The 144,179-nt window shown below is 41.8% G+C and overlaps 3 protein-coding genes and 1 non-coding gene across 6 annotated transcripts; 1 reads left to right on the top strand and 3 right to left on the bottom strand.

Moving 5' to 3' along the window:
• Window positions 1-4,869: 4,869 nt before the first annotated feature.
• inka2 (inka box actin regulator 2) lies at window positions 4,870-17,827 on the bottom strand. 2 transcript variants are annotated; one of them, XM_010893083.4, is made up of 2 exons: window positions 17,367-17,827; window positions 4,870-7,732 (listed from the first exon to the last, which is right to left on the bottom strand). In XM_010893083.4, the coding sequence occupies exons 1-2, from the start codon at window positions 17,436-17,438 to the stop codon at window positions 6,578-6,580; spliced, it is 1,227 nt and encodes a 408-aa protein (XP_010891385.2). In that variant the 5' UTR covers window positions 17,439-17,827; the 3' UTR covers window positions 4,870-6,577. The 2 variants fall into 2 exon arrangements, with proteins under 2 accessions (XP_010891385.2, XP_019910803.2); XM_020055244.3 differs by lacking the exon at window positions 17,367-17,827 and adding an exon at window positions 9,041-9,771.
• A 431-nt stretch (window positions 17,828-18,258) lies between these two features.
• On the bottom strand, window positions 18,259-18,331 carry trnar-ucg. Its single transcript has one exon. It is a non-coding gene; the product is annotated as a tRNA-Arg (tRNA).
• Window positions 18,332-25,232: 6,901 nt separating this feature from the next.
• kcnd3 (potassium voltage-gated channel, Shal-related subfamily, member 3) lies at window positions 25,233-141,795 on the bottom strand. Its single transcript, XM_010893081.4, is given in 8 exon segments — window positions 25,233-27,767; window positions 28,101-28,354; window positions 28,914-29,003; window positions 34,456-34,560; window positions 65,966-66,128; window positions 139,192-140,078; window positions 140,080-140,340; window positions 141,171-141,795. Coding segments are annotated over 7 exon segments (1,941 nt in total). The 5' UTR covers window positions 140,296-140,340; window positions 141,171-141,795; the 3' UTR covers window positions 25,233-27,541.
• LOC105023684 (piggyBac transposable element-derived protein 4-like) lies at window positions 37,333-65,804 on the top strand. Of its 2 annotated transcripts, none has more exons than XM_034287359.1 (4): window positions 37,333-37,477; window positions 53,785-53,910; window positions 56,332-56,451; window positions 62,961-65,804. In XM_034287359.1, the coding sequence occupies exons 1-4, from the start codon at window positions 37,446-37,448 to the stop codon at window positions 64,687-64,689; spliced, it is 2,007 nt and encodes a 668-aa protein (XP_034143250.1). In that variant the 5' UTR covers window positions 37,333-37,445; the 3' UTR covers window positions 64,690-65,804. The 2 variants fall into 2 exon arrangements, with proteins under 2 accessions (XP_034143250.1, XP_010891379.2); XM_010893077.3 differs by lacking the exon at window positions 37,333-37,477 and adding an exon at window positions 47,748-48,179.
• Window positions 141,796-144,179: the final 2,384 nt, after the last annotated feature.

Here is a 144,179-nt window from a genome sequence, read left to right as displayed (position 1 = left end):
CAAAACTACAACAGAATGGCTCCAAAAGAAATTGAAAATCAAAATTCTGTTGTGGGCCTTAAAGTGGACCGTCCTTCAAAACCTTATAGTTGAAGGAGTAATGTAAAAGAAGAGGCATAAATAGCTTTTCTCTTGATATTAGGTGAATACATGATTGCAAGGTATAATCTCTCATACTTTGTAAATATTTGTAAAACATTCCAGTGGGTGTCCTTACATTTTAATAACAGAATGCTTAGTTAAATGACATATTACAAATCAATTTAGAAGGTTAGGATACAGAGCACTTGCTCAGTGGGAGTATATAAGATACTGTGTATCACTTATGGTCAATGCTGAGTTATAAGGCTGAGTGAATCGCTCACCAGGATTCCCCATACTAAGCCCCAGCACACCGAAGCTGTACCACCAATGTCTGTGGGCGGCGTTCTAGTTCTATCTCAACGCATGATCTAAGTTGTGAAGCCAGGGCTATTTATGGCCACGTTGTGGGCTGGGTGACAACCATCTTCGGCTTGCTCTATTGTGCAGCCATTCGTGATCATGCTCAGCTCTGCTCCAACTCCCGTTTGTTTTGTGGGGGTCGTCTGGCTTGGAAGCTCATCCAGTTCTGCGTGTTTTCTTCTGAAAGCTTCGAATTCATCCTCTCTAAGGGGTCCTATAGGAGCAGAACTTATGTTCTTTCGTGTGTAAGGCATTCCGCACCTGTGCAGCCAGCGCTCGCCATGCTCTGTCACCATTAGGTTCTGCGACACCAGACCGTATTCGGTCTGTGGTTGTATGGGCGGTGGACCTGAGGCTGATGGGTGCTGCAGTAGCCAGGTCCTGGTCTTTTTAAAGGGCACGGTTGAGTGCCCCCGCAGGCTAGGCATACTGAGTCACAAGGCTCCCGGTCGGCACTACCAACACGTCCACACAACCAAATGTCAACATTTACAAGAACACAGCTAGTATAGCCTAGTTCTAGAAATGCTAATGAGATACAAGGCTTTCTGTGGCAAACAGCCAAATTGCAGTTCATAGAATGAGTGTGTATTATGTTATTACAGTGTATTGTAGAATGTGTATGCATAGTCTTTGCTTGATTCCATAATTAATCTCAAATATACAGTATGTACTGATTTTGTGATTCCACTGTCTCATCTATCTGCAATTTGTATAGTATTTGACCCATCTGCCAGAAACAGATGGGGGGTACTGGATATCTCTACAGTATATCTGCAGAAAACCCTTGGGAAGCAGAGAGGAAGTCCAAAGAGTAAAAAGTATTTCTGGTCTTCTCCTCTCTCCCCTTACCCTGGTTGGGGGAAATGACAGAGCGTCATGGTGACACAAACACAGAGACTGATTTGGGAAGGCCATTCTTGGTCCGGCGGGTAGGGAAGTGGAAGCTTGGCACTCGGTGACTCATGGATTTCAGGTGTGTCGTCGCCATGGAACTTCAGTAATATCACTTCAACCCGTGAAAGATTGCGCATAGCTGAGAGTAATTGACTTGCACTTTATCGATAGACGAGGAGCTCTGCACGTACATCGGAAGCACTGTGCCTCCTCTCCCATCCCATTGCACTTAGCGTGCTTCTGGGAACAAACCAAGAACCACCAGAGTCATCAAGCTCGATAATCTCCCCTTCCTTCGCTACATTCCTCTCTTAAAAGCCTCTCGTGGTCAAGCTTTTAGAATGCATGAAAACAAAACGCAGAGGCGTATGTGTGTAGACGGCGTGTGCAGTCTGTCCACTCGATCTGATGAAGACACTCCGCCCGGACGGCACAAAACGTCACAGCTAGAGAAGCAGAGTAAATGGCTGAGCAGAGCGTCCGGTAAAACCTAAACTGAAGAAGCACTAGGAAACAGAAAAGTTCACATACCCTTTAAAATATCTTGCTCCAGTTAAAATCACTCCAGCAGAGCAACCATTGACAGAGTTGTGTCCTCTGTTGAGCAACGCAGTGTGCTGTTGAATAACCGTCCTCTGTGGTCCTGGGTGTCAGTCAATTTAGGAGATTATTTCTATTATAAATCTGGATTAAGGAAGGGGGGCTGAGGAGCTTCCTTTGGGCGGGGGCCATTTCTGCTTTAATGATCAGTAAACAGGACTCAGCAGGGAGAAGAGATGTGTTAGTGCAAACAGACGCTTTAAAGAAGCCAGACACCCTATCGGGATAATACCAGTTAAACACGAAGCTCAATTATCTCTTGTTCAGAGGGCTTTAATGAAATCGGAGGAACTTGAAGGCGTCTGGGTAAATTAAGGCCTTTGTTGCCGGGGCGAGCTTTAAACGATGGCCGCTGAGCAGTAGTCACAGAGGTCACTTCTAATCTAGTCATTCATTCGCTCTTCTGAGAGGTTGGAGAGTGAGTAATCTTCCTCCTCCACTCTGCACAACCCTAGCCACTTCACTCCTGACTGAGAGCCACCATCCTGGCACATCAGTAAATTATTTCCTCTTTGCTGATTACTTTCAGTTCTGTGACACCTTTTTTTTGCCAGCTTGTGTTGCTCACTGATACTACTTTGCTCCACAGGCATCTGGATTAAAAACAGTTGTGCACGTGTTGCGAGTTTGTACAGGTGTCTTAAATTGGTGAAGAGCGTGACGTATTGCAAAACAGAAATAATTTCCAGTAGCTTTTCTCTTTGATGTGAGAATGAAAATATGAAAGGATCACCAGTAATTACCACCAAATACATTTTAGTAGACAAATCTTGATGGTAAAGTAAGAAGAGACAGAGCTTCCTAAGCCATTACCTTCAAGGGAGTCATGATCGTCATGAGTCAGGTTGGCTCAGCTGTAAAGAGTTGTTCAAAAGAGGGAACATACTTTTTAGTTTTTCTGAATGTATAAACTAATTGCCAGATAAAAAAATGCATCAATGTGAACATGTTTATTTCAGTAACATGAGATGAGTGCCTCTTCCGTTTTACATGCGTCGCTAAATCAAGAGCGAGTCATAGAATTATCTTGTAAGATGAACTCCAAGAGGCCAGATGGTCAACCCTAAAAGAATCGACCCAGATTCAACTCTTGCTTTTATCCCCTCAAATCTCTAGCGGTCTTTAGTGTTTTGTTATCCTGAAAGTACAGCATGGAATCTTTGCATGCTGATGAAAATGCAATGTGGTTCGCTAGTCCCTTCCTGCCTGGCCTGTGTGCGTATCATGTTCCACGTGTTTTCTTGTGCCAAAGAAAAAGGAGCACTGATTCCCAGCTTCCCGGTGCTGACAAACGCAAAAAGTGAAATCAAGAGCACATTCCGAGGAGAGGAAACAGAGGAGCAGCTGAGCAGGCTATTGAAAGACCAATGTTGGAGGGTGGGAATCCGAGCCAACATGGATTCCAGGCCGCATGACTGATCACCCCCTCCCCCCAAAACGCCTAATCCCCCAACCTCCCTGTTACAATATAATCCCCCCCCCCCACTCACCACAAACTAATGCTTTTGATATCATCTCTTAATTTCCATCATTACGTTAGTCGGGGAACATTAGGGCTCCACTGGAATAAGCTAGGGGGTTCCGTGTTTTTACCGTGGGGTTGTTACAACGCTGCGGTAGGGGTGAAGCATTGTGCCCCAGATCTGTGAGGGAAAAGGGCTGTGGGCAAGGCAGAGCCATGAGAGAGCGACAGCTGCCTAGCTAGAAGCTGGAGAAAGAAGGGGAGGATGGGCCCGGATGGGATGGGATGGGGGGGGGGGGGGTCAGTCAGCATCCACTGCTTCTGTCCCGAGGGAAACTAGAACCCGGAGAAAGGGACTAGAGTTGCAGCTGTCCCCTCTCACACACACACACACAGTCACATGCATGAGAAGTTCCCATCCAACACTGCACCTGGAGTTTAACTGCTAGACTACTGTAACAGCTCACCGTATTCCCCCAGCACCTCCTCCTGAGCAGATCACAGTATATTGTATTGCATCTCAAAATCGACAGCAGACTTTTCTGGGGGGATCCGGAATGCTCACCCACCCGTTTCTATAAACGTTACTGAATGTAACATAGACTTTCAGCTTGCAGCTTTTGATGTGAATGTATCTTTACGCCAAAGCGGTTTTGTACAGCTCTTAGGATGTTGCCTATGGTTTTTGATAACACCGTGTTAGAGCGTGGGCTTGGGGACTGTTCAATACATGCCAAGTGTAGTGGCATCACCTCTGTGACATGGAAAATGTTCTGTGTACTATATTATGCACTCAGCCCTTAAGGTGTCATTCACATTCATATGTACTGTACCTATTTAGACCTGAGGAAATTGACTGAACATTGAATTATGATGAAAAACAAGTTGGCATTAAAAAAAATATATGGGCTCAAGTCCATAGCAAGTCTCCTTCTTGAAGGCTGAATGGTGCCTAACAAGTGTTTCTAAACCTTGTGGTCCCTGACACTGTGTTGTAATGGAGAGGTAGAATATCAAAGTGGACCTGCCTGTATGTTTATTTATTTAAAAGACTGATGGAGTTGCAGAACAGATTTAGATGTACTTTTATCTAAGCTGGTGTACAAGCAGACTTGCTTCCCACTAGCTAAAGTGTCAGTCATGCTACAGCACTTAGGCTCATTGACAATGCAAGGAGCAGAATAGAGTGGGCCACAGTCAAATCCCACAACTGTTCTCAATGAACCAAAGGCCTCTTCAGACTCTGAGGGTATGACAGATCTGCTATTTCCATTAAATAAAATAATATCCCCCATAAAAACAATTTTAAATGTAAACATAGCAAGACAGTCTAATTGTTTCAAAGTGTGTTGGGAATGGTCAGTATTACAATCACCCAATAAAAATGGGTCACCAACCAAAGAGTACAATAATGTTCTGAATATTTGAAGTACATTTCAAGTCACGAAACCAAAGGGGCAAATCTCTTCAGTAAAACAGTTTAATTTACAAAGAGTCAGACGAATTTACAGTGCACATTTACACTCAGTAACACTTTAAGGTTTGCAGAACAGCCGTTTTAACGAGGGCTAAAATGACCATTACAGCTGTAAATATGAAGAGGACAGGCAGAAAGACTCTTTTATGGCATAACAGCATTGGCAGAGACAGCCCGTCCATGTGTGACTAAGTGAATCTAATCTGACCTGAACATTGAAAACACCCCATATGCAAGTGTGGAAAGATATTTTCTACAAATCTATTTCATAGTCATGTCCGATGAGTGCATTGATGGGGACATGTTTCACATCCAATCAACTTCTCAGGGCACTTATTGTTAGTGAGGGCTAAGGATTGTATTTGCAATACCGTATGTCTTCTAAAAAAGATAAATAGCCTCCGTCATTTCAGGGATTTCTTTTTTCCTGAGGATTTTTTTGGGAGTTCAGCTCTGGGAAATGATGGGAAAGGTTACTAAACCATTCCGACAATGACGATGCTCTCGTCAATTCTCCTTACAACGCCTCCGTACAGATTCTTAAAGAGAGCCCGGTCTAACCACAGATCAACTGGGATCAACCTCCCTCTCCTCGAGTCCCTTTTGAATGAACTAAGCAACACAGGCTGGGCTGAAATAACAAATATTAATGTATGTACAAAGTGAATGTTCTCCTTGCCAGTCCTCTTCTTTCAGCAAGAAATGTCCAGGCCCTGCTTATCATTACCTGAATATATTACATAATACACATAGCATCGCAGCTTAAACTGGATTTCAAAAACATTTGACAGACAGAATAACAGCCCCTAATTTTTATGCTGCCGGCTTGTACATATGTAAATGTAGGCATCCAGGTGGCATACGGGACTGTCGATCTCTGCCGTTTGAAACGCTACACCGGGAGGACTGGCTGTGGGGTCGGGATGTGGACTCAACGTCTCCGCGGTGGAGTTCACCCTATCCTGGAGTGTGTAGGTGGATGGTTGTTCCGAATCCAACGGGTATGTGATGACTAACTGTGTCTGAGACCTGAAGACTTTGCTTTGGCCTGCTGGTGCTCTAGTGCCCAGCCTTTAGCTCCGCCTGCCTAACGTGGTCTTCACGGCGCATCGGGAGCAACACGAGCCGCATCCTGGTTCCTGAGTGAGGCTTAAGTAACTATGCTGGACGGCGTGTGCCCGTGCAGCCGTCTGAGCGGGAGACGGAGCCGTGGTAGTGTCTGGCGGGAGTTGAGTGACAGCTGTTTCACCGTGTCCATGTTTAGGGGGGTCCATGCAGAATGTGCGGAACAGCCGTGTTCTATTGCTAGATAGACGCTTGAGATACGAAGGGTGGAGCTACAATTGTGTGGACGTAGTAAAACAGGGTTACGGGGTTAGACAGGTGATGAGGTTCTGAGCATTTCTGAGTACTGTACCCACATTGAAGTACCGTCTATCGCATAGTCCAGGGCACTTGTGGAGGAAATACAGGGGAATCAGTCTTCAAGAGAAAGTCCAGCTCGCTCTCGCCGTCAGGATTGTCGGGGGGGAAAAACCTCACCCTGATAATATTTCTGTTCAGAACAGTCTGCCTACTCATCCCCCAGTAGGGTACAACGAGAAGGAAGGGTACACAAACCTCCTTGTTTTCACCCACCCACCACGGCTCTCAGCCAAAATCCACAACACCTGCTGCCACCCCAGCTTCCTAGAGCCTCAGACCCACACAGCCGTGTTGTAGTCAAACAAGGGCTGTAGTTTCTCTGCTCTGGCCTCTTGTCTCCACTCCTGTCCCCTGTCTATGTACAGCCTGGTGACCTGGCCATGGCTCTGTTCCTCTCCAGGCAGCTGGGGACGTGACCTACCCCTGCTGTGCTGCTGCTGTCCTGACGCGCCGGCCCAGAATGGGAGGTAGAAGCTCCCCTTGGTCTGCTGCTGGCCCGCTTTCTTGGGCCTCTTGAAGAGCTCCGCCTCCTGGTTCTCTGGGACTGTCCAGCCCGGTCTCTCCTTCAGGAGCTTGTCGCGGTCGGGCCTGACACTGCGCAGGAACTTCTTGAAGATGTTGGTGGTCAGGGAGAACTTCCGGCAGATCTCCTGGGAGCGGCTGAGGCGGAGTGGGTGGGCCGGGGAGTCAGGCCTGTCGTCTCCCTGAGCCCCCGCGCAGACGCCACTGACCGTCTCCTCGCGCTCCAGCTCAGGCAGGTCCAGCCAGTTGCCCACAAGGTCGGCGAAAACATTATCCCCCAGCACCAGGGGTTGCCGGTTGCGGCTTTGGCTCATGAGCGACGAGGTCCAGTCGCTGGAGTCGTCCGCGCTGTCCTGGGAGTAGTCGCTGTCCAGTGAAGGGCCTTCCCTGGACAGGCTGTAGAGGATGCCGGGCAGATCCATAACCTGGGCCGGGTGGGTCGACTGATGATACTGGTGATGCTCTGAGAACGCTTGGCTAAGACGTGGGCCGCAGTACTCCACCTGTGGGGCGGTGTAACCGGACACTCTGCGGGGGAGAGGCCGGCTCTCGCTCTCTACCGTCTCCAGGCTGGAGCTGGACGGCCAGGTGCTTAGGCTGCTCCGATTCCCCCTCTGGCTCTGCCGCTCCTCCTTTTCCAGCCTGGTCATCCTGACTAAGGGGGGCCTGGGGCTCTCATCAAGGGTAAGGTCAGGGCCCGGGGTAAGGTCAGGGTCCGGGGTAAGGTCAGGGCCAGGGCATGATGTGCCTGATGCTGGTGGTGGGGCCGCCCTTTGGATGGGCTTCCCTGAGATATCCAGTCGCTCCAGCGCTGTCTGCACCTGTAGAAGCTTGAGTTCCTGAAGAGCCCCCATCATTGAGTTCATCTGAGCATGGAGACCATCTCCTGCTTCCTTCATAGACACCTTTAGGGATAAAACGGGGTTGAGATAGAAGGGGGAAATAGCCAGTTAGCACTTGCATGTTAGCACGTTAAAACATTGACCACTGATCCTATAATGTTAAACTTTCATTAAAGCACCCCATACAAGTAGTGCACGGGAGAGAATTACAAAATGAATGAACAAATATGTCGTTCCTTCATGTTGCCTAAAGTGTTAGCTCTAAATCAGAACTTTATTTCATACTATCGACACTCACAAGTATGCTGAACCAGGCGGGTCATAAAATAGCAAAAAGGAAGGATTGTTTAAATATATATTTACCCAAAAAACTTTGGGAGAAACTCATGATTCTTTAAGACTCATTACATTTGTATGACTTTTGCATGACACACCATTCTACAAAGATCCCATAAAAACAAAAAGACTACAAATTTCAGATTAAAAAAAAATTATAACCCAACGTTTATCTCCAGTTCTAATTTGCTATCCAAAAATGTATATAGTTGGTTCTGATTTTGGTATTTGGACCATGTGTCATGACAGCAACTGGTCAGGACAGACAAAATGAACGTCACAGCATAAGGACAATGATTATGCTGACAGACGAACCAAAATGTATGCCTCGTGCTAACATTTAACCCACACCAATAATTGTCATCTATTCCCCAGTGTTGCTGGAGTATCTCCTTCTGTGCTGTTGCCCTTTTGTGTTTTTAATCACCCATTTTGAATGACAGGGCTCCATATGGCCTGCGTACATGGGAGGATCCTAGCGCTCAGCAGCTGTAGGGTGGAGTACCAAGTACCAATGGCTGATTTTCTCCAACTCTATCCCACCCCCTCCATCCCCCCCGCATCCTGTGGGACTAAGATTATGTCATATGACCAAGTTAGATCTGTTGCCTCTGCAGCAGTTCCTGAGGAAACGACATGACCCCATGTCTTCACGTGTTAAAAGTGAAGCTATGCTGTTGATATCACTGTTATGACAGTTATAACTATTAAGAACACAAAGATGCAAATGCAAAAATTTATTTATATAGCACTTTAGCAATAGGAAGACACATTTGCTGATATCATTTTGAGAACAATATTAATTTATTTTAAAATGTGCCTATTGATTGAAATACTGTATAATATTTCAGTAGTCTGGTCAATTCCATTATTGTCAGTGAACAACAACTCATCCAATTGGTTGACACAATTTCTCAGCCATACTAACAATATTTCTTTTTTTTGCCTGTACAGGAGCCTTCAGAACATGCTGTTAAATAAACACACTTCAACAGCCAACAGTCAAGATCATATTTCCATCCAAATGAACCTTACCTTGTTAGAACTTTCACAGAAGTCTTTCCCTGTTCATCTCTTGGCTGCTCTGTCAATCCATCCCCACTCTCACCTTTCAAACAGCCCTTCCTGTCAGCCCCTATATGTAGCTCCTGCCAATCATGTCCTGTCCCTGTCCTGGCAACCAATCAGCTGTCTGTCTGGATATTAATCCCTAACCATGGGGGTGGGTTCACTCAAGCAAGTGTTGATTGACAAAGGGAGGGTGAGAGTCAGCAGCAGCAGAAGTGATGTTTGGGGGTAACAGCAGGGTTATTTGGGGTTAAGGAAGGGGTGTCATGAGGGCCTTGCCATATGTTTAGATGTCTAGATGGATTCAATTATTGACCCACAGGATGGGGGTTGGGTGTCATAAGTACCAAGGTCAGTGATACGATCTGGGGACTTGTGATCATTAGTCGCAAAGCACTCGATTCCTGTTATAAAGTAACTAACAGCAGCAGTGATTGAGCTGTGGGAGGTGAATACAACAATCTAACCTGTGGGTTCTACATCAAAAGACTAAATCAAAAAAGAATTTGCATGCAAAGACTAACTTTTTGTCTGACTTCTTGTTGACAAGTGATAAGACGCGTCAAATAATCTGTACTGGCTGCTATCAGCCTTTGCCAGAGCCACTGCCCCAACAAACCCTAAATCAGCCTTGTTCAAACCAACATCATTATGCAATGGGAACCACTTGAAAGGCAGACACCAGATGAAGAATCCATACACAAGTCATCTGCCATTTCCACATGAAAATGAAACGTAACATCAGTAGGCCTGCTCTCAAAGCATATGGGCAGATAGTGGAATAACTTAGGGTATGAATAACACTGTCAAAGGTCATTTAATAAGCCTATAATAAGCCTATCTGTGCATATGCCTTAGAGTCTTTGTTCCCGAGTAGCCATAATAGAAAGAGAAGGTAATTGGAACAATGAGGTTGTCTGTTTTCAGCCGCTAACACATATGGCTGACTTCATTAGGTATAATTAGCGGGAGACTTTAAAAGCTGGGGAACAGACTGTACATAATTACTGTTTACTTCAAAACCACATCAAAGTGGAACGAGGAATCCCACATGATGCACAGGGTTGAGTTTTCACCATTACTGACATCTCCATAAAACAACATGTGGCTTTTTCAATAACATCACCTAAGAGCAATTTGAGGGATTCTGCTGTAAAGTGCAGGAAAATTCAGACAGTGGCTCCTGTTTGGAAATAATATACATACATTTGTTTTTACCTGGAATCCAGTTGATTAATTCCCTCATACGCACATTTTGTTTTTAAATGCCATGTTTACTGTTCACCTACAAGCCTTCTCACCCCCCCCCCCCGCCCCCCGCTCCAGTTATCCACAAGCACATGTTGTTTACTCCATCTTGACTCTCTGTTAAGTTATTCATAATTTGCCCTGAGGAGCAGCCCTATTGACCTCCCTGTGCCAACTAAGGCAGTAGCTCTGCCATCGCATGATGGGCCCCAAAACTTTGTGGCCTAAATATGTCAGCTGTTTCCAGATCAAAACATAGCTGGCATCAGCTTCCTGCTGGATGAGACTGACTGACTCTGTCTCCTGGGGCAGTGGACTGTACCATTCCAGATGTTTTTTTTTTTGTTGCAGAGATGGCTGGAGTCATTGTTTAATAGAAATGTGCTGCTAATCACCTCCGCTGCTCTTCTTCAGGTAAACTGCATTTTCTAATCAAAAATCTCATTTTGGGGGCAAACTGCGAAGCTGTAGCTTTTTGGTATCATTGAAATGTACCGTACTTATTAAAGCCATGTGTCAAACTTCAGCTGTGTGACCTGACAACGTCTGTCCACTGCAAACATTTGGGAATTACTGAGGTATAGAGACCAGGTTAAAGACAGTCCAGCCCACAGATGCAGTAATGCAAGCAAACTGGCTATTTCATTGTGAATTCTTCCATGTGGGGGAGTAATCACTGGTGATTAAAAGTTCTAACGCCCAATAAATGTTCTCAGAAATGCTATGCCTGTGCTTCTTTCTGCTAATTCATATCAAACTCTTCCCTAAAAGCTGGAAGAAAGTGTTCATTCAACAACTGTTAAACAGTTAACATTCATGCTAGTCATTGAATATGCATGAGTGCAAAATAAAACCCACCCAACATAAATAAATGAACAATGAATACTATCATTGTGCTCACTTCAGATTGGGGTTTCTGCTCTTACGTGTTCACTCATTCGGTTGAGGAAACGAACACTGGAACAATCCTGACACATTTGGAACATTTAAAAATGTTTCCCTGGATTTGTGTTTATTTACCGAACCGTTATTGACAAAGTTTAACTGAACAACATCTCTAAATGTTAGATGAGTTCAGGCAGTGCCAACAAAACATACCTAGACCTACAGTTCTTTATTGTATGATGGTAAAGGGAGCGATTCAGGTTGTTGGCCAGAGGCGGAAGACATTAGAGACCAAGGCCAGGTTATCAAACCCTTATTTAACACACACATTACCACAACTCCCCCACATCTCTCATTAAGAATAAATGGTACTTTTTGTTGGAGTGATGGAATCTGTGTCCAAGTCATACAAGCCAGTCCTCTGTAATGACCAGATAGCAGAGCTATGTCACAGGGGAGCCAGGCCTATGTACTGCCCAGATAGCAGAGCTATGTCATGGGGGAGCCAGGCCTATGTACTGCCCAATGAGCAGAGCTATGTCAAGGGGGATGCCACCTTTGCCACAAGACATTTCTGCCCTTTCTTCCCCGGTCAACTGTAAGTGCTATAATTGTGAACTGGAAATATAACAGCCCAGCCACAAAGTGGTAGAACACGCAAACTCACAGAGTGGAGCCGCCAAGTGCTGAAGAAATCGCCTATCATCTGTTGCATCACTCACCACAGTTCCAAACTGCCTCTAGAAGCAACATCAGCACAGGAACTATGTGTCTGGAGCTTTATGAAATGGATTTCCATGGCCGAGCTGCTGTATGCAAGCCTCAAATTAACATTGATGCCAAGAGTCAGCTGAAGTCGGCTGAAGTAATGTAAAGCACGCCGCCACTGGACTCTGGAGCAGTGGAAACGTGTTCTCTGGAGGAATGACTCACGCTCCTATATCTGGCAGTCTGATGGATGAATCTGGGTGTGGCATATGCCAGGAAAACAGTACCTGTCTGTTTTCCTGGCATATGCCACTGCCACATATGCCACTTCACAGTAGAGTGTCTACTGTACATTTTGGTGGAGGAGGGATAATGGTCTGGGGGCCCTTTCCTGTCCCAGCATGACTGTCCCAGTGCACAGAGCAGGGTCCATAAAGACCAATGGGCTTGGTGTGGAGGAACTCAAGTGGTCTGCACAACCCTATTGAACACCTTTGGGATGAATTGCGAGCCAGGCCTTCTTGTCCAACATCAAATTCCCACAGATACCTAATTAAGACTTAAATTATCAGGTAAAAGTAGTTTGTAACTAACCAGTGACCTAAATTGATAATTTTTCACTCTTCCTTTTTATTGCATTACCCACTGGTTAATTATGAACTCCCTTTACCTGGTCTTAATTACAATCTTTCCTGAAGTCGTGAACACAACCAACCCCAGCCGAGTTATTTTACTTAGTACTTTTTACCTTTAAATAATATAAAGTCATGGGGGACCCCAAGCCTCTGTACTGCCCATACAGCAGAACTATGAACTGCCCAGAGAGCAATGAATGAACTCTACATTTTCCAAGAAAAAAATTAAAAGGCTATTTTAAAGAACTCCTTTTAATTGCTCCTGAAATAACCTCTTTGACAACCTTCCTCTTAAAAAGGTTATTCAAAAGATTATTATAGGAACCATTAAAAATAAGTTATTTGAAGAACTCTATGACATTTTTTCCCCCACAGTTTCTGTATGAAGAACCTGGACAACCCTTCAAATGCCTCCAGAACACACATACTGCTACAGCATGGGTCTGAATCGGGCTCACTGGTCTTTCGCAAAAACTTTTTCATTTTCATCCAAAACATTCTCCCTACATCTAGACAGATGCATCTACTGGAACTCTATACCTGCCAATGTGTACATGAACTGTACATTTATGTATAGGATACTCTCACCAACTATATCCCCTTATGTAAACATTACAACTTTGAGTACTCTGTGCTTGTGTTGTTTACCACCAGCAGCAAATTTAAGATAATAGCAGCAAAATTAAGACATTTTGGATTCAGTACTACCCAGAGAGCAGAGACCTGTGGTGGGGTGAACTAGGCCAGGTCTCCTGGGTCCTCTAACACTGGGAGGTGGTCTAATTGGCAGTTTCCTGGTCTGGCAGACCTTACAAGGTCATTATTGGAGACATTTAGTGATCAAATCTGGAGCCACTGGCTCATAATAATAAAGGCAAATTTGATGAAGAAATATAAGTCAATGTATTTTATGTGTTGTGCAATGCCCTTAAAGTCCAACCAAAATGCCTAATGTCAAAAATATCAAATAGTACTTATTACAAATGTTACACTTATACTGCAAACACTCAACACTCACACTGCATTGTTCTAAGCCCTGGGCTCTCTTTGCCCCAGGCCAAAACTGGTCCCGAGTTAGCTTAGCCCATGTTCACACAAGAGTTTGTTAACCCTGGTCTAAGCTTTAACCCTAGGCTAAGGATTCTCACTTGTATCCCTAAGCCCTGGGCTAACCTACAAATACGACACAATACCACTTTACATTCTATGATAAGCTATGTTACATTCTATCTGGCATGTGAATAATGTTACAGTAGCCTACATCACTAACATGCGATCAATGTTCCACTACCATGATTCAATTAATTTAACAACTTCATGATCAAGATGATCAAGATGCCCAACCTGTCATTATTTGATTTGACAACGAAGACCGCTTGAGACGATATTCATCTCGAATATGCCGGTGTAAATTCAAATGCTATGGAAATGATTATGTAAACTAAGATCAGTCTATGTAGAGTTTTCATCTCTCTCGTAAAACAAACAAGCCCAAAGTTGGCTTGGTGTCTCTAGCTTCAATCGTTCAAGAGAAAATGTTAGTGGCCTAATTTATGCAAACTCTGCAAATGATGGTTGTCATAGTTGATAAACATTTAAGGATTTCAAGTTTGACATAGCCTAACATTTGAAACAAAGTTAGTTTTCTCTGTCTACTTTGAAAGTGTCCCTTTTATTTGAGTTAATTAACACATGTTGTGTACATTTTAATTAACACAAGTTATGTAAATTAGGTGAATGAAGAAGTATGATCATTTTGTAATCTCTGTCCGTGTGGCTCTCATTTAAACCCATGTTAATTTATGCAAATGTTTAGCACTATTATTACAATAGTAGACAGTATAAACAATCCAAATTGAAGTTGAACTCAAGTTGGGCCAATATCAATGCTAGTTTGGAGTTTATCGCTTATTGGTTAAACGGTATTAGAGGAGATATGTCTAGAATTTTTAGTTTGGTCCGGATGTGATTACCATTACAATGTATAAAAAAGGTTATTTCATAAAAACAATTATTTTACAGAAACAATAGATAATATCAAAATCACCTTCTCAAGAAACGTGAGATGGAGCCGTCCGGACATTTGAGAGCTGGTTTTTATTGTTTAGGCTCTAGAGCAAGCACACCAAATTATAATTACTTGGAAATTAAAAATATTATATCGAGCTAGCTCTTAAACCACTTGCATACATTTTCTATTGACTATTTCATTGTTATTTTGAATCACTTTAATCCAATCTCTGCAAAAATTGGAGTAGAACAAATGAACCGCGTGAGGTTATCAGATCTGCTACACAATGATCACATCATGAAACCCCACAGCTGCCAATGTGACCCCAGCCAAATATAGCCAGGGGAAGGAAGGGCTGGTTGAAGAATGGAACCAGAGGCTCCAAACAAACCAACTGAGGCTGCTGCTTCGACTTTAGGCCAGACCACTACCAGTCCTACGCCCAGGAGGTGCCTATCACCCCTACGCCCAGGAGGTAACAAAGAGCATACAAACTCAGTAGCTCTGCTCACCACCTCAGGACGTAGCTGCATTGGCAGAGTTTTCCTCTCAGAAGTTCCATGACTTTACGGTTCACCCACAACCTCCCTCCTTTCTGTAGATTTCCATGACAGTTTTTTTTAAAAGCCCCAAGGCAAACGAGGTAAAGTAGAACTATGAAGTGGAATTTGTGCCGGTATCGATATCAAACGTAGTGCTATCATATAGTCTCAGCCTGAAAACAGGGCCATGCAGGTTCTCTTGAAAATTCTTTTTCTAAGACGCACGATGAACAACAGTCGCTGTGATCTTGCAAAATTGCATTATTATACATTCAAGAATCAATCAATCAATCAAATGTATTTATAAAGCCCTTTTTACAACAGCAGTTGTCACAAAGTGCTTTACAGAGACACCCGGCCTCAAACCCCAAGGAGCAAACAACAGTAGTGTTGAATTTCAGTGGCTAGGAAAAACTCCCTAAGAAGGTTGAATTTTAGGAAGAAACCTAGAGAGGACCCAGGCTCAGAGGGGTGACCAGTCCTCTTCTGGCTGTGCCGGGTAAGATATTAAGAGTCCAGTTGGAATAATACATACATTTCTCTGGGCTAAATCCAGAGGCTATTTGATTTTAGACTAGGTCAGAAGTATGACCAGGTGGACAAGGACAGGGACAGCAACGGGCCCCCAAACCAGGTAATCCGCTGGTGTGGACCAGGACCTCATCTCCTCCTAAAATTTAAAACTGGAGGAGACTGAGAAAAGTTAGTAGTGCATTCCTCATATCCCCCAGCACAATAATATAGCAGCGTAACACCTTGGAACTGAGAATTAGTTTTCCCATGCAGGCAGAGCCATGCCACAAAAGAGTCAAGGTTTCCAGTCGTCAGCAGACATTTAAATAGTCTTAGATGCACAGACGTCAGAGTTCATAGTTCGGTGTGACCTTGTGACACCACATTTCCCCACCCATAATGCCCTCCATAAGTCCACACTACACGCTACCCATTCAGCAGCTATGGAGCATGGATGATTGGGTCAGGTCAGGCTTGGCTTTGTGTGTTCCAAGTTGATAGATAATTTTTAGATGATAAAAAGACTATGATATGACATCCACAATAAACGGATTTAGATTGAATCAGGCTAATTTGCCCTATTCATTTTAATTCTGTTCTATTGGCCTTATAGGCTCTTGCTTGTATGGCATTAATTCTCTGGCACTGTTGTTCAGGGGAAAACCGGAGGGGCAGACGCAGACAGACATGTGGCAACGTTGGCACTGGCAACACCTCGGGGGAACAAGACGCAGACTTCGCGCCGCATGATACAGGAGTGGACAGATTACCTTCTTAACTCGCATCTGCTATCGGTTCCTCTGTGTATCGGCCTTATCACATGGATGACAGGCTCACTCTTCTTTTGGGTTAGGAACAAACTGTGATGTGGCAATGACTTCACACAAAACGCCCTACCGGGGCTGCCTCCTGTCATGGTTAGGGTGCCAGGCCGGTTGACAGACGCGGAGCTAATTCAGTTCAGAAAACCCAGAAGCCGCAGAAGGGTCATGTTGCAGACAACGCATGCTTTGCCTAGGGGCATATGTGTTAACGAACATTCTATCCATTTGAAGAGTGTTCCAACAGTTGTGCTAGATTAATGCTGCTTTGAAAAAGCTGTGTTGCAACTGCCAAAAGAACTGGAATGTGTGCACTGAGCATGCTGAATGTGGATGTTTCTTTTTCAGAATATTTTTTACCATAACATGTCTTATGGTCTTGCAAAAACAGAATGGGCTAGAAAACAAATAAATGTACACAGTTCCAAATCAACTTAATGCAAATACCAATACATTTTTTTCAGTGGATTGTTTCTAAATGTACATCTTTACAGGGTTTAAAACACCTGTATAGCCCACATGGCTGTGTTTACGGGTTGGGATAATCAATTATAGGTAGTAGTTGAATGTGGAACAAAAGAGATAAAGTAGCTCAACCACTCAATATAATCTACAATTTCTTATACTGCTTGACCCCAAGATTCAAGACCCAAGGCGCAAGGGTCTGCAAAATAATATGACTTTGGAAGCTAAAATCATATGATTTTGAGCGAATCGTTTATGAACTGGCACTGTGTATTTAGGCTATTATGTAACTAGATTGCCAAATGTATAATTGTTACCGCTGTTTATGATACTTATGTGAACCAGATGCATTCGTTTTTTTTTTACTTGTTAAAACCTGCTTTTGAACTTTTTCAAACCCTATATCAGAATATGAGTTACAGTGAAAGCAAAAAACATAATAATGAATCGAATTAGATAACATACCAGTTCCTGCTTCAGACGTCTCAAGCAAGTATCCATATTTTTGCGCTCTGATTTGGAAAGCTGTCGTTCCATTTCCAAGTTACAGGCTTCAAATAAAATATTTGCTTGTCTTTTCAAGTATGCCTCTAACAATATCACAATATCTTAGCTAATAAAATGTCAACAGAAAAAAAACTTTGATGAAGAAGCAGACGATGATGGAACGAGCAAAGACACTGATCTTGTTCTGGAATGCGCGCGTGCTTCTAATCCTGATGTGGATTCCATAAACACAATTCTTGATTCTGTCGCTCGGTGTATATTATCTCTAAATATTATTGTTTAGGATGGGTTTGCATTCCTCGATGTCGATATCTAAGGCTCGCCATTCTCTGCTTTGCTTAGGCTGTGTGAAAATATTTTTGTCATTCATGGGGAGCGCGGACGTTCGCCATTTAATTTCCTCCAATGAGGTTGCAATGTTTTATTGACCAGTGCTGACGCTGTTTACGCTGTAAAGAAAATATATATATAATAAAAAAAATTGAGTCATTTTTGGTATCAATTAATGCTACATTGACAGAATGGCGAGTAAATAGTTTTAATTGGAAGACAGAAATATAGCTGAAAGGTGCGAATTAGTAACCTTTATTAATATCACACTAACCATCAAACCAAGGCTTCCCGAGTGGAATTCGGGAAGACTTGGTTTAATGGTTGGTGTGATATATTCCCACGGATCGAGGTTGTCATGTTGCTTTAGATCAAGGTATTTACACATCTGATAAAAGTATTCAATGATGGTGTAGTTTTTTGTAATATTTTTTTTAATGCAAAATCAAAACGTAAATGCTCGAGACGTTCCATGACGAAATTCAATGAAACCTGCATCGGATTATCTACGGAAATTAAACGACCACGAAGGGACTCGAACCCTCAATCTTCTGATTCGAAGTCAGACGCCTTATCCATTAGGCCACGCGGTCTCTTATGATTGTTCGAATGTAACATTGCTTTAGTATAGTATATTATCGACAATGTTTTGAGCTAATTTGAGATGTTAAGTTTTTGGTAATATTGTTTTACCGTAGGGTTTATTAATATTGTTCACACGCTCCACCCACATTTTCCGAGATTCGGGTTATAGCGGGTTCTAGAGTAGAACTGCAATGCAATTATCTCGTAGACATTTCGATAGTGCTTCTAAACGTTGAATAACTCCTGGTAGCCTACAAGTAACATTATGTTGTGACATGCAACGTTAAGTATACTTTCTACATAGTTAAAGGATGTCGAACTAATGGAATTAATATCTAATAACTATGCTGTAACCTTTGGCACAATACATTTAATCATCTGATGAAGGTAGGCTACTTGCAGAAACAAAGAACAAGTTGAATAAGATATAAATCATGTGCAACAGCACATGCAAAGTACTTTAGAAATTATTGCCTTGCAAGGAAATCAGTTTTTCCTTCCAAAGAACTATTAAAGATTTTAAGGATGTCAAAGATTCCATGCACTTGCACAGCAAATATCAGCCTCCAACAAACATCTTTTGAAGTTGGTCTTTAGGGACTGACTGTAGCATTCTATATGTCTATGTCTTTTGATTTTAGCTGATCAAATTGCTGTGAGGTGTGCAATCAAATTCTGACATTTTTTTTTATATACAGTCTACCCTGAGCCATCCACTTCATAATACAAAAGAGAAACAGCCCCGCCAAGCCTTATTCCTCTTTGTTACACTGCTCACTTAACCCAAAAGTTAGCAAAATAAGCAAAAGGCCTCATCTATACAGTCAAAACAAAGTGCTTTAACACACCAAAATATGTGGCAACTGAGCTACCACCAATTTAAAGGAGGCAAAAAATTGATATTTTGAAACATCACCCAGAGACCTATTTCAGTATCGACTTTCCACTGCGGCAATATGTGTACAGCCATTGTTTTGATGATGGCTTGTCCATGCATTGAAACCTCCAAAAGGGTTTTCACTTCACTCTTAATAACAAGCGTCATTAAAAGTATAGATTTTTTTTTTGGGTGTATCAAAGCACTTCTCTGTTTCATATAACTGACATTGGGGTTTACATTCAGACACCCCCCAAACACCAGAACTCAGGTTGAGTGCACTGACTTTCATGATTTCATTAGACAATCATGGTGTTTTGTCTTTGTTTTATTTCTCATAAACCGAGCAATGTTTTAAGAGAGACTAGTGATGTGTGTGTATGAGGTTATCTAGGTTGAGATCATATACTGTGGCTCAAACCAGCCCCAGTCTGCTGCATCATTGTTGCACCAATGCCCTTATGATAAAGCTGTCAGGTTCCAGAACCTTCCATGAGCACCAAACAGGCTAAGCATCGGCCTGCACAGCTGCATCCCATTGGGACATCTGGGAAGGTAAAAAAAAAATTCCAAGAGAGCAGGCTGGGAGGGAACCTGGAAGTGAAGCGGAAGAAACTCAAGGAGATTTGTCAAGCCATGCTTCTCTCAAAGCTGCTCTTATTCTTGCTATTGAGGGCTGTTGCCATACCAAGCTGGGATGCTGAATTTCAAATGTGCTCGGTGATGCAGCTATAGAACATTTTGTGGATCTGAAGGCCAACTTTTTTCAGCCTCCAAAAGGGGAAGAGGTTCTGACAGGCTCTCTTCACAACCATCTGGGTGTTTAGAGCATGTTACTTCATCAGTGATTTGGGCATTTAGGAACAGTGTAGCTGCTCCACCTCAGCCCTGTTAATTTCAATGGTGGCGTTCTCCCCCTCGATCTGATGTCCACGATTAGCTCCTTTGTCTTGTCCTGACACCACACTGCCAGGTCCCTGACCTCCACCCTGTAAGCTGTCTAGTTGTCCTTGGTGATCCAGTTTACCGCCGTTGTGTCTTCACCAAACTCGATGATGGTGTGAATCTCTTGTCCTGGTGAGAGGTGGCAGTGTGAATTGCAAATAAGACTGTGCCGTATGTGGATTTGTCGGTGAAGTATGCAAATTGGGGTGAGTCCAACGTTCCAGGATGGACGCTGTTGATTTCAAACATTACCAGATTTCAAAACATTTAATGGAAACAGATGTGAGCGCTAATGAAACACGGTTATTTATGCAGGTCGACTTGGCATTCTTTGGCACAGAGACAAGGCAGGTCTTGAAGACAGTTGGTATTACTGACTGGGTCAGGGAGAGGTTTCAGATCTCACACCCAGTTATTATGTCTGGCCCCTGTCCTTGCAAATGTTAACCTCTTTGAAAGTTTGACCGCCCGGAGAGCGAGAGCATATGCCCATGCATTTAATTGGTGCTCCTCAGTTAAAGCAACACAAAAATTGTCTTTTTTTTGCAATTGTATTTTCTAATTAAACCAGTTTTACTCTAAGGAGGTGTTAAGGGAAGTGTCTGCTCAAATTAGCAACACAGAGGTTATGTCTGGAGGATAGACAATTGCCCTGTCAGTGAGGAAGCACCTGAGTGTCAGTCCTTTGTGTGACCCGGATACAACACTCCATAGGCTGGCAGAGGAAGGGGTTAATCCTGACTTGCACTCCATCAGTAAATAACCCTTAATGCACAATGGACATGGTCATGGTAATGGATAGAACTTGGACCAGAACTGTAGTCAGAGCTAGATGCCTTCTGGCGAACGACCTGATTCCATCTAAATGAGTACTATTATCATCTCGGTTTTTGTATCTGTATGTTGGGCATTCCCTGATGGGGAGAGAGGGGAGGAAGTAGCTCTGACTTCAATTCCAAAAGCAAGGAAATGGGGCTGTATGAATAAATCATGTCCTTTAGGGAGAAGTAGAGAGGCTGCCTTCAACACACTGTCTCCTGTTATTAGTCAGCTTGATTTCCAACTGTTGTTTTTATGGTACAACACAAATACATTCAGAAGATTTTCACGGCGTGTCCTTTTGTTGCTATCACTTAATCACAGCTAGAAGTTCTGTGACTGCTGTTGGGTTCATGTCGCCATGCAGAGTTTCTTTCCCAGCGTCACTGGGAGATAAGTCAATGTGAAAATCTCACTTTCTTTTTGGAAAGAATGTGAACCCTGACCCTGAACTGCTTCTGGCCTCCTGCATGTGCCACTATCCCACTGCCTCCCCCTACCCGCTGTCTACAGGACCAAAGCGTCTGAGGAAACGTGTCCAGCGCCAGAGCGTGTAGCAAACGTCGCTGCGGACAGACGCATGAAACAACTGTTCTCCATCCATCATCCCGTTGCTGAGCTGAAGGACAGTGTTTATTGAATTTAGGACTAGGAAGTGCAAATTCTCCTTGGTGTCTGGCTAACCCACTTCAAGTTTCACATACTCTTTTTCCTGACAATGCACAAACGTCTTGAGCTGAGGGTCAAGTCACAGTTAGTGCCCGGTCATCAGTAGACTCTGGAGACCTGCATACCTGAGGCCTATACAGTATGCCCTGTGGTGTTCATTTGTAAAGCATTGCTGTAGTCTCTGAGCCTTCTTCAGTGTCTTTGATCGGTGGTGTTCATTCGTGAAGCATTGCTAAAGTCTCTGAGCCTTCTTCAGTGTCTTTGATAGGTGGTGTTCATTCGTGAAGCATTGCTGTAGTCTCTGAGCCTTCTTCAGTGTCTTTGATAGGTGGTGTTCATTCGTGAAGCATTGCTGTAGTCTCTGAGCCTTCTTCAGTGTCTTTGATAGGTGGTGTTCATTCGTGAAGCATTGCTGTAGTCTCTGAGCCTTCTTCAGTGTCTTTGATAGGTGGTGTTCATTCGTGAAGCATTGCTGTAGTCTCTGAGCCTTCTTCAGTGTCTTTGATAGGTGGTGTTCATTCGTGAAGCATTGCTAAAGTCTCTGAGCCTTCTTCAGTGTCTTTGATCGGTGGTGTTCATTCGTGAAGCATTGCTGAAGTCTCTGAGCCTTCTTCAGTGTCTTTGATCGGTGGTGTTCATTCGTGAAGCATTGCTGAAGTCTCTGAGCCTTCTTCAGTGTCTTTGATCTGAGGTGACCTGTTGTGAGGTATAACCAAAGGCCAAGTTGTCATCAGCCTTCATAGTCTAGCACGGCTGGCTCTCACCTTTGTTCACTGCTCATGTAACTGTCATAAAGTGTTAAAGATAAAGGCACTTATGTATGGGACGTTACCTAGTTCTAAAATATGAATGGGATCTCATCAAAATAGAACGTTGGCTCACTGGTTGAAGACAGGCCAAACCTGACCTCTAGTGGTTTTTTGTTGCAATAACTTACAGTAATATCTGAAGAATGAATGATTTATAACTCTATATTAATTGATGGTCCATTAAATGAATCATTTGAACTGCCCTAGAAGAATTGCAAATGAAAAAACGTAATTTGTCTGTACCAGTAATACATTCTAATCATGGCCTCTGAACTTACCAAAGTCTTTTCAGTTTTCTCTCATAAACTTGGCTTGAGCAGAGAGAGGTGGTCAAAGGTGATGGAGTATGCTGATGAACTTGTACAGGGCCAGCCCAGCTGCTGGATTGGTCCTCATCCGTTCTGAGAGGCATCCACACAGGTAATGCTTCAGTCGCTCTGGGCGACACTAATTTCAGAATAGTGGACAGTTATCCAAGTCACCTCAACACTTCTGTATTCCTTTGTCATCTATCTCTATCTCCTTTTCCTCTCACACTTCAGGCAACTCATCAGCTGAAATTCATAAAAAGATTTGGAAATCTGCTGTGACCAGATGCATTTGTCTCCACTAATTATACTTTTTACCAATTATGTGGGTTCTTCTCCCATCAGATCTTTTCAAAGTTGATTGGCCAAATGAGTCTGGCTTAGCCAAATGAGTCTGGCTTAGCCAAATGAGTCTGGCTGCGTGTCTTAAACTGTGTAAAGTGACTCAAACATCCCCTGCCCTTGAATGTTGGGGACGGCAGGACTGGGGGGATCAGGGCGGTTTTTCAACTGTAATACATTGTTAGAATATGTTTCACAAATTATGTTACACACATGTATACACACTACCACCTTTTTTAAAATACATTTTGTTGAATATAACAAATACAGTGGGGAGAACAAGTATTTGATACACTACAGATTTTGCAGGTTTTCCCACTTAAAAAGCATGTAGAAGTCTGTCATTTTTATCATAGGTACTCTTCAACTGTGAGTGACGGAATCTAAAACAATAATCCAGAAAATCACATTTAATTTTTAAGTAATTAATTTGCATTTTATTGCATGACATAAATATTTGATACATCAGAAAAGCAGAACTTAATATTTGGTACAAAAAGCTTTGTTTGCAATTACAGAGATCATATGTTTCCTGTAGTTCTTGACCAGGTTTGCACAAACTGCAGCAGGGATTTTGGCCCACTCCTCCATACAGACCTTCTCCAGATCCTTCAGGTTTTGGGGCTGTAGCTGGGCAATACGGCTTTTCAGCTCCCTCTAAAGATTTTCTATTGGATTCAGGTCTGGAGACTGGCTAGGCCACTCCAGGACCTGGAGATGCTTTTTACGGAGCCAGTCCTTAGTTGCCCTGGCTGTGTGTTTCGGGTCGTTGTCACACTGAGGGAAGGAGGTTGTTGGCCAAGATCTCGCCATACATGGCCCCATTCATCCTCCCCTCAATACGGTGCAGTCATCCTGTCCCCTTTGCAGAAAAGCATCCACAAAGAATGATGTGTCCACCTCCATGCTTCACAGTTGGGATGGTGTTCATGGGGTTGTACTCATCCTTCTTCTTCCTCCAAACACGGCGAGTGGAGTTTAGACCAAAAATATCTATTTTTGTCTCATCAGACCACATGACCTTCTCCCATTCCTCCTCTGAATCATCTAGATGGTCATTGGCAAACTTCAGACGGGCCTGGACATGCGCTGGCTTGAGCAGGGGGACCTTGCGTGCGCTGCAGGATTTTAATCCATGACAGTGTAGTGTGTTACTAATGGTTTTCTTTGAGACTGTGGTCCCAGCTCTCTTCAGGTCATTGACCAGGTGCTGTTGTGTAGTTCTGGGCTGATCCCTCACCTTCCTCATGATCATTGATGCCCCATGAGATGAGATCTTGCATGGAGCCCCAGACCGAGGGAGATTGACCGTCATCTTAAACTTCTTCCATTTTCTAATAATTGTGCCAACAGTTGTTGCCTTCTCACCAAACTGCTTGCCTATTGTCCTGTAGCCAATCCCAGCCTTGTGCAGGTCTACAATTTTATCCCTGATGTCCTTACACAGCTCTCTGGTCTTGGCCATTGCGGAGAGGTTGGAGTCTGTTTCATTGAGTGTGTGGACAGGTGTCTTTTATACAGGTAACAAGTTCAAACAGGTGCAGTTAATACAGGTAATGAGTGGAGAACAGGAGGGCTTCTTAAAAGGGAAACTAACAGGTCTGTGAGAGCCGGAATTCTTACTGGTTGGTAGGTGATCGAATACTTATGTCATGCAATAAAATGCAAATATATTATTTAAAAATCGTACAATGTGATTTTCTGGATTTTTGTTTTAGATTCCGTCTCTCACAGTTGAAGTGTACCTATGATAAAAATTACAGACCACTACATGCTTTGTAAGTCGGAAAACCTGCAAAATCGGTATCAAATACTTGTTCTCCCCACTGTATGTGTAAAATTAAACTGGTTCAGAACTGCTCTTCAGTTCACATGCAAATTTCCTTGCCATATGGCTCAATCAACCCCAGCTGTACAATTTCCCCAGGGTTATATCGGAAGGGATAAACTGTTGTGTGACAAAACCCAGCTGGAGAAATGAACCCAGCGAATCTGTTTACTTTTAACAAGGCTGCATACTGAGCACCTGATGAGCGGGCTATAAGTTGTAGTTCCTCGTACAAACTTCACGTGTGAAGAAAAAGATGAACATTTCTGGTATCCTCTGAGAGAAAAAAAGCCCACAAGCCAGGTTTGGGTGGCAGATGTCAATGTTTATCTGACACTACATTAGTTTATAGTCATTCTGATAAAAGACAAAGTCAAATGATAAACAACATTAGACAGATAATACAGAGCAGAGAAAAGCCCAGTTCACAATAAAACAAACCTAAGAAGGCGAAACAAACGACGGCATAACAATGATTTTTAACAGGCAACCTCACATTCCTTCTCAAATGGAGGCGTGTCCATTTGCTTTCTATCATAACACAGTAAATAGAGGAGCACTGTGGACTGTACAGGCTAGCTTTGTATTCTCCAATGACCTCAACAGAATACTAACCGGCACTAATCACTGTTTTGTCAGCACAATAATTTTACCTCTTTTTTAACTATTATTTTTAACGTATGTAACCCTCTCCTTGAACTTTCCTTGTCTATCACTGTTTTGTATTACGTTTTATGCTGTGTCTACTCCAGGATGAGCAGCTGCTGCATGGGCAATAGCTAATGGAGACCCTAATAAACAAACCTAGCTATGCATGAAACAGTACAGAGCGTTTGTAATAGACCTACTTTTGATTTCACATTATGTTGGTCCAGAGACAAACTCTGTTCCCTCGTCCAGGCCAATGACTATTACCTGAACTGGAAGCCTGGAGTTTGAACCCTGGTCACCTCATCATGGTCCGGCTGCATTCTTTAAAGGGTGTGGCGTAAACAGGCCTTTACCTGCATGTAGACAAACTAAACCCAAGTGTTTGGGGTGGTGTACTATTGGTAAGAATTCAAGTCATCTTTCACGTGACATGGTCAACATCAAGTAAAAATCGTCTTTTTTTTTCTCTAAACATCCATAATTACACATCGGCTCACAACAATGTACTAGTTGTGGATAGCATAACTATTTGCCACGGCTGAGTTCACAAAGTCAATACAAAAACATACCGATACCTCAAATGTGTGACATGGCGGTTTTGTTTTCATTATTCAAAAACCTACATATTGAAATAATAATGTGCGCGTAAAGAACAAAACAAAAGACGTGTTCATCTGTTATACTTTTGTTATAGCACATATTGGCAAGTAGTCACAAGCTATTGCAAACACCAGGCACCTACAGCATGGAACTCCAAGGGACAGAAGTTAATGTAACCTGTAGAAGAGGCCTGTTCACATCACAGTAGGGCAATGACATGGACGTCCGTGGCTTCAAGGGACCACAGTGATTGTGTCTTCCACTGAGCAGAAACGATAACTCGACTGCTTTTCTAAAGTCTTAAAAACGAGGACAGTCTGAGAGATTCATAGACATAGAGATGGACAGAGGGAGGAAGTGTAAGAAAGAGACCAAGTCATAGCTAGAGATGGATACAGCAACTGAAATGGTATGTTAGTGTATCTGATATATTTGTTTCTCAAAAGTAGTTGCACTCTAAAAAGTGAAGGCTCCTTTAAGGGTTCTTCAAATTAAACCCACGGGGTCACCTCTATAAACTCTGGATGAAGAAGTTAGAGGGGTTCATCAAAAAGGTATCTGAGAAACTACTGAAAGAGTTCCTTAAAGAAGGGTTTCTCTAACAATTCATAGGGGTTTCCCCTAAAAAATTTATTTGAAGAACCCTTAAGGATCCCACAGGAACCTTTAATTTCTAGAGTGTAGCCCGTTTAACATTTTGTCTGGCATTTATGTTATTTTTTATTTTAAGGACATTGTGGAGAGGTGTTTAGACCACTAAAATATTTACGGTTCATAAAAGACTAATCTCTCTCAGCCAAACACACACACACACACATACACAGAAACACAAAAAAACACCAGAATCATTCTAGCAGACACACCTCATCTACTGGAGGAGTGAAGAACTCCAAAGCAGTTTCAATCAAGGTGAAACTAGAAACGACAAACAACACAAAACACAAAGAGGGCCAACCAAACTCAACATAAAACATTGACTGTTGTCTTCCTCCTCCTTGGAATCTCATCAAGTGTAAGAACATGTTTTACACATTTAGAGTTGAGCTGTAGCCAGATCGAGACAGTAATGTGTAGGTGCCAAGTGCACAAAGACACAGAGACTTCCTTTGTCCTGGCGAATCGCGCTATTCACACATACTGGCCCGTTTTATTTAATTTTTTCTTCAATGCAAACACAATTGGCTACTCAGCTGCCTTGAAGCATTTCTGTCAGTGTATACGTTCCCCTGGCTACCCAAAAGGCCAAGCGCACTCCTAAGAACACAGTTGGGGGTTGTCTCAACAGGTGACAGGGGTCCTTCAAGGCAGAGCTCTAGTGAAAGCCTCCTTTCACCAGCCCAATGGGTCTGTTGAACAGGTCAGTCACACAGTCACAGAGCGGACACCTTGATGACACTGGAGCTGGTGGTGTTAATACTCGGTGTCTGTGGGCCGCTGGCGGGTTGGGGCGGTCTGCGTTGGGGGGGTCCGTGGAGACCGTCTCCGTCAGGGGTGGCCGATGAGGCCGTGGGGATGCTGATGATCGCCGTGGTGATTTGACCGCCTTTGCAGTTGACCAGGCCTGCCTCGTCTGTCTTCATGTTGAGACTTGAGCGACTGAGAGAGAAGAGAGAGAGAGACAGGCAAGAGACGGTGAGAAGAGAGATAGACAGAAAGAGAGCAAGAGATGGAGGTAGGAGAGAAGAGACAGACAGAGACAGAGAGAAGAAAGAGACAGTTCTTCAAACTACCCAACAAGTGGTCGTAATATCAATATGACAAAACTGTGCCCTCTAGTGTTGTTCAAAAGGACTGCATTTGCAGAGTACAGAGTATCACAAAGTTGCGCCAAGACACTGTCAAGTGTCCATGTCATTAGTTGACTGTAGATCAGTGCCTAAGCAGAGTAAACCTCAACCTGTGTCCATGTGCCTAGTCATCTGGTGGTACCTGGTAGTATGTGGTGGCTTTTCCCCACACTGGATGTGCAGGGCGCTGAGCTCCTGTAACGGGCTTGGCCGGTGACTGGGCTGGAGGGCCCGACTGGAGTTGGGCAGTGGGGAGTTCCTCTTAACCCGACGTGTACAGCATGTGCCTACGGGCCCGCCCTGGCTGGAGAGGGAGGGGCTGCGGGAGGCGTAGCTCTGGGCCGTGGTCTCCAGGCAGTTCTGCTCATACAGCTGCTCATCCACAAACTCATGGGCCTGTGAGGCAAGTCAGGGTTTACAAGACAGCTGCAGGAACGTTGATAGTATGATAGTAGTAATTGAGTGTGAAAGTAATGTATTCTAGCCATTGAATGGGGTAGTATTGTTTTCTTGTCATTGAGTGTGATTGTATTGTCTTATAGTCATTAAGTGTGGTAGTATTGTGTCCAAGTCATTGAGTGTGGTAGTATTGTATTCTAGTCATTGAGTGTGGTAGCATCTTTTTGTAGTCATTGAGTGTGGTAGTATCTTTTTGTAGTCATTGAGTGTGGTAGTATTGTTTTCTAGTCATTGAGTGTGGTAGCATCTTTTTGTAGTCATTGAGTGTGGTGGTATTCTTTTCTAATCATTGAGAGTGGTAGTATTGTATTCAAATCACTGAGTGTGATAGTATCTTTTTGTAGTCATTGATTGTGGTAGTATTATTTTCTAATATTTGAGTGTGGTAGTATCTTTTTGTAGTCATTGAGTGTGGTAGTATTGTATTCTACTCATTGAGAGTGGTAGTATTGTATTTAAATCACTGAGTGTGGTAGTAGTACTACTACAGACTCACAGTTGTCTTCTCCAGACAGTGCAATAGATGGTGGTGTTGGCTTTCTAGTAATGACAGGTTCTCACTAAGCTGTTGTTCCTCTTCTGAGCCCTAGGTTGACAGACACATAAGAAATATACAGAAACCCAGAGAAATCACACAATACAAACACTGTTAACAGGTGATATACGATTACATGGCATAATAGCAGAAGTGTGTTTAGCCCCTTAACTCCTTCATGTCAATATGGAAACCAACTAAAAAGGTAAAGACTATACTTTTGTGCCACTGCTGTTTCAGTCTTTTCTGAGAGAACCAAGTACTAAAGAGAATGCTGTATGTGTAGATTTTCAACATCATGTGACGGCTGATTTGGTACCTCGTGGATATTGTTTTGCTTGTAAGGTTGTTGCTTCAGAGAGTTGAAGGGGAGAGAAAAGACAATAAAAATTAAGAGATCAATCGCTTTACTTTACTGTTTATATTGATCATTGCCTATCTGCCTTTATGAATAAGTCACCCTAGTCTCAAAAATAAACTATTGGACTATCCTGTTTCAATTAAACATAATTTTATCAATTAAACATTAAATTGCTTTTGACTACAATCATGGAAAAATAAATGTAAAGAAAACCAGACTTTGCAACAAACTGGACAACAGCTGGGGGGAAAAACTCTGGTAAATGTCTCCATTAACACCAACCTGTTCCATTTATTCTCATTGAAATTCCATACACAGTCCTTTCAGTGTGAAACAGCAATGGATGTCTCTCAATGATTAACTTTAGAAGGTTTATCAGTTGGAAAAATTAATCTGGAAGTTTACTTTAGTTCATCTCCTGTCAATAGAATGCTTTGGTCTGTTGATGTGTGCTGTTGTAGCAAAAACACATTACCAAAGTGATAAGACCTTACGGACTGAGAATAACCATAAAGGGAGAAATTCTTCCTAACTCCGGAGAAGACTGACGCATCTATCTTCAGTTAGAGAAACTTAATTCAAAGTGCCAGGGAGCTGGCAGACTGATTACAGCCCTGGTAGAACCACTGACTAAATGAAGCCTCTGAACGCTTTAGCTTTACAGATGACATTTATATGTGATAATTGCTATACTTCCAAAACTTCAATGGACGCTCAGCTCCAAGTCTATCATTCAGTAGATGTGAATGGTTTTCAGCCCACGCCGCAGTTTAACAATGTTGCTGAGTGCTTGCCAGTTTTACGGTCCATGTGCAATTTGTTTTTCAAATCCATCTACCCTTGGAAAAGACATGAAGAGAGACTGGGCATCTGTCCATAACAATAAAACCACTACTAATAATAATTATACTAATTATAATCATGCTAATACTACTACTTATGCAGTGCATTCAATAATAATTTTGACAGTGGCACAAATTTGTCACAACATTTTTTTTGGCTCTGCACTCTAGCACAAGAGGTCAAAGTGCAGAGTGAGAGCTTTCATTTGAGTGAATTTACATCCATAAACAGGGTAGAGATTACAGCTCTTTTAACACATATGCCTCCATTTTAGGGAGCCAAAAGTAATTGAAAAAATTCACTATATCACTTAAACATTCACTTGATATGATATGTTTCCAAATGCTTTGCATTCAATAACTGTCTGAAGTCTGTGAATCACAAACATCATCAGACGCTGGGTATCTTCCCTGGTGATGCTGTTAGGCCTGAACTGCAGCCATCTTCATTCCCTGTTGGTTTGATGCATCAAAAATGCCTTCAATGTAGTTTTCACAGCTCAACTGTATTCAAGGTGACTAAGCCCGTCTAGAATATTCCACCTTTTTGGTCCTGAAAAAGTCCTTGGTTTACAGTATGTTATTAATCATTGTCCTGCTTGATGGTAAAGTGCCATCCAATGACTTTAGAGATATTTGGTTGTATATTTTGGTTGAGTAGACAAGATGTGTCTGTACACTTCATAATTCATGCTACTGCTGCCATCAGTAGTTATATAATCAATGAAGACAGGTGAGCCAGGTCCAATGTAAGCCATTACTACACAAAACAACAACTTTAGTACACAGGTAAGTTGGTAGGCTAGTTCTTGTTTTCTACACACTTTCTTCTAGCCATCACTCTCGTACATGTTAATATTTGTCTCCAAAACACTGCAGGATCTTTCAATTTTTTTGTTTTTGAGGTTAACTAGTGTTTTGGCTCCTTGCAGTCAAGCCTATGTAGTTCAGCTGGTGAAGCCTTCTGTGAATGGTAATGGCAGACACATCCACACCTAACCCCTGGATGGTGTTCATTATATTTTGGACAGTTCTTTGATTATTACGCTCACCATTCATACACTGTTAAGGTATTCCTTTGTCTACCAAGTAGTCTTCTTAATGTACCAAACAGTTGATTTTAGCACTCCTAATGCATTGGTACTGTGAAGCTAATCGTCCAAATCCTTTTGGTACACAGAATTTGGGGATTATGTACAACCCTGTTTCCAAAGAAGTTGGGCTGCTACATAAAATGTAAATAAAAACAGAATGCAATACTCATTAGAACCCTGTATTCAATAGAAAATCTCTAAGGCAACATATCAAATGTTGAAACTAAGAAATTGTATTGTTTCTTGAAAAATGAATGCCCAATTTTTATTTGATGCTAGCAGCAAGTTTCAAAAAAGTTGGGACAGAGGCAACAAAAGACAAGACAAGAAAAATTGTGTAACACTAAAAAACTAAACATAGTGGAACATCATACAACTAATTAGATCAATTGGCAACAGGTCAGTAACATGATTGGGTATTAAATGATCATTCCAGAGAGGATGGGTCTGTCAAAGGTGAGGATGGGGAGGGGTTCACTACTCTGTGAAAGACTGCATGGGAACAATTGTGCAACAATTTGCAAATTGCAAAGAGTTTGGGGATCTCATCATCAACGATACACAATTTCATTAAAAGATTCAGAGAATCCAGGGAAATTTCTGTATGCAAGGGATAAGGCTGAAAACCAATATTGGATGGCCCTGATCTTTTTGCCCTCAGACGGCACTTCATTAAAAATAAAACACAATTCTCTAGTGGAAATCACTGCATGGGCACAGGAACACTTCTGAAAACACATTGTCTGTAAACACAGTACATCGCTGCATCCACAAAAGTAAAAAATAAAGCAGATATAAACAAGATCCAGAAACGCTGCTGCCTTCTCTGGGTCCGAGCTCATTTAAGATGGACTGAGGTGGAGTGGAAAACTGACCTGTGGTCTGACGCCGCGTCCTCTGGACTAAAGAGGAGAGGGACCATCCAGCTTCTTATCAGCGCACAGAACAAAAGCCAGCATCTGTGATTGTATGGGGGTGCATTTGAGCACATGACATGGGTGACTTGCACATCTGTGAAGGCACCATTAATGCTGAACAATATATACAGGTTTTGGAGCAACATATGCTGCCATCCAACGTCTTTTTTCAGGGAAGGCCTTGCTTATTTCAGCAAGACAATGCCAAACCACATTCTGCCCATATTACAACAGCATGGCTCCACAGTAAAAGAGTGCTAAACAGGCCTGCCTTCAGTCCAGACCTGTCACCCATTGAAAACATTTGGCACATTATAAAAACAAATATATGATAAAGGAGACCCAGAACTGTTGAGCAGCTGAAATCCTATATCAAGCAGAAATGGGAAAACATTTCACTTTGAAATCTACAGCAATTGGTCTCCTCAGTTCCCAAACGCTTACAGAGTATTATTAAAAGAAGAGGTGATGTAACACAGTGGTAAACATGCCCCTGTCCCACCTTTTTTTAAACATTCTGCTGGCATCAAATACAAAATGGGCATTTCTCAGCTTCAACACTTCAAATGTTGTGTTTGTACTACGTTCAAATAAATATAGGAATAAATGATTTGCACATCATGGCATTCTGTTTTTATTTGCATTTTATGCAGGATCACAACTTTTTTGGAAATAGGGTTGTACAAAACGTGCTGTTATTTGTAAATGGTAAATTTTAAATGGATGAAGATACCCACAAATTAAAGCTGGCAGTCTCTACCTTACCCCAGTATCATTTCAAATCAAAAGAGCTGGAGACAAAACCACAACATCTGTGCCACTGCTTAAATACTTATGGACAGCACTGTATTTGAACATAAATTTCCATAGCAATTTCAGCCTGGAAACCTGAGTGGTAATTGACCAACAATACACTGAATCACTCGCATCACAATGTAAAATGTCATACCTGTCTATTTAATCGTGAAAGGTTAATCACTCAGTCTGACATGCTGATGGTTGTTTTAGCATGTGGGTTGAATCCACCCCCACCCCAGTCTCCACCTGTTTGGTTCTGTGTTTATTTTATTGGGGATCGGTACTGCGTACCTTGCTCATTACCTATGGGGATTGCTATTAATAATTTTACTGTGATTTTATAGTTTGTAATATTGTATACATGATAATGTGAAGGCAATGAGTAACCGCTGAGGAGCAGAAGCTAATGCTAAGACATTGTATGTATTATACATTGCTGTACATAGCTCTCCGATTAATGATTTAACAAATATGTGCCATTTTCAGTGTGAACTCCCCTTAACCAAATTTTCAGTAGCGTTAAAAGTTTTGTTTTACTTATGCATATTAATATGGTCTTTTGTTGTTTATTTTATATACACTGTCTGATTGCACGTTGATCAAAACATTAAATTACCAAAATACTAAATACATATACTGTAGTTGTGAAATGACCATTCAAAATCAATACTCTTGTTTCAATACCTATTTCAGGTAGATGTAATGGAAATACTGCCCCTCTGTGATTATATTCATGTACAAATTGCAAATATGTTTTGCTCTGACACGTCTCATCTCCTAATTCATCCCACAACAGGAATACGGCCTGCTAAATTGATGGAATCGTTTAAGGGCCATTTGCTGCTGGAGTATTTCAACAAAGCAGACAGCACATTTATTGACAGTAACAAAGCATGACAAATACCAAAGCAAAGCAAAGGTGACTGCGGTGCTTTCAACAAAGAAACCCGTTTTTCATCTCTATGTTTAATTAGGGCTATAGAAAAGAGCAAATGTCTGCGTTGGCTTCATTACCTGGACAACGAAAAAACAACAGATCTCTGAAGTGCAACGAGACACATCACAACAAATAGAACTACAACAGAGAACGAGAAAAGACAGCAGGGTGAACTGGGAGCAAGCCAAGCTATTTAGAAAAGACAAAGGAGATCCATTACTGTCTGGTCAGTAATGAAGAAGCCCAGGCCATCATTTTGATAAGTCCAGTCGGAGACAGCTACGACCCCTTAATGAATGGATTCTGCTCTTCAATCTGTCTGTTCTAAACACCAACCGGGCCTGAGATCTGGGTGATCTGAGACTGGGTGATTTGGGAGCTTTGGCCAATAAAGTGGAGAGTTCTCACTCACTTGGCTACGCCGCCGTGGAGGAAGTGGGTGGAAGCCCCTCTATGTTGCTGTCCCTTCCATCCCTCTGGTTCAAACCGGTCTGGTCACATGGTCATAACGTCAATCTGGGTGTGGGGTTTCAGTGATCAACATGCAACCTTACCGTGAGCTCCAGCAGTTCGCTGAGGAGGTCGTTGCGTTTGCTCTGAAGGAAGCCACTGCAGGAACTGCCTGTCTGCGTTATTCTTATCCGGGCCAGTCTGGCTTTCTGCGTGGGAGAGAGGTCAACGTGTCAGGCCCAGATAGGATGAGTAATGTTTCCCTCATCGCCCTTTGAATCATGGAAATGTGTCACTGTGAATTTTAGGACTAAAGTGCTACAATTGTGACTTATTAATATGACTTAATTAGTGTTTCCAATGATACAATCTATTTCATGGGACCTGTAATGTTCTATTTCATGGGACCTGTAATGTTCTATTTCATGGGACCTGTAATGTTCTATTTCATGGGACCTGTAATGTTCTATTTCATGGGACCTGTAATGTTCTATTTCATGGGACCTGTAATGTTCTATTTCATGGGACCTGTAATGTTCTATTTCATGGGACCTGTAATGTTCTATTTCATGGGACCTGTAATGTTCTATTTCATGGGACCTGTAATGTTCTTTGATGGGGCATTACAAGGAACTACAAGCAGTTAGGAAGCTAATTGAAGAGGGAATTTAGGATTAAGCTATAAAACCTGCTGTCATAACTATCTATTACAAAAACACTGACATGTCATTGAAATAATATTAATATTTAAGACGATGACAAAGTAAAGTTCCTTTTCGTTTTTGCCAATTCATGCAACCAGGAACAAGGACTTTCAAAGGTCCCTCTCATTTTAAATCCTAGAGATCTTTTCCATTAACTTCGTTTGTCTGACATAAGCGGCTAGACTATAAATTCATTTGACGCAAAAATGTATTCTGTGTCAAGAGTAGTAAGACGTGGATAGAACTGATTCACACGTCTCAGTCTGACAGAGGCCAAATGACTCGAATATTAACTTGAGGTTGGATCCACAAGTTGTCAACCATGACTACCATGCTGAACAAAAGCACAATGCAAAAGTTTTCTGTTGACAGTCGGGCCTCAGCTGGAAACGCATTACCCAGTGGTGGCAAGGAATCTTTTTATTCCTGCTCATATCACACTGTCAAACCGTACATTTGTCTCCCACACAGCTACGTGTGGATCTCACTGGAATCTTATAGAGTAGGCATCCTAAAATATATATATAGTGGTCTGGACTAGAAGACCAAGAAAGAAACTGCAGAGGGAAGTTAGATTCTGCACTGTTCAACCAGTAAAAAGGGTTACGATGTAGTGCCGCCTTGTTAATGTTCAGAATGGTATTTCCCATTTCCTGAAAAAAGCTTAAATTATAGTTTTCTGGGAAGGAGCAGAAGGTGACCTCTTAAGAGTCTTTGTTTTCCATCCGTGTGATTCATTCTTCTTCTCTAGGACTGAATCATAAGGGAAGTTATTGGTTTGAAAACAAAAAAAACGAAATCACAGGGAACATTTGAGGGAAAATAAAGAGTTTCTAGCTATTGAGTGTGTCAGTATAGCTGTAAGTCATTTCCACAACCTTTTGTGGAAATGCTCTCCAGCTCCATTTACCGTGTGTGCCACACAATAACACATGGCAATTTCTTCAGTTAGATAATTGTCTCTACCTGAAAACACTGCAGTGCACTTTTTAAAAAATGCATTTGAGCATTGACTTTGAGCATTGATTTACTGGAGAATCTCACTCCCAGTGTTTTTCGTGATATTTATCAATATCGAATGAATATCAATTCTGGTAATGCTTTTGAATGAAAAAATAATATGATCATGTTTTTTGCCATATCACCCAGCCCTAGTTATACTGAGATCAGCCTAAATTGCTTTTTGATAGTAAAAATGGGAGTCATTTCTTTAACCGTGGTCCAAGTGATTGCTTTGCCCTAACACTTAACAGATATTTCCAGACTCATTTTTAGTTATTCTACCCTTGAGACAAGCTGTCCTTAAACATTACAGAGTGCTAAAGCTGTATGACTGAGCTGGGATATATAGCCTGGTAAGATTAAAGGGTGTTAAGGTTGTGTGAGATAGCCTGCATAGATAGCCTGGTAAGATTTTGTGGACAAGACAGCACAAACGCATTTGTTGATCTATACTGCTAGTACTCTTCCTCACTCACCATTAAAAAAAAGGACAATCTATAATTCACTGTAAGTAATCTATCTCACTGCATTTGCTTTACATTTAAATATGTTGACTAACTGCGGCAGTAGCTAACTGAAAGGAGGCTCAGAAAATGTTAGTGACATGCGCTGCTTTTAACAAAATTATTATTATTAAAAAAAACGTTCCAACATTATCTCGACCTTGGTCTCCCGTTGCTCCGTGTCGTCTGGGGGAGTGGTTGTTTCACTGACTCGACTGTGGGCATAATGCAACCATGGACACAGACACACTGCTTCTGTCTGTAGGGCCCCGATTGACTTTGCCCTGCCATTGACGCTTGGATCCCAGTCCATTCAGAGCCCGCTGTGCTCCGGATGAGAGCCCTCCCCATTGTTCCAGCACAAATGTGACTGGTGATTTGTGCACCACTAAAATAGCACCTTGGCTGATGTGACTCGGGCATCTAGAAGGTCGTCATCTATAAATTAGACCCACCACAAGAATGACATGTCCTCTTTGTGTGGCTTTCCAAATAAACCGAAGGACAGGGTGCGTCACAGGTTTATGTGTAACGATACACTTTTTATTGAACTTAGCTATGATAACAAAACAACTAACATCCTATCCCTGTGTGGAAGGCTCCGCGTGGCCAGCTCGCTGTATGGAGACCCTGCAGCAGCCCACGAATGGGAGGCGGGGCTAAACACGGCTGATTTGAGATTCCCGCTCGGACGTATTGGTGCACCTGGGGGCACGGCCTGTGGCGACCACCTTCCCCACGTTAGTGAGAATCTGCTAGAAGGTAGCGGGTCGTGATAGCCCACAGGGACGGGCACGGGGAGATGAACCATGTCCGGGTTAGAACTCCTTAGTGGCTTCAGCAGCACGTCTACGACAGACCTCCACTGCAATTAGACCATGATAGATGACAACACTGTCTAATGTAAAATATGGGAGGTAAGCATACACCGGTGATTTGCCTTTACAGGCTCTGGTTGTTTTTCTCTCCAAGCCTCTTATACCACTTACTTGCTATGGACACGTATCTCTGTTGTTAAAGGTCGACCCCACTGAGGCTATGGTGAGAGTGGTTAGCTACCACTATTGAGTGCTGTGAGACTGTCTGTGTGCGTTTGTACTTAACATTAGTATGTCTGGTACCAGGAGCCTGCGGAGAATACAATACTCTCTCTAGGCTCCAAGAGCAAGCCCAGTCAGCAGGATGTGGCCAGTCACACTCTGATGAGCAAAGATCTACTGCTCAGCTTCTGAGTATAAATGCTGTTAAAGTGGCTGTCCAGTGTGTACGTATTTCATTAAAGTGGCTGTCCAGTGTGTACGTATTTCATTAAAGTGGCTGTCCAGTGTGTACGTATTTCATTAAAGTGGCTGTCCAGTGTGTACGTATTTCATTAAAGTGGCTGTCCAGTGTGTACGTATTTCATTAAAGTGGCTGTCCAGTGTGTACGTATTTCATTAAAGTGGCTGTCCAGTGTGTACGTATTTCATTAAAGTGGCTGTCCAGTGTGTACGTATTTCATTAAAGTGGCTGTCCAGTGTGTACGTATTTCATTAAAGTGGCTGTCCAGTGTGTACGTATTTCATTAAAGTGGCTGTCCAGTGTGTACGTATTTCATTAAAGTGGCTGTCCAGTGTGTACGTATTTCATTAAAGTGGCTGTCCAGTGTGTACGTATTTCATTAAAGTGGCTGTCCAGTGTGTACGTATTTCATTAAAGTGGCTGTCCAGTGTGTACGTATTTCATTAAAGTGGCTGTCCAGTGTGTACGTATTTCATTAAAATAGGGCCTCCAGTGGTCTAAGCCACTGCCTTCAGTGCATATGTTCTGCTGCAGTGTTCGAATCTGCTCTTTCAGCAGAACTCCCTCCTCTTACTTTCACCACTTTCCTGTCGAATAAAGCATAAAAGGCCTGATGAATAAATCTCTCAGAAAAGCGGCATTTGATGAATCAGAATCAGAATGAGTTTTATGGCCAAGTAAGTTTAACAACAAACAAGGAATTATTTCTGGCCTGTTAGTGCAAAAATGTATACATAAGAACAGTGGACTGAGCACAAAAACAGTAGACTGGGCATTAACAAATTACTAAAAAATATGTAAGGTACGAGATAAGTCCAGTTGAGGGTTGTGTGTGTATGTGGGGAGGGGTTATACATTAACATTGTTCCTCAATGAGTTTCCAGAATTCTTGTCTAACCTTGTAGTCATGGCAGATAGTATTCTAATTTTTGGCGATTTCAATATCCATATGGAAAACCCCCATGATCCTCTTCAAAAAGCCTTTCAAGCCATAATCGACTCAATGGGTTTCATCCAACATGTCTCAGGTCCAACACATTGCCACAATCATACCTTAGATTTAGTCCTGTCACGAGAAATAGATATTGTAGATCTAATAATTTACCCCCAAAATCCTGGATTATCGGATCACTGTCTTATTACATTTACCGTTAAAACAAGAAATTCACTTGCCCCCCAAACAATGAGTTTCAAAAGCCGTACTATAAATTCTCGGATTACAAATAAATTCCTTGATATTCTTACTAGTTCGCTCTTAAATGACAGAGTAAATAAATCTGTAAACGATCAAATCGAGGATCTAAACTCAATACTGCGAAATACATTAGACATAGTTGCACCACTAAAAACTAAAGAAATACGCAACAAGAAACTTGCTCCTTGGTACACCGACAATACTAGAGCACTTAAGCAAGCCTCCAGAAAATTGGAGCGAAAGTGGCGCTCCACCAAGTTGGAAGTATTTAGACTAGCCTGGATAGACAGTACAGTACAATACCGAAAATCACTCACGTCTGCTCGATCAGCTTATTTCTCCAACCTGATTGAGGCGAACAAAAACAATCCAAAATTTCTCTTTGATACAGTTGCAAAGTTAACAAAAAAGCAAAGCTTAGCATGTGAAGTGGGTCTTCACTTTAGTTGTAATGAATACATGAACTACTTTGATGAAAAGATCGTCACCATTAGAAAACAAATAACTGAATCCCTAAATAGTTATGGTCCTAAAAATCTCGGTTGTCCGGAAAATTTCCGGTGCCTCCCTGATCAGGTGTCAATGGGGACACTTGAGTTTTTTGATACCGTATCGCTCGACACATTTACAAAATTTGTAATGAGTTCTAAACCCACAAACTCTCAGCTAGACCCGATTCCTACAAAATTACTTAAGGAGTTATTTCCTGTGCTAGGTCAGCCAATGCTGAACATAATAAATTGCTCCCTTTCCTCCGGATGCGTACCAAACTCACTAAAAATTGCGGAAATTAAGCCTCTTCTAAAAAAATCTAATCTAGATCCCGACATATTAAACAATTATAGGCCAATATCGAACCTCCCGTTCCTCTCAAAAATCTTAGAAAAATGTGTTTCCCAACAACTGAATGCCTTCCTAAAGACAAAAAACATTTATGAAATATTCCAGTCTGGTTTTAGATCCCATCATAGTACTGAGACTGCACTCGTGAAGGTAACAAATGACCTTCTAATGGCCTCAGACAAAGGTTCCGCATCCGTCCTGTTGCTTCTTGATCTTAGTGCTGCTTTTGACACTATTGATCACTCCCTTCTCTTAGAGAGACTGGAAACCAATATTGGGCTACGTGGACATGTTCTAGCCTGGTTTAAATCTTATTTATCTGAAAGATATCAGTTCGTTAGTGTGGATGGCTTATCCTCTGACAAGTCAAAGGTATGCTTTGGAGTTCCTCAAGGCTCGGTTCTGGGCCCATTACTTTTCTCACTATACATGCTCCCTCTGGGCGATGTAATCCGAAATCACAATATTAACTTTCACTGTTATGCTGATGACACACAGTTATATATTTCAATGAAGCATGGAGAAGCCCCTAAATTAGCTATTTTGGAAGCATGCGTTTCAGATATTAGGAAGTGGATGACAGAGAATTTCTTGCTCTTAAACTCAAATAAAACAGAAATGCTCCTTTTAGGACCCAAAAAACGAATAGCGTTGTTAGCAGATCTCACTGTGAACCTCGACGGCTGCATGGTCGTATCCCAAAAAACTGTAAAAAACCTTGGCGTTACCCTTGACCCTGACCTCTCCTTTGAAGAACATATAAAATATGTCTCAAGAGTTGCTTATTTTCATCTTCGAAACATCGCAAAAATTAGAAACTTCCTATCAAAAACTGATGCAGAAAAATTAATCCATGCTTTCGTTACTTCTAGATTAGATTACTGCAATGCTCTTATCTCTGGTTATCCAGACAAATTAATAAATAAACTTCAATTAGTGCTGCACACAGCTGCTAGAATCCTAACTAGAACAAAAAAATTTGAACACATTACTCCTGTCCTGGCATCCTTACATTGGCTGCCTGTTAGGGTTAGGGCTGATTTTAAGGTTTTACTCTTAACCTATAAATCAATACATGGACTTGCTCCTACTTACCTTGCTGAAATGATCCAGCCATATATACCTACACGTAACCTTAGATCGCAAGACGCAGGCCTTTTAATTGTACCTAGAATTTCTAAACAAACAATTGGCGGCAGGGCCTTTTCTCATAGAGCTCCACTCCTGTGGAATGATCTGCCAATTAAGGTTAGAAATGCAAACTCAGTGCAAACTTTCAAGTGTCTACTAAAAACTCATCTCTACAGCACGGTTTATAATTAGGTGTAGCCTGGCCCGGGGGCGTGAAGGTGACCAGTAGGCTTGATACTGTCCACCCTTGCTGTCTTGCCAGGTGGGCTCTCGTCGCCACTGGGATGCCCTCCCTCCAATGCCCTTCGGGGGAAGAGTCACTGGCTTGTTGTTGACTCTCTATTGCGCACTTGTGCAGTTGGGCTGTACGCTACTAGCAATACTCGGCCCTCATTCAGGGGGGTTGCGGTTGGTGGGTGTCCCTTTGGTTGATGCCTGGCAATGTGGTTGGATTGATTTCCTGCCTGTTGGGCCCTGTCCGGGGCCTCCCCCGGGTAGGGCCACAGTGTCACCGGACCCCCCCGTCTCAGTTTCCAAGGTGTTACGCTGCTATATTATTGTGCTGGGGGACATGAGGGATGTACTACTAACTTTTCTCAGTCTCCTCCAATTTTAAATTTCAGAAGGAGATGAGGTCCTGGTCCACACCTGCGGATTACCTGGTTTGGGGGGACCGTTGCTGTTCCTGTCCTTGTCCACTTGGTCATACTTCTGACCTAGTCTAAAATCAAATATACTCTGGATTTAGCCAAGAGAAATTTATTTATTATTCCAATTGGACTCTTAATATCTCACCCGGCACAGCCAGAAGAGGACTGGTCACCCCTCTGAGCCTGGGTCCTCTCTAGGTTTCTTCCTAAAATTCGACCTTCTTAGGGAGTTTTTCCTAGCCACTGAAATTCAACACTACTGTTGTTTGCTCCTTGGGGTTTAAGGCCGGGTGTCTCTGTAAAGCACTTTGTGACAACTGCTGTTGTAAAAAGCGCTTTATAAATAAATTTTGATTGATTGATTGATTGGTTATATATTGGTCCAGTTGAGGGTTGTGTGTGTATGTGGGGAGGGGTTATATATTGGTCCAGTTGAGGGTTGTGTGTGTATGTGGGGAGGGGTTATATATTGGTCCAGTTGAGGGTTGTGTGTGTATGTGGGGAGGGGTTATATATTGGTCCAGTTGAGGGTTGTGTGTGTATGTGGGGAGGGGTTATATATTGGTCCAGTTGAGGGTTATGTGTGTATGTGGGGAGGGGTTATATATTGGTCCAGTTGAGGGTTGTGTGTGTATGTGGGGAGTGGGCTATAGTCAGTTTGGTTCCAGGGGGATTGTTCATTAGAGTTAATGCTGTAGGAAAGAAACTGTTCTTGTGGCAAGAGGTGTTGGTCCTGATAGACTTCAACCTTCTGCCAGAGGGGAGAGCATGGAATAGTCCATTTCCAGGGTGAGCGGGATCAGCCCCAATCTTTGCTGCTCACCTACTGGTCCTGGAGGTGTGTAGATCGTGTAGAGACGGCAGATTGCAGCCAATCACCCTTTCTGCAGAGTGGATTATGCACTGCAGCCTGCCCTTGTTCTTGTCAGTGGCTGCAACGTACCAGGCAGTCATGGAGGAGGTCAGGATGGACTCTATGATGGCAGTGTAGAGATGCACCATCATAGTCTTTGGCAGGTTGAACTTTTTCAGCTGCCACAGGAAGTACATCCTCTGCTGTGCTTTCTTTGTAAGAGAGGTGATGTTCAGCTCCCATTTGAGGTCCTGGGTGATGGTGGTGCCCAAAAGGCGAAAGGACTCCACAGAGTTGACTGGGGAGCCACCCTGGGCGATGGGAGGAGGGCAACTGGGCCTCCTGAAGTCCACTGTCATCTCCACTGTCTTTAGGGCATTGAACTCCAAGTTGTTCTGACTGCACTTGTAGGTGGACTCATCTCCATCAGAAATATGTCCAGTGACAGTGGAGTCATAAGCAAACTTTAGGAGATTAACAGAGTGGTGACTGAAGGAGCAGCTGTTGGTGTACAGGGAGAAAAGTAGGGGGGACAGGACGCAGCCCTGAGGGGAGGGGTCAGACAAGTGCCGCTGATGGTCAGGGGTTCAGACAAGTGCTTCCCCAACCTCACATGCTGCCTCCTATTGGACGGGAAGGTTGCGATCCACCTGCATTTGGACTTGGGCACTCCCAGTTGGGTGAGCTTGTCTTGGAGCAAAGCGGGAATTATGGTGTTGAATGCGGAACTTAAGTCCATAAACAGGATTCTGGCGTAGGTTCCAGTGGAGTCCAAATGCTGGAGGTAGAAGTGAAGAGCCTTGTTGGCCACGTCGTCCACAGACCTGTTGGCTCTGTAAGCAAACTGTAGTGGGTCTAGTAGTGGGTCGGTGATGGTCTTGAGGTGGTACAGCACAAAGCTCTCAAATGGCTGCATTACCACAGACGTCAGGGCGACGGGTCTGCAGTCATTAAGTCCTGTGACCCTTGACTTTTTGGGGAATGGGATGATGATGGAGGATTTGAAACAGGCTATAATGGAGCATATCTCCAGTGAGGTGCTAAAAATGTCAGAAAACACAGCAGAAAGCTGAGTGTGGGAAAAATTGTGCTTATCTACCCTTTCAATTAGACTCCTTTCCATTTGATAAATGTCTAGCATAGAAGCCTCTCTTGAATAATGCGACAATCAGGCCAAGGTGTTAGAGGTCCATTGTTTCTACTGTCCCCAATGTCATGTAACTCTGCGACTCCCTTCCTTCCGTCTCTTGAATAGTCAGTTAACGTCCCCCTCCAGGATTGAAAGTTCCATTGTAGTGGTAGGGGTGGGGATGACTGGGATTGTTGACTGTGAATGCGCCCCGATGATGGGGGCTGTTGCTGATGGCTGAACACACAGGGAGAAGGTATGTTGTCCAGACTGCCCTTTTGTCTTTCAAATCTGCAGATCTTAATCAGGTTGCTGGCAAGTCACAGTCGCAATTTAACCATATCCAGTTTTATATGTAACAAGCCCGCTCAGTGGTGTTTTTATATGTAAAAATTGGTCGGGCACAAACCATTTCAAAATATAGGATACATACCAGTAAAGCTACAAAACTCCCTCTTGCTACTGATGTGTTTATTTAACACATCAACAAACAGGGTGGCTCCACAAAACACTTTTAACTACAGAGCGGCTTGCTTCTACCAGGTGTTGTAGTACACATACTGGAGAGAGAGAGACCTTCTTGTGTAATTGCTCTCCTTCTCTCACACACACATGTAAAATTACCAATATTATCACTGTCACATTTACAAACCTAAATTAGGAATGCAACCAAGCTCAGAACCAATGTGCCTACAGGGCCATACATGAACAGCAATGAGCTCAACACCACTGAAGGCCACAACGAAGTGGAAAGACAACTTTTTAGGGATACAGATCCATTCTATGACAACAACCTTAATAGATAAGCATGGACACACTGACATTCCTCACCATCTATATCAATCGATCCTGCACAAAAAGATGACCAATGCACGGACCAGCACCACAAAGGCAGGCTGAGGGCTCACTTGAAGAGAAAGGTGGCACGGCGGTTCTTCCTCAAACTTTTCGATGACTTTGGGAATTAAGTCGTGTAGCTGCTGAATCAGCTGGCTTTTGATGGACAACATGGCCTATGCGTTGAGTCGCGGCTGTCCCATGGTATTGCGAGTGAAGGTTTTTACCCTTTTCAAGGTGGAAAAGTTCCTCTCTGACTCGGATGTCGTCATAGGTGTTATGATAATTTTCAGCAGAGTAACAGTCTCAGCAAAAGCCTCCTCTAGGTTGTTCTCATGGATGAATCTTAACAGAGACAGGGCCGTCTTACCAGTGTGATGCTCAGTGTGGCGGTACAGAGTGGTCAGCTCAGACTTCAACTTTTCCTTGTTTCCTAGAGGCCATAGTTTAATAGCACAGTCAAGCTCAGATGTAAAGAATGACAGGACAAATTGTGGGAAGAGCGAGCTGTTATCCAGCTTGGCAGCGATCAGGTGGTCACTTTGTGAAAACCTCTGCTCCACCTGGGAGATGACTGTGTCGCATGCCTCCTTCATCACCGGCGCTGTGTTGGTTACTCTTCGGCCTGGCTCATCTGTTCCATCATGAACGGCGGCAGCCCATTCATCAGTTTGCTTCCGTTTTGCTTTCTGGACATTCTCATTGAAACGGCTGAGCACACTGCTAATCCCAGATGCATCAATTCTCCGTTTTTTAGAGTGTTGTATAAAACACCAAGAAAAAAATTCCAGCAGCTGCAGAAAGGCTCGGCCCCGGAGTTTTTTGAAAGGCCGTATGCATCACTTATGTTGGCCTCATCCCATCCTGGTTGTGTGCGTATGTCCTCCATACACAGGAGCAGCGGGGGCACTATTTAAGTCGAAATCAAAAGGCTAGAAAAAAAATTTACATTTAGAGTGACACACAAGGGGAGATATCATCATGGTCATGGATTAAGAGAACTGCAGTGATTTATTTTAGACAAAGAACATTTAAATTTTACATTATGGGCGGGAAAAGCCAGCGAGGGCTTCCCACATGCGCGATTCATTTTCAGTCTGGACGCGGAGGAGTTAACATCTCCTGCTCTGACCGCCTGTGAGTGCTTTCTGATGGGGGAGGGGCCCACGGAGGCGCCCGCTGCTCGTTGAGAAGAGTAAGAACAAGTCTCCAATAACACCACAAAAAGTCGCTAGTCGCTTTTTAGAAAAAAAGTTGCTAAGGGGGTCTGAAAAGTCCCTAAATCTAGCGACAGAGTCGCTAAGTTGGCAACACTGTACAGCCGCACCATCATAAGTCTGAGCGATCAGCTTTTCTGAAGTCTCGAATCGCACATAGTCTCGAAAATGCATCTGAATATTCCAGGACTCGTCGTGCCCCTGCAGTGCGGTTTCACATTTTCCACACAGTATAATACATGTTGTGATCCAACTGAGAACGTACCTGTTTTCCTCCACCTGTTTATTATGCTGCTCAATGGAGCGCCTGTATGCACTGTCAACTTGGGCTGTGACCTTTACCCTTCCAAGTAAGACCAATGTCACAGCATTGTCCAGATGACTCCTGCTGCTCTCATGTTTTGCAATCCTCTCAGAATTTTTTTTCAAATCTATGGTACTCGACCAAGTACCATCTCAACCAAATAGCAGACATGGAAAACAGAAGAGTGCCTTCTTTTGTATGATAAACATTAGCCACTTTTTCTTCAAAAACCAGTCCACGTTAAACCCGCGGTTACTTTTACCAGCAGTTTGAGTGATGACAACATCCCGTGGCTGATGGGCACCAAGTCACTTTACTTCAAGTTTCCCCTCCAAATTAAGGGTTTCAAACCGGTGCTCGAGGATGAAAGCCACTTTATTCATTTTCTCAAGTTATCTGGCGTTTGTGAAGCTAACAAGCTAGCTACGACAAACTATCAGCAGAACACAGTCTGAAGTAGCAAGGCATGGACCAATGAACATGAAATAAAATCCTAACACAAATCAAATGCAATTTAGGAAGATGCTATATTTATAGATAATAAATTATAGGAAATAATCTTCGAGAAATAAAAAATAACAATTCAGTTCTTTCTGTTGACCAGTCGCCCCTGAGTCCTCTTCTCTAACCACTACGCTATTTAACAAGGGTCAGTCGGTCGGTCACTCACTCACTCAGTCAGTAAGAGACATTTGCTCTTCTTGGCCAGTTCCGCTTACGCAGTTCGGTAAAAACCCAGAGGAGGAAAAAGTATTTGTGGGTCTCTCACAGGGATAACAAGTTGATTTCATTATATTATTATACAATACAGAGGCCCATTATTATACAATTGTGGCTTTAATTACAGACTCAAAATGTCCAGAAACAAATAACTTTTCAAAACTTCTCAAACTCGTCAGTCTGTATTTGTTGAGAAATGAAGGCTATTCCATGGGGGAAATTGCCAAGAAACTGAAGAGCTCGTACGACGCTGTGTACTACTCCCTTCATGGAACAGCGCAAACTGTCTCTAACCAAAATTGAAAGAGTGGGAGGCCCCACTGCTCAACTGAGGAAAAGGCTAAAAACAATAGTGTCTAGTTTGACAATCAAACGCCCCATAGGCACTCAGCTGGCAGCTTCTGTTTGTCAGGATTTCAGGATAGTTTGCTGTAGAATTTTTACAAGACTCGGACGGATACAATTAATTTTCTATGAATAGCCTCAAGGAGTTGTTGACAGTTGTGCAAAACATCTCGGAAAGGCAGCGCAGCCGTTTGACCTGTTCTTGCGCGTCAAGAAGTTGGGCCACGGTCAATAGTATGCAAATCAATACGGCTGACAGGCATATATCCAATTATACTATTTCATAAACAAGAGATGGTCTTTCTTGTCGGTCCTTTGTTGTACTGCAACGGTACGTGAAATATTTGTTCCATGTGAAAAGTTCTGCTACCAACTAGAGGAAAAGCAAATTATAGTGGGGGACAAGCGCAATAATGCTTGGAGGATGGTGGCAGAGATTATTAGTGTCTCATATGAGTTGTATTAGTTAGTATTGTGTTAATATAATGTGCTGAGTTTATTTAGCAGTATGTTTTACAGATACCTGTTGCATGCTAGCATAGTGATAACGTAACTCATGATAACGTAAGTTTTTATTTTGCCCATGGGTGACAAAATTTTTTTTTATTTGGCGCGAAGTCACCTGTAAACGCACCGCCTTGCCCCAGATGAGAAAGTTGTTAACACAGCCCTCCCTGCCGAAAAACAAACACCCAGAGCGGATACGCCCATAAGACAGCGCGTTTGCAAGCGAATTCGCCCCGATCTGCTACCAACTAGAGGAAATGAGCTTGACGACAGGACAGAAAACATAATCAATTTGACTGTTTTCATGAAAGTCAGAATTAAATTAAAATTGACATCGGTGTGAGGGGCAAACACCTCGTAGCAACGTAGCAAGTCGCAGCAAAGGAGAATTTAGAGTGTGCGCGCTCACGCAAAGTGGGACGGGACGGGTTCCTGCACAACACCTAACAGAGACTTTTAACTTGAAAACGAGCAGGATATACCTATTTCCGGTTAGTTTCGCGTTCAGTTAATCTAACATTGGGTTTGCTTTTAACTCTGAGAGGGCTGGAGTTTTGAATAAATCTACGAAGACTTTTTTGGAAGAACGGGATCCAATTTTAAATCGGTGAGTAAAACAAGTTATTGCTTATCAAACAAATGCAGTTTTTTAAAAATGTTTTTATACTCATTTGAGATTTCTCTTTCATTGATAAATAGAACTAAGGCATAGGCTACAAGCTTTAGCTTCGATTGTGGAATGTTAAATACGTCTAGAGAAAAGTTAATTACGTTAAAAAACGCTAGTAATCAGCGGTCCATATTCAACTTGACAGAACTGCAAAATAGAATGGGCAAAAATTGCTGTGTCCAGATATGCAAAGCTGGTAGACTTATCCAAATTGACTCATAGCTGTAATTGCTGCCAATGGTGTCTCTATCAAATACTGACTAAATGGGTGAATACATACGCAATCAGTAATAATTTGTAATTTAATTTAGGACAATTTGTAGATTTTACTTTTTCACTTAGACATTAGGAAAACAGTGTATGTTGAATAAAATCCATTTTTGTTTAAACTTATAACACAAAATGTAGAAAATCCATGGGGTTAATTCTTTTGAGAGCCACTGTAAGTAATTATTTCACGTGCTAATATTGGTTTTCTAACATTGTGTTTGCCACTAAGCTAGAATAATACTTATCTATCCAGAGCCTGCCGAGAGAGAGTTGGAGATTTTCTATTAAGAATCAAGTAATAACTATTAAGAATCGTTCATGTCATATTTGCATATATTTTTTTTACATGATATATATGCCTGTATATATAATGTAAATATAATATATCTATATCTATCTATCTCAATCACATCTATTTATAAACCCTTTTTACAACAGCAATTGTCACAAAATGCTTTTACAAAACACCCAGCCTGAAACCCCAAGGAGCAAACAACAACAGTGCTGAATTTCAGTGGGTAGGAAGAAACCTGGAGAAGATCGAGGCTGGGAGAGGTGACCAGTCCTCTTCTGGCTGTGCAAGGGTGAACATTTTAAGAGTACAAGTTGTAATAATAAAAAAATGCAGGCGACAGGTGCATTCCTTAGATCTAAAAGGATTTACAATGGAGAAGGAGAACTGATCCAGTACAATAATATAGTACTGTGGTCATATCCAGGGGAGGCCCCCGGACAGGGCCCAACACGCAGGAAATCAATCCACCCACATTGCCAAGCATCAAACAGAGTGACTAAGAGCACTGCAGTAATCTAATATAGAACTAATAAAAGCATGGATTTGTTTTTCTGCATCAGTTTTTGATAAAAATCTTTTGCAAGATGAAAATAAGCAACTCTTGAGATATATTTTATATCTTCATCAAAGAAGAGGTCAGGGTCGAGTGTAACGCTGAGGTGTCTTTTCTCAGTTTGTCGGTATACGACCGTACAGCCGTCGAGGTTCACAGTGAGATCTGCCTACAGAACTCTATAGCCGCGTTTCCACCAAAAAGTACCCGAAACTTTTGAGTCCCAGGAACTGCTATTCAAAAAGGGTTCCTTCAGCCCACTGTTGTGTGCGTTTCCACCGCGGTCTGAAGACCTGCGAAAATAAGGCTAATTAGTCCGCTGCCGTATGCACCACACGCCATACAGTGACAGACCGGCATCTTTATTATTTATGCGGCACTGCAACACCACAGCAACTAGGGAGGAGATTCAAGTTGTGTTGGTCATGATTTATTGGTTTGTAAATGTGGTCATTGAGTCAACGGTGGAAGAGTCGAGCTGTAGTAGCAAAACAGGTTCAAAATCCCCAAAATGCTAGTGGAATACAAATAAAGAGAGCGGATTTTGCCAGTTATCGCGGAGATTGGCCATGAGATGACTGATGAGACGGATTTTCGCCATCGTGCACAAAGAGAATGGTAAGATTTAAATTAGTAGGCCTTTATACGTTTAAGTAAATCACAAGTGGGAATAATGTTACTGTAAACTACAACTTATTATTGGCACCTTTTGTGTGTTTCAGATATGCGAGTACTACAGAATGCGTCGTGTTTCTCCATCCGTTTGGGTACACAAACGGTGGGAAACTGTGGTTTCAACTTTCACAGAGGCCTAGTGGATAAAGAATTTAAGGACACGTTTCTGTCCCTGTACCGTCGATTGCAACCATAACTGGGGTGACATGACGTCGTCGTGTCCCCATTCCAACAAGGATCACCAGTGCACTGTGGAAACCTGCAACCAACTCAGTACAGGAGCATTTCCCATTTGGAGTCGGCATTACAGCAGTGTGTCACTCTACACAATTTCTGCATACGTTGAGATTTAATAAATATTTCTGCAGTGAGCAAGACAGTGTGTGGAAGTTCTTCTGTTTTCAGATTTACACAAACAGCCACTATACACACGTATTTGGTTCCACAACTATTTATTTATCTGCAAAAATGTAGGTGCAAAACACAGTAATCTGGGTAGTATTATTGAGCATTTAGATATGGCAGTAACATAAGTAAAACAGCAGCAATTGGTAGTATTATTGAATATTATACATACATGAGTGTAATATACTTATGGATGGTGGCATAGCACACTACAACTATGTAGTGAGAATCATAAAAATATAGCAAGAACATAAAGCAATAATATACATAACACTGTACATGGTTAACATAACACAGAATCTTCCGCCTGAGACTCGAGGAATGCCAACGCCTCCTTATTGCTCTTTATGCGGCTCTCCTCAGCCTGCCTCTTTCCTCAGGTTAGCAGCTGCAAATACTGGTCCTGCTGCTCCTGTCCTCGCTGCAGACCGGTCCGGTTAGCGTCATTCATGTCCCTCAGTGCGTCAAGGAAGTCTGTCTCTTTTCCTCTTTCCTAAGAAGAAAAACAAACACACCACAATAAATTAATAATACACAAACATCGTCGGCATAGCCAACCGCAGTTTTGAAAAATATCTTGTACCGAGTAATCATTTGATCAAGTTGTTAATGTTAAGTGATTATTAGATGCATACAATGTTAACTATCATGTCATTAATTATTTCTGAAATTCCAGTGGAAATATTACTATTTTCAGCTAGTTGGTTAGCGACATGGCAAAAAAATACGACCCCTATTATCGGCCACCGTTATCAGCTGCCTTACTATTTTGTCCAATAATTTTTCATTTCCTCTTTATTTGTGTTAAAAATGCCTGATCACTGTTTCAATTACGTGTTTACTTGAACGTTTTAGCTACTTTCATGCCTTCTGGTGAAGAAGGGGGAAAAAGTCAGATCACTGATAACAGCCTACGTGATGATGTCTGGTCTGTCGCGCAAGTCGAAGTTCACGATTTGCAACAAAAATGTCCATACATTAAACCTCCATGCATTAATGTTTCAAATAGGGGGTGGCTGATTATAGGGGACGTTAGCTAGACAAACATCATTTATGTTCCTGTAGCTAACGTTGGTTTTTGTCTAGAGGAACAACAGCATGACATGTAGTATTCAATAATCCTGACTTTTCCAGCATTTAACAAGCATCATGTAAAACATTGTGATTTACCTTAAACCGACTGGTTATCCAGTCTCTGTGTCTTCCACCACGGCTTCCAAAACGCAGCAGCCGAGTCAATCGTTGCCACAGCGCCATAGAAGGCCGACCTTTGACCCAGCAATGCATGTAGACGGTCAAACTATTTGCTCCGCTGGTCAGAACCGTTTCTGTTATTGTGATCCTCGATCTTCTTGTAATCTTGTTTTCATTTTTAAGCTTCTCACGGCACTGTTTCCCGGTGTGAATAATGGTCAGCGCACCTAACTTGTAGGAAATTTTCGTGTACACCTTAGCATTACGAGTCTCCGTTTTGAAATCTCGCTGGATTTGATCGTAAGCATAAACACTCAATTAACCTATCGCTCGATTTCCTCTCCATACTGTTATTTAATTTTTTTGGTAAGCAAAATAAACTCCTTTAATAACTCCTGTACATTAGTCTGCTGAGGACATTTAAAAATGGCAGTTGAAAACTGCGAGTAAACTCTACTACTACTGGACCAATCATACATTTTCAGCACTGCAAACCCCACCCCAAAAGTTCCGGTACTCTAGGAGAGTCCAACCTCCCGAGCAGGGACTGTTTTGGGGGTAAAATGCAGTTGCTAGTTCCAGAGCCTTGTTCCTACGTTGCAAACACAGCGAGTTCCTGGAAAGCTTCCTAGTTCCTGGGTATAGTTCCTGCGGTGGAAACGCAGCTTTTCTTCTCCAAAGATCTGGAACACCAGGTGTAGGCCATCAGCCCCACCTTCCTGAGCTCACCTGGAGAGGTGTGAAACTCAGAGCAAACTGCGGTGTAACTAAATGCATGATATTGTGGACATTTATCTGTAGTGTTTTGGATTTTCTCTGTTCCCCTTAAAGGGCAGAATAGACTGATATGCTTAATTGTACTGTATGGGTTATGGGTCAAACTTCACAAGGACATTGTAGAAATGATTGTCCTTGTTGCATGTCAGACAACAGCTGGCAGCAACGCCCTGTCCATTCGATAATTTTGCATTGATTAAGTGGGACAATCCCTGTCCTTTGTGTTCATTGTGTTTGCCAAGGTAAAGTACTGCTAACCACTATTTGGGGGAGTGTTTTAGATATGTCTGATTTTAGGATAAATAGGCATGTCTCCAAACAGTTATTTGAGTTTGTCCTCATTAAAGAGACCTCCCAACACATTGTGTTGTATACATATTTAGGATTTTGTCATTGTTAAAGAGACCCCCCGACACGTTGTTTTGTAGTCATATTCAGGTGACTATCTTTAACAGAAGCTCCTAGCATACCTTTGTGCTATCGTGTCTTAAATACTTGTGGTATAATTAGTAAACTTTTAGGCTAGTTGGGAGGACGTTGAATTGTTTTGGTATGTAACTGTTTTCTATTGTAACTTTATTACTTGATTTGAATAAATTGTGTTACTTTGGAATATAGATTACTACGGCACTCCTCGTTCAACTCCATACTCAAGCTCAAGGCTACTGGTAATTACACACACATATGTCTAAGCGACCCAACTTTGAGTCCCTGACTCCTGGAATTCTCTAAGCAGTTTGGTTAGGCCCAGGAACACATGACATTCTAGTTATCCCTGAGTCGTTGGGCATAATTAACTTTCTGTTAGGCCCAGGAACATATGACATTCTAGTTATCCCTGAGTCGTTGGGCATAATTAACTTTCTGTTAGGCCCAGGAACATATGACATTCTAGTTATCCCTGAGTTGTTGGACATAATTAACTTTCTGTTAGGCCCAGGAACATATGACATTCTAGTTATCCCTGAGTTGTTGGACATAATTAACTTTCTGTTAGGCCCAGGAACACATGCCCGTGCACTCATTTCCCTAGCCGTCCCCCAGTAAAGTTCTAGTGGCATTTCATAAATGTTATTTGTCTTCAGGAAGGCATTCAGTTGTTGGGAAACCCCTTTTTTTATAAGATTTTTGAGAGGAATGGGAGGTTTGATATTGGCCTATAATTGTTAAATATGTCTGGGTCCAGATTAGATTTTTTCAGAAGAGGCTTAATTTACGCTATTTTTAGTGAGTTTGGTACACATCGTGTGTGTGTGTGTGTGTGTATAAATATGTGTATATATGTGTGTGTGTGTGTGTGTGTGTGTGTGTGTGTATATATATATATATGTATATAATAAATATATTTATTTATGTGTGTATGTATATGACAGGGTTGAAGAAGAAATGCAGCGGAACAGTGACACAGAGAAAATGGATGAGGACTCTGTGAGTGAGCAGAGTTTTAACTCAACCTACAGAGATTTTTTTGGAGAAGAACAGGATCCACAGTCAGATGGGTAAAATAATTTGCTTATCAAACATATGCAGTTGTTCAAATGTTTGCATTCTCATTTGAGATTTCTCTGTCATTGGTAAACAGGACATGGGCCTAGGCTTCAAAGTATTATCTTTGACTGCAACTAAAGTAGCTAGATATTAGCTAATCATTTTTTGCAGAAAGTTAAACAAGTCAGCAGAAAAGTTAATAGAATTTTAAAACGCTATTAATTAAAGGTCCCTTTCCAACTTGATGGAGCTTGAACAATTTTGCAAAGAGGAATGGGCATAAATTGCAGTGTACAGATATACAAAGCTGGTAGAATTCACTTTTCCAAATAGACTCATAGCTGTAATTGCTGCCAAAGGTGCCTCTACCAAATATTGTCTAAAGGGGTAAATGCTTCTGCAATCAATAATTTCTATTTTGTATTTGTAATACATTTTTGAACAATTTGTAAATTTTCGCTTTGACATTGTGAAAACAAATAATGTTGATCAGTGGCAACATGGAATTTAATAAATTTAATGTTGCAACACAATAAAATGTACAAAGGTTCAAGGGGGTGAATACTTTTGAAAGCCACTATACGTACAGTGGATATAAAAAGTCTACACACTGTTCCAAATTTGTCATATTGCGAGGACATCTCCTATGCACAGCCCTCTTCAGATCACCCCATAGATATTCAATTGGATTCAGGTCTGGGCTCTGGCTGGGCCATTCCAAAATGTTAATCTTCTTCTGGTGAAGCCATGCTTTTGTGGATTTGGATGTGTGCTTTGGGTCGTTGTCGTGCTGAAAGGTGAACTTCATCTTCAGCTTTCTAACGGACGCCTGGAGGTTTTGTGCCAAAATTGCCTGGTATTTGGAACTGTTCATAATTCCCTCCACCCTGACTAAGGCCCGGTTCTAGCTGAAGAAAAACAGCCCCAAAGCATGATGCTGCAGCCACCATGCTTCACTCTGGGTATGGTGTTCTTTGGGTGATGTGCTGTGTTGTTTTTGCACCAAACATACCTTTTGGAATTATGGCCAAAAGGTTCAACCTTGGTTTCAACAGACCATAACACATTTTCCCATGTGCTTTTGGGGGACTTGGTGTTTGTTTTTGCAAACTTCAGCCAGGGTTGATGTTTTTCTTTGTAAGAAAATGCTTCCGCCTTGACAGCCTACCCTATAACCTATTCATATGAAGAATACGGGAGTCTGTTGTCACATGTAGCACACAGCCAGTACTTGCCAGAAATGTCTGCAGTTCCTTTGATGTTGCTGTAGGCCTCTTGGAAGCCTCCCTGACCAGTTTTCTTTTTGTCTTTCCATCAGTTTTGGAGGGAAGTCCAGTTCTTGGTTGTGCCATGTTTTCTCCACTTGATGATGACTGTCTTCACTGTGTTCCATGGTATATCTAATGCTTTGGAAATTAATTTGTACCCTTCTCCTGACTGATAACTTTCAACAATGAGATCCTTCTGAAGCTCTCTTGCAGACCATGGCTTGTGCTCTGAGATGCAACTAAGAAAATGTCAGGAAAATCCTACTAGAACAGCTGAACTTAATTTGTGATTTATGAGTCACTTTAAATGATGGCAGGTGTGTAATGACTTCTATTGAACATGAGTTTGAATGTGATTGGTTAATGAACACAGCCACATCCCCAGTTATAAGAGGGTGTGCACACTTATGCAACCAGGTATTGTAAGGTTTTTATTTTTCATTGTCCCCCCTCAAAGATTTGTTTGTTTTTCTTTTTTTTCTTTTGTTTTTTTGTGTTCTCCAGGTAAGTGACGCGCACACACACCCGGCCATCCACGTGATGTAAATGAAAATGTGATTGATCAGACCAGGCCACCTTCTTGCATTGCTCTGTGGTCCAGTTCTGATGCTCACATGCCTGCTTTCAGCAGTGGACAGGGGTCAGCATGGGCACTCTGACTGGTCTGTGATGCACTGCGTTCTGACACCTTTCTAGCAGTACCAGCCTTAACCTTTTCAGCAATTTGAGCTACAGTAGCTCGTCTGTTGGATCAGACCACACAGCCAGCCTTCATTCCCCATGTTCATCAATGAGCCTTGGCCGCCCATTACCCTGTCGCCAGTTCACTACTTTTTCTTCTTTGGATCACATAGATACTGACCACTGCAGACTGGAAACACCCCACTAGGGCTACAGTTTTGGAGATGCTCTGACCCAGTCGTCTAGCCATCACAATTTGCCCCTTGTCAAAAACGCTCAGATCCTTTTGCTTGGTTATTTTCCCTGCTTCTAGCACATCAACTTTGAGGACAGAATGTTCACTTGCTGCCTAATATATCCAACCCACTGACAGGTGCCATGATAAGGAGATCATAAGTGTTATTGACCTCACCTGTCATGGTCATAATGGTGTGTGTGTGTGTGTGTGTGTGTGTGTGTGTGTGTGTATTTATGTAATGACAGTTTTGACAGGGTTAATGAAGAAATCCAGCAGGACAGTGACATGGAGAAAATGGATGAGCACAGTTTTGACTCCACATACAGTGATTTTTTTGGAGAAGAACAGGATCCATCTTCAGATTGGTGAGTAAAATAATTTGCTTATCAAACAAATGCAGTTGTTCAAATATTTGCATACTTATTTGAGATTTGATAAATAGAACTGCGGCATAGGCTTCAAGGTATTAAATTCAAGCAAACTAAAGTAGCTAGATATTAACTAAACTTGCTAAAGTTGAATAGGTCTACTGAAAAAGTTCTAAAATCAAAACTAGTTCCAACTTGGCAGCGACGTGTTTCTCATTAACAAAGGCATGTAAATAATACATGTGGGGAAAAGTGTATATAATACAAAAGTAAAATTGATTCTCAAATCCAAAAAACAATATTGTTTTTGGTAGTATATGTTATGCACTCCAAATCGCCAACGTGGATTGTATGGAATCTCAATCCAATTGAGAATATATGGAGAAAATAAAAAATTGCGGTTCTTGATTGAGCTTGAACAATTTTTCAAAGAGGGATTGACAACAATTGTGTGTCCAGATGTGCAATGCTGGTGCACTTCTCCACATAGACTCAATGGTAAATCCTACCAAAGCTGCCTCTACCAAATATTGAATAAAGAGTTGATGTAATCAGTATTTTCTATTTTATTTTTCACTTTGACATAGTGAGTTTTTATGTTGAAGAGTCAGATTAAATACATTTCAGTTTAATAACTTTAGAAAGTTCCAAGGGGGTGAATACTTTTGAGAGCCAGTAACTCATTCACATTCTAATATTGGGTTTCTAACATTGTTTGCCACTAACTTAGCCAGCCAGAACCTACAGAGGGAGCATAGCAGATTTCCTCAACCAATTTCACATGTTGGTTTCTAATAGTAAAACTAAAAATAAAATGGTATTCTGAAAAGAATAAAACAGAATTGGCCCAAAAATAAAACAAATTTTTTAGGGCCCTATATGTGCTGCTTTCACAGTATGCCTTGTGCCAATGTCCATCTGCACTGTAAAGGGCTGACTAATGAGTTTTGAAGCATTTGGCTGAATCTGACCAGATAATGTAGCCCTAAAGATTTCTGAATTCATCCCGCTGCTTTTGTCAGTAGTCATGTTATCAATAAATACCAGGGAACCAGTTCAATTGGCAGCCATACATCTCCAAGCCTAACTCTACCTCCACCAAGCTTCAAAGATGAGGTGGTATGCTTCGGCTCATAAATAGTTCCTTCCCATCTTCATACATTTGTCTTCCCATTGTTCTGGTACAAGTTGATCTTTGTCTCATCTGTCCATAGGATGTTATTCCGGAACTGTCATTGCATTTTCAGATGTTTTTTGGCAAATCTCGTCTCGTTTTTTAAGCTTACCAATTGTTTACATCTTATGGTAAACAGTCTGTATTTACTCAGGTAATACTCTTAAAACAAATTCAGGGATATTAAGCACAAACATTTACTGTACATTTGCTGTAGGTATTACTTTGCAAATGCTGCATTTAATACTGATTTGTAACTTGTCACACACAGTGGCACGGTTGGTAAATGTCTAATTAGCCGGTATTTGTTGGATTTATTTTGGTGCTATTAACCCTTTGACGCATACGATCACTAGTCAGACCGCGCATTTATTTACTCACATTTAACTCAAATAGAGTTTATAACTTTATTTCCTCATTTTAATTTTTTGAAGATCTACACTATGATATTAACGAGGTAGCAAGCGTTCAAATCGGGACAAGAAGTGTTACTTATGTACAAACAGGCAGCCAACACTAGCAGTCATATTTTTCTAAAATAAAAATATGACACAAAAACGAATTATATTAGCGACTTGAACATCTTACCATATCCTGAAAGAGCTGATGACCGGTCAAAATATTTGTTTGAAAGCTTTCTTGAAGTTACTTTACACGTTTGTGGGCGCTGCTATGTTTGTTTACCAACCGAAGATATGGAAAGGTGATAAGATGAGTAACTCTGGGGGATTTATTTACATTTGCTCGTCTTTCAGACAGGTTTTCCGTATTAGGAAAACTATGATTTGTCCCTCCTCAATATGTCACTGTAAACATAACTATGTAATTTCTAGAATATTTATAACAGCATACTAGCACGCTGATTATAGACACTTAATAACACGTTTTTAAGTTTCACAAGATTGCGACAGCCACCCTTTGCCTCACAATAGTTTGGTCCAGTCCTCAGCAGTGGCACATCATGCAGATCCTATAACTACTGTGCGTGTGTGAGAATCTTAGGGAGTGTGTCGTTGGAGGCTGACTTTCAGTAACTACCTCAAACAAAGGATATGTTAGACACTTCTTTACTTCTATCGCTCAATACAATAGGACACATTTATAACTGTCCCCAATCTTCAGGTCACACTTTGTTTGCTAGCGGTTAGTTGATGTTTGCTAGCTAGCTACAGTAACATCAACCAGTTTTTGCAGCTGTTTTAATGAGAAGCTTGCAATGCAATGTATGTAGTGTTTCTTATCTGGCAAGGTGACTGTGTTCGTGTCAACTGTCCAATAGGCACTCAATGCACATGGATAACGTGGGGGTTAATCTAGTCAGTTGTTTATGTTGGTAGGCTCACACACTCAATGGCTGAATTTGCAGAGCTACATTAGCAAGCGAACCGATGGCGCAAACTAAAACAGTACAGGTGCTGGTCATAAAATTAGAATATCATCAAAAAGTTTATTTATTTCAGTAATTCCATTCAAAAAGTGAAACTTGTATAATGTATACATTAATTCCACACAGACATATATTTTGAGTGTTTATTTCTTTTAATTTTGATGATTATATCTGACAACTAATGAAAACCCCAAATTCAGTATCTCAGAAAATTCGAATTTTACTTAAGACCAATACAAAAAAATATTTTTAGAAATGTTGGCCAACTGAAAAGTATGAACATGAAAAGTATGAGCATGTACAGCACTCAATACTTAGTTGGGGCTCCTTTTGCCTGAATTACTGCAGCAATGCGGCGTGGCATGGAGTCGATCAGTCTGTGGCACTGCTCAGGTGTTATGAGAGCCCAGGTTGCTCTGATAGTGGCCTTCAGCTCTTCTGCATTGTTGGGTCTGGCGTATCGCATCTTCCTCTATAGATTTTCTATAGGGTTACGGTCAGGAGAGTTTGCTGGCCAATTCAGAACAGGGATACCATGGTCCTTAAATCAGGTACTGGTAGCTTTGGCACTATGTGCTGGTGCCAAGTGCTTTTGGAAAATGAAATCTGCATCTCCATAAAGTAGGTCAGCAGCAGGAAGCATGAAGTGCTCTAAAACTTCCTGGTAGACGGCTGCATTGACCTTGGACCTCAGAAAACACAGTGGACCAACAACAGCAGATGACATGGCACCCCAAACCATCACTGATTGTGGAAACTTTACACTGGACTTCAAGCAACGTGGATTCTGTGCCACTTCTCTCTTCCTCGACTCTGGGACCTTGATTTCCAAAGGAAATGCAAAATGTACTTTCATCAGAGAACATAACTCAGCAGCAGTCCTGTCCTTTTTGTCTTTAGTCCAGGCGAGACGCTTCTGACGCTGTGTCTGTGCGTGGTGGTTCTTGTAGCACTGACTCCAGCTGCAGTCCACTCTTTGTGAATCTCCCCCACATTTTTGAATGGGTTTTGTTTCACAATCCTCTCCAGGGTGCGGTTATCCCTATTGCTTGTACACTTTTTTCTACCACATCTTTTCCTTCCCTTCGCCTCTCTGTTAATGTGCTTGGACACAGAGCTCTGTGAACAGCCAGCCTCTTTAGCAATGACCTTTTGTGTCTTGCCCTCCTTGTGCAAGGTGTCTGGTCGTCTTTTGGACACCTGTCAAGTCAGCAGTCTTCCCCATGATTGTGTTGCCTACAGAACTAGAACTGAGAGACCATTTTAAAGGCCTTTGCTGGTGTTTTGGGTTAATTAGCTGATTAGAATGTGGCACCAGGTGTTTTCAATATTGAACCTTTTCACAATAGTCAAATTTTCTGAGATACTGAATTTGGGGTTTTCATTAGTTGTCAGTTATAATCATCAAAATTAAAAGAAATAAACACTTGAAATATATCAGTCTGTGTGGAATGAATGTATACATTATACAAGTTTCACTTTTTGAATGGAATTACTGAAATAAATCAACTTTCTGATAATATTCTTATTTTATGACCAGCACCTGTATGCTTTATGTTACGCTAGCTAGCTACAGGCGTTGGCGTCTTACTGTCACATTTTCTTTGTTGTCAGTGGTTACTAGGAAGACAAGTTGAGGAGATGCAAGTCAAAAGAAAAATGGTTGGAGGAAGATAAGTTTCGGAAGTGGTTGGCGCCGACAGGAAACAAGTACAAGGCAAGGTGCAACTGGGTGGACCTAGACTGTGATATTGAGAAGAGAGCAGCAGAGCTACGCCACATGTCTTGAGGAGAGTTTGGGTGTTTTACGAAACAATGGTGCGGGGATATTGAACGGCTTATGTAGGAGCTGCACTACAGCCTTCGAGCATTCAGTTGCCATCAGCAGGCAAACCTTTAGGAATGCCCCTTTTGAAATAAACGACTGCTTTTAAATAAATGACTGCTGCTACACAACTCGCGTCCATTGGCAGGGTCCAAGCCTCACGTAACGCTGAGGTTCAGTTTTTGACCACCGACTTGTGTATTGAAATAATAAGAAATGGAATGATTTTTGTGGGCAGATTGTGTGTATTGACAAAAAAAATATATATACAAATAATGGTAACTCATATTGGCCTATTATGTAGGTTAAACATTTTACATATGCTTGTTTCAGGGCTTCTGGTGTTACTTTCTTCAGCCTATTTTTTTGACTGAATTGTTTTTGGGGGGAAGATGCCACCGGTCAGCTGACACCAACCTTGCTATGGTAAAGGTTGGAACGACTGGTCATTAAAGTGGAGAAGTATTGTTTTTTTTGTATGTCCCAATTCACCCCTAATAAAGACATTACCGTGAAGGAGCAACCTAATTGTGAAACACGTAAAAATATTTTACTTAAACATTATTAAAGAAAAATGTTCTTTGTCAGATCTTCTCCCGTTTTGAAAAAAACAGTTTGTGTAGCAGATAAAACTTCAGGTTAACGCAACACTGATGGCAATGCAACAAGTGTTGTTAAACCGTTAAATAAACCTATAGGCCTACTAAAGTAGGACTCAATAAATTGTCTCTCTATCTACACCGATCAGCCATAACATTATGACCACCTGCCTAATATTGTGTAGGTCCCCCTTTTGCTGCCAAAACAGCCCTGACCCATTGAGGCATGGACTCCACTAGACCTCTGAAGGTGTGCTGTGGCATCTGGCATCAAGATGTTAGCAACAGATCCTTTAAGTCTAGTAAGTTGCGAGGTGAGGCCTCCATGGATCGGACTTGTTTGTCCAGCACATCCCACAGATGCTCGATTGTATTGAGATCTGGGAAATTTGGAGGCCAAGTCAACACCTTGAACTCGTTGTTGTGTTCCTCAAACCATTCCTGAACCATTTTTGCTTTGTGGCAGGGAGCATTATCCTGCTGAATAGGCCAATGCCATAAGGGAATATCGTTGCCATGAAAGGGTGCACATGGTCTGCAACAATGACAGGGGTCAGCATGGGCATCCTGACTGGTCTACGGCTACACAGCCCCTTACGCAACAAACTGCGATGCACTGTGTGTTCTGACACCTTTCTATCAGTGCCAGCATTAACATTTTCAGCAGTTTGAGCTACAGTAGGTCTGTTGGATTGGACCACGCAGGCCAGCCTTCACTCCCCACGTGCATCCTGAGCCTTGGCCGCCCATGACCCTGTCGCCAGTTCACCGCTTTTCTTTCTTTGGACCACTTTTGATAGGTACTGAACACAGCAGACCAGAAACACCCCACAAGGGCTGCAGTTTTGGAGATGCTCTGACCCAGTCGTGTAGCCATCACAATTTGGCCCTTATCAAAGTCACTCAGATCCTTACGCTTGCCCATTTTTCCTGATTCTAACACATCGACTTTGAGGACAGAATGTTCACTTGCTGTCTAATATGTCCCATCCACTGACAGATGCCATGATAACCAGATTGTCAGTGTTATTCACTTCACCTGTCAGTGGTAATGTTATGACTGATCAGTGTATGTTTAGACATTTTCTGGGTCTTAATTGATATTTGTTGAGGTCTTAAAAAGCATAGAATTTGACTTTAAAAATGGTGCGAGAACCCTGCAAATACATTTTATCCCCTAATGTGGGGCGGGGGGTACATGGAAAAAGTGCTCTAATTCCATCACCATTTACCTGATTTGGATTTAAATAGCCTCAAATTACAGCTGAAAGTCTGCACTTTGAGCTCCTTTTTATTATTTAATTTAAACTGCAATATGCTGTGGTAAACAGCTAAAATAATAACGTGTGGGTGTGTGTAACGTTCTTTTTTTCTAATTCAACCCTCAGCCTTTTTTGATGATAATAAATTTTTTTGTGGCATATAGATTATGCTATGGTTTATCAATCCCCATTGCCTCTTTGGCCACACATTTAGTTATACTATTTGTATTCTAACTGAATTTCTCTTTATTCTCAACAGTGGATGTGACTCTGACCTTTTGGAGGCGACTCCTTCAACCCTTGTAAGTGCTTCATCCACACACAGAAAATCTGCCCCCGTCCGGCCATCCAGAGCCCAGAAGCGGGATAGGACACCAGCTGCCACCACCACTGAGGGTGAGGACCGCTGGCACACTGAGCTGGAGGATGATGTGATGCCACCTCCACCAGTATTTCGACCTAAAAGGAAGCCGGGACCTCAGCTGGACATGACTGGGAAGTATAGGGTCCTTGAACTCTTCCAGTTGTTTTTTACCTCATCAGTTCTTCTAACACTGGTGTCCAACACCAACAAGTATGCAGCTAAGAAGTATGCCGGCAGCAAAGGTGGGTGGAAGCCCATTTCCCTCAGCGACTTCTGCAACTACCTTTCCCTGGTCATATACATGGGCATAGTGAAGTTGAGAACCCTGAAGGACTATTGGAAGAGCTCAAAACTCTACCGGCTGCCTTTTCCTAAAAGTGTCATGTCTGCTGGTAGGTTCATGTCTATCACACGGGCACTTCACATCGCTGACCCTCAGGATGATGATGACAATGAGAAGAAGAGAGGCACAGCAAGCTTCGATAGGCTCTGCAAAATCAAACCTCTTTATTCCAGCATTGCAGAGGCCTGCAGGACCCATTTTCAGCCCACCCAGAACCTGTCTATAGATGAGAGGATGGTAGCCTCAAAGGCTAGAACTGCTCTGAAACAATATATGCCTAACAAGCCGACAAAATGGGGTTTCAAACTGTTTGTTTTGGCCGATTCAGCGTGTTCCTACACCTTCAATTTTTTTATTTATGAGGGAAAATCCATCTCAGCCAGCGGTAAAGGACTTGGTTATGATTCTGTCATGCAATTACTGGATTTGCCATTGCTAGGGACTGGCTACAAACTGTTTGTGGACAGTTTTTACACAAGCCCAGCCTTGTTTACAGACCTGAGGGAGCTGAACGTCTGGTGTTGTGGCACTGTTCGTCAGACGACCACCTTGTCCAGAAGAGCGGGTTATCCCACAACAAAAGTAAACGACATGCCTAAGAGGGCTGATAGGGGCACCATTCGATGGATCCGCAAAGACAGCCTGCTCTTTGCAAAATGGATGGATGCCAGAGAGGTGGTCATGTGCTCCAGCATCCACAAATCGTACAGTGGCAATCACGTCAATAGACGTGTGAAGGACGCTAACGGGCGGTGGGGATTCCAAAAAGTCCCCGTTCCAGACACCGTGAGTGACTACAACAAGTATATGGGAGGTGTGGACCTGTCGGACGCGCTGATAGGCTACTACAATGTTCTCCACAAGACAATGAAATGGTACAAGACCTTCTTCTTTCACTTCATCGACATTGCCGTGGTGAACGCATGCATCCTCCACCAGCAACTGGCTCAGTACCAGGGACAAGCCAAGTTGACACAACTAAACTTCAGAGAGCTGCTCATCCAGGAGCTTGCTGGCTTGGAGGCCATATCCCCTCCCCCAAAAAGCAACCCGCCTCGCTCTATTCCTGCCCCCACCACTGCCCCCACCACTCACCTGCCAAAATACAACAACGCTGACAAGAATGTGCCTCAAGGCCAGAAGGGCACAGTAGGGAGGCGTCGTTGTAGTCTGTGCCACAAGAAGACTCCCATCTTATGCGCAACTTGCAACGTCATGCTCTGCTTCACAGCAGAAAGAGACTGCTTTGGGGCTTGGCATAAGCAGAACAAACATGAGTAGACCACTGTGTCTAGGGTATTCTCAACAGTAAAACAGTACAGTGTGTCAATTGTTTTTTTCTGTTCAGACTCGGGACATTAGATCAGTGTTTGCTGCTAACGTGGCCCTCATTGTAATTACTTCAGATGTGCATTATTGGATCTGCATTGTTGTTGTGTTTCTTGTTAGTAACATTCACGTAGGGAATCTAATGACTTGACAGAAATTACCATATAGGCCTGATTTGTTGAGTGCAGCAGAGACCGTTGTCCTGGCAGGTTCTTCCATCTCTGCAGAGAAACTCTGAAGCTGTGTTAGAGTGGCTTTTGGGTTCTTTGTCACCTCCCTGACCACGGCCCTTCTTGCCCGGTTACTTAGTCTGGCTGGGCGGACAGATTTAGGAACTCTCTGGGTGGTTCCAAACTTCTTCGGGTTCACAATGATGGAGCACACTGTGCTTCCCCAGATGTATTATCCCGTACAATCTTATCTGGGAGGTCAATCGAGAGTTAGGTCATGGCTTATTTTTTGTTCTGACAAGCAATGTGAATTGTGGGACCTTTATATAGTTAGGTGTGGGCATTATAAATCGTGTTCAATCAATTGAATTTGCTTCAGGTGGACTCCAATTTAGAGCCATATCAAGGATTATCAAAGGAAACAGGATACATCTTAGCTCATTTTTGAATGTCAGTTTTTTTGTTTTTTTTGTCCAGAAACATGTTTTTGCTTTGTCATTTAGGGTGTAGATTAATGGCAAAAAGACATTTAATTGTATGTTAATTCTATAACACAATGTGAAGGGGTCTGAATGCTTTCCGAAAAAGCATTTTTAATTATACTTTTGGGGGAATGGAATGCCACAAGCAGATGAATACGAACATTTAAAATGTATCCCTCGACTGGACTGTAACTTTTAAAGGAAGAACATTTAGCTGGTAATATACAAAGTCATCTCTGCCTTTTTATCAGTGGCTGCAAACTTGTCATTGTGTCTTTGCAGCCGCTGTCTAACCAATGATATTTACGTTGCTGGTGGTTTGATTGTGTGACGCTGGACCAAGGGCATGCAGTCCCAGCAGTCCCCAGTGTGTCACCTCTTACAGCTGTCTGTTTGTAGCGCATGCCTGGGTTAGTGGAGCCTCCCAAGCAGGGGGGCGAGGAGTGTTGTATACTCACACGCGCGCACACACACACACACACACACACACACACACACACACACACACACACACACCCCTCGCCTCCCTACAGCCGGAAACGGGTCATCGGAAAGGTGAATGGTGTTCACCTGTACCTTCTGCGCACGCCGTTTGTCAGCTCTCTGGTTCTGGTGATAGATTCGGCTAAAGTTGGACACGATGACGGGCACAGGCAGGGCAATTACCAGCACCCCGCTTAGAGAACAGATGGAACCGAAGATCTTCCCTGCGATGGTCTTGGGCACCATATCTCCATAACTACAGTGGGGGGAAAGGGGGAGGTGGGGGAGAGAAAGCATGGAAAAGGTGAGATAATGCATTGGTTGCATTTGTTTGTATGTACGTACGTACGTACGTGTGTGTGTGTGTGTGTGTGTGTGTGCGCATGCCAAACCGTTGGCTATAGTTTGGCCCGGGTGCTCAGCCCTTTCTTTTGTTTCTTGCTTTGCAGTGACCTGCTGGTCTCACTTGGTCTCTTTGGCCATGGTGCAATGTAATTATACAGATGCTGGAGGCAGTGACAGGCTGGGCCTGAAGTGTTTGTTCACTTGTTCTGTGATTTGTCATTGTTTTGCATGACTGTTGATGTGTGTCCAGGTATATGCTGTCTTTGGAATGTTCATGTTTTACGTAGTGTGTCTCAGGGTCTGGATACAGGTCAAAGGTCATTAATCACCCACCTTGACCCAGGCGCTAGATCACTCTGAGTTATGACATGGCACTCGGGATCATGCACTGGAATGTGTCCCTAGTTGTGAAGGGGGACTTCTTCGGACTAGTTCTGTGATCCTTCCTTTGGCTAGCTATCCAACCCCCGGGACGATAAGAAAGTACAGGTTGGGGAAACAGTCTCTTGACTTTCTCTCAGCCTCAGTGCATACCTCATTGAACTTGCTATCTGTGATACTTGTAATGCATTTGTACACCTTCCATACTTATTAAATAGATCTGTTACATTAACTTGTTGACTCCTTGGAATCCTCTGTAAAATGGGTCAAAATCCGGTTTCAACAGGCAACAGCTGGGAAAGGCGGTGAGATGGAGGCTCTATCTGGTCCACACAACCAGAGTCAACCGAGTGATGCCAGCAGGCAACCATGCCAGGGAGGTTCCTGCACAGTTCCCCTGTTGTCGGCGCAGGGACAAACAGAAGGAGCACTGGGGATAGAAAAGCACGTAATGGGCAATTTCGGTGTAAGGTCTAATGTAGCCAAAAAATAGGTTTCTTTGGGTGTTGGCAGACCTACTCAATGAACTAAATGTGAATGTATGGAGTAGAGGAATTGCTTGGCACACACACAGAGAGCAGGTGCATTCCACAGAACTTACAGAAAATAATATGGAACCAGAAGTCTAGGAAACGTTCAGTGTGTAATATATGTTTAGTCATGTCAAACCGCTAGCTGCCAGCAAGGACTGTGATCGAGACAAAGGTACAGAGGGAGAATGACACAGAAGAACATTGTTTGTGGCACATCATACTTTTTCCAGTTGTCACTTCTAAATTGAATTAAAAGACAGATGTTCTTGGATCCTCATTTATGCTAGACACGTCCTCAGAAAGTAACTTATTTCCTCACTGCGTCCTGCAAGGAGGGGACTGTTGACTCCAAAGCCTGAGCGTCCCCAGTGGAAAGGTTGAGTGACTGGCATCAAACTCTCTAACTCCCTCTCCGTTTCCAGACAACCTGCCCCGTAATCTGTAGACTACGTCTGCCTGCCACGATCATGTTTTAATGTCTACTGCCTTGCAGCCCTGGATTATAGAAATCCACTCCTGCCAGCTATAGAATTTTCATGAACCAAAGTGAAATTCCCTCAAATCTCTCCTATTCCTCCCTGCCGTATCAAATAGAAATGATCCTCTTCTATGAGGTGAATGGAGAGAAATGCTGTAAGAATTTAAAAAAAAGGTATCCAAGGCCAAATTGAGCTATGAGGTCAAGTCTGACTCTTAACAGTCCATAGGAGAGATTCCCCATAATGAAACAACACACGCAGGAAGTAAAGGAAACCTGGCCTTGACCGGATTTGAACTGGGCCGCTGAGGAGGGATCATTTTGATCAGGTATTAACAGGCCTCTGTTGATACAACTAACTGGGTCAATAGGGCTCGGTTAATCTGTTAAAGAGATAATACTTTGAACTGAGTAATGACATTTTATCTGTTCTTTTAAGATGCAGTCATGTAGCCTCTCTGTCTTGAAAGGATCATTGACAGTGGACATTTACTGCACTGGGAGGAGTGACTCCCATCACCAGGATCCTATTTAACCATGGGAAGAACTTTTAGAAGCAAGTAGCCGGTAGCATATATGCTATATTAGTATTTATAAGTTCAAAGCACAAAGTACCTGCATTTTTATAGATGCATTTGATATAGAAAGAAAATGTATCACTTCCTAATCCAAAGTCTCTAAGAATCCAGCATGATTGGACTGCTTAAACGATGAATGTGTTCTCTCCATAAGAGTGCTCTACATTTGACCTGCGGTCTTTGTACTGTTTATGAGCTCAGGGCTCAAGTAATCCCCAATATGTGATCTGCTACAAAGTAGTGTAGATTAGAGTTTAATATGGGGAATATGGTGTCATTTGCGATGCAGACAGAGTCATGTAATCAATTCCCGTAAATCTCCCAGCTGTCAAAAAGGAACTTCAGTGTCGGGTATAAGGGGTTGTGTCCTGGATGCCAAGTTTTGAAAGTCTCAGTTCATATCTGCTTGTCTGCCAGTCTGCCTGCCTGTTACTAACAACTCCTCTGCAGCATCAATGCGTCAGCTACAGGCAGACTAAAATGAGAGAAATTAATAGTTATTTTCTCTCCCTCTGTCTCCTGTTAAAGAGCATTTTGAACATTCCCAGCACTTAAGATGTGGTAAATTTAATTCCCCTGCTTTTCAAACTTTTATGGAACAGCAAATATTTTTACTGGGGGTAGTGGTTTAGAAAGTTGGATGTACTCTGTATAATATCTTCCAATATGAAAAAAAAAACGTTCACAATTTCATTCGGAAATATTTCACTGACAGTGCAGTATAATTCAGAGAACCTTTAGTACTTGAAAGAAAACTAGTGTTTAGCTTCCAACCGTGGGGCTGGTACTATGAGTTAATTTGGCTAATTTATAGGGTGTGATTTTCTGTCTCAAATACATGAATTAACATCCATTACACACATCCAAGGAGGAAGACAGAAGGAATTAGGAAACAAGAGATAAATAAACAGCTGAACTGAGACATGAGAGAAAGCTGTGCTCCTAAACCACAGTTTGAATGTCACTAGAGTGGAACCTCATTATAACCAGTAATTAGAATGAATAAGGAAGTTAGTGGCTAATTTTATGATGGAAAGAAAGCAAATTAGACATTTGAACATGCAAGTATATTTATCAAACATAAAGGTCAATAATGTGAACATGTGACAGGACAAATAGTCTATGGCTATGATTTAAAAACACACGTACAGTGGGGAGAACAAGTATTTGATACACTGCCAATTTTGCAGGTTTTCCTACTTACAAAGCATGTAGAGGTCCGTAATTTTTATCATAGGTACACTTCAACTGTGAGAGACATAATATAAAACAACAATCCAGAAAATCATATTGTATGATTTTAAAATAATTAATTTGCATTTTATTGCATGACATAACCCGTCATGGATTAAAATCCTGCCGCGTATGCAAGGTCCCCCTGCTCAAGCCAGCGCATGACCAGGCCCGTCTGAAGTTTGCCAATGACCATCTGGATGATCCAGAGGAGAAATGAGAGAAGGTCATGTGGTCTGATGAGAAAAAATAGAGCTTTTTGGTCTAAACTCCACTCGCCGTGTTTGGAGGAAGAAGGATGAGTACAACCCCAAGAACACCATCCCAACCGTGACGCATGGAGGTGGAAACATCATTCTTTGGGGATGCTTTTCTGCAAAGGGGACAGGACGACTGCACTGTATTGAGGGGAGGATGGATGGGGCCATGTATCGCGAGATCTTGGCCAACAACCTCCTTCCCTCAGTAAGAGCATTGAAGATGGGTCGTGGCTGGGTCTTCCAGCATGACAACGACCCAAAACACACAGCCAGGGCAACTAAGGAGTGGCTCCATAAGAAGCATCTCAAGGTCCTGGAGTGGCCTAGCCAGTCTCCAGACCTGAACCCATTAGAAAATCTTTGGAGGGAGCTGAAAGTCTGTATTGCCCAGCGACAGCCCCGGAACCTGAAGGATCTGGAGAAGGTCTGTATGGACAAGTGGGCCAAAATCCCTGCTGCAGTAGAACTACAAGAAACATATGATCTCTGTAATTGCAAACAAAGGTTTCTGTACCAAATATTAAGTTCTGCTTTTCTGATGTATCAAATACTTATGTCATGCAATAAAATGCTAATGAATTACTTAAAAATCATACAATGTGATTTTCTGGATGTTTGTTTTAGATTCCGTCACTCACAGTTGAAGAGTACCTATGATCAGAATTACTGACTTCTACATGCTTTGTGGGAAAAAGTGGGAAAACCTAAAAAATCTGCAGTGTATCAAATACTTGTTCTCCCCACTGTTTATGTACTGTATACAAAAAAACTACTGAGTATCTTCACTAGGCAAACTAGGAAGTGGTTTGCTTTAATGAAGACCTAAGAAAGGGAGACATTTTAGCATTCATACAATATCTGAAGAAGCTAATTTGCTAGTGCTGACTGCATGCACGTAGGCACTCCTTTCATTCAGATGTTATATTCAGTCAGCGTCTGTTTTATCCTTACAATTTCCTCCATACTTTGGTGTTCATTAAAGAAACGTCAGCAATTGTTTTCACAACACGGTCACAATCTTTTAAAGCAGATTCATATTGATTGTAACATGAAATTAAAACTAAATTAAATCTGTCACAACTTTTAAAATTGTCACAGCAGTACCAAAACAATCAATATAACTCACAAATTTAAAAGGAAAGCAGCTGATCTGTCAAACATGATTTGGTTAATAATCAAACTCTCCATCAGTAGTCAATCAGAACCCATATGCAAGAAACAAATGTATCATTGTCAATAGGAATTTACTTTTACTTACTATAACACAGACTTATAACCAGTGCCGGGGGCCCTAGGCAAAATTGAATTTGGGGCCCCCTCTTCCCTATCGCTCCCAGGCAGTCTGAGGCCACCTAGCATTCGGGGGCCCTTAGTGACCGCTTATGTTGCTTATGCCTGGAGCCGGCCCTGCTATTACCTCACAGTGTTATAAAAAACATCAGCATGTGAGTTAAATTTTGCAACAGACTTGCCAAATGGCGCAACATCAATCAGATCTGAAACTATGGACTTAACAACATACTTTGTAGGCATAGTAATTACCGAGCCCCGACTTGGAAGTAAATGTTTTTTTTTTGAGTAAAGGTTTTTAAATTGTTTAAATGTTGCCAGTGAACTTTGCTTCATGATCACATAGCACAACTTGTTGGTTGATAAAGCAAGACTTTACCAATGTTAAAAATGTTAATTTACCTGGGTTATTTAATTAATGTTTGCTAGTATTCTACTTCAGGTTTTCTCCTTAGTCATATACTAGCATTATTATTTCCATGTTATTCAACTTTTGATTATATTTGTCATCTGAAAATAACCTTGAATAGGACTTTTACCAGAAACTCTGAAATTATTTATACAAAGCAAAGATATAATCCAAAAGAAAAGATAAACAAACGACTACTGTCTTCCTCTTGACCACTAGGACAAAGCCTACAATATAAGGAGATGGAAGTGACTTTTGAATGAAACATAGTACAGCCTAAAACCGTCCAGACACAACACCCCCGGATTGTTTTGCTTATTGGTTCCTTTTTCACTCTTCAAGGTACATTTAGAGCCCAGCTCTCTGGCCTAATCATTATACTGCCAACACAGAAACCAATCTAGTCCACTAAACGACCCTCAACAAAGTGAACACAAGCAATAAGTGAAAAACTACCCAAGGGGAATTACAGGCTACACAATCTTCTGTGTTAATCTTCTCTACCTCACCATACAATCTCTCCTTTCCATTCTGCAGAAAAGGAGGAGGGCGATGCGGGGACGGATGATAACGGCAAACGCAGAACACACAGGACAGGACCGTGTGTCTGTCTGTTATTACAGCACAGACCTGTGGGGATATTAGGGGCTGTATATGTAACTCTTTCACCTTCGGGAGGTAGAGTCATCCATCACAACCTAAGTGGACTCCAAATACAGCCAGGCTAAATGAATGGCCGTTGTATCACAGCTGTGTGTAGGTCAGCAGTGACCAAGGACAACTTGGCTGTAGGGGAAAGCAGGAGGCTGAAGGTCTATGTATTGTAACCAAACAGTAATTAAAAACAGTGACCCAAGAGCTAAGCAAAAGCTATGTCCTATTGGTTTCAGCTTTGAAAGTCCTCCCAAGAGTCATAATGAACTTGATGAAACCCTCCTAAATTCCCTCCCTTTGAATTTACTCTTTATAAAGCATTCTCAAAAGCTAATAGTCATCAACCGTATGACACAAGGCAGAGGGTATAGAGGAACAACCGAGAGGACATCACACCTGGGTTATTAACATATACCACAATACTTTGTTGGCTAGCTAAAGTCCCTTTGTTTGTTTGCTAGCTAAAGTCCCTGTGTTTGTTGGCTAACTAAAGTCCCTGTGTTTGTTGGCTAACTAAAGTCCCTGTGTTTGTTGGCTAACTAAAGTCCCTGTGTTTGTTGGCTAACTAAAGTCCCTGTGTTTGTTTGCTAACTAAAGTCCCTGTGTTTATTGGCTAACTAAAGTCCCTGTGTTTGTTGGCTAACTAAAGTCCCTGTGTTTGTTGGCTAACTAAAGTCCCTGTGTTTGTTTGCTAGCTAAAATCCCTGTGTTTGTTTGCTAGCTAAAATCCCTGTGTTTTTTGCTAGCTAACGTCCCTGTGTTTGTTTGCTAGCTAAAATCTCTGTGTTTTTTGCTAGCTAACGTCCCTGTGTTTGTTGGCTAGCTGAGCTAAAGTTTCTCTTTGTGAGTCCTTGTGAGTTTGCTGTTTTGCTGAGGTTAAGCCTATGCATGTGTGTGTACTTGGAGTCCTACAATCATATGTCTGTATTGATCCTGTAAAAGTGATGCCAAAATTTAAGCAGACAAAATCGTACTGCCACCTTAACGTGGTGGAGGGGTTTGAGTACCCGAGTGACCCTAGGAGCTATGTTGTCTGGGGCTATATGCCCCTGGTAGGGTCTCCCAAGGCAAACAGGTCTTAGGCGACGGGTCAGACTAAGAGCGGTTCAAAAACCCCTTAATGATGATTAAAATGATGTGTACCGTGACGTCGCCCGGTATGGCGCAGCCGGGGCCCCACCCTGGAGCCAGGCCCGGGGTTGGGGCTCGTATGCGAGCGCCTGGTGGCCGGGCCTTCCCCCATGGGGCCCGGCCGGGCTCAGCCCGAACGGGCGACGTGGGGCCGCCCTCCCGTGGGCTCACCACCCACAGGAGGGACCATAAGGGGCCGGTGCGAAGAGGATCGGGCGGCAGTCGAAGGCAGGGGCCTAGACAACCCGATCTCTGGACACGGAAACTAGCTCTAGGGACGTGGAATGTCACCTCGCTGGCGGGGAAGGAGCCTGAGTTAGTGCGTGAGGTTGAGAGGTTCCGATTAGAGGTAGTCGGGATCACCTCTACGCACGGCTTGGGCTCTGGAACCACACTCCTTGAGAGAGGATGGACTCTTCACCACTCTGGAGTTGCCCATGGTGAGAGGCGGCGGGCTGGTGTGGGTTTGCTTATAGCTCCCCAGCTCTGCCGCCATGTGTTGGAGTTTACCCCGGTGAACGAGAGGGTCGTTTCCCTGCGCCTACGGGTCGGGGATAGGTCTCTCACTGTTGTTTGTGCCTACGGGCCGAACCGCAGTGCAGAGTACCCGACCTTCTTGGAGTCTCTGGGAGGGGTGCTGGAAAGTGCTCCGACTGGGGACTCTATTGTTCTACTGGGGGACTTCAACGCCCACGTGGGCAACGACAGTGACACCTGGAGGGGCGTGATTGGGAGGAACGGTCCCCCTGATCTGAACCCGAGTGGTGTTCAGTTATTGGACTTCTGTGCTAGTCACAGTTTGTCCATAACGAACACCATGTTCAAGCATAAGGGTGTCCATCAGTGCACGTGGCACCAGGACACCCTAGGCCGCAGGTCGATGATCGACTTTGTTGTCGTCTCATCTGACCTGCGGTCGTATGTCTTGGACACTCGGGTGAAGAGAGGGGCGGAGCTGTCAACTGATCACCACCTGGTGGTGAGTTGGATCCGATGGCGGGGAAAGAAGCTGGACAGACTCGGCAGGCCCAAGCGTACTGTAAGGGTCTGCTGGGAACGTCTGGCCGAGTCTCCTGTCAGAGAGATCTTCAACTCCCACCTCCGGCAGAGCTTCGACTGGATCCCGAGGGAGGTTGGAGATATTGAGTCCGAGTGGACCATGTTCTCCACCGCCATTGTCGAAGCGGCCGCTCGGAGCTGTGGCCGTAAGGTCTCCGGTGCCTGTCGAGGCGGCAATCCCCGAACCCGGTGGTGGACACCGGAAGTAAGGGATGCCGTCAAGCTGAAGAAGGAATCCTATCAGGCCTGGTTGGCTTGTGGGACTCCTGACGCAGCTGACGGGTACCGACAGGCCAAGCGGGCTGCAGCCCGGGTGGTTGTGGAGGCAAAAACTCGGGCCTGGGAGGAGTTCGGTGAGGCCATGGAGAAGGACTATCGGCTGGCCTTGAAGAGATTCTGGCAAACCATCCGGCGCCTCAGGAGAGGGAAACAGTGCCCTACCAACGCTGTTTACAGTAGAGGTGGGCAGCTGTTGACCTCAACTGAGGATGTCGTCGGGCGGTGGAAGGAGTACTTCGAGGATCTCCTCAATCCCGCTGTCACTTCTTCCATTGAGGAAGCAGAGGATGAGGTATCAGAGGTGGACTCGTCCATCACCCGGGCTGAAGTCACTGAGGTGGTCAAGAAACTCCTCGGTGGCAAGGCACCGGGGGTGGATGAGATCCGCCCTGAGTACCTCAAGTCTCTGGATGTTGTGGGGCTGTCTTGGTTGACACGCCTGTGCAACATCGCGTGGCGGTCGGGGACAGTGCCTCTGGGATGGCAGACCGGGGTGGTGGTCCCTCTTTTTAAGAAGGGGGACCGGAGGGTGTGTTCCAACTATAGGGGGATCACACTTCTCAGCCTCCCCGGGAAAGTCTATGCCAGGGTTCTGGAGAGGAGAATACGGCCGATAGTAGAACCTCGGATTCAGGAGGAACAGTGTGGTTTTCGTCCGGGCCGTGGAACACTGGACCAGCTCTATACCCTCTACAGGGTGTTGGAGGGTTCATGGGAGTTTGCCCAACCAATCCACATGTGTTTTGTGGATTTGGAGAAGGCATTCGACTGTGTCCCTCGCGGCATCTTGTGGAGGGTGCTTGGGGAATATGGGGTCCTGGGTCCTTTGCTAAGGGCTGTCAGGTCCCTGTACAACCGAAGCAGGAGCTTGGTCCGCATTGCCGGCAGTAAGTCAGACTTGTTCCCAGTGCATGTTGGACTCCGGCAGGGCTGCCCTTTGTCACCGGTTCTGTTCGTAATTTTTATGGACAGAATTTCTAGGCGCAGCCAGGGGCCGGAGGGTGTCAGGTTTGGGGACCACACAATTTCGTCTCTGCTCTTTGCAGATGATGTTGTCGTGTTGGCCCCTTCTAACCAGGACCTTCAGCATGCGCTGGGACGGTTTGCAGCCGAGTGTGAAGCGGTGGGGATGAAAATCAGTACCTCCAAATCCGAGGCCATGGTCCTCAGTCGGAAAAGGGTGGCTTGCCCACTTCAGGTTGGTGGAGAGTGCCTGCCTCAAGTGGAGGAGTTTAAGTATCTAGGGGTCTTGTTCACGAGTGAGGGAAGGATGGAACGGGAGATTGACAGACGGATCGGTGCAGCTTCTGCAGTAATGCAGTCGCTGTATCGGTCTGTCGTGGTGAAGAAAGAGCTGAGCCGCAAGGCGAAGCTCTCGATTTACCAGTCAATCTACGTTCCTACTCTCACCTATGGTCATGAGCTTTGGGTCATGACCGAAAGGACAAGATCCCGGATACAGGCGGCCGAAATGAGCTTTCTCCGCAGGGTGGCCGGGCGATCCCTTAGAGATAGGGTGAGAAGCTCGGTCACCCGGGAGGAGCTCAGAGTAGAGCCGCTGCTCCTCCACATCGAGAGGGGTCAGCTGAGGTGGCTTGGGCATCTTTTTCGGATGCCTCCGGAACGCCTTCCTGGGAGGGTGTTCCGGTCCCGTCCCACCGGGAGGAGACCCCGGGGAAGACCTAGGACACGCTGGAGGGACTATGTCTCCCGGCTGGCCTGGGAACGCCTCGGTGTCCCCCCGGAAGAGCTGGAGGAAGTGTCTGGGGAGAGGGAAGTCTGGGCATCCCTGCTTAGACTGCTGCCCCCGCGACCCGGCCCCGGATAAGCGGAAGAAGATGGTATGGTATGGTATGGTAAAATCGTACTACTCAATAAAATGTTGATAAATTAATGTGTTATAATAAAAGTATATTTGAGGCTATATTTGAGCCCCAAAACGGACTCACCGTTTGTGTTGTTAATTTTTTGCATCCACTTCTGCTCAATGTCATTAAGGGTGCCAGTACTTCTTGAGTTGACTGTATTCATCATTGGAATGCCATAGGATGCTTTTATAAAACTCCCTAGACAGACAGACTACTTTGGCATGCACAAGGTCAAAATAACATTGAGCCCCTTCATGCATTTGTAATTCCCTTCATTGTCCAGCCCAGGTTTACCTCTGAAAATAATTGTCCTCTGCCTTCTCCCAATCCAATATCAGTGTTGCATCAGCTCCTTGACTGATCCCCCCCCCATCAAATTCGGAGGCATGCTGTCACACGATATTCATTGACAATTTCAGCTATGCAATCAGCCGAAGTAGCGGAGCATGGCATTCAGAGAATGTGTTGGCACATGTATATTTGTCTTTTGTTTCAGTCTGACTGGAGCAGGGCTCCAGAGAAACTGTGAAGTACACTCAGGAGCAATGTGTGTCTGCGCTGAACCATGTGCTATTGCTATTGCTTTCTTTTAACGCCTCTCTTGAGGCAGGGCAGTGGTTCAATGGAGGAAAAAAAAGCAGGTTTTGCTAATTAGGATTGTAATATAAATCCTTCATCATTTTCAGTGGTCTCCTGGTCCTTGTACGCACATTCTGAAATATCTAGCCTATTAGCATTTAAACATGATGGGGCTAAAGGCAGAATGACAAGCCACTACGTGTAATATAAAGCACCTGCGTCTATTTACTAAGATTATTGGCATATGCACCAATTTGGCATGTAAAAACATTGTCAAGCTCCTCTGAGTATTCAACCAAAATAAATCTACCATGTAAATTGCAAAACATAATTTGACTAACCTTTAATCTGTCACATACATGCCCTTCACATTATCTAGTTGGACTTACACAAATTTATTATTGGGTTGTGGAACTTTGTAATTATGTAAATTAATGATAAATGTAACCTTACCTTTACTTAGTCCTAAAACACATACATATTTTTCCAAGAACTAATAGCCAACAGGTCTATTCATCATATGTGCATGTAGTTGTGATGGATTACGTTTTGTAACTGAAAAGCCCAGTCCACTTGGTGACAGTTCTGTGATTAAAAAACAAGCCATTGGCCTGGGGAGTGTCTTGGCCCTATAAACTGGCCCTAGCGAGGGTGTAGGCTTACTTTGTGGATATTGGGATTCTCAAACTCTGTATTGGACCAGCCTTCCTCTTGGTCTCTCTCTTTCTCACCAGTATCAAACCCGCTAACCTGTAGCTATGCTATTCACTGAGGAAGGGATCCCATCAATGGGGCCTCTTTCCAAGACTGTCCCCGCCGCTCTCCAATACGGCAGGCTGAGAAATTGCCACCACATCCAAGGAAGGCAGCAGTCACGCAAATTAACAACAAAGGACTCTTTCATTAATTCTAATGTTACAACTGAGAAGACTTTCGAAACACTAATGCATAAAATGCTTCATTAAATTGGATATTAACCTAAGATTGAATGTGGCCATATAAAATGCTTGAGTTGTTTAGACAGTTTGCAACTACATGTTTACTTTACTTCACTTCTAGAAATCTTTGTTTAACTAGTTTTGGTTAAGTGGTTGTTTAGACTAAAATGAAAAAGAAAAAGTGTCAATATCAATTCATGACAGATCATTTACATTTTAGAAATTTGACAGATTATTTTATCCAGGGCGAATTACAGTAAATGCATTCATTTTAAGATAGCTGGGTGAAACAAACACGCAACTCTGAGTACACTCCACTCAATAGGTTATCAACCATCCTGCAATAATGAGTGGAAGGGGATTGTTTTAAATGTCTGTGTTGTTTTATCAAAAGAACATATCCTTTTGGTCTAGTTTAAGATGTCTAATGGGTTTTATTTCCCTATCACGCTCAGTATATCAGCCTTTTAAATCCATTTACCAGCTAATCATACATTAAATCATGCATAAAATAAAATACAACCATAATGCTACCATTTGTCTTATGGCATTACAGTGCAATTGCCCCCTTGTTATGTAAAGCAAAGAAGAGCTACATGCACAGTTGTGCTCAAAGGTTTGCATACCCTTGGAGAATTGGTAATGTATGTACCATTGGTAAGGAAGACATGAATGAGCAGGCCAGGTCTTTTATTTCTTATGGGATTCACGTTCAACTGTAGGTCATAACAGAGTGGCACAATCATAAAACAAAACATGGCAACAAAGAAAACATTTACTGATCCCTGTTCAAAAGTCTGCATACCCTTAGTTCTTAATACTGTGTATTCCCCCCTTTAGCATCAATGACAGCGTGCAGTCTTTTGTAATAGTTGTTTATGAGGCCCTGAATTCTTACAGGTGGTATAGCTGCCCATTCGTCTTGGCAAAATGCCTCCAGGTCATGCAGAGTCTTTGGTCATGTTTCATGAATCGCACGTTTGAGATCTCCCCAGAGTGGCTTGATGATATTAAGGTCAGGAGACTGATGGTCACTCCAGAACCTTCCCCTTTTTCTGCAGTAACCACTGGAGGGTCAACTTGGCCTTGTGCTTAGGGTTATTGTCATGCTGGATATTGTCCCAGACGCAGCTTTCGTGCAGAAGAATGCAAATTGTCTACCAGTATTTCCTGATAACATGCTGCATTCATCTTGCCATCAATTTTAACAAGATTCCCGATGCCTTTAAAGCTCACACATCCCCAAAACATCAGTGAGCCACCACCATGCTTCACAGTGTGGATGGTATTCTGTTCACTATAGGCCTTGTTGACCCCTCTCCAAACATAGTGCCTATGGTCGTGACCATAAAGCTCTCTCTTGGTCTCATCACCCCAAATTACAGTGTGCCAGAAGCTGTGAATCTGTCAAGGTGTTGTTGGGCATATTGTAACCAGGCTTTTTTGTGACATTGGCGCAGTAAAGGCTTCTTTCTGGCAACTCGACCATGCAGCTAATTTTTGTCCAAGTATCGTCATATTGTGCTCCTTGAAACAACCACACTGTCTTTTTCCAGAGCAGCCTGTATTTCTCCTGAGGTTTTTTCTTTGTATCCAGAACAATTATTCTGTCAGTTTTGGCTGAAACCTTACTTGGTCTACCTGACCATGGCTTGGTATCAAGAGATCCCTGAATTTTCCACTTCTTAATAAGTGGGATTTGCAATCCTTTTCCATCTTTATAAAGTACCATTACCTTGTAAGGCAGGTCTTTTGACAGTTCTTTTCTTCTCCCCATGGCTCAGTATCTAGCCTGCTCAGTGCATCCACGTAGGAGCTAACAAACTCATTGGCTATTCATATGCAGACACTAATTGCAATTTAAAAAGTGGGAAATTCACCGTTAATTGCCATTTTCACCTGTGTGTGTCACCTTGTGTGACTGTAACAAGGCCAAACATTCAAGGGTATGTAAACTTTTGACCAGGGCTATTTGAGTGATTTCTGTTTCATTAGGAGTCAAAAAGGAGCCAAACAACTATGTGATAGTAAATGGCTTCATATGATCCCTATCCTTAAATAAAAGATCAGTCATATTTTCAAAATCATTGCCAAAATTTCACAATTTCTGTCAGGGTATGCAAACTTACGAACATACGTATGATACCAGTACAAAATGTTCATGAGGAAAGCCAAATACACCACATAAAAACATACCTTTTAGTTCAGAAATATTTAAATTGGGCAAAAGGGCCCCTCACTATTGTGTACTGTGTCATGTATGTGCTAATAAATGCCCCGTGCCATCAAAACCACTTACTTTCCAACTTTGGCTAACTGAGGTACCATAGTTATTATACTTATATACACTACTCAAAAAAATAGAGGGAACACATAATCATCAAAGTATAACAACAAGTGAATTAAACTTCAGGGATATCAATCTGTCCAGTTAGGAAACATAAGCGAATGTGAATCAATGTCACCTGTTTTGGTGCAAATGAACGTGACAACAGGTACACTGGTGAGGCAATAGCAAGATAACCCAGAAAAAGAGAATGGTCTTGCAGGTGGTGGCCACAGATAATTGCTCTCTACTTATCCTTCCTGACTGATTCTTCTCTAGTTTTGCATTTTGCTAGTGTCCTTGTCACTACTGGTAGCATGAGGCGGTACATGCAGCCCATTCAGGTTGCACAGGTAGTCCAGCTCCTCCAGGATGGCACATCCATATGTGCCGTGGCAAGAAGGTTTGCTATGTCTCCCAGTACATCATGGAGGAGATACCAGGAGATGGGCCATTACACGAGGATAGCTGGGCAGGGCCGTAGAAGGCCATCAACCCAGCAGCAGAACCGGTATCTGCTCCTTTGTGCAAGGAGGAACAGGAGGAGCACAGTCAAAGCCCTAAAAAATGACCTCCAGTGAGCTACTGGTGTGCATGTTTCTAACCAAACTGTCAGAAACAGACTCCATGAGGGTGTCATGAGTCCTCTAGTGGGACCTATGGTCACAGCCCAGCACTGTGCGGTTCAATTGGCATTCGCTAGAGAACACCAGAATTGGCAGGTTCGCCATTGATGCCCCCTTCTCTTCACAGATGAGAGCAGGTTCACACGGAGCACATGTGACAGACGTGAAAGAGTCTGGAGACACCATGGTGAACATTATGCTGCCTGCAACATCATCCAGCATGACCGGTTTGGCAGTGGGTCAGTGATGGTCTGGGGAGGCATATCCTTGGAGGGTCACACAGACCTCCACGTGCTAGCCAACGGTACCCTGACTGCTGTTAGTTACTGGGATGAAATACTCAGAGCCATTGTCAGACCTTACACTGGTGCAGTGGGTTCCTCCTGGTGCAGGACAATGCCTGGCCTGACACCATCCGCCATCTAATCAGGAGCATACAGGCAAGTGGGGGCCATACACACAAGTGAGTCACTGTTATGAAATTCACGCAAGTTGGAACAGCCTGTGATTTCAATTGTTTGCTTAGATTTTTGGCATGGGTTTGAATACAGCCCTCAATGGGTTGGTGATTTTAGTTTCCATTGACCGTTGTTACGTAATTTTTTTCTCAACGAATTACACAATGTACAGTGCCCTTGATTAAATACATACTGCAACAATTTAAGAATAACGTTTCTCAATGTAAAATTGCAGTGTTTGGGGATCTCATCATCTACGGTACATAATATCATTAAAAGATTCAGAGAATCTGGAGAAATTTCTGTATGCAAGGAACAAATTAAATAAACATGTTCCATCTTCTATGTTACATGTGTGTTCTGAGTGTTAATTAAAGTCAATTTAAGACTACAGATGGCACTATATTAAAAACATAAAACAATTCTGTAGTGGAAATCACTCCATGGGCACAGAAACTTTTCCAAAAACCACTCTCTGTGAACACAGTACGTCGCTGCATCCAAAATGCAAGTTAAAACTCTACCATGCAATGAAGAAACCAGATATAAACAAGATCCAGAAACGCTGCCACCCTCACTGGGCCCAAGCTTATTTTAGATGGAGTGAGGCGATGTGGAAAACTGTCCTGTGGTCTGGACACCGCATTCCTCCAGACTAAAGAGGAGAAGGACCATCTGGCAGTTCAACACGCAGTTCAAAAGCCAGCATCTGTGATGGTATGGGGGTGCTTTATGGTTAACTCTCACTGGGGTTCAGATGTTGCAGTACTTTCAACACATTGTTCTCCAGACCTAACTATAAAAGTAAGGCCCTTCTACCTTCTGCGGGAATTCAGCTCAGCTATAATCACCGCAGTCTACAACCCCCCGCAGGTGGATAAAACCTGCGTGCTGGAGGACCTATACCAAGTAATTAATGTACTAGAGCAGTGTTTCCCAATCTGATCCAAATGAAAGACATATGATAGGTTGATTACGTCAATCAAGTGTGTAAGTGGTAGGGTAACATTTGAAACAGGTGTGTGAGTGCTAGGGCAAGAACAAAAAACATGCATCCCTTTTGGGTCCTGAGGACCAGGATTGGGAAACACTGAACTAGAGGACTCTCACCCTGAGTTAGATTTTATTGGCGTCAACAGGGCAACTACGAGGAAAGTTTTGCTGAAATACCACTAGCACATACATTTTCCTACCCGTGGGGATCAGACTCTCGACCATTGTTATTCACAAATACAGAACAGCTACAGACCCCTCTCCCGGTGTGGACTGTGACACATCACAGACTATAAAGGGAGAAACAGCATTGGACAATATAAAACATTTTGACTTTAGTACACATGGCATGGGTGACTTGCGAAGGCACCATTTAATGCTACACAATATACACCGATCAGCCATAACATTATGACCACTGACAGGTGAAGTGAATAACACTCATAGTCTCGTTATTATGGCACCTGTCAGTGGGTGGGATATATTAGGCAGCAAGTGAACATTCTGTTCTCAAAGTTGATGTGTTAAAAGCAGGAAAAATGGGCAAGTATAAGGATGTGAGTGACTTTGGCCAAATGGTGATGGCTAGACCACTGGGTCAGAGAATCTCCAAAACTGCATTCCCTGTGGGGTGTTCCTGGTCTGCAGTGGTCAGTACCTGTTAAAAGGGGTCCAAGGAAGGAAAAGTGGTGAACCGGTGACAGGATAATTGGCGGCCAAAGCTCATTGATTCACGTGGGGAGCGAAGGCTGGCCCATGTGGTCCAATCCAACAGACGAGCTACTGTAGCTCAAATTGCTGAAAAAGTGAATGCTGGTACTGATGGAAAGGTGTCAGAACACACAGTGCATCACAGTTTGTCTCGGAGGCAGTGTGATGGTTTGGGCAATGTTCTGCTGGGAAACCTTGGGTCCTGTCATTCATGTAGATGTTACTTTGACACGTACCACCTACCTGAGCATTGTTTCAGACCATGTGCAGCCTTTCATGGCAACTGTATTCCCTGATGGCATTGGCCTCTTTCAGCAGGATAATGTTCCCCACCACAAAGCAAAAATGGTTCAGGAATGGTTTGAGGAACACAACAACAAGTTCAAGGTGTTGACTTTGCCTCCAAATTTCCAGATCTCAATCCAATCGAGCATCTGTAGGATGTGCTGGACAAACATGTCCGATCCATGGTGGCCCCACCTCGCAACTTACAGGACTTAAAGGATCTGCTGCTAACGTCTTGGTGCCAGATACCACACCTTCAGAGGTCTAGTGGAGTCTATGCCTTGATGGGCTGTTTTGGCGGTATAAGGGGACCTACACGATATGTTATGGCTGATCGGTGTATACAGGTTTTGGAGCAACATATGCTGCCTTCCAGACAACGCCTTTTTTTAGGAATAAGCCTTGCTTATTTCAGCAAAACAATGCCAAATTAAGTTCTGCATGTCTGGGTCAGTAGTAAAAGAGTCCAGGTGCTAAACTGGCCTGCCTGCAGTTCAGACCTGTCACCTATTGAAAACATTTGGCGCATTATGAAATGAAAAATATGACAAAGGAGACTCTGACCTGTTGAGCAGATGAAATCCTATATCATGCAAGAATGGGAAAACATTTTACTATAAAAACTACAGCAATGGCTCTCATCAGATCCTTACAGAGTATGGTTGAAAGAAGAGGTGAGGAAACAGAGTGGTAAACATGCCCCTGTCCCAACGTTTTATGAAATGTGTTGCTGGCATCAAATTCTAAATACGCATGTATTTTTCCAAAAACAGTAAAATGTCTCAGATTCAACATTTGATATGTTGTCTTTGTACTATTTTCAATTGAATATATGGATAAATGATTTGCACATCATTGCATTCGGTTTTATTTCCATTTTACACAGCTTCCCAACATTTTTGGACACAGGGTTGTACATATAAACAACATATTACAAATTCATCCCAATTGCAAAAGTCCCAGACTACATCTTTAATGGTCTGTGTGAACCCAATCATTGTCATTTGGGTACTGTATGGAAATAGGCTACTGGAGCTTACATATATAACATACAGTATTTACATATATAAAATACAGTATTTACAAAATAACATACAGTATTTACATAATAACAAACAGTATTTTCTGAGGTCACCAATGGGATACCTTAAACAATGTAGTGTTGCTGTTGTGTTCTCACAGAGACAGTCTAGGGCTGTTCTGTATCACAGATCCTGTTAAGACTGGAGTAACAGGGCTAACGTTATAGGTCAATAATATGCATTTTTATCACTATTCTGTTGACTTTATCATTCTGTTGAAAGACATTCTAACAAAGAAAATACCTAGTTTACAACTAGGCAAATTGTTTGAATATTTTCCAAAATAAAAATAGTTAGGTTGGGTAGTTTTTGTCTCAGTATTTTTTTTTATTATGAAATCAAAACCATGCTTGCTGAGTACTACTGGACTAACTCAGTATACTATCTAGTAGGACAATGTTAGTGTATTTTCTGTTGTGCCTAATATACTGTATTATTTGGTGGGACTATGTTTGTGAATTATCTGCTGGAACCAATTTAGTGTATTATCTGGTGAAACAAATGTATGGTATTATCTGGTGGGACAATGTTAGTGAATTCTTTGTTGGGAATAATATACTGTATTATCTGGAAGGACTATGTTAGTGAATTATAAGTTGGGACTAATTTAGTATATTATCTGGTGGAAATACTACTGGACAGGAAGACAAATTGTTCCAGATGATTGAACTCCAATTTCCATTCCCTATTCTATTTCTCCTTTTTCACCTTATAAAACATATATTTTCTTACCACTACATGACAAAACAATGCAACAGTTAACGATTAGTAATTAACAGGGAACTTTACGCCTTTAAAGCTGTCAGGGGAAGAAAGGGGGAAATTAAAAGATGGCAATTAAGGGATCTTATCCTGCTCTGCCTTTCTTTTTCTAATGGGCCAACCTGGCAGCTCTGACTGAAAGCCAGAAACATTGTTGACAGATAGTGTCCTTGTTAAGTTTCAAATCTGTAGACAGGATCTAAAGGCATTTTTCACTGTTAACTGTTAACATTTTCTGAATATGTACTATATTTTCATAAAACTATAAACACACTTCTCAACTCACACCACATTGACCAAGTGCAAGACCACTCACACCTTACTGACCAAGTGCAAGACTACTCACACCTTACTGACCAAGTGCAAGACTACTCACACCTTACTGACCAAGTGCAAGACTACTCACACCATACTGACCAAGTGCAAGACTACTCACACCTTACTGACCAAGTGCAAGACTACTCACACCTTACTGACCAAGTGCAAGACTACTCACACCATACTGACCAAGTGCAAGACTACTCACACCTTACTGACCAAGTGCAAGACCACTCACACCATACTGACCAAGTGCAAGACTACTCACACCATACTGACCAAGTGCAAGACCACTCACACCTTACTGACCAAGTGCAAGACTACTCACACCTTACTGACCAAGTGCAAGACTACTCACACCATACTGACCAAGTGCAAGACTACTCACACCTTACTGACCAAGTGCAAGACCACTCACACCATACTGACCAAGTGCAAGACTACTCACACCATACTGACCAAGTGCAAGACCACTCACACCTTACTGACCAAGTGCAAGACTACTCACACCTTACTGACCAAGTGCAAGACTACTCACACCATACTGACCAAGTGCAAGACTACTCACACCATACTGACAGAGCCATAAGTGACATAAGTAACCTTGAGTGTAATAATTTGCTGTCTACCCGTACTCTGCCAGGCTGGGGTTGTCAATATGTTCCTGAGGCCGTCCCAACGCTCACAACAGGTATAGAGTTATGGTCATAAAAATGTTTTTTCTGCCTTAACATCCTGTCTCTTTTCTTGGACAGAGATTTTCACCTACACCTTTTATGACTGTCTCGATACCTTGAAAAATGCATGACATTGACTTGAATTGTTCTTCTAGACCAGATATGCTTTAGGTTGTTTTCGGCAACCATGTTGACAATGAGAATCTGAAATGTTCTCATTTCTACTATCATCACCTGATGTCTCAATACTACAAAAAGAAGACATAGTGTATGCCCAGCATACACATTTACATACATTATATAGTTAATGTCATTTTCTTGTACTGTCCTCCTAATGCATACAGATTCAGAGAACAGAAAACAGGGGGAGTCAGCACAGTAGTCAGAAGTCAGAATTACAGCAATAATAACAAATATTTATTACATTTGTGGGATGTTTTTCACTTTAGAATAATCTCCAAGGGCATAAAATTAATAAAGAAAAGAAGAAAAGAAAAAAGAAAATTACATATAAGGACACGAAAAAACACAGTTATAAGCAAAATGCCTTCCTGTATAAAAATGTCTTTAGGCATGTTTTAAATGAGCCCAGAGTCTGTGGTGACTTCAGGTGGTTCGGGAGGGTATTTCAGAGGCAAGGGGCGGCCGAGCTAAAAGCCAGAACCCCCAAGGAGCAGAGCTTGATCCTGGGGACGTGGAGGAGAAGGCTATCACTTGACCTTTGGGTGCTGGCGGGGTTATGGGGAGATGAGTTAGTAAATTCCCTATTTTCATTTCTGAATGTCTAGACAACTGATGCACAAATGACATGACTCAGGTTTGGCTGTAGTCTCAGCCCAGCTTCCCTCATCGTCATACCATGTACAAATCATTGTTCTTCTTCCTCTCCATCCAGCTCCTCTCATTCCTCCTCCTCCTCTACCTCTCAACAAAGATGTTGTCACTCCTTGTTCCAAAACAACAGGTACGCTTACCTGTGGCCCTTTTTATTCAGGCCAACATCCTGATTGCTTGTTGCCAGATTTTTCTTGCATATTGAATGCCATTGTTTTCTACGATAATAATAGGATTGTGCTTTACAAAAAAACTTTGGTGCAGGGTTTTGCAAAAAAGATTGAATGACTGAGATGTGTGAAAACCAGTGATTAATGGGTTCGGGTAAATGGTCTTCGTTTTGGAACAAAATATTTTTTTGTATATGAACCAGTTTTAGTGTGTTAGTGCTGAAACCTGCATCATGTTAGGATCACCAGCAGCTGTAGTGATCTCACCACCTGCCACACCAACAATTTTTTGGAACCAGCTGACTGGAGCAGTTCACCTAGGCCAGTCTTTCCCAATCCTGGTCCTCGGGATGTTTTTGTTTTTGCCCTAGCACTCACATACCCGATTCAAATGAAAGACTTGATGGTAGGTTGATTACGTCAACATTTGAAACAAGTGTGTGAGTGCTACGGCAAAAACATCAACGTGCACCCCTTTGGGACCCTTTGGGAAACACTGACCTATGCCAGGATGTCGGTCTTCTAGGTTAGATGTAAATAGGTGTTTGAGGCAGGCGGCTGTGGTGGACGCAGGCCAGAGATTAGGGTCCTGTCTCTGCAGCAGATGGTCTGGCAGATGAACGTGCCCAGGAAGGTAACCATGACGTCCTGGTGAAGAAGTGTACACACACATGCGTCTGATATTGCTGTACTCATGGGGCACCTTGGGTGAATTTCCATTTGAAATCCTATTTTCTCCAAAACCTAACCCCTAAGCCAGGGGCGGGCTATCATTTCGAGTTGAGGGCTACATCCTTTTCTTTGATTTTAATCCTGTTTTATTTAGCAGCCGGAAAAGGGTAGTTATTTAGAATTGTACAGGTCTTCTATTTCTACATACTTATACATTTAAGAGTGCCTGGAGTGTTTTCTATCTACAAGAAGCAATATCCCCCCTCCCCCGTTTTGAAATGTATTTACCATATGTTGCAATAAAGCCTCCCACAGGACTAATTCAATATTTCAATAAAAATAAGGCAAACACGCACACCACACACACCCTCCCATCTGATTTCTGATTCAGCACCTTCCGCACCTTAATAAACTACATCTTGTCTAGAGGTTTCTGTAGAAAATCGCCTACAGAAAAATAGCCTACAGATCCCGAATTGTCTACATATTCCTAGAGCAGATTCTATCGTCCATGGAGTGACTGGGACTATGCAATAGATATTTACCTCAAATAAATAGTTATTTACATCAGTTTAACTCGGTAAATATCATTCATGTCTCCCTCAGGCCAGGTGAGAGACACAGCACAGGCACACCTGGCATCTGAGTAATTTACACTTTTCTGTGCACCGCTCTTTAATTAAAATACTCCCTTCGACCTCCAACCTCCAACCTTCCCTCATCTCGGTGATCGAGGAGAAAAGAGACGTGCAGCTTCCCTGGGTTCCCATGCTGGCCTTTTTAAAAAGCTCCTAAAGTAGGTTACAGGAAGAAGTAGGTTGCCAGCGAGGCCCAAGAGACCCGAGGAGTTACTGTTGTACCACTCAAGAGGGCCCCCATCCCACTTCAGGAGATGACACAGAGGAATCCAGAGAGAGAGAACGAGAGAAAAAGGATGCGAGAGTGCGACAGAATGAGGGAGAGAGAGAACGAGACAGGAAGAGAAAGAATGAGAGAGGGAGAGAGAGAAAACCAGAGCAAGAACAAGAGAGAATGTGCAAGAGAAAGACAGCCAGGGAGTGGGAGGGAGATGCTCTGTAAAGCTGCAGAAATACAGTGACACGGTCATTCAGATACCTTAGAAAGTGGTTAGGTGTAGGGCTGCAACTAACAACTATTTTGATAATTGTTTAATCTCTCGATTGCTCCTTCGATTAATAGATTCATTGGATAGAAAAAATATGCACATTGGAAAATTTTGCAACTAACTGGAGAATTCTTCAAAATAGAGTGGTCCCGTACTTTTGAAGTTTTTGGTCGTACGCGACTTCCCTCTGGTGTAACCTCCGCCATCTCAGCCTCCACCATCTTTCAGAATGTATTTTTTTTGCTGCGTCTCATGTAGTCCCAACGTATTAAGTTGGTACATTCCACAGGAACAGAGGTGGATATGGTGTCTGTCTGATTTGTGAAGACTTTTCTTTTAGCCGTTTGTTCAGCAGGCTGTGCGGCCTTGTGTTTCATATGAGACCTGAGAGACCATTAGGTCACACCAACATGACCATTTGGTTGTCCTGACCTTCAGGAAACACCTACCAATCCACTGTGCTAATTGCTAAAACCATTCAGATCAGCAAGCGTTGCTAACAAGCCAATAACCTCCAAAACAGTTAATCTGAGAACCCAACCAGTAGAGACCTGTTGTAATTCAGTCCAATGCCTGAAGTCTTTATACAGAACAAAGCTCATTAAATGATAACCACTTCTCAATTGTTGTCTTTAGAAAACCGTGTTCAAAGACACAGTGTGAGTTAAAACCATCTTGTTCCTTTAATTGCTCTGATAAGCACATTCTGAATCTGGTTGGGGGAAAAAATAAACAATAGAAAAATCTTAAAATCTCTGTAATATTGTTCATAGCAATGGCAATATTTTGATGGATCCCTTACAGATGATGGAAACACCTAGTCAATTAGCAATCCGAAACCCAATCTCTCTTGTAGTCCATCTAGTGGTTTTATTAACTGCAACGTCTGATGCATGTTATATCACCAATGGATCGGTTGGTTGACTGTCAAAACCGAATATAAATGTATATGGCTGTCATGCAGTGTTAAGATTTAAGTAGACAAGAGGAACCACCAGCTTACTGCTTGTCGAACCACGAGATTAGTGAAGAGACACAGTGTTCAGTAGAGCCAGTCTTCTGGAGCAGTAGCTGGAACGAGCTGATAGGCATAAGCCTTCAAGGCATGGGCCAAATCATCTGGCTTCTTAGGGCAACTTCCCAAAGCATCTTGCTTTTAACGATATGGGATCTGGAACAACTCTGTCCCAAGACGATCTGCCAAGACGTTTGATAGACAGATCAAAACTTGTCCTTCTCTACAATGACTGGCTGGGCAAACCATAACACGTTTGGATAGATACAACTTCCAATGGGAGGAGGGGAGTAGTTAGATTTGGAAGTGCATCACTAGTATAAAGGAGGAGTTAGATTTGGCAGTGCATCACTAGTATAGGGGAGGAGTTAGATTTGGCAGTACATTACTAGTATAGGGGAGGAGTTAGATTTGGTAGTACATCACTAGTATAGGGGAGGAGTTAGATTTGGCAGTGCATCACTAGTATAGGGGAGGAATAGGAATATGTGTGGGACTACTCATCTTCACCCTATCCCATCTTAGGCCATTTTACAAGTCAATGCATTAATGTCTACCGTCTCCCTGAGACTTCGGCTGAATGTTTATCCAGTAAGTTTTTAAACTGGTTTAGAAAACTTTTAATGAGTAAGTTGGGAATAAATAACCTGTTAGGCTTGTCTCTGCCTAAACTAATTGACCTTCCACTTTGGACTGGCTTGACACATAAATGCATAAAACAATCAGTGATTAATATTTGTATATAACTAAATTTGGTACACATTTGGTTTCTAAACACTGACAAGACTTGACATACGAAGAATTCATATCAACCACGCTGTTGCTCTATGATGCAACACAACTCTCACTAATCTGCACTTTATCATAGACACCAATAGCTATCTGGATATCTGATGACACCCCTCACTTAATTTTAAGCATTTATTGTCAGACTCAATAACCCATGTCAAACTTTGACATCCATCTTTGACATCTATCTATTCTAGGCATGAATATATTTCATCAGGTCCATGCAATAACAGGCTACACTGAAATCTTGAGAAACTCTCCCAAATGTATAGTGTCTGTTGCAATAACATTTTAATTGAAGAAGTTTTGATTATAATTATTATTTAAGCAATCTAGCAAAACTAGACCTCCTAAATGCCCCCAGTCTGTTGATATAGAGCAGCGAACTTGCACTTGAGAGGCATTTTTAGGCTATAAATAAGAGACTAGTCATTTCTCAATTCGCTCATTTGGAAAGTCTGAATGCTGCTTTGCGACATATAACGCAAAGGGTTTCAGGTTGTTAACGTTCAATTTAATAGCCCAAAAGCGTTATTTCACTTAAGCATTTGTTTGTCCACTAAATTATTGTCTCGCTCGGGCCGAGAGCAGAACCTGTCAAGCCGACACGTCTCTTCCTAATGCCATACTCTGGGGCAGGGGCTCGTTTCAAGGTTTATCTGTCCAATGCACCGAACAACACCGGGTCATTCTGCACAATTACATTCTTGTCACATGGCACCCGACAACTATGTGGTGTGACAATTTGTAAAACAATTCAAATAAATATACAGCAAAAATTTTGCACAAAAATTAAGCAATAATATACAGAACACTGCACACTAGCAGCAGTTTAAAAGAGTACTGTAAACTAGCAGCAATATGGTAGTAGTATTGAATGTTATAGATATGGCAAGTATGGCAGTAATATACATAAAAATGTAAACTAGCATCAATTTTGAAAGACTTGGATGGGGAGTATGAACAGTATGGAAGAAGTATTGAATATTCTAGATACATATGAGTGTAATATATGCTTATGAATGGTACATGCAAATTCATATTCTAATGCACATTAAAAGTACCTGAAAGGACTTCAGAGCATCTGGAATGTTCATGTGTGATCAGTATGATCATAGATCAGTGTTAATGGTTGAGGAGTCTTATGGCCTAAGGGAAGAAACTGTTTGTGAGTCTGGAAGTGCATTCCCTGATGCTCCGGTGGTGTCTACCAGACGGCAGCAGTGTGAACAGACCATAGCCTTGGTGGCTGTAGTCTTTGATGATGTTCCGTGCTTTCCTTGCTTTTCCATGCCTTGCATGGAGGGGAGATGGCAACCGATACCAGCAGCTGCTGTACCAGCAGTAATTCAGCCTGAGAAGATGCTTTCAATGGTGCACCTGTAGAAGTTGGTGAGCATTTTCTCCGAAAATATAGTCATTTCTGGGCAGTTTTCACAGGCGAGTTTGCTTGTCTGGACCAAATGAGGTCTTCTTTGATGAACACAGAGAAACTTGGATTCGGAGACTCTCCACTTCAGCTCCATCGATGTGCATGGGGGCATGACCCCACCTCTGCCGCTTTTTAATTTTTCCAGCTGGGAGAGGGCGGTGTGTGTCGTCGGGGCAATGGCATCGTCTCTGTAGATCTATTGGGGCGGTATGCAAATTGAAAGGGGTCCAAAGTGTCAGGAAGGGTGGAGCAGATGTGAGTTCTGACCAGGCGCTTGAAGTGCTTCATGATGATGGAGGTCAGTGCTACAGGGTGGTAGCTGTTCAGGCAGGTGATGGAAGGTTTCTTCGGTACAGGGACAATGGTGGTCTGTTTGAAACAGGAAGGGACTACAGACAGAGACAGGGAGAGTTTGAACACGGAGGTGAAAATCTCCACTAGCTGATTAGCGCACCCCCAGAGGACACGGCCTGGAATGCCATCTGGCCCTGGTGATTTCCAAGGGTTCACTTTTAAGAGCTCTCCTCACGTCACATGTGGTTAGGGACAGAGTACAGTGGTCCTGGCCCACAGCAAGCCTCACTGAAGGAATTGTGCTGGTCACCTCAAACCGGGCATAAAAGGTATTGAGCTTGTCATGGAGCGAGGCGGCGGGACGAGCATCATTGCTATTCCTGCTGTAGAGACAAAACTAGTCTCTCGATATGTGCCCATGACATCAAAATAACTTGGTTTAAGACTTGGAATTTCACTGAGACTCTCGATATGTGCCCCATGACATCAAAATAACTTGGTTTAAGACTTGGAATTTCACTGAGACTCTCGATATGTGCCCCATGACATCAAAATAACTTGGTTTAAGACTTTCCCTGAGGTTTGATGGAGATTCGACTTATAGATTATGCGCATCCAAACAAAATTATATATCCAGACCAAAATAGGAGGTTTAAGTTATTTGCAAAAGTCTCAGTGCATCTTTTGTGACAGCAGCATGTAGTGCCTCTGAAGGTAAGTGACTCAAAATGTCCACAGATATACACTAGGAAAGATCTAGCAACTCCAGTGTTTTGCGATACATTTCTGAAAATTACACAGGGGAAATTGTCAAATGCATTTTACTCTTTCTAATAGGTGAAAATGTCCTTTTGTCTGTGCTTACTTGGCTAGTCCTTATGTCATTAAATATTTCCACAAAGTTAACCCAAATGAAGAACAAAAACTTTTGCCACAGCTTCATTCATTTGAATTCTGCATTATGGAATACCCAGCAGGCATGCATATTGCTCAATCACAGTAAGCAACTATTTTCCACAGTCAGGGCTTCCCAATTAGTACTTCTAAGCCACTTTTATTAAGACTGTGTTGTGTTTCCATTGGAGAGGGAAACAGTTCCAGGCACTGTGTTTTTCCCCTGTTGGTTCAGTAAACTGTGCCTTCAAGCTTACTCCTTAATCCCTGCTAGTTCTTTAGAAACATCCCAGCGTGAATTTAATTACATAAGCAGTGTGTGGATTCAATAACAGCCAAGAACAGTATAAACAATGTTAAACTACACTAATGCTGTAAAATAATGGGTAAACTTTGGATAATATTTATGTTGGTATAATGTTATCTCTTTATATATTGACTTTAATGTAATTAAGTTCTTCTTGAAGTAGCCAACATGAAAGAGAAAATAAACACATAGATTATTCTTGTTCAAGACATAATTTAATGAAGATTGAATGTTAACGTCTTGGCCTTGTTGGACTTTTGCCCCAAATATAATTTTTGTCTGAAGGGTATTACAAATACCAAGTGACTGATTGGAATGCTTTGAAGTACACCATTCCACTGTCCGAGAGATTATCTTCAAAAAGTCCCAGAACACCGCCAATCTACATGGGACAAGTCATCCCATAAAATTCAGGCCAAGAGATGACCGAAAGTTGCTCATGGAAGTCTCTTAGAAACCCCAGGGTAACATCAAGGGGTTTATAGGCCTCTCTTGCCACAATCAATGTCAAAGTACATGATTCAACTGTCAGAAAGAGACAGAACAAACTTGGCCTACATGGGAAGTCAGGAAGGAAGAAGCCTCTGCTCTCAAAACAGAATATCAAGACATGACTGACGTTTGCCAGACATCACCTGGGTATAGACCAAAACTACTGGAACAAAATGCTCTGGACATGAGTCAAAGCTGGAGTTGTTTGGCCACAATGCCAGATGCCATGTTTGGCAAAACAGAACACTGCCTTTGAACGGAAAAACGCCCAACTCACCATAAAGCATGGAGGCAATGGAATTATGATTTGGGGCTACTTTGCTTTTGATGACCAACTTGCCATGACTGAGTCAACCATGAATTTCATATTGTACCAGAGAATTCTTGAGGAGAATGTGACGACATTTGTCAAACAGCTGAAGCTGCACACAACACGGATATTGAAACAGGACAATGGTCCAAAATACAAAAGAGAAGCTACAACTGAATGGTTCAAAAGTAAATAATGGAATATTACGGAATGGTTGAGTCAAAGCCCAGATCTCAATCCTATTGAAATGCTGTAAAGAGGTTTGAAGAGGTTTGAAGGAAAGCCCTGGAACATGACACAGTTGAAGCAGTACTGTAAAGAAGACTGGGCAAACTTTTCTCCAAGTTGATGTAAGAGACTGATGGACAGTTACAAGAAATGGCTACATGAAAGTGATTTCAGACAAAAGGGGGAAACCAGCTATTATAGCTAGGGGTGTACTATGAAACTGCACTTCTGTTCATTTGCAAAGTAGAATATTTCAGGGTCACTTGTTTATTTAGGCTACCTTTAACGGTCAATAGTTTTGAAGTGAAGATAACATATGCATATTTCCTTATATGTTAAAGAAGAGCCAACTTTCCTCAGGGTGTACTCACCTTTTTGCATGACTGTATGTACGGAAACATACATTTTTGGGTGAAAATTATTTCAAATGACTTGCCTACTGGGAGTAGCTGTAAATGGATTCTGAAGTTTGTGTGCATTAGGGAGTACAGACGTGTTCCTGAGAATCCACTAATTCCAATAAAGATGAGCATAAGTTTATAGCTCAAGCCATTCAGTCACTACCATGGTTTTCGTGACAACACAACTTCAGAAGACTTAGGTGTTTGGGAGCAAGTATTAGTGATTTGCGGTCTGTGAAATGGGAATACCGATGCTGAACAGTCATGTTCCCTAGACAGAAATAATTCCCCCCTTTTCCATATTTTGTTACGTTACAGCCTTATTCTAAAGTAAAATAACATTTCCTCATCAAAATACCCAAGCATTCTTCCAAGCAAAACAGTTTTTTATAGGAAGAGTGCTGGTTCTTCCAAACTTGAATGATGGAGGCCACTGTGTTCTTTGGGACTTTCTATATATTTTGGTACCCTTCCCCAGATATGTGTCAACACAATCCTGAGCTCTATGGACAATTTCTTGAACCTCATGGCTTGGTTTTTGGTCTGACATGCACTGTCAACTGTAGAACAATGTAGACACTATAGACATGACACATACCCAGTCAACTGACTTTACCACGGGTAGACACCAATGAAGTTGTAGAAACATCTCAAGGATGATCAATGAAACCAGGATGCATGTAAAATACACTTTATAGTTTCATTGCCAAGGGTCTGAATACTAACATGTTGTTATAAATCTTTTTCATTTATTTTGTATAAATTAGCTCAGATTTTTTTTTAAACTGCTTTTGCTAGGTCATTATGGAGTATAGCATTCACTGATCAGGAAAGAAAATCAACATAATCCATTTATGAATAAGGCTATAACATAACAGATTGTGGAGAGTGAAGGGATCTGACTAATTTTGAAACGCATTGTATATCAGAATAATGTAACTTGTTTCTATATTATATTCCATAACCAATCATCTTCTGCCAGCGGATTCAAGAGAACCCAACAGTTATTGTTGAAAACCAACTATACAAATAAACAATACAATATGTTAGCTATTTGGGAAAATCTGATTTAAATTGAAAGATTTAAAAGTCTGATAAAAACTTGCACTCCACACACATTAGACGATGTAGGCTGATGTGGTATGAATCCGTAATGTTTAATTGTAGACAACCAGACAGATAATTCAATCAGTAGTAAAAAAAGACAGTTTGAATGACAGTGGCTTTTTAAGGTTGCAAAGCCTGAATTAGTTCCATAAACGTCTCACATAATGCTATTAAAATCAAGGATTTTGTTGGTTATGCCCCTACAGCCACATATAGAGGTAATTCACAGCCTTTACTATCTGGTTAGGCTGGTCCTGACATGTGTTAGGCCTTCAAACAAATATCATTTGCGTTGCCATTTCTCTCAGCAAACAGCTGCAGAGAAGAGATAGGTTTTAGGTATTAGGCATTATGATTCACAAACTGCTCAATATTCCCTGAATAAATTATAGCTGACATTTAACAGAAGGTGTTTATGAAGTAGATGCATGTCTGTGCTACAGTTATATAGATGTACTGTATGTTTTTTCAATAATTTTTGTTTTGTTGCTCGTTCAGTCCAACCTTTCTCTTTCAGAGTTTATGCTCCATTTGTAATTACTACTCACTGCTACAATTGGAGTGACTGTAAAATCAGCTGGGTTTTCTTAGTAGGAATTTTCCCACACCTGGCGTTGTAAAAACGTTGTAAAGAGAAAGCATTTTTCCAGTGGAACATACAGACTAACTCTTGCCTCTTAAAGTTAAGGCAATGTGCAGTGGCTTTCAAAAGTCTACATTTTTATTGTGTTACAATATGAAATCAAAATTGATTTAATTAGATGTTTAATGTCAACAAGAAAAAGGAAACATTTCCAAATTGTTTATATTTGTAATTAATTACAAATAAAAACAGAAAGAAATTGATTGCATTGATTGCATGTTCACCCCTTTAGCTGACATACCTGTATGAGCGCTGGTGCAACTAAGAATGAAAGAGCTAATTTGCTCTTCATACAATTTGAGTTTGAGCAATTTTGCAAAGAAAAATGGGCAGAAATGACTGTGACCAGTTAGTGACCAGCTGGTAGTGACTTATCCAAATTCACTCACGGCTGTAATTTCTGCCACTGATAACCTAAAAATATAGACCAAAGGGGGTGAACACATAATCAGTTATTGTCCAAACAGGTTGTAATTAATTTACAAGCCTGTTTCCCAAAAAGTGTTGAATGCAAATAAAAACAGAATGCAATGATGTGCATATCCCCGTATGTAATTGAAAATAGTACAAAGACAACAAATCAAATGTTGAAATTGAGAAATGTTTTTGTTTTTGGAAAAATACATGCCCATTTTGAATTGGTGCCAGCAACACATTTCAAAGAATTTGGGACAGGGGCATGTTTACCACTGTGTTTCATCACCTCTTCTTTTAACAATACTCTGTAAACATTTGGGAACTGAGGAGACCAATTGCAGTAGTTTTGAAAGTGAAATGTTTTCCCATTCTTGCATGATATAGGATTTCAGCTGCTCAACAGTTCAGGGTCTCCTTTGTCGTATTTGTATTTTTATTGTGCGCCAAATGTTTTCAATGGGTGACATGTCTGAACTGCAGGCAGGCCAGTTTAGCACCTGCACTCTTTTACTATGGAGCCATGCTGTTGTATTACATGCAGAATGTGGTTTGGCATAATATTGCTGAAATAAGCAAGGCCTTCCCTGGAAAATATGTTGTCTGGAAGGCAGCACACGTTGCTCCAAAACCTGTATATATTGTTCAGCATTAATGGTGCCTTCACAGATGTGCAAGTCACCCATGTCATGTGCACTAATGCACCCCCATCCCATCACGGATGCTGGCTTTTGAACTGTGCTGATAACAAACCAGATGGTTACTCTCCTCTTTAGTCCAGAGGACGCGGCGTCCATGATTCCCAAAAATAATTTCACATTTTGATTTGTTAGACCACAGGACAGTTTTCCACTTCACCTCTGTCCATCATAAATGAGCTCAGACCCAGAGAAGGCAGTGGCGGCTCTTGATCTTGTTTATATATGGTTTGTACTGTGTACTGTGAACACGATGTACTGTGTTCACAGACAATGGTTTTCGGAAGTATTCCTGAGTCCATGCAATAATGACCACTAAAGAATCATGTCTGTTTTTAATGCAGTTCCGTCTGATAGCCCAAAGATCACGGCCACTTAATATTGGTTTTCGGCCTTGTCCCTTTCTCACAGAGATTTATCTGGATTCTCTGAATCTTTTAATGACATTATGTACCGTAGATGATGAGATCCCCAAACGTTTTGCAATTTTACATTGAGAAACATTATTGTTAAATTGTTGCACTATTTGCCCGTGCAGTCTTTCACAGAGTAGTGAACCCCTCCCCATCCTCACATTTGACAGAACCATCCTCTCTTGAATGATATTTTAATACCCATTCATGTTACTGACCTGTTGCCAATTGACTTAATTAGTTGTGTGATTTTCCACCAGGTTAACTTTATCAGCATTACAAAACATTTCCAGTCTTTTGTTGCCTCAGTCCCAACTTTTTTGAGGCATGTTGCTGGCATCAAATTCAAAGTGGGCATATGTTTTTTAAGAAACAATCAAATATATCAGTTTCAACATTTGATATGTTGTCTTTGTATTATTTCCTATTGAATACAGGGTTAAAATGATTTGCACATCATTGAATTCTGTTTTTATTTATATTTTATGCAGCGCCACAGCTTTTTTGGAAACAGGGTCGTAGAACAATGTGTAGTTTTAATTATTAATTTAAATAATGTGTACTTCTTTGCGATGATGAGTGGCATGAACTGCTCATTAAATACATTTTAATTTCATGTTGGTTTACAAAATTCAGAAAATTCCAAGGGGGTTGAATACTTCAGAGACACTGTGGCAATTTACCGGCAGAGCCTGAGAGATTTTTCACTAATAGAGTCAGTGCACCGTATGTAGTGTCTGACATATTAGGTGCCATCAACACGGCAGGGGCTGCTCCTTCTTACCAAGAGAAATGAGCCCTATCATTATGTCATCATGGCTGTAACGTCTTGGCCATCCATCAGCCAGAGAAAACTGCATGGCTTACTAGAGAAAGGCAGCTGGAGGCGGAGAAAGCATGCTGTTATCTGAGTCTTTCTCTCTTTCTGTGTGTTGTGTGTGCCGACCAATGGTTCTTACCTACGAAGTTTGGTCCCCACAAGGCTTTTAGCCAGCCCGCACAGGAAAAATAATATTTACTGGTTAGGTTTTAGGTTTAGGGTAAAACTAATGTTTAGCATTAGGCGTTATGTTAAGGTTAAGTTTAAGTTTAGGCATATAGGTAACTGAGTTTAGGGTTAAGAGTAGGTTTAGAGCTAGGTTAAAGGTTAAGGGTCAGAAAATTATTTTTTGGTCCCTACAAATATAGAAAAACATATGTGTGTGTTTATGTGTGTCTGTCTGGGGGAGGGGGAGGTGGCAGTGCCTCATAAAGTGGCCTGCCTTTAGGGACAGAGGACCTATAAGGATGAAGAATAGAAACCAGGAAAAAGTGCTTGATCGCTAAAAAGATGAAGAGGGGAGAATTACAGTTGAGAGATGGGGGGACTCGTATCTCACTACCAATGGGGATACCTGTTTGGGTGGATATGGATAAAATAACATACTTTCGTTCTCTAGATGCATTGTTGTGTTTTCAACATATTACTCTCAGGCAAAGTCAATTCCATTTGTTTATCTAAGATCAGGGACCCCTGAACACAAACTGTCCCAAACAAGTCACTGTTCCAATGACAGACTTAACCCATACAGCTATCTGTGTATGTCCATTGACAGACTTAACCCATATTGCTATCTGTGTATGTCCATTTACAGACTTAACCCATACAGCTATCTGTGTATGTCCATTGACAGACTTAACCCATACAGCTATCTGTGTATGTCCATTGACAGACTTAACCCATATTGCTATCTGTGTATGTCCATTGACAGACTTAACCCATACAGCTATCTGTGTATGTCCATTGACAGACTTAACCCATATAGCTATCTGCGTATGTACACTAACAGACTTAACCCATACAGCTATCTGTGTATGTCCATTGACAGACTTAACCCATACAGCTATCTGTGTATGTCCATTGACAGACTTAACCCATATAGCTATCTGTGTATGTCCATTGACAGACTTAACCCATACAGCTATCTGTGTATGTCCATTGACAGACTTAACCCATATAGCTATCTGTGTATGTCCATTGACAGACTTAACCCATATAGCTATCTGTGTATGCCCATTGACAGACTTAACCCATACAGCTATCTGTGTATGTCCATTGACAGACTTAACCCATACAGCTATCTGTGTATGTCCATTGACAGACTTAACCCATACAGCTATCTGTGTGTGTCCATTGACAGACTTAACCCATACAGCTATCTGTGTTCATCCATTGCTGCCTGGGTGCTTTTATCTCCAGCTGACTGACTGCACTATCAGGGTAATGACTGTCTTGAGACAGAAAAAAAAGGTCCCAGCATACTGGCAGCCTTGAATGCTCAACAATTTTAATGGATTTCTTTCTTGAGCTCAACTTGATTTTAAAGCAGTCACTTCAGGAAGTAAATCATCCATTTTTAATTACTTCTCAATGAAGTGAAAAGGAGAAGGTATTTATGACAAAATAATGTTTTGATTTGTATAAATGTTAAATTGAAATAACCTGCTGAATTGACTGCCTTCTATTTTAATTATGCACAAAAATAAGACAGTTTCAATCTTGTTTCTTGTGGTAGGGTGATGGGCAGTTATAGATTAAATGTGAAATTGAAAGATGAGAACCGAGCAGAAGACAAGTAATGGCGTTGGTTTCTTCACTTCGTCCTTTAGTATTCCACATCAAAATAGTAGACCTGTTCAGTGGAGTACATACCCTGCTAATCTCAACTTCTCTTTAGTATTTAGTATTTTATTAGGATCCTATTATTAGATTATTTTTCATTAGGATTCCCATTAGCCTTTAAGGCAGCGGCTTCCCTTCCTTGGTTCCACTTAGTAAAAACAGATCACACACGACATGTAATATTTAATAAAATACATAAAAATAGAAAATATTTTGAATTATACATATCTACATACTGTATATTATATACAGTAAATAATACAATTACATCAATCCATATTTCATTGTTGAATTTCCTGTTTTACTTCTGGGGGAAATGTCATTAACAATTGAGATTATTGCTATGAAAAGAAAGTTAGTGAAGCTTGCTCTCTAGCAAACGAAAACTCTCAGACAAATTACACCTTCCTACTAATTTTATCTCTGATTATCATGGCCGAAGAGCTCTTGTTTTGTTTTCATTATTTTTGATAATATAGCCAATTTTGACTTAGCAGCTGTGAATTATAATGGAAACTGTTTATCACCTGCACACAGGCTTAAAATCACATCACAGTTTAAGCACCCCTTAATCCTGATTTGCCTAAAAAAATCAATGCTGAAAACCCAAATCTTGGAATTACTGCTGCTCATAATCACCCAATTCACCATGGGCCTTGACAGATATGCAGTAAAATATGTCCAGGAAAATGTGTCCACAATTTTAAACCTCTTTTTCCTCCTTTCTTTCTCTCTCATTCCCTTCATCCCTCATTGCCCTCTCTTCTTTCTTCCATCCCTCTCTTCCTTCTTTCATCCCTCTCTTTCTTCTTTCATCCCTCTCTCCCTTCTTTCATCCCTCTCTTTCTTCTTTCATCCCTCTCTTCCTTCTTTCATACCTCTCTTTCTTCTTTCATCCCTCTTTTTCTTCTTTCATCCCTCTCTTTCTTCTTTCATCCCTCTCATTCTTCTTTCCTCCTACTCAGTGGGGAGAGTCAGAGGTGGAACAGAAAATGTTCTATGCTATTCACAGCTCTCACCCACTGAGTCCCCTTGGGGAACTCTGCAGCCCACCTGACCCCACCTGGCCCCTAGCCCACCCTGGCTCTGAGGCCTCACCCAAGCCCCTTTCATGCCTGGAGCTGACCTTTTCCTCATACAGACTGGTAGAGGGACTAGCTCTTTTTATCTGTTCCTTTATTTAGAGTAGAGAGGGCTTAGTAAAAGAACAACCTTTGAGAACAGTGTTCTAGGTTTGCCACTGACAGGGTCCTATACATGTGTTCCAGTGGCAAGAAAGACCCAGACACAATCTGGGCGTAGAATATAAACGTAACATTATCCTTTTACAGAGGGGAAAACAAGTATTTGATACACTGCCGATTCTGCAGGTTTTCCTGCTTACAAAGCATGTAGTGGTCTGTAATTTTTATCATAGGTACTCTTCAACTATGAGAGACGGAATCTAGAACAAAAATCCAGAAAATCACATTGTATGATTTTTAAATAATTAATTTGCATTTTATTGCTTGACATAGGCATTTGATCACCTACCAACCAGAAAGAATTCCGGCTCTCACAGACCTGTTAGTTTCTCTTTAAGAAGCCCTCCTGTTCCCCACTCATTACCTGTATTAACTGCACCTGTTTCAACTCTCCACAATATAAAAGACACCTTTCCACACACTCAATCAGACTCCAACCTCTCCACAATGGCCAAGACCAGAGAGATGTGTAAGGACATCAGGGATAAAATTGTAGACCCGCACAAGGCTGGGATGGGCTACTGGATAATCGGCAAACAGCTTGGTGAGAAGGCAACAACTGTTGGTGCAATTATTAGAAAATGGAAGAAGTTCAAGATGACGGTCAATCTCCCTCGGTCTGGGGCTCCATGCAAGATCTCACCTCGTGGGGCATCAATGATCATGAGGACAGTGAGGGATCAGCCCAGAACTACACGGCAGGACCTGGTCAATGACCTGAAGAGAGCTGGGACCACAGTCTCAAAGAAAACCATTAGTAACACACTACGCCATCATGGATTAAAATCCTGCAGCGCATGCAAGGTCCCCCTGCTCAAGCCAGCACATTTGTCCAGGCCCATCTGAAGTTTGCCAATGACCACCTGGATGATCCAGAGGAGGAATGGGAGAAGGTCATGAGGACTGATGAGACAAAAATAGAGCTTTTTGGTCTAAACTCCACTATGTTTGGAGGAAGAAGAAGGATGAGTACAACCCCAAGAACACCATCCCAACTGTGAAGCATGGAGGTGGACACATCATTCTTTGGGGATGCATTTCTGCAAAGGGGACAGGACGACTGCACCGTATTGAGGGGAGGATGGATGGGGCCATGTATCGCGAGATCTTGGCCAACAACCTCCTTCCCTCAGTAAGAGCATTGAAGATGGGTCGTGGCTGGGTCTTCCAGCATGACAACGCCCTGAAACAGACAGCCAGGTGGGCCAAAATCCTAGCTGCAATGTGTGCAAACTTGGTCAAGAACTACAGGAAATGTATGATCTCTGTAATTGCAAACAAAGGATTCTGTACCAAATATTAAGTTCTGCTTTTCTGATGTATCAAATACTTATGTCATGCAATAAAATGCTAATTAATAGGTACTCTAACACAGTAGAAGAGTACCTATGATAAAAATTACAGACTTCTACATGCATGGTAAGTGGCAAAACCTGCAAAATCAGCAGTGCATCAAATACTTGTTCTCCCCACTGTATAGAATTGGTAGATATTCCATGTCTTTGGTTCTGAGGATTTTGATACAAACTACTGCCCAAAAGTTTGGGGTCACTTTGTTTTTGAAAGAAAAACACATTTTTTGTCCATTAGAAAACATCAGATTGATCAGAAACAAAGACATAGAATATTTAGCACAAGTAAACTCTCGCGGCGACTCCAGGATGCTGGCCTTCTAGGCAGAGTTCTTCCTATGTTCAGTGTCTGTGTTATTTTTCCCCATCTTTATCTGTTTATTGGCCAGTCTGAGATATGGCCATTTATTTACAACACTGCCTAGAAGATCAGCATCCTGCCACTTCACTGTTGATCTTGAGACTTGTGTTTTGCGGGTACTATTTAATTAAGCTGCCAATTGAGGACCTGTGAGGTGTCTGTTTCTCAGGTGTCTGTTTCTCAAACACTCCGCCTGTGAGGCCTTTGTTTCTCTCTAGACATTCATGTAATGTAAATTTACTAATGTATTTGTCCTCTTGCTCAGTTGTGCACCAGAGCCTCCCACTCTAATTTTCTGAGATACTGAATTTGGGGTTTTCATTAGTTGTCAGTTAAAGAAATAAAGAAATAAACACTTGAAATATATCAGTCTGTGTGGAATGAATGTATACATTATACAAGTTTCACTTTTTGAATGGAATTACTAATAAATCAACTTTTTGATGATATTCAAATTTTATGACCAGCACCTGTATGTCTTCAGCAGAGGTAACATAATCAAAAGGGTTTTCTAATGAGCCTTTTAAAATGATAAACTTGGATTAGCAAACACAAAGTGCCATTGGAACACAACCTGAGAAGAGTGATGGTTGCTGATGATGGGCCTCTGTCCCCCTATGTAGATAGTCCATGAAAAATCTGCCGTTTCCAGCTACAATAGTCATTTACAACATTAACAATGTCTACACTGTATTTCTGACCAATTTGATGTTACGTTAATGGACAAAACATTTGCTTTTCTTTCAAAAACAAGGACATTTCTAAGCTACCCCAAACTTCTGGTTTACAATACATTATCATTCAATGAATGGGATTTGCCAGTGTGCATGTTACACTTTCAACCTGTTTGTTCAGTGTGCAGGGCTGTTTTAGCATCAACAGAGTCTACAAATATTGTTCCGTTGTGCTCTTCTGAAAGGCGTGAAGTCGCTGACATTGAATCAGCAGTCAACCTATCCCATCTCCATTGCATTGAGTGCAATTTACCTGAAGAGTGGTGATGTAATCTGTGAGTCATCTTGTTTCGTCTGTCTGGGCTCTTGCTGTCTCTACAGTGTCCAGCTGTTCCTGTCTCAGAGCTACTATTCGTTTACTGCAGTCGGACTGGGCTAAGGGAGAGCCACAGAAGTTTCAGAATAACATCAGGCCCCTTAAGAGGCTTAAACCTCCCAGGCAGATACATGAAAATCATATTACAACAACTAGGCCAAAGGCCAAAGGTACAAAATAACAAAGGCACAAAATAACAAAGGCCAAAGGTACAAAGAAAAGGTCAGAATGACCGGAGTACACTACAGGTTTTTTTTTTTTTTTGAACGGTGCAGGATTACTAAAACATATTCTCAAAATGCAATTCATCCCAACTTCTGAAACATGGTCCCTGGGGCATTGGAAATTATTAACTTCTTTATTTAAACATCTCCTCTGTGTTTTTTTTGGTTCTTTTTCACTAACAGATTTCTTGGGAAATAAAAAAAGGTCTCCCTCTCCTGCTACAGTGTGTGGTTGATGAAATAACAGCCTATATACTGAAATTCGAGCGGACATGAAGCAATAGAAAAATTATATTCATTAACAGACAGTTTTTGTCCTTAGAGGACAACTACTGATTTCATGGCTTTTAAGTGACTACAAACAGAATGCTGAACTGAGGGACCTGTCGCATGAGCTGCGGTGAGAGAGCTGCGTGATTGCGGAGTACGAATAAATACACAGTTTTTACTGTGTTACTTACATACTTACTATGTAACTAACACAGTAATAACTATAGCAGCAACCTCCATTACATAGGTAATACCATGTAACTAGATGATAATATGGTTATAGTAGAATACATTTTGAAACAGTTAGAACAAAATCCCTTTCTGAACATCATGACTACTGATGTTATCAAACATTTTATTGTTCCACTCATTTCGAAATGAAAACTTGTTAAAGGTACATATCAACTTAATGCCATTGCGCTAGAATAGTGTTCAGACACACCTGCAGACCACAATATATTGGTCTCAATGTCTTTAATTTTAGCTGACAGCTGGTGAGAGTCAGTGGACAGGAATTCAAAATCCACATAACATTCACGGAGCCTCAGTTGGAACGTCAGTGCTTTCCAACATTTCTTTAGCTGGACTCCAAGAGAAACACACTGCTACACTGTTCATCTTGTGAACAGACACCTAAATGTAGTCAGCACTTGTTTCTCAGATTCTGGTTGCTTATTCCAATCCAGGTGTGTGAGGCACTCTGTCAATCAGTCTCCATCTGCTGAACAACTTCTTAAAGTCATTTTTATTATTTAACCTTCATTCCTTTCAAATTTTTCAGGCAAAACTGTGCCGAAATAGCAGCACACACATTTTACAATATTTAAAAGTCACACATTCAAATGATAGACACATTAACTGGGAATGTGTGATGCAACTAGCGGTCAAAAACACTGAAAGCCCACCACTTTACTATCCGTCATACTCTAGCTGTAAAGTAATTGAGAGACAAGCTCCTGCAATGTCATGCCCATTTGCATTTTTTTTATAACTAAAAGCCTGAGAAATGGGTCACACTTTTTTTAGACTCAACTCTGTATGTGCTTTAGGCACTGTCAACAAAACACAGTCATGTGATTGTAGGTGATAGTAATTTGTCTGCTGTAAAACTGAAGGAGTAGCAGTATGGCCATATAAATTAAGACCTACCATTGAGGAGCTAGGGAGCTGAAGAAAGCCAAGCCACTCTCATGTAAGGGTCCAGTTATGTGGGACAGCTTCTCTCACGGTGTCCAGTATACAACCTCACAGGGACCCACGCAGCACCAATCCATTGCAGATCAAAAACTGAATACATGAATGCTGTTAAATGATACACAGCCATTCATTTTGTTTTCAGTGTTGGTTTTAAGGCAGCAGAGGACCGTTCCATTTCTTGTTTAAAAAAAATAAATGTTGATTTCATTTGTGAATTTGTCTGGCCTTTTTGATTAAAATGATTTCATACAAGAATCACCTCTGCGACAAACTCATTGATGGCTAGGGCCAGCTTGAGCAGGCTAATGTAATTTAATGGCAGTTGCACAGCTTGACATTAAATAACTTTAGTAACTGAAGGTTGCACAATTACAGTGATTCTGTCTGACACTGAAAAAAGCTGTACTGATGTGAAGTCAGAACACAAGGTCCATGACCAGGGGTGTATTCTTTCCACTAGACCAAGTGTTAAGTTAATTGTTAAGTTACAAAACATTTGGTTAAACTGTTTCTAAATTGCCAATTTGTTAGACAGGACAAAGGGAAGAGATCTACTTGATTTGTGTCAAATAAAAACCTTTCGCAACTAAAGCATTTTGTTTCAGCAGAATGAATAAACCCCTGCTAAACAACATATCTACCGGTAATCAGAGGACATAAAGGGGGCTAACATGATTTGGTTGGCTAGCTGGTAGCCACAAACAAGGTCAACATTCCAAAAACACTATGTAAAATGAAAAAGACTGGCTCCTGGTACATGCCAGTACAGTACATTAGCTACGTAGGAGAGAGCTGGGGAGAGATGGATAGGTCCCCTCAGGGAACAAGCCACTGCCAGTTTCCATGTCCATTAAAGGTACAGCAGGAGGCCAGTGGATATGGGTCAAGGGCACCGAAGTATTGGAGCAATTGGTCGATTTTAAAGAGTCCCTTTTGTTCCCTCCTTTCCCTCCCTGATTTTGTGATATCCAACTGAAGTGACAACCTTGTCTCATTACCAGGGCCGTGGCTAGGAATCCTGGGCCCCCTCACTTATAGACAACTTTGTCTCATTACCAGGGCCATGGCTAGGCATCCTGGGCACCCTCACTTACAGACAACCTTGTCTCATTACCAGGGCCGTGGCTAGGAATCCTGGACCCCTCACTTACAGACAACCTTGACGTTATTACAATCAGTGGGCCCTGCTACTCAATCATATCCACTTTTCCCCACGGTAGCTATGGTTCTGGTCATTGCTTCATCTGACAAGCTTGGGAGAGTTGAATATCAGGACATGCACCGCCAAGCTGTTCTGCAAAGGAGTGGGGTAGACTGCTGCACAGTTTGAAAGATTTCACCAAGTCCAGGCCTGATTCTCAAAAATTGAGAGAGACCATCAAATCTATTCTAGAGGTACCTCTCAAACCAGTTTACAACACTTCTTGTTTTAATGCTGGAAAACAATTAACCTTTTGGATACAATCAGTTAGGAAGCATCTATAATCTTTTCTTTGTCAAAATCCAATTAATCTATTCTCTCTTTTACATAAACGAAATATTTTCATGAAAATGTATAAGAACCATGGTTTTCAATTAGATCAGAGAGGTTAGCACAAGGGCACAGGGATTTCATTAAAATTTCTGCATAGGCTACAATGTGATCACTAACCTTAGGTTTAGATTAAATCTATCAAGATCACACTCGAATCAATCAATCTTGAAATATTACCACGAGATACCAGCCAAGTCCCCAGGCAACTATGTACTGTGTACTGTGTTACCCATTAAGAACCTCAATTTATGTCCTATGATGTCAACCATGAATGGACTATTTCCACAATAAAGCATGAAATGTAAATGCTGGTGTATAGACCATCAGAGATATGTACACTATGTATTAGTATTGATTAACTGGACCTTTACAGTCTTGTAAAGGTGATATACTGCATAATGTGATTTACTGTGGCTGACCTTCAGTGGAACAGAATGACTAGTGGCATCTGGATATTAACTATTTAGGAGAATGAGAACTAAAGGCACCAGACTTTTATTGGGGAGGTTTTGGTTTATACTAGTAAAATTGATTCATTTCTTTCCTCTTTACTAATGATTAGGGATGTAATGACCTGTGGAGAATGATTAGACAGTTTATATACTCAGCTCTGACTGGTGGTCATTGTCTGCATTTCTTTACTTGTGATGATGCAGACCCATTAGGCTCTCTCCGAGTAAACTATGTGCTTGGGCTTTCAAGGTTGTGTGTTTTAATTGCTTCACTTTGATAATGTGCAAATTTATGGTTAGTAAAAGCTTCCTGGTGGTGTACAGGCCACACCCATGCTCTGCATCTCTACAATAACGTGTTCCATGACCATGAAGTGGAGATTTCAATAATATTAATGTTGTTATTAATGATTGAATATGGAAGATAGAGATATTTTAATGATATACAGTGGGGCAAAAAAGTATTTAGTCAGCCACCAATTGTGCAAGTTCTCCCACTTAAAAAGGTTGGCATTTAATTTTCATCATAGGTACACTTCAACTATGAAAGACAAAAAAATCCATGAAAGATAAAAATCCAGAAAATCACATAGTAGGATTTTTTATGAATTTATTGGTAAATTCCTCTGTAAAATATGTATTTGGTCACCTACAAACTTCAGATTTCTGGCTCTCACAGACGTGTAACTTCTACTTTAAGAGGCTCCTCTGTCCTCCACTTGTTACCTGTATTAATGGCACCTGTTAGAACTTGTTACCAGTATAAAAGACACCTGTCCACAACCTCAAACCGTCACACTCCAAACTCCACTATGGCCAAGACCAAAGAGCGTTCAAAGTTCTTTGGTCTTGCAGGTCTTGCAGGCTGGGAAGACTGAATCTGTAATAGGTAAGTAGCTTGGTGTGAAGAAATCAACTGTGGGAGCAATTATAAGAAAATGGAAGACATACAAGACCACTGATAATCTCCCTCGATCCAGGGCTCCACGCAAGATCTCACCCTGTGGGGTCAAAATGATCACAAGAACGATGTGCAAAAATCCCAGAACCACACGGGGGGACCTAGTGAATGACCTGCAGAGAGCTGGGACCAAAGTAACAAAGGCTACCATCAGTAACACACTACGCCGACCGGGACTCAAATCCTGCAGTGCCAGACGAGTCCCCCTGCTTAAGCCAGTACATGTCCAGGCCCGTCTGAGGTTTGCTAGAGAGCATTTGGATGGTCCAGAAGAGGATTTGGAAAATGTCATATGGTCAGATGAAACCAAAAAAGAACTTTTGGTAAAAACTCAACACGTCGTGTTTGGAGGAGAAAGAATGCTGAGTTGCATCCAAAGAACACCATACCTACTGTGAAGCATTGGGGTGGAAACATCATGCTTTGGGGCTGCAAAGGGACCAGGACGTCTGATCCGTGTAAAGGAAAGAATGAATGGGGCCATGTATCGTGAGATTTTGAGTGAAAACCTCCTTCCATCAGCAAGGGCATTGAAGATGAAACGTGGCTGGGTCTTTCAGCATGACAATGATCCCAAACACACCGCCCGGGCAACAAAGGAGTGGCTTCGTAAGAAGCATTTCAAGGTCCAGGAGTGGCCTAGCCAGTCACCAGATCTCAACCCCACAGAAAATCTTTGGAAGGAGCTGAAAGTCTGTGTTGGCCAGCAAAGTATTGAAATTAACTTTTGTTATTGACCAAATACATATTTTACACCATATTTTACCAATAAATTCATTAGAAATCCTACAATGTGATTTTCTGGATTTTTTCCCCTAATTTTGTCTCTCATAGTTGAAGTGTACCTATGATGGAAATTACAGGCCTCTCTCATCTTTTTAAGTGGGAGAACTTGCACAATTGGTGGCTGACTAAATACTTTTTTGCTTCACTGTATTTCAAATACACCCCACCTACCATTACAGATTGGTAGAGAACAAATTCTATATAGAAAATAAGGGGCAAATAGCTTTCATTCCAATTATTAGTTTAAGGTATTTACAATGACATGCATGGTTTGAATGAACAGAGGCAGGGGTATGATTTTAAAACACAAGGACAAGAGTAAATTAAACCAACTAAAGATTATGGCAAAAAAACATTTGTTTTGTACTTTAGGAAACATAGAGGGGAGAGTTTACTGTGGTCAACAAGGATATTAATTCAAAAATATGAATGCACTTATTTTATTCAGGACTGATACTCAAACTACAGGCCTACTGTACAAACCTATCCTGAACAACACAGGCCAAAGGGAGAACAGTAGGACAGGTGATTGTGTAGATTCAGGAAAAAAAAGAGAGAATCAATTTTAGAAGTCTGTAACATTTCTAAAAGGTGGAAAAAGTGAAGGGTCAGAATACTTTCCGACTGCACCATCTGATTAACGTTGGCTTTTGTCATCAGATTGTGAGCACACTGGTTGAAGCTGAAGCTGAAGCACAGCTAGACAGTAATCCAAAACACACAGGCAAATCTACAAGAGAGTGGTTGAAGGACTAGAAATGAGAAGAGTTGGCTTAGTCAAATTACAGAACTAAACCTCGCTAAATCATCGTGGAAGGACCTGAAACAAACAATTAATGATCAAAAACCCACTAATGTTGCTGAAAAAATCTGATAGGGGGCAAATTCTTTTCACGGCACTGTATATTAATATCCAAAAACCCTCAAAGAGTTTGGTATTTGCGCCAACCATTACATCAGCCCAACCCTTCCCCCCATTTACATGACAATGTCATGTCTTACAGAGTCCTTTGAAGTGTATAAATGAAACGGGGGTCTTTTAATTCTAGGCTTAGTAACGAGTGTTGATAAGGGTGAATGTTTCATGTCTGGCTTCAAAGGCAGGTAGACGTGCATTGAGTTCACGGTGGGCCAACACCTAGGCATTTCAGACCGGCCTGGGATGCAGAAGGCACCATGACAACTCATCCAGCATGATAACGCAACCATGACAACACATCCAGTTTACACACTCCATTTCCGAATACGGCAGATGCCACCTCAACACATACTTTTTATTCCAATGCTTGTTATGTAAAATTACACCCCTGAGTTCAATAAGTGTCCACGCGGTAAGACTGAGCAGCTGTGGCAGATCAAGACCTCATCTGGCTGTGAGCCTGCAGTTCCATGGGGAGACAGGCAGGAGACAGCTACTAGAGAACACTCCGCCAACGCCACTGAGCTGCTAAGGTGTGCCAGGCTGAGTAGAGGACAGGGTGGAGTGTCTACAGTAGAGGCTGCAAGACAGATGTGCCACTCCATGTTTCTATTCATGTCCTATGTACAGTAGGTTAGAGGAGCTGTGACACTGTACTCTGTAGATCACTGGGCTGCCCTGGGTGACATTCAGAGCCTGATGATAATAAGGCTCATCAATAGTACTTCATTTACGTAGGTTCCCCCCATACCCACTTTCTTCCCTGGGCAGTGTTGGCCAATTTGCAGCTTCCATGAGGCTGCCAAGCTATTGGTACTGACAAGGATCGAACTTGAGATTTTTGCTACAAAAAAGAACCTCTTTGTTACCTGGGCAGCCCGCGCTGTCAGCAACGGTAATAATTCATGTTCATGAGATGTAGCGTAATATACAGTGTAATAGACTTCCCACAAAAAACCTGAGCACAATACAAAGAGAGTGAGTTGACATTACTGGAAAAGCACCACATATCTTTGGAGGATTCAGTTCTTACAGTTGCAGACTATTTAGTAGTCAACAAAGTGTTGGGAAGCCAAAACAAAGCTCCATCAAGGGGTTATATTCATGCATAAAAATGTCTAATCTCAGCTCCCGTAATCTTTTTCATCTGCATACATTATCTATTATTTGCTCTCGCGGTGTCCTTCAAACTGTGCACGTAGCTAATTGAAATTTGCTTTTCACTCCATATGAAGTTCAGTTTCTCTTCAGACAAATTATCTGTCATCATGATTGCACAATCTAGCTGTTTCACTACTGGGCTCAAATGGAATTTGTTTCCTTTGAAATGTTTTTGTGCTTGGCTGTGTTAATCTGTTGCAAAGGAACCAATAGAATAACCCAACAGGACAAACCTGGCCTATCTGGCATTTCATCCAATCTATCACTTACATTACTTGAAAGAAAATATGCATCTAAAGACACTCATAGCGTAAAGAAACACATGACAGTGTTGATTTGTAAGAAATGTGAACGAACAGCAATCATCAGTTGATTTGTCACTACGCTGTCAGAGAAAATAACTGTAAATGGCATATCTTTGCCAATAAACAACATGCCATCCATCTCACACATAAACAGTTGTGCTTTTGGAGTGCTATTTTTAGCACATTAGCAATCTGTCTTGAGTGCCATCCCATGCTGGAAGAATCAAGGATTACACTCAACCAGTATACTTACAGGCTTTAAAAATATACCACTCGGTTTAATTGTGCGCTTGTTAATTGAACAGAAGGAAAAAACAGCACAAGTTGTTTGAAAATACCCGGATAGAAACAACATTTTCTAGCCTGATTAGATTGTTGTGTTTTACTGCTGTAAGTCAGGCCGCTCGGCCGGCAGGCACCGGGGCTGTAGTTAAGCACCAATTCATCAGTGCAAATCATTGAAGATCATTAAATATTATTAACAATCACACTCCAAAGAGAATGAGCATCATGATCCATTATGGCCCTGATAATGAGTAGATGTGTGTTTGGAACATCAGCAATCTATACAGCTACCTGTGTTCTCCTGGCTGTTGTGTGAGATAATGAGGGAGTGTGTGGTTGTCAAGAAGTAGGGAAATGTGACAGCCTCTATGGGGCCTCTGCTTCATGTTTGATTCCCTGGAAGAGGTCTAAGAGCTTACTTAACAGTAGTTACTGCTTAGAATGAACACAGATACAGTTCTAACCGAATACATTCATCTGCCTTGACAACTAATGCATTGTGCAGATTGCTTATAACCAGGACACATATTTCTCCCTCCTGGTAACAATGATTGCTTTGAACCTGAGCATGACTTGTCTTTTTCTTGTTTTCAGATCTCACACAGAAATCATTCACCAGTACACAGTAGGTGGTTGCTTTGACCACAAACCTCCAACTGTAAGAAATAGATGATAGTAATAGCTACTTGTTGCTTTTAATTGCACAGCGGCGTGGTGTCCAAAGCTAAAGATGACAAGGTCATAGAAAACTACTGACCTCAACCCGGTTTGTTCAAACAAGACTGACACTCAGCAATAAAAGTCACCAGACCAGTCAATATCATAGCCTAGTTGTCTGAAAGGTCACACAGCTAATTTGCTTAGCTCCCTGTTATGACCATGGATGCCATCTTGGAGCTTCGCCAATGTTTGCTTTGTCATGGGTTCCAAATCTTCTAAATTATAGGCTTCTACAAAATGCAAAATGCAAGCATATCCCGCTGGTTCGACCGGTGAAGGACGATGAGGGGGGAAAAAATGAAGTATGATAAACTGGCACGCTTCTACATAACGGAGGAAAGGGCAGAAAAAGTAGGCAGTGACAGTTCGTGTAACACTGAAGCCAGGGGTCGCATCGTCCAGAGGAACTTAAAACGTTGCCTGGTGACTCTAGCATCCAATCCATGAATTCAACCACCGCTGAGAGCACTTTAGACTTGAGGGTACATGGTTTTCATACTGTAAGCAGGCCTTTCGCTCATAGAGCGGGCTTAAAAACCATGCTATCAGCAGGCGGCAAATGTGCCTCTCTTTACTCTTGCGTTTAGCTGTGCTGCTCCACAGGGCTTACTTTCTGAGACATTTGACGGGTTGATATGGATCTTTGGGTAAACGGAGACCAAAGCCGAGTCGGCAAATCCTCTGAAAAGCCTGTTGCATTAGTGGTTGGGTAAATGAGCACTATTTGACTGGCCGTGTTGGATGATGACTCAGCCATTGAGGTGTTCCAGATTTAGCCATCAACAGCCGCTTGGCTTTCTGCTTGTTTGAATAAATCCTCTCTGTATATTGGCTTAGTGTAGCCATGCATTAAATAGGTGTGTTTGTAGACACTACAAAGAGATGGCTGCTAGACCGCAGGCCACACGTTGTAGGAAGAGACAGGTTCAGCTTCAGGTGAAATGACTGGCATCATCTCAATGTGCAAAGAGATTCACAGTCAGCGTGCACGGAATGTTGCAACGACAGGGAAACGGCAAAGACAAATAAATACATGGAAAAGTGTAAAGCGACGGAGTGTGAGCGTCTGCCTCGGACAGAGAAAAAGGCCACAGCAATTGAGGATGGCAACTGATGTCTCCATGACGACGTCTCAGTTCTGGACACCCGACTGACTCCACTGGCGTGACTTATGGACAACCTGATCGCTGTGACCATGGTTTTAGCCCTGGCATTTAATCTGCGTCAACACACATGAATGCGCATGCTGTCAACTCAACTTAATTACTAATCATATCATAGGTTTATTCAATTAAGGGTAAACACTGTAACAGTGTTTAAGCAATAACTCAATCACTAACTCAAAATAAAATGTCCACTGCTTGTAGCCATGCACATATTTATTCAACAAACATTACATATAATAAATGTTAGCCTTCAAATGAAAGAAAGAAGTGCATTCTGGTGAAACGGTAGGGTAGCTATTTATAACTATTCATTTTTGGGTCATGTTCAATGTTTCTAGTGCTACTGGGTTTCCCATTGGTTTGTGCCATGACAAGTGGAACCATATCACCGCTGTCCTGATGTAGCCAGAATAACACCCTGGCGATGAGAACTGGGTCTCTAAAGCACAAATTTCCACACAAAAAAAGATTATAGGTTCACTGCTGAATCATAAATATATCTGTTTGCCACAAACTGGTTAGAAGATAAATAGCGAATTGACTAAATCAAATTCAAAGACTTTCAAGTACTTTTTAAAGCACCATTTTCTTATTTTCAAGGACATCGCCAGAACCAAATAATATCACTATACATTGTTTATTACTTTTAAGTAATTCATACCAACAGCATTAAGTATAATCTCAGTATTTCATTTATTTTACTTCACCCATAAAACAATCCATTAATGAATGAAACATGGACATTCCAGTTCAATGGAGCACTGCGTCTCTAAAACAACAGTGACCAAGGTGTTCAGCATAGGTATAACTGCACGGTGTTCAGCATAGGTATAACTGCACGGTGTTCAGCATAGGTATAACTGCACGGTGTTCAGCATAGGTATAACTGCACGGTGTTCAGCATAGGTATAACTGCACGGTGTTCAGCATAGGCATAACTGCACAGTGTTCAGCATAGGTATAACTGCACAGTGTATGTATAGCTAACTGCACGTCTGATGTGAATCAACAAGTTCAAAATTATGTGCGCAATTATGACACTGTTAATGCTCGCCTTCCGTGTCTTTTCGCCTTCAGTCTAAAATAGGAATGGTCACAAACAACTGAATGTTCTTACTGAATCTTAAAAACAGAACTTAATCTTTACCCTTCCCATCGACCAAAAGCCAGTACTTGTAAAGATTAGTTTCCTGACATGCTGGATTCATTTTCCATTGCTTTTAACTGAAACATCGAGGCAGTGTGGGAGACAGTCAAAATAAAGACTATAATGTATGTGTATAATTTAACCGAAAACATCTGATTTATTTCACATTTTGTATGATGAGACCTAAGACAAACAAGTCTATGCCCTTGCTACTTCCAGTGCATTTTTATATGTTTTTTTCACTTCATGTACAACCAGGCCTTGTCATATATCATGGTTGTAAAATTGTTATTTAGCTGAATATTGACAGGCACAAAGACACAAAGCTTCCAAAGCTGTGTGTTTACAGCAGACACATCTTAAAATGCTATATGATCAGAAAACATTTTTCTTGAGTGCATAGGGAGAGCAGAGTGGAAGAGAGTTTGCTCATTACAACGACAGGCCGCAGCTGTCTAACAGTTGTAGCACAGTATTTTGCTAAATCGGGCTATCCCATCTGGGTAGGGGGTCAAGCCTTTGCCAAATGATCAGAAAATCGCTCATTACAGATCATTGTATAGAATAAAAGCAATACAACAACAAAAATGAAATAATAATTGTAATCAGCTCATGGGCCTCCGACTGTATCATTTTATTTGTATGTACGACATTTTTGTGGATCAATTTCAACCCGTCTATCCTAAATAAAAATGATGCAGCCCATCTGGCATTTGCCAGAAATGTCAGATGGCCAATCCACCCATCGTTGGGACCCTAGTCTAAACATCAACAACAGACATGGGCTCTTTTAGGATCAACGTGAGTTATTGTAACTGTAAACAGTTTATCTTAGGGAGTTAGCTATCTGCAAGGGAAAACCTTACTCTGTGTCTAGAATTTTTTATCTTATACTATCGTAGTTAAACTAGGTCTCAGGCTCAGGCTGCACTAAAAGCTGATCAGTAAGAAGTAGGCGCTTCAGAGAGTTTATAATGGTAGAGATCTGCCTATATTTATCCCTAAAATGGACACCCTGGGTGAGATTGTGGTCCTGTTGAAAATGCTGTTTTATCTAATTTAATTCTGTCAGTCCAACTGATTCTTCATTATGGGATCAACTAAATATAGAGCACTTTGAATCTCTCAAGTAACCTCATAAAAAGGATGTCAAGGATGTTCCAGGATAAGTAGACTGAATGCCGCTGAGGAAGAGAGAGATATTTCAAGATATGAGTGGGGAAAACGTCCACAGGCCACTGGCTCAACAGGTACATCACTTCTCATCTACCAAAAGCTGCAAAGACATAAGAAGAAAATTATTTTCTAACAGCAAAATCAAACACATAGGATCTGAATATATCAGCCTTGTAAAAGTAGATTGTTCCAGGGGGAAACTTTCCAGGGAGAGTCCTCTTCAGATAAACTATCCCAACAAATCACAAGGCAGACATGCTAGCACGTTGCAATTTAAAACAACTGGGCTGTTATGAAATTCATTCATTAATACAGTCCTCTTGCTAGCTATCATTTTGTGTCCCAAATGCGGGGAACAAGTGGAAAAAGCCATTCTGGAGTGTATACAACGATGTGGCTAACTGACAATGTATTCATAAAAACGTAAGCTGGAGACATTGGTACAATTTAGGAGGTACAAGATATGCCGTATCTGGTCAGCACACAGGAAGAATGTTTGAAAGTAAACGCTGTCCACCATACGTAACTGCCTGTTGTGTAGGAAGGTCTAATTGAGCTAGTCCAGTCATCTGTCCAAGAGATGTAAACACATCTAGGTATTTTATATGTGTTCCATTTGTCTTTTGCTGTCATCCTGTTCATGATGTAGTGAACCTAGTTTTGTAACAATTTTTTTATGAGATCTAACTTTTTGTGTGTTATTGCATTCACGCTTTAAATTTGAAAGAAAAAATGTGGGAGGGGAGAGATGTTTTCTGCTGAAAGAGCTGTGGTACAGATACAACAGCATTACATTCACACCACAGGGCCACCTGGGGCCACCACATTCTGTATGCCGCCCTTCTAAACCTGTCAAAAACTGTTGGCACAATCAGAATTGGGAAGAGATCAGGAAAGGGTTGCAGAGGTATTGAGTCTACTGTCCTGGCTGCTTCCACCGTAGGGATGGAGAAGGGCTTTGACTGGGCCCTCCAGGAAGGCCTTCTTTCAGAAGTGTGGCTGAAAGAAAAGCTCTGGTAGGGATGTGGGGTTTGAATCGGATTATTTAACAAGATAGGTCAAAAGATTAGCTAATTCATGTTTTTTTGCTTTGCTATTGGCCCCCCCCCAAAAGGAATCGAGACCAGCGAGGGGTTCACATAAAGTTTCTCCCCGAAAATCCAACTCCACCGACACACGTTCAAGCATTTGTCTGTAGACATGAGCCTGTAGGACTCTTTCGTGAGTGTCTAGAATTTGAAAGGGATAAACCGTGAACCCACAATTGACAAAGGAATGTTTACATGTAATGATGGATACTAAAACCTTCAATTTAGGTTAAATGACATTTGATAAATGTAACCGGGTGGAACGTTTGTTCTTAGATTTGACAGCCTACTCGACCTTTTATCCTCGTTTAATGGGAACCACTCATCCCAAGAGAATTTACTATGGGAACGCCTGTTGTCATGGCGAGAGAGATGAGAAGGATGAGCGAGCAATTCAATTTGGAAATATGCATAACAGGCCGTAGAACCAAGGCCACGTTGCCAACAAGCACCGCCTACTTGATTAGTACACAAGGACGTTTAATAAATCCAAATAACCCTTTGATGGATAGATAGGTGAGCTAATTGAAAGGCATTAGCCTCTGCTTCAAACCAACACCACTGGTGAATGTCTGTGGCCACTCTCTTTTTGAAGTACTTTGAATTAGGAAGCAAGTTTATGACAGCTCAAGAGGACAACATACGTTTGAGTAAGAAAATCTTGAATTCATGTCAGTCATGTTGAGGTTTTACTGAGTTTCTGTTGCTTAATCTGTCTGTTCTGAATAAGACCGCCTAATCTGTCTGTTCTGAATAAGACCGCCTAATCTGTCTGTTCTGAATAGGACCGCCTAATCCGTCTGTTCTGAATAAGACCTCCTAATCTGTCTGTTCTGAATAGGACCGCCTAATCCGTCTGTTCTGAATAAGACCGCCTAATCTGTCTATTCTGTCAATCACAGCTGTCACTAAACATTTATAGTTAGTTGATCATCTATCTATTGGTATGAATGTGCTGATGAATCTGACAATTCAATGTAAATGTTTGAGTCCTCATTAATTGCTCACTGAGTATATACTGCCCACAAAAAATGTGATTGAATGTGTTGAGATATTCTGAACCTGTGGCCACAGTGGGATGCATTACATTTGGGTAATTTAGCAGACGGTCACCATGAAGCAGACAGCACATGCATGCACATACTTATTGCTTCTGGAACCCCGTGGGAATTGAATCCACAACCCCGGCGATGCGAGCGCCACGCTCTACCAACCTAGCCGCACAGGACATCGTGCTTCCCTGTGAGTATCAGTCATTGTTTTCCTACAGTGTCTCCTGCTGTGGGAAGCGGAATTGGAGCCATGTCTCAATAGCCCCACAAATGAGAGAAATGCACTGCTGGAGACACTCACTCTCTCGGTCTCTATTCCCGTCTCGCTTTTATACTCTCTCGCTCTCCCTCTCTCCCTTCTGTCTTTCTCTTAGTGTGTGTCTCTCCATTTGGCTAGAACACTGGTGTATGGAAGCGATAACCAAGCCCCATACTTTTCCCATGTCAGGTCAGGAAAAACTCCTTGCCGTAGATATTGCAGTGCTTGGTAGAATGTTTTCGATTGGTTGCCAAGCCTCTGCATGCTGTCTCTTCCTCACTGATGAATCGGCTTCAAGAGGCCGTTCTCTTCCTATTATGGTCTAGAGACACCATGACTCAATAGTGGACCACACAAATCAGTTCCATCCTTAAATCAGCCCCTTACTAGAATCTCTCCTGGTTATGAGTGCATGCTAAATGTTTCCACTTTTTACGTAGCAACGACGTTGTGGGAAACTGCTCAGCAGAAGGTAGAACAGGAAGGAGAGATGTTGTCTCCAGTATTGCTGGAAGTGTGCAGGGGAGATAACAGACAAGATGAAGTACGACCTCAAGGACAACCACAATACCATCCCACGGCAAGGTTGTATCACTTTTTGGGTAGATAATGAGTTCAAAAACAGAATCACAGGGTATTAAAAGGAAAAGTCAAATAACAAGAGAGGCCAGATGTCTCTTTCCCCATTGCGGCTCATTTAGAGAGGAGGTTTCCTTTTTTTTTTTTAAAGCCATAAGGTAATGTGATGGGCTTGAGCATGACATCACTATATTGTGTCAACCATATCCTTCAAACTTTGATTGAATTTACCCACCTGTGTAAGTAGATTGTGATTAAGAAAGATAATTGCCAGCAAATGTCAGGTTGCCTTCTGCACCTCGGCATTTCATCAATCACGCTCGCCAAATGAGCAGCCATCCTTCCTCCTATAATAACAGCCAACTAGTTAATACAAAGCAAATGCCTGAGGCGGTATAAGTTCACAGTGAAATCGATGTTCTTTTCAACAGCCTCGAACATTTATATTATTTAGTCCCACAGTTGCAAATGCCACTTCAATAGGATTTCGTTTTTAGTATAAGAAATTCCTATCTGTGCTCCCTGTGAAGGAGTACCTAGAAGCCTAACCCTGTCAAACAATAATTTTCAATTGTGTGACTGACGATGCAAAATAAATAGAGCTCTTCAGATGTCAAATAGAATATTGGACTTCATGTTTCTGTCTTTCATTCCTTTCAAGGAGCAATTGTATCTTTTTCAATATATCCTATTATAAAAAAAGACAAAGGATTATACCCAGTAATGAGTCCGTTTTGGGTTACAGTCAGTGCCCCCCCCACCCCCCCCCCCCCACCCCCGGTGAGTCAGTGTCGGAGAGAAATGTCAACAAGGATGAAAAATAAGTGATGGGAGCTAAACATCTCCAATGTAATTTGTTGTGAGATTTAGCACACATACGCATTCACAGCTATTCTGACAGACACCCATTAGCCGTGTTGCTCCAGCCAGCAGTATTGTCACAATATCTTTACAGGACACTGTCGTGACCAACAAAGCAACCAGGCAGTATCTTCTTGCAGACTAACAAGACTTTGATGAAACTGGAGAGGTTCAGCGATCCTCTGTGTCAAAGTGTCGTACTGGAAATATCAACACGCTGTAACTGGCAGTAACCACACTGGCTTCATGGTACTTTGCATGGAGACAACAGATTTGGCAGATTGGGTTTTCATGTGGCCAGGAACAGAGGAACCTGGATATGTGATGAAAATAACGATCTATGCTTTCTATAAGCTTTCACGTTCTCACAGGCGCTCAGATTTCATTGTCATTATCTAAAACGCTTGTTGTTAAGAAGTGAACTGAAATTTAGCTACAAGCAATCATCCACTTATCTTCAACTGCAATAGCCATGGATAATAATATACCACAAGACACATCAAAAACAATAGAATCAACATAATGAAGTCTCTGATGGCAACTGACAGATAGACGAAATGGTGGTATTTTTTCATTTTGCGAAATACATCAATTGGAATGGGTGCCCTGGGCCTGAATACAACAGCAGCAGACTCAAATAGTTCTACTGGCCAAGCACACTCTGACCCATCGGAAAGTCGGTAACTCCACACGATCTTTAAGAACACAAGAAAAAAGTAATTATTTAGCATAGAAATTCAGCATAACAAATAGATATTTGAGGCCTTCTTAGCTGAAGAGGATGACTTCCACGCTCTAGTTGAATTTGTCATGTTAATGGAAAGCTATAAAACCACTGTGACTAAGCATGCAGGCAGAATATAGCTAATAACATCGGGAAGACATAAGCACCGGAGTCAGATCTACAGACAAAAACAAGGCTGAGCAAAGAAGCAATAAGTACTCTGCAGAACTTACAATCACCTTAAGCTGGATGGAACATGAATTTTTAAACTAAACCTTGGGATGGATGAGAACAGTTTTGGTTGTATTAAAAAGCTTGTAAATGTGGCTATTAAATTCATGAATATACATCTGAAGTGCTATCCTGATGCTGTTAAATTCACAGGAGAAAAATAAATATAGCCCTACAGGGCATTGTATTGTTTGTTCTCTTCAAGAGGCGGGCTGTGGCAGGATTCATTTTGAAGTGTGCTGTGTTGAATATGAATTTGATCACTTGAGAGTGAAATCACGTCAGGTCACAGCTCAGACAAATTCTAACTTTTAAAAGTTAATATTATCCTTTACTTCGTGGTATTTGTGGTCAAATCTTAAATTTTATTTCCTATATTCTACATTGAGTTCACTGAACGACCAGTGAGGATGTGGCGATCGCTAATCGGGACTCGTCTGTTAGAGGAGCAAATTCCTCTAGCTTTTCAGAGCATGAACCAAGAACCTTGAAGGCTGCGGCACCCTGCAGCACTTGTAGACCTTGCAACCACTCGTCTTACCTTCCATCGCTAACTCAACTCATGCTGTGTTTTGTGGGCCACCCATGGCTAGGATCTAGTGTTTTGCCAGGAAATTGCGAGCAAAAGTCAACAAGAGCAAGAAGAAGAAGGTATTTCTTGAGCGTGTGCAAAACTGATAATTTACACAGTGCTCCCAGCTAAGAATAATCAGTGTGAATGTGATAACAGATAATCGGAACGAGATGCTAATTGCTCTTGCGTCACTAACCAAGCACTCCTGAGGAGTCTGAACTTGCCAAACAGCAGTCAGGAGAATAATATACTGACCAAACAACAGTCTACAAAGAAATTGCTGTGTTTTGGGGACCAAAGACCATGCTTGCAAAAAAGCGTTTTTAACACCCCCAATTCTTTACTAATTTTGTAAGTTATTATAGACCATATTTTGTAGAAAGCACTGACTCACAAAAAATCCACTGACTCACAAAATGTGAACAAATAACACAAACATACGTTTCACAAGCATTAGTCAAATTTGACAAAGACTTGACAAAGACACCCAATCACTACAAGGATAGTTTGCCCTTAATTTTACCACTTCTCATAAATGGATCTCGCTGACAAGTATTACCACCACTACTGTACAAACAACAAAACATCTAGTTCATTTTACTTGACCTGACAAACATTTTCTTCATGCAAACTGCAGGTTCAGTCAGTCGAGCTCACTAACACACGCCATATGCTTCTCCATAGTGCAGACAGGAGGTTACCAGGTTTCTGTCATTTCTACCTGGCCTGACCACTGCCAGCTGTTAGTAGACACAACGCAACAACCAAAAATAATCTGCCTATTTTTGGGGAAGGGAACTATTCAAGGTCTTTGATGCAACAACGCCCACTTCTTGAAGGGGAAAAAAACACAGCTAAGTTTGGGGGCATTTCCATTGGAAGTCAGTGTGGTTACTGATAAATTGAACAGAAATGTAACTAACCCTAACCCTAACCCTGAATATAATTTCATTGGATTTCAAGGGATTTCTTTAACTGACCGAATGGTGACGTAATTGGTCTCTTTCTCACTGTTTACAGTATAAGTTAGTCACCTCCCACCTCCCCCTTTCTGGTGTGACCTCTGCCTGCCTCACCAAGCCAACATGCATACAGTGAGAGCAGAGCGGATCTCACATTTATTCACACTGAAGGTCTGCACATCCATCTGTCTCTGGCCTAACACCGCAGGCAGCGCAAGCCCTCATTACCGCCGTCTGAAATGTGAATATATTAACCCCGTCTCGTCGCTCACAGACACACGGCTCAGGACCAGACACTTTAAACGGATGGAGGAGGTAGCTAAGGAGGTCAACTTGCACCTACTTTTACCATAAACAGTGGTACCTTTGGAAAGTTCGTAATCTAAACTTTACTGCTTACATTCAGCTGTTGAAGGACTACGATCAAGATATGCTCTGGCTCTGCATCTTATTAGAATTGTGTTGACCTTCCAGCTATAAAGATTTCCTAGCATGTTAATCAAAACTGCTCACCACTTCTTGACCATAAGGTGTCCAAAGGTATGGCAGTGCATGCGTGTGTGTGGTGTGAGTGTGTGTGTGTGTGTGCTTGTATGTAGAATCGAGCAAGACTGAGAAGAGAGTCGAGAGCTGCGGGCTACATGCTGTTAAGGATTCCAGTCAGACACACTATCGTCTGTAAGTATAATTCTTTTTAAATGAGTTTAGGTGTTAAATGAACCTCTGACAGAGCTAAATTAAATTCCATGGCTATCATTAGAAAGGTTCCTGTTAAAGAGGCCTGTGTTGGGAAATTGGCTCCAAGTTCTTGGCCAGATAAAGGGGATATTTTTGATTTTCTCCTAGGCTTGATCAATCTAATCTGAGAAGCTGCAGGGCAGAAGAATTCACCATTATATCTATTAAGAGGCACACTGCCACTGTAGAACACTTAGCTTTGTCCCGTCCCCCTGATAATGAGGAAGAAACTTCCTCCTTATAAAACATGGAATGGTGCCTTTCGCTTGTGTTTCATCTAGTTACCAAGACACTGAATTATTCACTGATGATGGATGCCGTTAAGAGACACGAAAGAATTAAAGCCCCTGCCTTTGATTTCCTTTCATTCATTACCTAGGTTTTGCCTGGTGCGATAATAATGAAATAGCCAACAATTCACTAAATTATTGAATGACTTGATCAATGTGCAGAGGCAAAAATTCAATCAAATGCATTCAAATGTTCCAAATTGGATTCCTATTGACAGGTGGTGTCTTGCTCTGTGGCATGCTGATGAACTTCTAAGGCAGACTGACAGTGAGGGATGGTTTTTTGAGTCGGAAGCCATACCTACATTTCTCTCCCCTCCCGGCTAAAGACTGCTATGTTCTGTATGCTCAGTGTCATAGTGCTATGGGAATAAATGGTCAAAAAAAGGCAATTAACCTTGTTTGCATGTTTTATTTTTTCCAAAAGCAATGCAGATCCCAGTCTGGGGGCTCGACAGACTGACACTTTGAAGGCGCCAATGAAGGACACATACTGGGTGCTACAAATACTTGGTGGGAAAAACACAGGTTAGAACATTTGCATTTGTCTTTGGCTTCTTTTCGTTTGGGGATTCACAGTAAACAATCAGAGGCATGTGTGATGTTTCACACAGAACCCCCTCCCTCTCCCGTAACCTCTCATCCTCCCTCTCCCGTAACCTCTCATCCCCTCTCTCCCTTAACCTCTCATCCTCCCTCTCCCTTAACCTCTCATCCCCTCTCTCCCTTAACCTCTCATCCCCTCTCTCCCTTAACCTCTCATCCCCTCTCTCCCTTAACCTCTCATCCCCTCTCTCCCTTAACCTCTCATCCCCTCTCCCGTAACCTCTCATCCCCTCTCCCTTAACCTCTCATCCCCTCTCTCCCTTAACCTTTCATCCCCTCTCTCCCTTAACCTCTCATCCCCTCTCTCCCTTAACCTCTCATCCCCTCTCTCCCGTAACCTCTCCCCTCCTCTCTCTCCCGTAACCTCTCCCCTCCTCTCTCTCCCGTAACCTCTCCCCTCCTCCCACTCCCGTAACCTCTCCCCTCCTCCCACTCCCGTAACCTCTCCCCTCCTCTCTCTCCCGTAACCTCTCTCCTCCTCCCACTCCCGTAACCTCTCCCCTCCTCCCACTCCCGTAACCTCTCCCCTCCTCTCTCTCCCTGGCATCCCGGACCATTCAGTTTTATCTTTAATGTCTTGGAATGACGCTCCTTAAACAGGAGAGAGGGCTAAACGTCTCTCCGAAGCAGATTATATATAGCCAGTGATTAAGGCAGACGGGAACATGACCTACATGCATAACAATATTCCTCTCACTTCTGCTGCCAGAGAGTACGTTGGTTCAAGACTTTACAACTGGGAGAATCCAACTAATTATAACACCAGACCAGAGTCATGCTGCGGTTCACAGAACACTTCATTAAAGTGGAATTTTATCCTGGTAATCCAGTGGTTTGGTTGTTATCAGCAGTCTATTGTATTCATTCTCACAAAATTACATTTCAAAATATAGTCTGAGTGTAGATATTGAACTTTAATTTTTCTGATTAGTCCACAGATATTCCCAATAGCAATTTCTGTAGGTTAAGGGGCAAATAAATGACTTGTTATGCTGTTACAAAGGTTTGGTCCCCTTAATAACCCTTTGATGCACAACATGGGTCAAAAGTGACCCGGCTGAGTATTTATTTTCTATATCTTTGCAATAAATTAATTTCTTCATTCAGTATTAAAGGTATTCCTCACTTAAATTCTTTTTGATCAGCACAAATAGTTATTTTTCCTTTCTTACTTTATGAATACAAATAATTTTTGTATCACTACCCTTCAAATTCACAACATGGGTCAAAAATGACCCATATTCATTCCCTATGTTACGATTTTCAGTTTATTTCATTTATCTATGAAATAAATATTTGATAGTGTTACATAATCTAGGTATTCATTAAATGTCTTCTACATACATGCTTTCTACATACCCTTTACCCACATGGGTAAGAAATGACCCATATGTATTCACTCTGGAATTTGATAGGAACTTTTGATATTTGTAAATGTTTGCAATTAGAAACATTTACTATGGACAACTATTCATAAATCATATCATAGGTCGCAACATCACAATGGACAACTTCTTCACCAGTGTCCCTCTAGCTGAGAATAACCTGATCATTGTGGGGACACTTCGCCAGAACAAGCCAGACACTCCGCCTGTCATGACACCATCCAAATTAAATTAAATAGCAGTTCAATAGTTGAATTGCTGAGAGTTTTGATTAAACGGCAACTTGAACATGGTGAGCACCATGCATGATGACAAAGCAGTGGATGACAACAGTATGAAGAAGAAACCAGAAGTAATCCAGTACAAGAACAAAATCAAAAGAGGAGTGGACACAGTGGATCAGAAGGTTCGCACTTCTACATGTAAGCGGAGACCACGGAGGTGGCCCATGGTGCTCTGGGACAATGTGCTGGATGTTGCCCCCCTCAATGCCTGCACCAACGTCTCTGCAAAACACCCTGATTACATGGGTGGTGTGACCAATGCATGGTGGCTATTCATTAAGGAGCTGGGCAAAGAGCTTGTCATGCCACATACAGTGGATATAAAAAGTCTACACACCCCTATTAAAATGCCAGGTTCTTGTGATGTAAAAGAATGAGACAAAAATTAATAATGTCAGAACTTTTTCAACCTTTAATGTGACCTATAATGTGAAGAATTCAATTGAAAAACAAACTGAAATATTTGAGGCGGAAAAATACAAAATAAAATAAACACAATAACCTGGTTACATAAGTGTGCATACCCTTAAACTTATACTGTGTTGAAGCACCTTTTGATTTTATTACAGCACTCAGTCTTTCGGTGTAGGGAGTCTATTAGCAAGGCACATCTTGACACGGCAATATTTGCCCACTCTTCTTTGCAAAAGCGCTCCAAATCTGTCAGATTGCAAGGTCATCTCCTGTGCACAGCCCTCTTCAGATCACCCCACAGATGTTCAATTGGATTCCATCTTGACACTCTACCTCATAGCCCATTCATATGAAGAATACAGGAGATTGTTGTCACATGTAGCACAAAGCCAGTACTTGCCAGAAATACCTGCAGTTCCTTTAATGTTGCTGTAGGGCTCTTGGAAGCCTCCCTGACCAGTTTTCATCTCGCCTTTTCATCAATTTTGGAGGAACGTCCAGTTCTTGGTAATGTCTCTCTATTTTCTCCACTTGATGATGACTGTCTTCACTGGAATCCATGGTATATCAAATGCTTTGGAAATTATTTTGCTCTCTGCGGACCATGGCTTTTCCTCTGAGATGCGACTAAGAAAATATCAGGAAGATCCTACTAGAACAGCTGAACTTTATTTGTGATGAATCATAGTCACTTTAAATGATGGCAGGTGTGTAATGACTTCAATTTAACATGAACTTGAATGTGATCGATTAATTCTGAACACAGCAACATCCCCAGTTATGAGGATGTGCACACTTATGCAACCAGGTTATTGTAAGATTTCTACTTTTCATTTTTATTTTTCAAGATTTCAGTTTGTTTTTCAATTGAATTGTTCACATTATAGGTCACATTAAAAGTGGAATAGGTTCTGACATGATTTATCTTTGTCTCATTCTTTTACATCACAAAAACCTGGCATTTTAACAGGGGTGTGTAGACTTTTTATATCCACTGTATGAAGAGGCACATGGAGCGCACACCACACCTCCAAAAGCATATTACAGAGGCAATGGGAAGATGTGGGAACAAAAAACTAAAACAAAAAAAAGCCACCACCCAGCCATAGGAGGACATCAGGCAGGAGGGACAAGTGAAGAGGAAGAGGTGCAAGATCTGCCCAGCTGCCAAAGACAGAAAAGTCAGAAGCTGCTGTTCCCAGTGCACCTGGCCTGTGTACAAGGAACACAAACATTTCGTTGTCATTTGTGAGGCATGTTAGCACTGAGATGGCAATTTGTGCTGCACACATGTGATTTTATTTCAATAGTTTTATTGTCTGTTATTAGGTCACATTCACTATAGTTCCATTACAGTTCCACTACAATTGCATTACAGTTCAATATCAGCATTATCGGTTATCAGTGATATGTGTGTGTTATGTCTGACAATATCTTTTAAATATTTAATGTATTATTGTTTGGTCCAAATCACTGTTAAAATAAATAGTTTTAAAATAAATTACTATTATAGTATGTCTTTATGCTAATAATCACACTTGCATACTTGGGTCATTTGTGACCCATGTGTGTACAGTTGATGTAATAATACAAAAACTAATTTTTTTCATAAAGAAAGGAAAAAATAAAAAAACAAAACAAGATATTTATTGAGTTCTTGGAACATTATATGATTAAATAAATTTCTGTCAAAAGATATAGCACAGAAACATGCATTAAATAAAAAAGGGAATGAATACGGGTCATTGACTCATGTTGTGCATTAGAAGGGTTTTGCATAGCTTGTGCATCAAAGGGTTAATCGAAGTGGCCGCAATCAAGCAGGGCAATAGTGTTCTTTTCTCCCACTCGATGCGCAGTACCATGAGGAAAGTATAGTAGCAAACATTAGCAATGGAAACTGAAAATTTTACGTTTTTTGGAGTACGGATGGCATCATCAAACCTAATGGAAAAAATATGGCAGCTCTGTTTTCTTAGTGGCTCTACCAGGTAAAACCCTGGTTGGTGAAAATAATCCATAGAGATTATACACAACCTTTGTAGACGAGAAACATGTTTTTGCCAAGCCACAGCACGTTTCGATGTAATACAATTTTCTGTCAGGCAATAGAACATTCAGCAACTGAATGTTAGCCGATATCTAGCTAAATCATTTTCGTTGGTTGCGGCACGAACCCAAATAAAATATGATGGTCACTGAATTTCAGCTAGCTAGCTAACGTTATAATGCATCAGAATATTGGCGACAATAAAATCTGAAAATATTGGACATTCTACAATGTTAGAAATCATTCGCGGTGAGGAATGCCATTCATAGCCGCCCAAATATTTTTTGATCAGGGTGCTGGTAATGGTTGAGTGCGTGGTGGTATTCTTTAGATTCTGAATGTATAGACGCCGGCTTTTGCCAGTCTGCAGTAATTATGCGTGGTTTCACCTTGCTCCCATTAGGTCGAAGTGTCTTTCCGACATCAAACGGTCGTGATGTGCAGCTCGGTAAATTAGTGATTAATTAGTTATTTTTTAACATAATTTTTGACTCATTCAATTTAAAAATGAGTTTTCAATAGCTGACAGCAAAGAGTTCTACAACAGGATTATTGGTCCGGATTCGTGCGCAGTCCTTGAGCACATTGCTCCCAAAAACAACAGTTTCACATGTGCTGAGAAAAATGTATTAAGCTGGGGGCAGCATTATAAAAAATACAACAACCAATGACTGGATGCATGGTGCAAAAATCCAATGTCTGAATGAATTATTAAATGTATTGAACACCTATGGGAGATTTTGGACCGACATCTTAGACAGAGCTCTCCTCTAGCATAATCAAAACACCAAGTGAGGCTATATCTTTTGGAGCAATAGTGTTGCATCCATCCAGTACAGTTCCAGAGACTCAGAGAATCTAAGCCATGGCACATAAAGCCGTTCTGGCGTCTCTAGGCGGCCCCACACTTTAGTTAGTATCTTTATGTAGGTTTTTCCTTTAATCGTTCACCCGTCTATATACCTACAGTACCTGTTGATAACCCTTGCATCAGTAAAGCAAAGTAGTTCACGCTGCCGTAACAATTAGGCCAAATATTTCTTCTTCTGGTAACCTATGGCGATCCAGCTGTCTTAGCTGCTGCCTCGAGTAAAGAAAATACACCACTGTACAATGAGTTTGATTGCTGCTCAAAGGTATTTCATCACATTTTCTCCTCTGAGATATTCTCTTCACTATCAGTACAAACATAAAACGCCTGAAGGTATATATATTTATAAATATATTTCTTTTTTTTCATTGACATGAAATCAACCTTGACTGTAAGGCTGCTTTCTCAGTGCCCATCTCTCAATCCTGAATGGTGGTTTGTGTGTTGGAGAGTGGCTAAAAACCTATGGTGCCGTTACTATTACACAGACTTTTCCATATAGACACCCATGACACTTCTGGTAAGCCCGGAGTATGGAGAATGCCCCTCTTTCATTCTGAGGATAACGTCGCTCTACATTGGTGAGAGCTCAGCTGCGTAGCCAACCGTCTCTTAACTTTTGGCTCCAGATAGCCCGCTGGCCAAATGAAGAGGCATCCACAATCACGTGTCTCTGCATCTTGATTGAAACAGGTCATGTTGTGTGAATTGGCCATTAGGTTTTTCAGCTCAGTGAATGCTGAGTCTTGTTAATGTCTCCACGTTCATTTGCATTATGTTTTTGTGAGTCTTCTCTACAGTTCAGATGTGGTTGCCAGATGCCTTTTCAATCGGCACCAGAGTAAAAAAAAAGTTTCACTCATATTTAAGCTGAGCACTCCTCTTTTTATCTTTTCTTTCTGTTTTCCCAGCCCTGTGAAACACTCTTTGTATTCCTCCTGCAGTGCCACTTTGCATATCTTTGTGTCATCAGCTTGAACTGAGTTTACTTGTGCCTTTGGCCCTACAGTGTATGTGCAAAATGTCAAGTGCAACTGCTGATTTCCCAGTACAGCTGTCTGTGCATCTTTCATAACTAGAACGTCTGCAGTGACTGAACTACCAACTGCTTTAATCTGTCATTCAACTGTATTGGAGCAGCATTTTCAAATGACAGTAAAATCCACCAAACAAAATTTGCCTTGCAGTGGGTGGGACTGTTGTGGTGGTAGCAAATGACGTGTTATGACTTCAAGAAGGCCTGGAGACATCACTAACGGAGACCAAATGGCTAGCAGTTTCCTTGTTCCTTACGCTTTCTGAGCTGACTGACACTGGTCGCAGCCACTGCAGATGTTAGTAAGAAATATATTGGCTAATTTGTTAACATCTGCCTTTTCAAGAACTTTAGTTAGTTTAGTTAGTTAGTTTCGAATGGTCATCAGTCTTGCATGGCCACAGCTTTTTGTTTTTGCCTCTTGCTTGCTTTCAACTGTCTATAGAAACAGTAGGCTATGTGACCATGCAAGTCTGACGTGTTGAATAAGAAATTTGAAACATAAAACATGTTTGCAATGGTATGTATGAGTTATACATTCGATTTGTAAATGTATTTTCTATTGTCATTTTCTGAGCTTACTGGCTTATTACATCCACTGAATAGAATCAAATGCTTTTTCATTTTGCCATTCTATTTTATGAAATGTGCTTAGCCTAAATGGAGTGGATATAGTCTTTGTCTCTTCACGAGCTGTCACATAATTTGTGCCCATGACTGTTGCTGTTATGTAAGAATAGGTGTAGAATACCTTGGTCGGTGTGCCTTGTGGGTGTTGCAGTTGTCACTTTATGCTGAGCTGGTAGGACAGTATTGTCTTGCTGCCCAGAGTAGGCTATGCAAGAAAACTTAAACGGTCTGTACCCCCACTCATCACTCACTGAGAACTCCTGTTAAATTCCCTGCTCGGCTAATAATATTTCCATGCTCGTTCCATATTTGCTCTATACATTAAAATAATAAACATGATATAGAAAACACCACATCTACTTCAATAATTATTTAGGCAACCATTTGCTTTTGAAGTAAGCTTTTGAAGTTGGCTATCTGAGAAGAAGCGCTCAACATTTCAACAGCAAGTCGTAGGCTATGCCGGTGATTAGGCAAGCTGTTTAAACTGCTCTGCGCTCTAATCACATTACGCACACTCCACTCCAGCTCCACTACTCTCGTACTCTGGCTCTTTGATTAATTTAGGATGACATCAAAAAGCATTCATTCTCTTTCATTAGAGTTAGAAATTTTGTCGGACAACTGAAATAAGTCAGTGATTCTGTGATATTTTTCTTGATTATTCAGTTGATTGTAATGTTTTAGAGCCCACAAACTCAACTCTGGATCAAAGCCAGTTCAATCTTTTCTTGGTAACACTTCATTTTGAGATTCCCAAAAGTGCTTCTGTTGATGCTCTACATATTATCTACTGACTATCAGTAACATTTTAACTATCAATCATAACTCTAACCCAAACCTTTATTCTAACCTTAAACCTTACTCTAAACCAGGGCTATTCAATTCTGGTCCTCAAGGGCCGAAACATTTCTGGCTTTATCCTCTACTAATAATATGGGACTGATTCAGACCTGAGATGCCAGGTGAAGGCAATCAACTAGCAGGTGGAACCAAAACCAGAAGCGTTTTGGCCCTTGAGGACCGGATTTGATTAGCCCTGCCCTAAACCTTATTCCTTAATCCTAATCTTAGCAAGCAGTTGATTATTAACATATAGACTTTAGACTCAGATCTTAAGAACAGATGGAAATTGGGACTCTCAAAATAAAAATTAACCCAACCCTCTAATAAGGACTTACATAGACCAACAGTAGGACACCAGGTTGGTACAATTAATGATGAGGTGGAAGAGAAAACCAGCAGGCTCTGAGCCTCATAGAGTAACCTGAAAAGCTCTCTTTTAGAGGATATTTTCCCGTACAGAAGGCAGAAGGGCCATAGCCACAATTTTCAACTAAATTTGATTGACAATCCCTTTGTGGCGTATGAAATAGTTTTTTTTGTTCTCTATAATTACACAATTGCACCCAACTGTCTTTGTAAACACAAAAATCTGTGCACGAATTCCTCTTGCGCTCATTGGGCATGTCTAAGTGAAAACTGTATGCAATCGCAATCTTATTTAGTCCTTGTACTCCTGTGTCATCTAATGTGATGAAAATATCATTCACATCCAAACCTCAGAAGTACAGTAAAATAAATAGTTTCTCCATCTTTGACTACTGAAGCAGTAATGAACAGTTTGACACAATGAAAAAGCGGAGATAATCACGTTTACCACATTCTGTTATCAACAGCTGTGTGGGTTTGTGGTAGACTTCTTTTTTTACTGGGTATGTTTTCCTCATTAATCTACACACATTACATAATGACATTACAAATGTATTAAAAAGCAGAAAAATTGTGTAGTATTCTGACCTTTTGCTTTGACATTCGAAATTGAGCTCAGTGCATCCTGTTTCCATTGATCATCTTTGAGATGTTTTTACAACTTTATTGGAGTCCACCTGTGGTAAATATAATTGATTGGACATGATTTGGTCCTACAGTTGACAGTGAGTGTCAGAGCAAAAACCAAGTCATGAGGTTGAAAGAGTATTGTGTCGATGCACAGATCTGGGGAAAGGTGCCAAAAAATTTCTGCAGCATATTAGGTCCCCAAGAAAATAGTGGGCTGCATCATTCTTAAATGGAAGAATTTTGTAACCACCATGACTCCAACAGTTGGCCGCCCAACCAAATTCAGCAATCGGGGAGAAGGACCTAGGTACTGAGGTGACCAAGAACCTGAAGGCCACTCTAGGCGTTTGCCAAAAGACACATAAAACATTGAAAAACAAGATTCTCTCATCTGATGAAACTGAACTCTTTGTCCTGAATACCAGGCATCACATGAAACCAGGCAACGCTAAGCAGCTGGCCAATACCATCCCTACAGTGAAGCATGGTGGTGGCAGCATAATTCTGTGGAGAAGTTTTCCAGCAACAGGGACTGGGAGACTGGTCAGGATCGAGGGAAAGACAGAGTACAGACATATCCTTGAGGACAACCTGCTCCAGAGCACTTAGGATTCAGACTGGGTGCAAGGTTCACCTTCCTGCAGGACAATAACCCTCGCACATAAGGCGAGACAACGCAGGAGTGTCTCAAGGACAAGTCTATTAATGTTTTTGAGTGGCTCAGCCAGACCCCAGACTTGAATTAGAGGTGTTGCGATATACCGGTATTGACAATAACAGTGATATTAAAAAGATAAAATACTGATATCATGTTAATAATACACATATGATAATATAGTATTCACTAGGCGAAAATGACTTCGTATTTTTCCTAAAACCTTATATATTTTTTTGCTAGCCTTTTCATTTCACCTATAGACAATAGCCTATTCACATGGATAAAAGGATGTTTATTTTCCCCAAAACCCCTCCCAGTTTTTCTATAGCTTATTCATGGGCAAACGATGCATGTGCTTAAACTACAAGTCCGGACCTATACACTGGCATTAACTGAATTAACCCATTTAACCCACCAGAACCCCTGGGAGAGATCCGCAAAGACTCACCATCTTTGTAGCCTATTTAAAAACAAATGCTATTCTATTTGTCTGAAACCCCTCTCGATGCAAGGCCTTGTGGATCTTTTATTCAGAATTTCATCTGGTAGCCTTTTCACAATCCATTAAGTGTGACTGGTTTTTTTGTATGTTTTCAATTTGTACAGTTATGGTTACATACTCTCCACCTCCCTAGACTCGTATTTTGAGTGTAATTAATTTGCCAAAAAAGAGACAAAATACACAATAAACAAAGTTAAAGATTAATTGGACGAATACCGTTATTATTTTTTCCCCACATTTTCTATATATACCTCGATAATATCATTATCGTAAATTATTTTGGCCACGATAATCGTGTAGTGAAAATCTGTTACCGTGACAGCCCTAACTTGAACCAGATAAAAACTCTCTGTAGAGACCTGAAAATGGCTGTGAAGCGACATTCCCCATCAAACCTGACAGCTCGAGAGCATCTGCACGGAAGAATGGAGAAACTCCCCAAATACAGTGCCAAGTAGGCAGCATTATACCCTGAAAGAATTGTCTGTAATTGCTGCCAAAGGTGCTTCAACAAAGTACTGAGCGAAAGAGTCTGAATATATATGTGAATATATGTTATATATATATTTGCAAAACAAATCTAAACTATTTTGAGTGCAGATTTATCAGATAACAAATCTGTGTTCCATTTGAGAATGAGGCTGTAGCATAACGTGGAAAAGGTGAAGGGGTCTGAATACTTTCCAAATGCACCAAATGCACTTCAAAACAAAGGTTGTAATTATTAATATTTTTACCTGTTTAGTACATATATTTTATGTTTTACAATGTGTTTTTGTAAACCTTAACAGTAAATGCCAATTTCACTGTAATTTCCAAATAGTTTCAAATCTTTTTTTGTGTGCAAGATAAATAACATCTGTGCATCACTTGTACACATAGGTCCAGTTCATATTTTTTCCAGGACTAGGTTTAATCTTGGTCCACCATACTGGCCAATAGTGCTCAGCTGGTACTGCACCACTAGGTGTCACTAATACACCTGGCTACACAAGCGAACGCTTGTTGTCCTCTTCAAACCTTGGTGACACAATGAAGGTGTGTAAGGCTTAACAGCTTGAGAGCCCTGGAATGAAATAAAAGTAGGGTTGAAGTGAACATGTGATTTGTTTTGACCTAATGTAACTTTTAATGCATTTTGATAGCTCTGACATAATCTAATGCTAAATTATGATATTTCAATACTGGATGCAAGGTGGATGGATTTAGGGTAGAATATCCCTTTAAAATCATCCATGTTATTGGGTTATTGTTATAGGGACACTACCCAGTAAACCTATTGGGACTGTGGCTCATCTGTGCTCGGGTAAAACGATTGCTCTCCAGTCCCCTTATAGGTCCATCACATTGAATTTCAAACAGATATCGCACTGTTTATGGGCCCAAAATAGCCACCCTCCCCCAGGGAACCACTTCGGGATAGGAGAGATGGGCGAGAGGAGAGAGAAAAGAGAATGGGCTTCCTCCACCTCCCATCAATCGTTCGGGGGGTTCAGTCCCACTGATGGCGCTAGCTGCCAATGACTGGGCATCTATATCAGCCGGCAGCTGGGAGCAGCCCTTGTTGGGATTCAATCGAGATCCTGTTATTAACCACCTGAGGTTAACAGTCCTGTTCCTCTACAGCCAAGGTGTGATTATGCAGCCTTCCCTCCCTTTCTTTCATCTCCAGCCCGCAGTGGATCCCATTACCCAGAGCAGGCTGCGCTGTCTGCTATCTGACAGGGACGGAGGAGGCAGGCAAGTCAGCCACAGAGTGGAGAGAGGATCAGAAGTGGGGAAAAAAGGGTTGCATAGATGTAGGTGGCTTAGCATAGAACTGACAGGTTTATTCATGAACACGGAGAGTCTGAGATGGAGGGTAGACAGTCTGCCCTTGGAGAGGTTTGAGAGTCTAGAAATGTGTTCTAGCTTCTTTGCTGTGCAGGGTAAAAAAGGAGGGCCGCACTGATTGAACAAATTCATCTTCAAGGATTATACTGCATAGGGAAACCAAGTCTGGTAGATACCTATGGTATCCAAACACTGAATTCATATAAAGTAAATCCCAGACTATTTCTTATAATAATTGTGTCACAGAGGGTATCACTGACAGATATACTGCATGTTTTTGAAGATATGTTACAGCTATTATATTCTATGATGAAACACAATGCATTATTAAGCAGAATGGGCCTTTCCTACTCAGTGATGTATGGTTTTGTTCATAACCGTAGAACAGAGAACAGTGCCCTCTCTCTGATTCGCTCTCTCACACCCACACATCCACGCGTAAGCATATCCACACAAACACACATCTACAAGTTTACACTCACATTCCTTCCAATAGACAATCTGGGTCCACTAATATTCACTAAAATCGTCAAGACCGCCAGGTGAAGTTATTTCTGACATTGATTATGGAGTTGGAATGGGGAGGAATATTCACCAAACACATACTGTATAATCAAAGCTGATGGTTTAGTTCTCCATTATAGACCTAACAAGCTCAGAGCTTGCTTACGCATATAACTTTTCTGTACATTTTATCTCAGTAAATCATGGAATAAAAGTAAAGTTTTATCTAAGCACCCACAAAAATAAAGATATATAACATCAACACTAGCTCTACCTCTACAAAATACTAAATTTAATACATTTACATTTTATGTAATTTAGCAGACACTTTTATGCATACTTTTAATGCATACATACCTACTAAAACAAGATTGCTGGCGCAATGTTTTCAAGGCAGAGACGGTTGCTTGGTTTGCACCCGTGGTTCTTACATAAAGAGACAGATGGGAAATTGGTGACCTCATCACCTGAACATATGCCCCTTTAGCAGGTGAGCAAAGTGACAGGGTTTAGAAACGCTGTGTCGGAAGATGGCTGACTGACTACTGAGCTTTGGTAGTCATCCATTCTGTAAAAATGGAAAGCTTAATTCTCACTTACAGGCCATTATACAAGATCAGGTGCACCAATAACATTGAATTTCATTTCAGCGGAAGAACAAATTATTTCATTGAGATGTAAAAATACCAATCCAAATACCAGTAGATTTAGATTTTTAAGATATTCCAAGATGTTATGAAAATGTTACCCTGATGAAGACAGCGTGTCTGTCGAAACGTTGGTCTTATTAAAAAATTATATGCATATGTAGAACTTACGAAGAAATTAGCCTGAAGAACTTACAAAGAAATTAACCTGAGGAACATACCAAGAAATTAACCTGAAGAACTTACGAAGAAATTAACATGAAGAACTTACAATGAAATTAACCTGAAGAACTTATAAAGGACATAACAGCTACCCCACGGTTGGAACTGAGCGGTGTGGAGTTTTCTACTTTTCTCTTTCTGAAAAGAAACATTTTACCTTCAGGGATCCAAAATCATATGAAAGCATTGCTTTCTAGGATTATGGATTGAAGGCCATACTTTTCACCATTAAATAAAGAAAATGCTCTTGCAAAAATAATCAGTTAAACTCACAGACAGTTTCGCAAACATATTTTTTGTATCCTTGTGGGGACCTATCTCTGTGTTTGCGAGAACTTTGGGTCCCCAAATGTACACAGACCTGGATCAAACACTCTCTCTCCCAGCAGCTACAGTATTTCCTTATTCGGCCAGCCTGTAGTGAAGTAAACAACTGATGTCCTGAGAATTTACACTGGTAGGTCTGGTAAGTGAATGTAGTGATGGTAATCCACCATTACTTACACTGGCAGCCGCTTCATACTGTTCTTCACACCCACTAGACTTTTGAAGTGAGAAAGCTGTCTTCAAGTATGTTTCAACAGCAAATATAGCAGTGTTGTTGGCATTTATCCATATTCTATTTTCCCTCAGCAGAAAACATCCAGAACACCCATTAAAAAAGTAATCTCGCAAACAATAGCCTGAGGTATTACATTTGCAGTAAAAACAAATGTGGTAATCAACCATTCAAGGTGTATCCATTGTGTACATTTGAGTTTTATAACTAATTAAAGCATTTTCAGGAAACAGTTGTAGTTTTCACTTTCTCGAATGAAGAGAGCTCCTGATTTGAAGGCGTAACTGTATTTGGTCACCATCTTAAATTCCTTTGGGGACAACATCTTTTTGCAATGGAGAACAAACTCATTTTATGAACCACATGGACAGAGCACTGAAACTCCAGAGGGAAAAAACAGAGACATACTTGTGAAACAATATAAAAAAGAAAATAGAAGAGAGGAAGGACTTACCCCAAGGTGGTCATTGTGACTATGGTGTACCAGAAGGAGGCTGGAATGCTGGTGAACTTGGTCGATGACGATCCCTTCTCTGCATAAAACATGACGGTGGCAAAGATGATGATGGCCATGGTGAGGGAGAAGAGGAGAAAGCCCAGCTCCGAGGCGCAGCTCTTCAGCGTGTAGCCCAGGATCCTGAGGCCTTGGGAGTGGCGGGAGAACTTGAAAATGCGGAAAACACGGAACACCCGGAGCGTAACGAAGGCCCCGCTGACGTCCTCGTTGTCCGTCATCACCAGGCCGATGTAGTAGGGAAAGATGGCCACCACGTCGATGATGCTCATCACGCTGCGCATGAACTGGTAGCGGCTTGGCGCAGCAAACAACCTCATGAGGTACTCCACGGTGAAGATGAGGACGCAGGCCGTGTCCATGCAGAAGAAAGCAATGGTGTAGCGCTCGCCGCACGGCACGTCCTTCTGGGAAGGCGTGGCGCCGCACGGCACCGTCTCGATCACATTAGTGAGGACAGAGATGGCGATGAAGAAGCCGGTGACGTAGTAGAAGACCAGGGCCATGGTGGACGTGTGAGGGTTCTCGAAGGCCCGCCACATTATCTCTCTGTAGGTCATGTTGGGCAGTTTGCAGTCCTTGTTGTCGTCCTGGTCATCCTGGAGACGCTCCGCATTCTCTCGCTTCCGGTCCTTGTACTCTTCATAACAGCAGTCGCCGATGATCTCCGGGATGATGCCGAAAAAGGTAAGCTCCTCGTCGTAGGCCGAGATGCACTCATAGCGTGGATAATGCAACTTGCCGGTCCGGTAGAAGTTGAGAATGCTACGGAAGGAGTCCGGGTCCCGGTCGAAGAAATACTCCTTGGTCTCCTCGTCGTAAAAAAAACTGTTTCTCCGAGCTTCCCAACAGGGTGTCTGGGTAGCGGTCCAGTGTGGTCCTCCAGGTCTGGAAGCGTCGTCCACTCACGTTCAGGATGATCAGCTCGTCATGTCTTTTTCTGTGGTCTGTAGGAGCGATGGGCATGGGGCAGTTGGCCACGGGCATCCAGCCAATAGCTGCAGCCCGGGCGAAAGGAAGCCATGCAGCCACTCCTGCCGCCATGGCGACTCACTTTAGGTTCCGATTTGCCTTAAAATAACCTGTCATCTTGAGCAGAAAAACAGACAAAACACACATTCATTAACAGCTCCTGATTAAAGAATTTAAAAGGTTGGCTATTGCATAATTGGTACTTTGAATTATAAACTAATTATAAACTAGCAAATTACAGTATCAAAGTCCTTCCATTATGGCCAAAGAGCCAAATACAATCTAATAATGTAAACCAAATAAATGTGTGGAATACTGGTGATACGTTGATGTTACTGTATTGTGTTCTCATGGAACAACAATGCTGAATCGAATTCATTGGAAATGCTTTGATGGAGCTATGGATTCAAGGACTATAACAATAAATATTCTGCCAGCACAGAGCAGCACTATCACAAGACCTCTTAACAGGCTGTCAGGAGCTCTCTGAACCAGGTTTGAAACAGGGGACATAATGTAAAGTATTTTTAAGAAACTGTTAAACATCAATGACAAATAGAAGAGGTCTATCCAGTAAAGACACCTGTTGACTCAGAGGTGCATATATGCCATATTTTTAAGTCTGTCTGAGATGTTTATGTACATTATGAAGTAAGATCATGTTAAATGAAATAGTCGATAGAAAATCATTGTTTTCAACGCGTTTTTATAACTCATTTTGATATTTTCGCAGAATCTACATTTGAGTGTACTCTATGCTTTAGACCTCACTATAATCGTAAAACAGCATTTCGATGCCCAAGTAAAAACGTATTGCATGTGCAATTTTAACATTTCTATAACGTTTATCAACTCTACGTCAGACTACTATAAAAACAAATACAAACCAGTATTAAAGACAAAATACAGACAACTCAGGTGCGTACCGAAAATTATTCATGACTTACCTCTAAACAATAAAAGATTCCCTTAAAGAAGGTCAATGTGTGATCCTCGAAAATATATTCTCGCCGTATAAGGATACAGAAATTGACCGACGCATTGACAAAGGTCTTCTGTGCGAATACGCAAAACAGGAATAGAGCAAGGCGAGATTGGGATATTGATGAGTTGATCGACCAAAATGTGTTGATAAAATTAACTAGTCTCGAAGTCTTTCTCAAAAAACACACTTGCATCTTGTGGAAACTGCTGTTTGGACATGCATCTCAGATTCATAACGCCGCTTTCATCTGGATTCCTACCTCTCGGCCGTGATGACAAAAAAGTGAATGATGGACAGGAGTCAGGCACCGCAATCTCTCTGTCTCTCACACACACATATACACACACACTCAATCCGCACACCTAGCGAAGTAGATCATGTAACATTTCCTCTTGTAATTGGGCGCAATGAGTGCAGTCGTCTACGGAAAAGTTGCCTTTAAGGTTATTCGAAAAATCCTATTACAGGATGCTCAAACTAGAACCCCTGGTAGCCTGTTGTCAAACGAAAACGGCTTGCCTCGTCTGTGCTTTAAAAATATTTATTTATTACAATGAGAGATATTTCGCGATTAATGAACTCTCAAATCACTCGTCATTTAGAAACACTCATCAAATCCTACGTTCATTAAATAGCCTAATGAAGAGTGGAATGGTTTTGCATTTAATAGCCGCTACAAATGACTGTTATTACAATGTAATATCTTAGTAAATATATGATTTAACAATGTTTTAATGCAAATGATGGATGCTACATATCACTACGTATTTTTGTAATAATTGTCTTTTTTAATCATAGTGGAAGCGAGGTAAATTTGGATTTTAGCTAATTAAAAATGTACACCTCAACTTGAGTATTGTTTTCATTATTACTAGTATTCAGCATTATACCCTTGAGAGACAGAATACATTCGCCTGGGGAAAGTATGGTTATATCACTGAGCCAACAGTCATCCAATTCTCTGCTTGCACTGTTCAGACGAATGTATGTTTGCCTCGAGTTATTGTTGCCTAATAGCGTTCAAAAACAAAGCCAACCCTATGCATCTATATTTTCTTTCCCATAGTCAATCTGTATACGCTACCCACATTTAGCTTAGAAATGGCCACCCGACGACATTCTTTCACAACTGTCCATTTTGAAAGTGATTCATAAAAAAGGAACATAGCCTCTTGCTTAGTAGGTAATCACTGCCGTTGTAAATGATAACTCAAGGCTTTTAATTTGGAATATGTTTTACGCTTTTCTACCCATTTGTTCACCCCTCATAATTTTGTGATGTAAATTCGCTACCATCGACTTGCCCCACCGTAACTCCACAGGAGGTGCAGGATAGTCGAAGATGGAAACGTTTCATCTGAGCAAGTAAAAGTCGTTCTGATTCTTATCACATTGCTCGTTCAACTAAGAAGTTTCCGCTTGTTCACAAGCACTTTAGAGCAACTCAATCCCCAGCCTACATCCACTATTGATCTCGCACGCACCCGACCTGCGACAAGGAGTCGCTAGAACACGACTTGACTATGCAACTCTTTCCAACACTCATCAGTCCACCCCAAGCAGCGTTGAGCTAAATTACACCAGTCCACGCTGGATCCCGTGGACACCCTTCCGCGATCAGGATTCGAACACCGGACAGCAGTGAGGCTGCAGAAGTTCATATATAGGTCTAAATGTGAAAATGTTCGAATCCTCGATTCGACCAATTGTTGGAATCCTGGTCGCGGCATGGTAGTTATATGGGCACATCAAAAAGTTAACTTTGTTGAACGTTAATCAGTTAAATCGTTAAAAATGTCACGGCGGTAAATGTTAACATAAATAAACGCTAAGAGTTACTTGCTCTAAAAACACTTAAAAACATACAACAAGCATTTGGGGGTAGGACTTATAGACATACTTTTTGGGAATGAATACCGTTTTTAGAGTTTAATATATCGAAATGATATATTCGGTTTTCCAAAACGTGAAGGCCAGGGTATATTGATATAGTTCTCCGCGAAAACCATTTGCGCCAAAACGAGCATTGTGTCAATGGGTTTGTTTACAAAACTGCAGCTCGCATTAGGAGTGGAATTTATTGCTACCTGGCACTGATCTTCAAGCTCTTATCAACCCTGCAGTTTTGGAATCCTTTAACGTCCCCAAAGAAACTGGAAGACAGAGGCTGAAGGGACCAAACGGACAACTCTCAATTCTGTAAGTAGGCGTGTAGCAGTCCCTTTCTGCATGAATAGTATGGGGGAGGTACTGAAATTATTACAACTACCGAGCATTTGCACGATTTTGATACTGTTGGGAACGGCCATGTCAGTAATTTTCCCTGACTGATAACATTCCGGAATGACGGCCTGTCTTTTGACATTTAGCTAGATTTCATTTTATTAACACAATAGGGGCTGCACATTGTAAAAACATTTTGATAAATGTCCGTAAATTGTGCTTGTTGCTAGCTAGTAAACTCCAATGAGGTCAGTACTGTGATTCAACTGTTTAGAAACGGCACCGCGCTGTTAGCTCGAGTGCGGAAGTTTACAGATGTTGTGAGGTAGTGCATTGTTTACGTAGAATATAACCATTGATACAAAGCTTGTTTTGGCACCATTTATTTCAGGAGAGCATACGGAGACCTATATCAATACACCGTGGCCTTCCCATTTTGGAAAATCGAATGTATTATATAAATTCGAACGCTATATCCGTTGCCCCGTACACTTTCATTTTAGCCGAGATAGGTAATCGTAAACTCTCAAAACTGTATTAATTCCAAAAAAATAATGTCTCCACAGTCCAGGATTAGGCTAGCTAATCCGAAAAAAGGCCCCAGGATATATATATAAAAAAAGAAGCAACCCTTTAACTCGCTCCAGCATAACAATGAATAGCCAATCCATTTTCAAAATACTGCATGATTGAGCAGCCAACAACCCATGTTAATGCATCTGAATACATACTGTATACTTGCTAGTGA

The sequence above is a fragment of the Esox lucius genome, chromosome 17 (assembly GCF_011004845.1).
Source record: "Esox lucius isolate fEsoLuc1 chromosome 17, fEsoLuc1.pri, whole genome shotgun sequence".
Classification (NCBI taxonomy): domain Eukaryota; kingdom Metazoa; phylum Chordata; class Actinopteri; order Esociformes; family Esocidae; genus Esox; species Esox lucius.
This window is presented reverse-complemented; position numbering and strand designations above follow the sequence as displayed.

Bases quoted from the DNA above. Each gene is read 5' to 3' on its own strand.
- inka2 (XM_010893083.4), bottom strand. From the start codon at position 17,438: ATGGAACGACAGCTTTCCAAATCAGAGCGCAAAAATATGGATACTTGC. The intron at 7,733-17,366 runs GTATGTTATCTA...TTATCCCTAAAG, and splicing joins GACGTCTGAAGCAGGAACTG to GTGTCTATGAAGGAAGCAGG.
- LOC105023684 (XM_034287359.1), top strand. From the start codon at position 37,446: ATGACAACACTGTCTAATGTAAAATATGGGAG. The intron at 37,478-53,784 runs GTAAGCATACAC...TGTATATGACAG, and splicing joins TCTAATGTAAAATATGGGAG to GGTTGAAGAAGAAATGCAGC. The intron at 56,452-62,960 runs GTGAGTAAAATA...TATTCTCAACAG, and splicing joins CAGGATCCATCTTCAGATTG to TGGATGTGACTCTGACCTTT.